At 43.7% G+C, this 130,357-nt stretch overlaps 6 protein-coding genes across 11 annotated transcripts; 3 read left to right on the forward strand and 3 right to left on the reverse strand.

Annotated features, from left to right (window-relative positions):
- Window positions 1–10,885: 10,885 nt before the first annotated feature.
- Window positions 10,886–25,772, reverse strand: LOC118391533 (chondroitin sulfate proteoglycan 4). Its single transcript, XM_035783021.2, has 12 exons — window positions 24,553–25,772; window positions 24,190–24,447; window positions 23,788–24,027; window positions 23,251–23,504; window positions 21,707–21,929; window positions 21,376–21,552; window positions 17,439–17,637; window positions 17,061–17,192; window positions 14,978–15,153; window positions 14,632–14,815; window positions 13,908–14,401; window positions 10,886–13,733 (listed from the first exon to the last, which is right to left on the reverse strand). The coding sequence occupies exons 1-12, from the start codon at window positions 25,501–25,503 to the stop codon at window positions 12,084–12,086; spliced, it is 4,938 nt and encodes a 1,645-aa protein (XP_035638914.2). The 5' UTR covers window positions 25,504–25,772; the 3' UTR covers window positions 10,886–12,083.
- On the reverse strand, window positions 25,716–39,241 carry LOC127906512 (chondroitin sulfate proteoglycan 4-like). The gene is made up of 5 exons (XM_052458735.1): window positions 34,272–39,241; window positions 31,928–32,091; window positions 27,882–28,131; window positions 27,348–27,776; window positions 25,716–27,091 (listed from the first exon to the last, which is right to left on the reverse strand). The coding sequence occupies exons 1-5, from the start codon at window positions 34,354–34,356 to the stop codon at window positions 25,716–25,718; spliced, it is 2,304 nt and encodes a 767-aa protein (XP_052314695.1). The 5' UTR covers window positions 34,357–39,241.
- Window positions 39,242–43,669: 4,428 nt separating this feature from the next.
- LOC118391538 (ras-GEF domain-containing family member 1B-B-like) lies at window positions 43,670–85,315 on the forward strand. Of its 3 annotated transcripts, none has more exons than XM_052458409.1 (11): window positions 43,670–43,842; window positions 73,976–74,173; window positions 77,251–77,373; window positions 77,555–77,692; window positions 80,910–81,125; window positions 81,317–81,391; window positions 83,370–83,462; window positions 83,612–83,714; window positions 83,906–84,177; window positions 84,307–84,503; window positions 84,628–85,315. In XM_052458409.1, the coding sequence occupies exons 2-11, from the start codon at window positions 73,982–73,984 to the stop codon at window positions 84,656–84,658; spliced, it is 1,440 nt and encodes a 479-aa protein (XP_052314369.1). In that variant the 5' UTR covers window positions 43,670–43,842; window positions 73,976–73,981; the 3' UTR covers window positions 84,659–85,315. The 3 variants fall into 3 exon arrangements, with proteins under 3 accessions (XP_052314369.1, XP_052314368.1, XP_052314367.1); XM_052458408.1 differs by lacking the exon at window positions 43,670–43,842 and adding an exon at window positions 71,475–71,594; XM_052458407.1 differs by lacking the exon at window positions 43,670–43,842 and adding an exon at window positions 71,507–71,738.
- A 5-nt stretch (window positions 85,316–85,320) lies between these two features.
- LOC118391536 (PR domain zinc finger protein 8-like) lies at window positions 85,321–88,058 on the reverse strand. Of its 2 annotated transcripts, none has more exons than XR_004827158.2 (3): window positions 87,503–88,058; window positions 87,115–87,329; window positions 85,321–86,882 (listed from the first exon to the last, which is right to left on the reverse strand). XR_004827158.2 is itself a non-coding variant. In XM_035783027.2 (3 exons), the coding sequence occupies exons 1-3, from the start codon at window positions 87,722–87,724 to the stop codon at window positions 86,464–86,466; spliced, it is 882 nt and encodes a 293-aa protein (XP_035638920.1). In that variant the 5' UTR covers window positions 87,725–88,050; the 3' UTR covers window positions 85,321–86,463. The 2 variants fall into 2 exon arrangements, 1 of the variants encoding a protein (XP_035638920.1); XM_035783027.2 differs by having other exon boundaries at window positions 87,115–87,355; window positions 87,503–88,050.
- Window positions 88,059–88,672: 614 nt separating this feature from the next.
- On the forward strand, window positions 88,673–101,528 carry LOC118391535 (anthrax toxin receptor 2-like). The gene is made up of 17 exons (XM_035783024.2): window positions 88,673–89,089; window positions 89,389–89,460; window positions 90,042–90,113; window positions 90,230–90,311; window positions 90,556–90,660; window positions 90,781–90,849; window positions 91,306–91,386; window positions 91,482–91,542; window positions 91,660–91,755; window positions 92,298–92,367; window positions 93,309–93,387; window positions 94,039–94,134; window positions 94,252–94,308; window positions 94,423–94,518; window positions 94,722–94,901; window positions 95,042–95,122; window positions 100,755–101,528. The coding sequence occupies exons 1-17, from the start codon at window positions 88,953–88,955 to the stop codon at window positions 100,791–100,793; spliced, it is 1,473 nt and encodes a 490-aa protein (XP_035638917.1). The 5' UTR covers window positions 88,673–88,952; the 3' UTR covers window positions 100,794–101,528.
- A 10,255-nt stretch (window positions 101,529–111,783) lies between these two features.
- Window positions 111,784–116,865, forward strand: LOC118391541 (progestin and adipoQ receptor family member 3-like). Of its 3 annotated transcripts, none has more exons than XM_035783036.2 (7): window positions 111,784–112,009; window positions 112,365–112,596; window positions 112,790–112,952; window positions 113,237–113,392; window positions 113,670–113,867; window positions 113,994–114,084; window positions 114,765–116,865. In XM_035783036.2, exons 2-7 carry the CDS (start codon window positions 112,406–112,408, stop codon window positions 114,908–114,910), a joined length of 945 nt encoding a protein of 314 aa, XP_035638929.2. In that variant the 5' UTR covers window positions 111,784–112,009; window positions 112,365–112,405; the 3' UTR covers window positions 114,911–116,865. The 3 variants fall into 3 exon arrangements, with proteins under 3 accessions (XP_035638929.2, XP_052314370.1, XP_052314371.1); XM_052458410.1 differs by having other exon boundaries at window positions 111,785–112,009; window positions 114,309–114,904; XM_052458411.1 differs by lacking the exon at window positions 111,784–112,009 and having other exon boundaries at window positions 112,462–112,596; window positions 112,816–112,952.
- Window positions 116,866–130,357: the final 13,492 nt, after the last annotated feature.

The following is a 130,357-nucleotide window of genomic DNA, read 5'->3' on the forward strand; positions in this document are numbered from 1 at the left end:
TGTTAAATGAGAATTGAAGGACCGTTGTTGGTGTTATATAAGAATTAAAGGGCCGCTGTTGGTGTTATATGAGAATTGAAGGACTGTTGTTGGTGTTAAATGAGAATTGAAGGACCGTTGTTGGTGTTAAATGAGAATTGAAGGACCGCTGTTGGTGTTATATAAGAATTGAAGGACCGCTGTTGGTGTTATATGAGAATTGAAGGGCCGCTGTTGGTGTTATATGAGAATTGAAGGAGCGTTGTTGGTGTTATACTAGAATTGAAGGACCGTTGTTGGTGTTAAATGAGAATTGAAGGGCCGCTGTTGGTGTTATATGAGAATTGAAGGAGCGCTGTTGGTGTTATATGAGAATTGAAGGACCGTTGTTGGTGTTATATGAGAATTGAAGGGCCGTTGTTGGTGTTAAATGAGAATTGAAGGACCGTTGTTGGTGTTATATGAGAATTGAAGGGCTGCTGTTGGTGTTATATGAGAATTGAAGGACCGCTGTTGGTGTTATATGAGAATTGAAGGACCGTTGTTGGTGTTTTATGAGAATTGAAGGGCCGCTGTTGGTGTTATTTGAGAATTGAAGGACCGTTGTTGGTGTTAAATGAGAATTGAAGGAGCGTTGTTGGTGTTATATGAGAATTGAAGGACCGCTGTTGGTGTTATATGAGAATTGAAGGAGCGTTGTTGGTGTTATAGGATAATTGAAGGACCGTTGTTGGTGTTATATAAGAATTGAAGGACCGCTGTTGGTGTAATATAAGAATTGAAGGGCCGCTGTTGGTGATATATGAGAATTGAAGGGCCGCTGTTGGTGTTATATGAGAATTGAAGGACTGTTGTTGGTGTTATATAAGAATTGAAGGACCGCTGTTGGTGTTATATAAGAATTGAAGGGCCGCTGTTGGTGTTATATGAGAATTGAAGGACCGCTGTTGGTGTTATACTAGAATTGAAGGACCGCTGTTGGTGTTATACTAGAATTGAAGGACCGTTGTTGGTGTTATATGAGAATTGAAGGGCCGCTGTTGGTGTTATATGAGAATTGAAGGGCCGCTGTTGGTGTTATATGAGAATTGAAGGGCCGTTGTTGGTGTTATATGAGAATTGAAGGACTGTTGTTGGTGTTATATGAGAATTGAAGGACCGTTGTTGGTGTTATATAAGAATTGAAGGGCCGCTGTTGGTGTTATATAAGAATTGAAGGGCCGCTGTTGGTGTTATATGAGAATTGAAGGGCCGCTGTTGGTGTTATATAAGAATTGAAGGGCCGCTGTTGGTGTTATATGAGAATTGAAGGACCGTTGTTGGTGTTATATGATAAATGAAGGACCGTTGTTGGTGTTATATAAGAATTGAAGGACCGCTGTTGGTGTAATATAAGAATTGAAGGGCCGCTGTTGTTGTTATATGAGAATTGAAGGACCGTTGTTGGTGTTATATGATAAATGAAGGACCGTTGTTGGTGTTATATGAGAATTGAAGGAGCGTTGTTGGTGTTATATGAGAATTGAAGGGCCGCTGTTGGTGTTATATAAGAATTGAAGGGCCGCTGTTGGTGTTATATGAGAATTGAAGGGCCGCTGTTGGTGTTATATGAGAATTGAAGGGCCGCTGTTGGTGTTATATGTGAATTGAAGGGCCGCTGTTGGTGTTATATGAGAATTGAAGGACTGTTGTTGGTGTTATATAAGAATTGAAGGACCGCTGTTGGTGTTATATAAGAATTGAAGGGCCGCTGTTGGTGTTATATGAGAATTGAAGGACCGTTGTTGGTGTTATATAATAAATGAAGGACCGTTGTTGGTGTTATATGAGAATTGAAGGACCGTTGTTGGTGTTTTATGAGAATTGAAGGACCGTTGTTGGTGTTAAATGAGAATTGAAGGGCCGCTGTTGGTGTTATATGAGAATTGAAGGACCGCTGTTGGTGTTATATGAGAATTGAAGGACCGCTGTTAGTGATATATGAGAATTGAAGGACCGCTGTTGGTGTTATATAAGAATTGAAGGGCCGCTGTTGGTGTTATATGAGAATTGAAGGAGTGTTGTTGGTGTTATATGAGAATTGAAGGAGTGTTGTTGGTGTTATATGAGAATTGAAGGAACGTTGTTGGTGTTAAATGAGAATTGAAGGACCGTTGTTGGTGTTAAATGAGAATTGAAGGACCGTTGTTGGTGTTATATGAGAATTGAAGGACCGTTGTTGGTGTTAAATGAGAATTGAAGTACCGTTGTTGGTGTTAAATGAGAATTGAAGGGCCGTTGTTGGTGTTATATGAGAATTGAAGGACCGTTGTTGGTGTTATATGAGAATTGAAGGACCGTTGTTGGTGTTATATGAGAATTGAAGTACCGTTGTTGGTGTTAAATAAGAATTGAAGGGCCGTTGTTGGTGTTATATGAGAATTGAAGTACCGTTGTTGGTGTTATATGAGAATTGAAGGGCCGTTGTTGGTGTTATATGAGAATTGAAGTACCGTTGTTGGTGTTATATGAGAATTGAAGTACCGTTGTTGGTGTTAAATGAGAATTGAAGGGCCGTTGTTGGTGTTATATGAGAATTGAAGGGCCGTTGTTGGTGTTATATGAGAATTGAAGTACCGTTGTTGGTGTTATATGAGAATTGAAGTACCGTTGTTGGTGTTAAATGAGAATTGAAGGGCCGTTGTTGGTGTTATATAAGAATTGAAGCGCCGCTGTTGGTGTTATATGAGAATTGAAGGAGTGTTGTTGGTGTTATATGAGAATTGAAGGAACGTTGTTGGTGTTAAATGAGAATTGAAGGACCGTTGTTGGTGTTAAATGAGAATTGAAGGACCGTTGTTGGTGTTATATGAGAATTGAAGTACCGTTGTTGGTGTTAAATGAGAATTGAAGGGCCGTTGTTGGTGTTATATGAGAATTGAAGTACCGTTGTTGGTGTTAAATGAGAATTGAAGGACCGTTGTTGGTGTTATATGAGAATTGAAGGACCGTTGTTGGTGTTATATGAGAATTGAAGGAGCGTTGTTGGTGTTATATGAGAATTGAAGGACCGTTGTTGGTGTTATATGAGAATTGAAGGACCGCTGTTGGTGTTATATGAGAATTGAAGGGCCGCTGTTGGTGTTATATGAGAATTGAAGGAGCGTTGTTGGTGTTATATGAGAATTGAAGGACCGTTGTTGGTGTTATATGAGAATTGAAGGACCGTTGTTGGTGTTATATGAGAATTGAAGGACTGTTGTTGGTGTTAAATGAGAATTGAAGGACCGTTGTTGGTGTTAAATGAGAATTGAAGGACCGCTGTTGGTGTTATATAAGAATTGAAGGACCGCTGTTGGTGTTATATGAGAATTGAAGGGCCGCTGTTGGTGTTATATGAGAATTTGAAGGAGCGTTGTTGGTGTTATACTAGAATTGAAGGACCGTTGTTGGTGTTAAATCAGAATTGAAGGACCGTTGTTGGTGTTATATGAGAATTGAAGGACCACTGTTGGTGTTACATGAGAATTGAAGGAGCGTTGTTGGTGTTATATAAGAATTGAAGGGCCGCTGTTGGTGTTATATGAGAATTGAAGGACTGTTGTTGGTGTTATACTAGAATTGAAGGACCGTTGTTGGTGTTAAATGAGAATTGAAGGACCGTTGTTGGTGTCATATGAGAATTGAAGGACCGTTGTTGGTGTTATATGAGAATTGAAGGGCCGCTGTTGGTGTTATATGAGAATTGAAGGAGCGCTGTTGGTGTTATATGAGAATTGAAGGACCGTTGTTGGTGTCATATGAGAATTGAAGGACCGTTGTTGGTGTTATATGAGAATTGAAGGACCACTGTTGGTGTTACATGAGAATTGAAGGACCGCTGTTGGTGTTATATGAGAATTCAAGGGCCGTTGTTGGTGTTATATGAGAATTGAAGGACCACTGTTGGTGTTATATGAGAATTCAAGGGCCGCTGTTGGTGTTATATAAGAATTGAAGGAGCGCTGTTGGTGTTACATGAGAATTGAAGGGCCGCTGTTGGTGTTATATGAGAATTGAAGGACCGCTGTTGGTGTTATATAAGAATTGAAGGGCCGCTGTTGGTGTTATATGAGAATTGAAGGAGCGCAGTTGGTGTTATATGAGAATTGAAGGAGCGCTGTTGGTGTTATATGAGAATTGAAGGAGCGTTGTTGGTGTTATATGAGAATTGAAGGACCACTGTTGGTGTTATATAAGAATTGAAGGAGCGTTGTTGGTGTTATATAAGAATTGAAGGAGCGTTGTTGGTGTTAAATGAGAATTGAAGGACCGTAGTTGGTGTTAAATGAGAATTGAAGGACCGTTGTTGGTGTTAAATAAGAATTGAAGGACCGTTGTTGGTGTTAAATGAGAATTGAAGGACCGTAGTTGGTGTTAAATGAGAATTGAAGGACCGTTGTTGGTGTTATATGAGAATTGAAGGACCGCTGTTGGTGTTATACTAGAATTGAAGGACCGTTGTTGGTGTTAAATGAGAATTGAAGGACCGTTGTTGGTGTTATATGAGAATTGAAGGGCCGTTGTTGGTGTTAAATAAGAATTGAAGGACCGTTGTTGGTGTTAAATGAGAATTGTAGGACCGTTGTTGGTGTTAAATAAGAATTGAAGGACTGTTGTTGGTGTTAAATGAGAATTGAAGGACCGTAGTTGGTGTTAAATGAGAATTGAAGGACCGTTGTTGGTGTTATATGAGAATTGAAGGACCGCTGTTGGTGTTATACTAGAATTGAAGGAGCGTTGTTGGTGTTATATGAGAATTGAAGGGCCGCTGTTGGTGTTATATGAGAATTGAAGGACCACTGTTGGTGTTATATGAGAATTGAAGGAACGTTGTTGGTGTTAAATGAGAATTGAAGGACCGTTGTTGGTGTTATATGAGAATTGAAGGAACGTTGTTCGTGTTATATGAGAATTGAAGGGCCGCTGTTGGTGTTATATGAGAATTGAAGGAGCGTTGTTGGTGTTAAATGAGAATTGAAGGACTGTTGTTGGTGTTATATGAGAATTGAAGGACCGTTGTTGGTGTTATATGAGAATTGAAGGACCGTTGTTGGTGTTATATGAGAATTGAAGGAGCGTTGTTGGTGTTATATAAGAATTGAAGGACCGCTGTTGGTGTTATATGAGAATTGAAGGGCCGCTGTTGGTGTTATATGAGAATTGAAGGACCGCTGTTGGTGTTATATGAGAATTGAAGGACCGCTGTTGGTGTTATATGATAATTGAAGGACCTTAGTTGGTGTTAAATGAGAATTGAAGGACCGTTGTTGGTGTTTTATGAGAATTGAAGGACCGTTGTTGGTGTTAAATGAGAATTGAAGGGCCGCTGTTGGTGTTATATGAGAATTGAAGGACCGCTGTTGGTGTTATATGAGAATTGAAGGACCGCTGTTAGTGATATATGAGAATTGAAGGACCGTTGTTGGTGTTATATGAGAATTGAAGGGCCGCTGTTGGTGTTATATAAGAATTGAAGGGCCGCTGTTGGTGTTATATGAGAATTGAAGGAGTGTTGTTGGTGTTATATGAGAATTGAAGGAACGTTGTTGGTGTTAAATGAGAATTGAAGGACCGTTGTTGGTGTTAAATGAGAATTGAAGGACCGTTGTTGGTGTTAAATGAGAATTGAAGTACCGTTGTTGGTGTTAAATGAGAATTGAAGGGCCGTTGTTGGTGTTATATGAGAATTGAAGTACCGTTGTTGGTGTTAAATGAGAATTGAAGGGCCGTTGTTGGTGTTATATGAGAATTGAAGTACCGTTGTTGGTGTTAAATGAGAATTGAAGGACCGTTGTTGGTGTTAAATGAGAATTGAAGGACTGTTGTTGGTGTTAAATGAGAATTGAAGGACCGTTGTTGGTGTTAAATGAGAATTGAAGGACCGCTGTTGGTGTTATATAAGAATTGAAGGACCGCTGTTGGTGTTATATGAGAATTGAAGGGCCGCTGTTGGTGTTATATGAGAATTGAAGGAGCGTTGTTGGTGTTATATGAGAATTGAAGGACCGTTGTTGGTGTTATATGAGAATTGAAGGACCGTTGTTGGTGTTATATGAGAATTGAAGGACTGTTGTTGGTGTTAAATGAGAATTGAAGGACCGTTGTTGGTGTTAAATGAGAATTGAAGGACCGCTGTTGGTGTTATATAAGAATTGAAGGACCGCTGTTGGTGTTATATGAGAATTGAAGGGCCGCTGTTGGTGTTATATGAGAATTTGAAGGAGCGTTGTTGGTGTTATACTAGAATTGAAGGACCGTTGTTGGTGTTAAATCAGAATTGAAGGACCGTTGTTGGTGTTATATGAGAATTGAAGGGCCGCTGTTGATGTTATATGAGAATTGAAGGAGCGTTGTTGGTGTTATATAAGAATTGAAGGGCCGCTGTTGGTGTTATATGAGAATTGAAGGAGCGTTGTTGGTGTTATATGAGAATTGAAGGACCGCTGTTGGTGTTATATAAGAATTGAAGGGCCGCTGTTGGTGTTATATGAGAATTGAAGGAGCGTTGTTGGTGTTATATGAGAATTGAAGGACCGCTGTTGGTGTTATATAAGAATTGAAGGGCCGCTGTTGGTGTTATATGAGAATTGAAGGAGCGTTGTTGGTGTTATATGAGAATTGAAGGACCGCTGTTGGTGTTATATGAGAATTGAAGGACCGCTGTTGGTGTTATATAAGAATTGAAGGACCGCTGTTGGTGTTATATAAGAATTGAAGGACCGTTGTTGGTGTCATATGAGAATTGAAGGACCGTTGTTGGTGTTATATGAGAATTGAAGGACCGTTGTTGGTGTTACATGAGAATTGAAGGACCACTGTTGGTGTTATATGAGAATTGAAGGACCGCTGTTGGTGTTATATGAGAATTCAAGGGCCGTTGTTGGTGTTATATGAGAATTGAAGGACCACTGTTGGTGTTATATGAGAATTCAAGGACCGCTGTTGGTGTTATATAAGAATTGAAGGGCCGCTGTTGGTGTTATATGAGAATTGAAGGAGCGCAGTTGGTGTTATATGAGAATTGAAGGGCCGCTGTTGGTGTTATATGAGAATTGAAGGAGCGCTGTTGGTGTTACATGAGAATTGAAGGGCCGCTGTTGGTGTTATATGAGAATTGAAGGACCGCTGTTGGTGTTATATAAGAATTGAAGGGCCGCTGTTGGTGTTATATGAGAATTGAAGGAGCGCAGTTGGTGTTATATGAGAATTAAAGGAACGTTGTTGGTGTTATATGAGAATTGAAGGAGCGCTGTTGGTGTTATATGAGAATTGAAGGAGCGTTGTTGGTGTTATATGAGAATTGAAGGACCGCTGTTGGTGTTATATAAGAATTGAAGGAGCGTTGTTGGTGTTATATGAGAATTGAAGGAGCGCTGTTGGTGTTATATGAGAATTGAAGGAGCGTTGTTGGTGTTATATAAGAATTGAAGGAGCGTTGTTGGTGTCCTCCCAAAACGCAGTTGTAATTAAGTTATGTAAGTTATTTGATCAGGTTGACTGGGGTACTGCTAGATGACTTAGCACGCATCACCCTGAACAGACTAATTTATATAGAAGGGACTTTTATTCATCACATGACACAAGGAACAGTGTATAGTCCTATATACACTGAGTATACCAAAGGTTAGGCACACCTCCCTAATATTGAGTTGGCTCACCCATGTCTTAATAATCACAGGAGGTGCACATTATGAAGTTAAAGGATAACAGTGATCCAAAACCTATTCAAGTTTGTCCACACGGAAGTTCACATTCACAAACATTATCTCGGTTAAGTTAGTGAGGATAAGCAGCATCCAAACTTCCTTTAGTCAGACACTCTTAGCCAGAGCAAAGTTCAAAGCACAGAACGACTTAGTTGACTCCTTTATTACTTATTACATAGAATTAGGAATTAGAATACTAGAATGGAAATGAACCTTCTTATGATGGTCCAAAGGTCAGCCATGTTGGACGCAAAAAGTACATTTAAGAACGGGAAGCATAGAAATAGCACACATAGTACATATCTACTTAGACTTACTTTCAATGAGAATGACTAAACTATAACTACAATTTCTATGTGAATTTGGTCGGATCACCCAAATAGTTAGATATTGCAGCTTTAATTAACTGCCAATATGCCAACATTCCATTCAAATAATGCAGTCAATCCACAACCAGATACTGGCTGATATCAGTAGATGATAGGACTTAAACAAGTTGTAAATGCAACAAGTACTGATATTGTATCATATAATAACACTCACAGCTTTTCTGGAAAACAACATCTGAGACATTTATGGCCTGTTTACATACATACGGCTATTTATCATGAAAATTGGTATAAAACCCAAATAAACTGTATTTATAATTATTTGACATTATTTTAGGTTGACTATAATTCCATTATAGAATTTCTGATACTGTGCATTACATGCCTTATTTCTATTTTCCTGCATAAGTAAAAGCAGGAAATGCATCACCTATGCCTCTACTGCCATTCATTCTAATTCGACTGGTTTTGGATTTCTCCCTGACCAAGATGGCTGCCATTTTCCCCCCATTATGGAACTGTTAGGGTTTATGACATAGCCCCTCTAGTAATTTAATATGATCTATATTACTCATTTCTACACAGACTGGCTACTCCTCTCTCTCAGAAGGACTGTGAATGTTTGAGATCGACTACATAGCAGTGGGCTGTGCAATGCACCAGTACTTCACAACTCCTGGAAGGGTGTTTCTGAATGTGAATTTCAGAATGCCATAGCAGTCTTCTGAACTGTACAGCCAAACTGCAAAGGAGGGTCAAAGACGCTGTCTCTCAAAATACATGAGGAGGGATTTCTGCTATCATCTCACCCCTGTCTAATTATTAATTAATTAGTGTTTATGTGATGTCCACAGACCCCTAAATCTAGACCATTTTGCAGTGACACCTTTTTTAAGTTACTGTTCCTGTTCACAAAGAACCACAAGTCTATTTATCTCTAGAACAAAGGATGCCATTTTATTTCCACTGGCTGGGGCTCTGGTGCAGTCTCTCTCTGTGGAAACAGTCCACTTGTTGGAACTTGATTTTAGTAATATTCTTAACTGTCAATAATGGTGACTGATATATTTTCTTTATGTAATCGGAAGCATATTGCAATGTTTGTGGAATGTTAGTGATGAATCTGAAGATGTCTTGTTCAGTTGCGGAAACTTTAAGTGAAATCTTACCCTCCCCCTTGTGTGTACCTCACTCTGCCCCAGTCCAGCCCACATGGGCCTCTGAAGTCTGGTGGAAAAGTGGAGAGTTGAATGGAAGGATATAAAGAAACAAAAGCTGTACTCTAGTCTTTATGGCAACTGAAAAGGTCAGTCCAGACCAACATAGGCTACTCATTTAAGACGATTTATAGTCTGCAATACTGAGCTGGCACAAGTCACTTTCCTGTGTAGGCCTACAGTGCATTAGCTATAAACTCAAGAGTTCTTCAAAATAAAACATAGCCAGCCAACACATGATAAAACATCTACAGTGCATTAGCTATAAACTCAGCCAGCCAACACATGATAAAACATCTACAGTGCATTAGCTATAAACTCAGCCAGCCAACACATGATAAAACATCTACAGTGCATTAGCTATAAACTCAGCCAGCCAACACATGATAAAATATCTACAGTGCATTAGCTATAAACTCAGCCAGCCAACACATGATAAAACATCTACAGTGCATTAGCTATAAACTCAGCCAGCCAACACATGATAAAATATCTACAGTGCATTAGCTATAAACTCAGCCAGCCAACACATGATAAAATATCTACAGTGCATTAGCTATAAACTCAGCCAGCCAACACATGATAAAACATCTACAGTGCCGGGAGAAAGTATTTGCCCCTTTTCTGATTTTCTCTATTTTTGCATATTCTTTATACTGAATTTGGTCAGATCTTCAACCAAAACAGAATATTAGACACTACCACCAACATGCTTGACTATTCCTATGAGGTTCTTACTGTGGAATGCAGTGTTTGGTTTTCACCAGACATAATGCGACCCATCTCGTCCAAAATTTTGACTAACGTTTGCCAAAAAGAACCTGGAAGCACCAGGATGACTCTTGTTCTATAGACAGATGAGTCAAAAGTATGGCATTTGGACAACATGGGTCCCATTATGCCTGCCGAAAACCAAAAGCTGCATTCCACAGTAAGAACCTCATACCAACGGTCAAGCATGGTGGTGGTAGTGTGATGGTTTGTGGATGCTTTGCTGCCTCAGGACCTGGATGACTTGCCTTAATAGGAGGAACCATAAATTCTGCTTTGTATCAGAGAATTCTAGAGGAGAATGTCAGGCCATCCGTCTGTGAGCTGAAGCTGAAGCGCATCTGGATCATGCAGAAAGACAATGACCCAAAACACACAATCAAGTCTACATGAAAATTGCTTAAAAAGCAACAAATTTGAAGTTTTGGAATGGCCTAGTCAAAGTCCAGACCTAATCCCAATTGAGATGTTGTGGCAGGACTTGAACAAAGCAGTTCATGCTTGAAAACCCACAAATGTTACTGAGTTAAATCAGTTCTGCATGGAAGAGTGGGCCAACATTGTGAGAGACTGATCAACAACTACAGGAAGTGTTTGGTTGGAGCCACTGCAGCTAAAAGTGGCACAACCAGTTATTGAGTTTAAGGGGGCAATTACTTTTTCACACAGGGGCACTGGGTGTTGCATAACTTTGTTTATGAAATCAATTAAATAAGTATGTCACTGTTGTGTTATTTGTTCACTCAGGTTCCCTTTATCTAATATTAGGTTTTGGTTTAAGAACAATCCGTATCAACAAATATGCAAAAGTAGAGACAATCAGAAAGGGAGCAAATACGTTGTCACAGCCCTGTACACAACCTATATATAACACAAATATTTTATTAGAAAAATACAGACGTGTTTACTACAGGCTGCAGCAAAGATGAGCACACATCGACTGGTGTAGTATGTGTTCTCATTATAGCTCATCTTTATTATCATAGAAATATTTGACTGCATACTATATTTATTTACATGTAAAGTATAGTACTTTGTATTCAGACATTTAAAACACTGAAGCACAGGCATGATAAAGTTATCATTTGGTTACAAAAAGACTGGATGAAGACATGCATTATTTATAAACAAAGAGTGTGTCAAGTCTTTTTATAGAAATAGTGGGCTGCATATTTACTAGCCAATGGAAACACTGAATCAGGCATGCCATGCGTGATGAACAGGTGTGTGTTCAAGTTATCATATGGTTATAAAATACTGCATAATGAGTGAAGACATGCATTTCAGTATAATTATTTACAACAACAAAAAAGTGTGTTAGTCAAGTATTTGGTCTATTGTTCCTAACCAGACTAGAAGACATTGTGACCATTACAACATCATGGTTGACTGACTGCATTCAAACTAAAGGCACCTTCTTGAAAACAGATCTAATGTAGTCTCAGTTCCTGTTTCAAGCTACAAGCAGATGTGTATGTACAGTACATTGCTACGTTAGTCAGATTAATGTAAACTACATAGTGTAACCGCAAACTGAAACATACATCTTTTATAAAACAGGAAGCATAAATACTGTAATTGAATTATCCAACTACACTAAAAAAATAAACAGTTTACTGGTCTGAAAAAAAACTCACAGGTTTTTGAAGCCATTGTGAAAAGTTATAATGAAACATCTTTTCGCAAAACTAATTGGTCAAATAATGTATAAAATATAAAATCCCAATAAAACCAAAGTAAAATAGTAAGCTGCCACAAAAAAACATTGTAACAGGGTGAATTGTAGAACCAATTAAGAAGTTTCTATATAAGGACCCAAAATCAAGTTCACAATGAAACCAGCAAACAGCACCAACATTGCAAACATCAGTAGTCAATAGTTACAGTATATTGGGTGCAAGGTTAAACCAAGTCTCTGTGTTTCAGGGTATGTATGGGTTCAATCAGACGTAGTACTGGTTGTCTCTCAGAGTAGGTGTGGGGGTACTCAATAGTTACTCAATAGTATAAAGTTTAGTTAGTATCTCTGTTTCAATGTAGGGGTATGAGCTGTGGATCAATTACACCCAGTACTGGTTGTCTCTCAGAGTGGGCTCGGGGTGTTGACATTGCTGGGCCTGTACCATATCAGGAACAGCGTCTACCGCCCAGAGCAGCAGACAAGGGTCCCGTGGAGCCAGCGTTCCCCTACGCAGCACATTGAGGACCGGAGTACCGGGGCAACTATTAGGGCCCAGCAGCGGAGTCACCACCACTGAGGGGACCGCAATGCTCCTCTCCGGTCTGCCCAGGTAGGGGCTCCCCTCTGGGCCTCCATCTCCGGCTGCAGCCGCCAGCTCCTGGATGAGCCCTCTGGATAAGGCCCTCTTCTCCCTGCGGTGGCGCAGCACCAGGATCAGGACCACCAGGATGACGATGAGCAGTAGGCAGGCCAGGAAGGGCAGGATGAGCAGCAGGGGGTCGGAGGCCGGCCGGGGCAGGGACTCTCCCCGAACTGGGGTGATTCTTTGGGGGCCGTGGATGTTGTGTTTCCCATGGGTGTTTCCAGGGACGGTGGGGATCATGGGGTGACCTCCGTGGGTCTGGTTCCCCCAGTGGTGACGGGCTTTGAACTGCTTCTGTAGGGTCTTGTTGTGGGTCTTGTGGTTTGTGGTGTGAGGGTGGGTTGCAGAGTGGATTGTAGTCCCTCTGCCGCCTGTGGTTTGATTGCGCCCAGGTGACCTGGTCGTGTGGTTCAAACTCTCTTCGTATGGCACGATGGTGAATAAAAACTCTCCTACAGCCGGCTGAACATTATCCGCCCTCAGAAGGAATGAAAAGGAGTCATTGAGCATGGACACATGGATCTCTGTTGTGTTGTTGTCGGCAGTCCCTAGTTGGGACAGTAAAGATGTTGATTGATCGGCAATGTTGTTGCTGTGTCTTTGTTGTACCAGGGTCTCCTGTAGGGCCACCCTGCCCTGCACCACGTCCCGGAAGGTAAACGACTCCACCGAGTGATTGGCGCTGTCCGATAGGTCAAAGGTCACCTTGACCAGCTTGCCGTGTTTGGGCGGGGACAGGATGTGGAAGACAGGGTCACTGCCGCTGAGTGTGGCGAGGTCTGTGGCGTCCAGATAGACCTTCCTCAGTTTCACGGCGATGCCACTCGGGATCAGGACACGCTCGCTGAAATGGATGAGCGGTCGGACCGTGACATTGAACATCTGAGCGGTCATGTTGCTCTCCGGTGTCGAGACTGTGAACTCAAAGCTGTCTGAGGAGGAGGTGAGGTCCGTCATGTGATAGGACAGTCTGCATGAGTGAAGGTCCTCTTGGTTAAACTCACTGACTGGCAGGTCGGACATGAGAAGACTGCCGTGGTGTGGTGGTGTGGTCACTCTATAGTGAATCGTCACACTGTGTCTCCCATTGGTCTCTGCAGCCAGGTGTTCTGTTGTCAATGTAGCGGTTGTCTGACCCTGTACCAGCCTCAATCCTGTGTTGTTCACCATGGAGACGGTTGCTGCAGTGACCTCCAGGTTGAAGAGCTTGTATAGCGGCCGGTGGAACCCATCATTCACACTGAAGTAGAACACTCCTGAAGAGGGTTCTCCGTCCTGGACGAAGTGGACTCTACCATGGTTGATGTCCGCCTGTGAGAAGGCAGACACTGTCTCATTCAGCTGTTCTCCAAGAGACAGGAAGCCATTGTTGGGTTTGCTGATCACCTAAATCAAATCAAATAAAACGTCAATGTATTTCAAAGACATGTCTCAACAACTCACAGAAAAAAGTAAGGAGGGAAAACAGAATTACTGTAAAAATGACAACAACAAGTAAGGTGTAAACGATAAGGGGTTGTGAGCCCTGTAAAGGACGGTAAAAGATGACATGAAGAAGACCTTGTAATGGATCTCTTCTGGAGGGGTGTCCAGGTCTACCACCAGGAGGTTCTCAGGGCTGATGACCACAGTGTCCCCCTGCACCAGCCTCAGACTGGGGGCCTTGGTCCGGAGCAGGGGCGGCTGGTCATTGACAGGGGTCACTGTGAGGTCAAACGACTCTGTTACTATCAGGCTGGGCTCTGAGGGTCTCTGGGGAGGCTGGCCCTTACGGTTCAGCCAAACCTCAAAGGTGAAGAAGTCCTGGGTCGTCTCGGAGTCGTCGTGCTGGTATGTGATTCCAAGCTTATCCAGGATGAACTGGGAGAAGTTGGGTTTGGCGCTGGTCAGGTTGCGTTCTCCCACTGTGATTATGCCGTGCTGGGGTAGAGAGGTGACGTGGTACCAGACCTCGTAGGAACGTCGCTGGGGTTCCAACAGCTTGCCCAGCAGGTTAGAGGAATCCAGCTGCATCTTGTCAATCACCACTCTGCCACCTTCAGTCACAACAGCACCTGGTAACAGAGAAGAACAACATACACACATAAACAAACCGCTTTTATTGAACATTCATAAATATCAGGATTGTCATTGCAAAAAAGAATTAATTCAAAAGTTTAACTTGAGGTTTTGGACCAGTGATTGTATTCTGCAGGGTAGGTTAGCGGGGAATACTACTGTCAAGAGTCCAGTAGAGCCTTCGTCTGTCTGTCTGTCTAACAGCAACACAGACTAACTGACCCACCAGTGTTAGCAGTGAGAATGGTGTTGCGCTCTGCAGGAGCATGCTCATAGGAGATATGGATGCTGAAGACTTGAGGTTGCAGAGAGACAGGGGACGAAGACACTGTGAAAGTGAAGGAGTCTGTAGTCATCCATCCCAACGATTCAGGATGAGTTTGGTCATAACTAATCAAACCCTCATTCACCTAAAATAACAGGACAACAGAGAAACAAGAAAGATAGGGATATTTTAACTTCAAAATCCAAGCTATTGTTGCAAAGACACTCTTAAAATGTGTCTTCTAAAGTCAACATAACTGTGCCAAACATAAATAAAACTGTGTCTCTAAGAATTGATATTGCATTACCATGTCTTGTGTGAAGGAGGAGATCTCTGCAGTAGAGTTGTCTGTCTGTTTTCTGACCAGTCTTCCCAGCTTTGGAGGACTGGTAACATTATAAAGGATGGAGTGGTTCCCTCCCATGTCACCGTTGTCGTTGGTTACCACCAGAAGGTTATTCTGAGAGATGGTATTCACAGAGCCTGCAGAGAAAAAACAGGGCCATGTTTAGTAGGGATAAAACCTGGAGAGTAGCTGCGTGACCAGATTCTCTGGACACCTCTTTCCGATAGCTAAACAAACGTACCTTCTGCACTACTTTACACCAAAAGAATTGTACACCGCTGATCAGGCGTCTTTGTCTGGCGAAAGACATGTTGTACAAACTTCTGCTGTAACTATAAACGACATGTTGTGACATGTTGTACAAACGTCTTGTCTGTTGTCTGTTATAAATAAAAGATTGACATGTTGTAGACTACAAACTTCTGTTGTAACTACAAGTTGTAACTATGAAAGACATGATCGGCAGGTTGTACAAACTTCATTGTCTGCTGTAACTACAAGTTGGAACTATGAAAGACATGATCGGCAGGTTGTACAAACTTCATTGTCTGCTGTAACTACAAGGACATTGCAGTATTACAAACATAACCAGGACAGAGACAGGCAGTCCAAGTAGCTATTGCATGTTTTTTTTCAGGTGGGGTGTTACATGCAGCTCTCTAGACAACATTATCTTGGAAGATACCGTACTGGTAGCATGGTCTCAAGGGCGATTGAATCCCCTTTCTGTATAATGTAAGACTATGCCACCTGGCCAGGAGGCATAATAGTTGGTAAGTTAAGTATGATTAAGTTACTTAGCAACCTACCACACAACCAGCTGTTAAAAGCTGTCACCTGGCACCATGATCATCTGATTTACAGACTGGCAGCTGGCACCATGATCATCGGTCCTTCTGTAGCTCAGTTGGTAGAGCATGGCGCTTGTAACGCCAGGGTAGTGGGTTCGATCCCCGGGACCACCCATACGTAGAATGTATGCACACATGACTGTAAGTCGCTTTGGATAAAAGCGTCTGCTAAATGGCATATATTATTATATTATTATATTATCTGATTCAATACAGGCTGGCAGCTGTCACCATGATCATCTGATTCAATACAGGCTGGCAGCTGTCACCATGATCATCTGATTCAATACAGGCTGGCAGCTGGCACCATGATCATCTGATTGGCAGCTGGCACCATGATCATCTGATTCAATACAGGCTGGCAGCTGGCACCATGATCATCTGATTCAATACAGGCTGGCAGCTGGCACCATGATCATCTGATTGGCAGCTGGCACCATGATCATCTGATTCAATACAGGCTGGCAGCTGGCACCATGATCATCTGATTGGCAGCTGGCACCATGATCATCTGATTCAGTACAGGCTGGCAGCTGGCACCATGATCATCTGATTCAGTACAAGCTGGCAGCTGGCACCATGATCATCTGATTCAGTACTGGCTGGCAGCTGGCACCATGATCATCTGATTCAGTACAGACTGGCAGCTGGCACCATGATCATCTGATTCAGTACTGGCTGGCAGCTGGCACCATGATCATCTGATTCAGTACAGACTGGCAGCTGGCACCATGATCATCTGATTCAGTACAGGCTGAGAATGACTTTATACTGCAGCAGAAAGACCAGGGGTTTACTAGCCTGGTTCCAGATCTGTTTGTGCTGCCTTGACAACTCCTATGGGCATTGTCATGTGAAACACCAAAAGGGTTGGCAAGACAGCACAGATGGATCTGGGACCAGGCTAGACAATGAGGCTAATGCAGGTGGCGGCAGCGGTGGGGGAGGGGGGTGTTCAATATGTTTTATATATTCACTTTGTGAACTGTACCAAGATTTTCCTCTAGTTATATTTCCTGTTACGTTACCTGGGAACAGCATAACTGGTTCATGTTCTATATATCTAGTTACTGTTACCTGGGAACACTGTGAGGGCTTAGTTGAAAGTCTATATACACTGAGTATACCAAATATTAGGAACACCTTCCTAATATTGAGTTGCATCCCATACCAGTGTATCTAGTTACTGTTACCTGGGAACACTGTGAGGGCGTGGTTCCGCTCCAGGCTGAGGACCAGGGAGCGTGCCGTGGTGCTGAAGATCTGTCGGGGGGCAAAGTTCACCCCATCATTGACCTGGAAGTGGAAACCTCCCGACAAGGCACCTGCAAGGAACAAAAGTCTGTCTTAATGCTTCTGGTCATTAGATATACTACTGTACATATGTCTGTGGTTATAACCCTTATAAAGCACCAGAACAGGGATATGACTTGTATGTCTAACTTGCATGTCGTATATTGTCCACTTGCATCTCCAGCATTTTGATGGCACCCTTCAGTGCTACTAACCTTCTATTCTGTAAGAGCAGCTACCTCCTATTGATATCTACTATCCAGTATTCATAGTCTCACCACTGTGGACAAACACCAGCTGTCCGTGGAGGGTGTGTGTCTGGGTGAAGTTGAGGATGTGTCTGGAGGGGGCGCTCTTCAGGGCCAGGTGACCGTTACTAGGCGGGGTCACGATGAACTCTAGGTCCTCCGGTGGAGAGTCACTGTCCTCAGCACTCAGGTCATCTACACTGATCTCTGTGACTGAGTTCACCCATACCTGTAAAGGGGACATGTAGAGAAGAGGACAGTTACAGGTAGAGAAGAGAAGCAAAACAAGCAGAAAGAAACCGATTGAGAATTGAGAAGATTTCTGTCAAACATGTAAATTCTATGAATATTCTACCATCGTATTGTACCGCAACCTACAGCAGTGGTTCCCAACCTTTATTGGTTACTATACCACCAAGGTCATACCAAGGATATTTTTGCTATTTGATTTTGAATTGTAAGACCCCAAGAAGAATAAAAATAATAATAATAATTTGATGAAAAAATGTGTACCCCAAAAATCTAAAGGATGTTTGTTCTGAAATGTCTGTCTTGTATCTGAGAGATATAAGAAAGATCAGGAAACATTTGTATATATTTCTTTTTTTACATGTATTTAACCCCTTATTTTTGGCGCTAAACTGTCTCCATATATACAGTACCAGTCAAAAGTTTGGACACACCTACCTACTCATTCAAGTTTTTTTTTTTTTTTTTACTATTTTCTACATTGTAGAATAATAGTGAAGACATCAAAACTATGAAATAACACATATGGAATCATGTAGTAACCAAAAAAGTGTTAAGCAAATCAAAATATATTAGAGATTTGAGATTCTTCAAAGTGGCCACCCTTTGCCTTGATGACAGCTTTGAACACTCTCAACCAGCTTCATGAGGTAGTCACCAGGAATGCATTTATATTAACAGGTGTGCCTGGTTAAAAGTTAATTTGTGGAATTTCTTTCCTTCTTAACTCTCTAGGCTACGTGGGACGGTAGCGGCCCACCTGACCAACATCCAGTGAAATTGCAGGGCGCCAAATTCAAACAACAGAAATCTCATAATTAAAATTCCTCAAACATACAACTATTATACAGTGTCCGATTTCAAAAAGGCTTTATGGCGAAAGCATACCATGTGATTATGTTAGGTCAGCGCCTAGTCACAAAAATACATACAGCCATTTTCCAGCCAAAGAGAGGCGTCACAAAAAGCCAAAATAAAGATAAAATGAGTCACTAACCTTTGATGATTTTCATCAGATGGCACTCATAGGACTTCATGTTACACAATACATGTATGTTTTGTTCGATAAAGTTAATATTTATCCAAAAATCTCAGTTTACATTGGCGGGTTATGTTCAGTAATGCTTTGCCTCCAAAACATCTGATGATTTTGCAGAGAGCCACATCAATTTACAGAAATACTCATCATAAAGGTTGATGAAAGATACAAGTGTTATACATAGGATTAAAGATAAACTTCTCCTTAATGTGACCGCTGTGTCAGATTTCAAAAAAGCTTTACGGTGAAAGCATATCATGCGATAATCTGAGTACAGCCACCAAAACAAGCCATACAGATACCCGCCATGTTGTGGAGTCAACAAAAGTCAGAAATAGCGTTATAAATATTCACTTGCCTTTGATGATCTTCATCGGAATGCACTTCCAGGAATCCCAGTTCCACAATAAATGTTTGTTTTGTTCGATAAAGTCCATATTTATGTCCAAATACCTCCTTTTTGTTCGCGTAATCCAAATGCACAAAGCGCAAAGAACTTTGAAAGTTTCTTCAAGTGCATTCACAAAAACCATCAAGAAAGGAAGACCCAGAGTTACCTCTGCTGCAAAGGATAAGTTCATTAGTTACCAGCCAAATAAATGCTTCACAGAGTTTAAGTAAAGGACACAGCTCAACATCAACTGTTCAGAGGAGACTACGTGAACCAGGCCTTCATGGTCGAATTGCTGCAAAGAAACCACTACTAAAGGACACCAATAAGAAGAAGAACCTTGCATGGACCAAAAAACACGAGCAATGGACATTTGACCGGTGGAAATCTGTCCTTTGGTCTGATGAGTCCAAATTTAATATTTTTGGTTCCAACTGCTGTGTCTTTGTGAGATGCAGAGTAGGTGAACGGATGATCTCCGTATGTGTGGTTCCCACCGTGAAGCATGGAGGAGGAGGTGTGATGGTGTGGGGGTGCTTTGCTGGTGACACTGTCTGTGATTTATTTAGAATTCAAGGCACACTTAACCAGCATGGTTTCCACTGCATTCTGCAGTGATACGCCATCCCATCTGGTTTGTGCTATCATTTGCTTTTCAACAGGACAATGACCCAACACACCTCCAGGCTGTGTAAGGGCTATTTGACCAAGAAGGAGAGTGATGGAGAGCTGCATCAGATTACCTGGCCTCCACAATCACCCGACCTCAACCCAATTGAAATGGTTTGGGATGAGTTGGACTGCAGAGTAAAGGAAAAGCAGCCAACAAGTGCTCAGCATATGTCGGAACTCCTTTCAAGATTGTTGGAAAAGCATTCCTCATGAAGCTGGTTGAGCGAATGCCAAGAGTGTGCAAAGCTGTCATCAAGGCAAAGGGTGGCAACTTTGAAGAACCTCAAATATAAAATATATTTTGATTTGTTTAACACCTTTTTGGTTACTACATGATTCCATATGTGTTAATGATTAATTATTCTACAATGTAGAAAATAGTAAACACAAAGAAAAACCCTTGAATGAGTAGGTGTGTCCAAACATTGACTGGTACTGTACTTCCATAAATCTTTTCAACTGGTACCGGGGACCTTCAGACAAGTCTTGTGAGGCCTGTGGACATAATAGAGCAAAACATGTACGTGTTCGGAGAGTCTCACCTTTCCACAGATGGGTCATATTTGTGTGTAGCCCCAACTGTTCGGAAACTACCGACAGAAGTTGGCAGATCGGCTGTACCGACTTCAGACGAGTCCCAAGACGCTTGTGTGGGTCGTAGAGCAAAACATGATAGTTTCTAGGCCAAACCATTCGGATGCTACAGACGATTTTGTGAGAAGACCGATTTTCTGGGTGTGTCATGGTCTGATAAACACCACTCTAGCTCTCTCACCTTTCACTGCAGATGCGGAAGTGGATCTAATGCAAAAAAAACATACATCTCTAGTGTAAATTGACAGATTTTTATGGGGATTTTTATATTACGCTATTTAGATTTCCACGGGCACATCGACCTTAAGGGTTTTAAGTACCCCCTCATGTGCATTATAACAGTAGGCTTATGGTCTCATGAGTCTTCTCAAGTACCCCCTGTGGATAGGCCAAGTACCCCTAATTGGGAACCACTGACCTACAGTATGTCATGACGGTTGGTTGGTGTCTGATCCCACCACTGAGAGTGATGTCCTGGTGGACAGATTAAGGTACTTCAAAAATACCAGAAGAGGAAATCCGTGCACTCTTATAGATTGAATGTTCAAAATACCAGATTCTTAACTTGGAACCCAAAAAATGGATTGTCTTGGAACAATGCTACACTCTTATATTTGAAGTCACAAGGATGTAAATGTTACACTGTGGGCCCATACATTTGAACAGCAAAATAACTCAATTGGACGCAAATCCAGCAACAACAGGTCAAGAGGGACAGCTCAGGAATTCCAACTATTTGATCAAAGTTGTGGCAAACTCTCAACTCTAAGCCTTTGCTAAATTATTTTTCATTACAGAGGTTCAAATGTACCGGATGTTGCCAAACAACCAGTGACACAGTTTCCTAACCACTCCCAAAATAGAGCCAATTACATCATTTTCTTATAAACCCTGTTCCTCAAAATCATGAGGCTAAAACATACTGACATGACTTTTGCCAGTTTCTCAAGTTCCTACCATCTCTGTTATTACACATATCTGTTACTACAGTTTTATTGTGTTATATACACACAACAACTCACCCTTAGAATCCTGTTGGCTGTGATGACTGGGGCCTCATCGTTGACAGGCGTCACATGGATGAACACCATGCAGGGCTGGCTGTGCTTTCTGGTGTCTGTGTCGTTGGCGATAATGGTGAAGTTATCTGACAGTGTATCACTTCCATCATGGACATAATAAATGTGCCCTGAATCCACCTGAAATCCCAGAAATGACCCGGAGGTTAGGAAATCTATCTGTCCAGTATAATTCCATCTGCACAGTATAGACACTCTTTTTAAAACCCTACTGGTAGAAGATGTTCCACCTAAAGAAGATAAAAACATAGATGACCTTGGACCTTTTACTAACCTGTTTGCGTGTGAAGAAGGGAATAGAGAGTCCAGGAATGCGTGCGTGTTCAATATGACCATGGCTTGGCGGCTCAGATACATGATAGAAGAAGTCAACCTGAGAGAAGTGTCTGTTGGTGACCTGTAGGACCTCCTTGGTCAGGGCCGTGGATGACCCTTCTTCCAAAGTCACGTTGAAGACATTGAGAGGGATGTGGATTGGGATGATGTCCACGGAGACCCTGACAGAATAGAATGGAATGAGATGCTTATTGTCCATTTGGTTAGAATGGAAACTAATCTTCTGCCTTTTACCCCAACACACACACACACATCGAGGCACAGTGTCAGCCGCGGTGCATGGTGCCTGGATGGAGAGTAATTCACATTTTTGGTTTGAACAGGCAACCTCCCCACTTCTGTTCTGCCTGACATCTACTTACCTGATGTCATGAACCTCTGGTCAGCCTGTCATCTACCTACCTGATGTCATGGACCACTGGTCAGCCTGTCATCTACCTACCTGATGTCATGAACCTCTGGTCAGCCTGTCATCTACCTACCTGATGTCATGGACCTCTGGTTAGCCTGTCATCTACCTACCTGATGTCATGAACCTCTGGTCAGCCTGTCATCTACCTACCTGATGTCATGAACCTCTGGTCAGCCTGTCATCTACCTACCTGATGTCATGAACCTCTGGTCAGCCTGTCATCTACCTACCTGATGTCATGAACCTCTGGTCAGCCTGTCATCTACCTACCTGATGTCATGGACCTCTGGTTAGCCTGTCATCTACCTACCTGATGTCATGAACCTCTGGTCAGCCTGTCATCTACCTACCTGATGTCATGGACCACTGGTCAGCCTGTCATCTACCTACCTGATGTCATGAACCTCTGGTCAGCCTGTCATCTACCTACCTGATGTCATGGACCTCTGGTTAGCCTGTCATCTACCTACCTGATGTCATGGACCTCTGGTTAGCCTGTCATCTACCTACCTGATGTCATGAACCTCTGGTTAGCCTGTCATCTACCTACCTGATGTCATGGACCTCTGGTTAGCCTGTCATCTACCTACCTGATGTCATGGACCTCTGGTTAGCCTGTCATCTACCTACCTGATGTCATGAACCTCTGGTCAGCCTGTCATCTACCTACCTGATGTCATGGACCACTGGTCAGCCTGTCATCTACCTACCTGATGTCATGAACCTCTGGTTAGCCTGTCATCTACCTACCTGATGTCATGAACCTCTGGTCAGCCTGTCATCTACCTACCTGATGTCATGAACCTCTGGTCAGCCTGTCATCTACCTACCTGATGTCATGAACTTCTGGTCAGCCTGTCATCTACTTACCTGATGTCATGGACCACTGGTCAGCCTGTCATCTACCTACCTGATGTCATGAACCTCTGGTCAGCCTGTCATCTACCTACCTGATGTCATGAACCTCTGGTCAGCCTATCATCTACCTACCTGATGTCATGAACCTCTGGTCAGCCTATCATCTACTTACCTGATGTCATGAACCTCTGGTCAGCCTATCATCTACTTACCTGATGTCATGGACCACTGTGATGCCGTTGGAGGCATCCAGAAGGAAGGAGTCGTGGGTCTGGTCTGAATCCACCTGGAGGTACTGGATGTGTCCCATGTTGACATCCTCCTGGGAGAAGGAGTGGGTGGTCTCCTCTCTAGTACCCTGGTAGGGATTGTCCTCTCCCTGGGTTGACCTACGGAGGAACCCGTGGGATGGAGCCGTCTTCACCTTGTACAGTATCTCAGAGGGGAGGCTGTCCTTATGGATCACCTGAAAACAGAGGTGAGATGAAAGATGTGACATGACATGAAATTAGACTATTTGGTGGTATTTGAGAAGTGTGGTGTTTAACAAGACAAAAAAGTAATGTGTAAATGTGTCTATGTTTGTAAATTCATTATAGTATTATTCCTAAGCATAAATCACCCCAGTTAAGTTAATGGAATCTGTTCTTGTGTCCCTTATAACTAAAACTTGTGACGATAGCCCATGGTTCTTAACTTCTTAACAGAAAAACTGCCCTGTAATAAGGAACTTCAATGTAGTATCTCACCTCCAGGTCTCCTCTGTTTATCTTGACAGACTTGCCCTCCTCCACCACTACAATGTGGTTGTAGAGTACAGTGGGGGGCTGCTGGTGGCTCTCCAGGTACACTCTCACCCCAACGCTGGCATCCAGACGCACCTCTTTAACGCTCACCGTGAAGTTGAAGGAGTCAGCCAGGTTCATGCTGTCATCATGGCGATACTGAACGCTGCCCACCTTCAGATCATGCTGAGTGAAACGATCCACCTTCAAATTGAATTGAATCAATTGAATTGAATAATACTAAACCGGTTTGCCTTTGAATTGAACTTTTATTGATGCCCTATGTCAAATTAAATGAACAACATCACAACACACAACATGCACATTACAAACAATACAATGCTGGTGCTATTTCAATGATTTTACCTTAACGTTGTTGTGGAACAGATGCCCGTGTCTCGGCGGGAGGAAGACCTGGCAGACCACCTCCTCATCGTCTCGGACATCCAGGTTTGTAAACACACTGAAGTTGGCCGAACCCAAGATGGCCACATGGCCTTTCTGGACCAGCAGGCCTGTGTTGTTCTCCACCTGGATGTAGGGGTCCTGGGCAATGACCTCCAACAGTGTGGATGTGTAGTGTTTCCCATCTGACACAAATAGGACGAAGCGTCCAAAGCTGACCTATGGAGTGACATCTTTAATATTCGTAGCTGTAACAAAGCAATATTTAAAACTGTGTGTGTATTTTGTGTGTAATAAAAGTTACTGATTTCACTCCATACTGACCCCCCTGTGGATGAACAGCACCCTCCTCTGCTGCAGGTCCTCCTGGCTGAACTGGTACAACTTGTGGCCTGTGTCGTTTACTAGGACCAGGTCGCCCATGGGGATTCCCCGTCTAGTGTAGACCAGCTGACTGTCATCAAAGTCTGAGTCAGCGTCGTGGTAGCGCAGGTCGTCTAACGTCAGCAGCCTCTGCCTGCCCCTGGCCACGTGGAAAACTTTGTCGACAACGCGGACCGGTTTCTCGTCATTGACAAGGGCAATCGAGATGTTGAAGATGTCATCAATGGTGTGAGTGTTTTCTTTTTTGGAGTGTGTGCGTTTGTGATTGTTTGCTTTGGTGTGTTTGGCGACGGTGGTGTGGAAAGTGAACGCGTCTTCCATGGTTTCACTGCCATCGTGCACATACATGATGCGGTCCTCTACGATGTCCTGATTGGTGAAAGCTGTGATGTTATCGTTAATAGACGTAGAATTAGAGAGATTGATCCTCTTTAATTTGCCATGTTTAGGACTGCTGGTGAGTGTATAAAGTGCTGCTTTGACCCCGACTGTTTCAGCAAACAGCAAATCCTTGGTGATTACCTTGCTTTCTCCTTCCAGGATGGACAGTCCTTTGTTTGTTAGGATCAGGCTATGAACATCTGCCTTTATGTTGATTCTGAAATCGTAACCCCCTGAATGTGCGTGTTTGGAGACTACCTGGAAACGAAACGAGTCCCTTGTGTCCTCATGAGGCCTACCAGTTACCTCATATTTCACCATGTGGTCAGATATATTCTTCTGGCTAAATGTTGAGTTTTTCATTAAGACTTTGTCTTTGAACACGAGCTGTCCTTTCTTTGGCAGGGATAGCATTCTGAAGTGAAGTTCACTGTCATGGAGCTTCATGCCCTTGGAGACAACACAGAGCTCCTCGTTGCTAAGGACTTTCCTCACACCGCTGACCTCCATCTTACTCCTGGTAAACTTGAAGTGGATCCACCGCACCGTGATGTGGAAAACCAGCTCATCAGTCACTGCTGAGCCCACACTGACCCTGCATTTGAACTGATCTGTGACATTGCTTGTCCTGATCTCCTGGAAGGTGTTGAGGTACCTGAATAGAATCGAAAATAAAATATTTATTGTCCATTAAATGATTTAATCAAATGTAAATATTTCCTTCAACTCGTGGTGTTAAAACAATGGACAATTGGACACAAACACAGATCAAACAACACAGCTAGGTACCTGATGCGCTCTTTCTCCAGAAGCTTCTGTGAGAAGACAAAGGTGGGCTTCCACTCTCCGCTGGAGTGCAGCCGCTGCAGCTCGCCATATCGAGGTGCCTCCACCACGTCATAGCGAATGTCAAAGCCCTGTTTTACAACGTTTACCTGCATAGCTAGGTGTTGGCTGCTGATGACAGCAGCCCCACCCTGGTCCACCTCCACCCCTGTGTTGTTGGCCACCTTGTGCTCAAGCTGGACAGCCATGATCCTTAGTACTACTGTGTTGCTCACCTTGTCCCCATCACTGACCCTCACAGCCATCCGGGAGTTCCTCACCAGCCCTCCCGTGTGCACATAGCTGACCTTCCCCTCCTCCAGGTCGGGTTGGGAGAAGGTGGTGATGGCCGTCCCTGGGTGGTCCTGCTTCTCCAATAAGCCTGCTTCAGCATTATGGTTCCCCAGTATGGTGAACACTAGGTCTGTGGAGTTGCTGTCCAGGTCGGTGGCTCTGAGAACATCCGTGTTAAGGTGGCGTTTGGAGTTCTCTAGGAGGATGAAGAGACTTCCCTCAGGGAGGCTGAGCTCGGGAGCGTCATTGACGGGAGTGACGCTGATGTTGAAGCGGTGTAGTTTGTTTCCCTTGAGGTAAAAAGGGATCTCCTTCTTGCTGTTGGTAAAGACAGAGAACATGAAGAAGTCTTGAGGGTCTTCTGAGCCTCCATGGACGTAGATCACTCTACCGTGCCAAAGGTCCAGCATGCTGAAGGTCCAATCCTCGTTTTGGTCTGAATGATCCACATCAAGCCTCAGCTGGCCATGCACAGGCTGCTCTTCAATACGGAACATAATCTGAGACTGACGGATTCCAAGCTTCCGGAACTCTAGGTTCACCTTGATGTGCTTAGATTCTAACAGAGCCCTTCCACCTTCTGGAACCACTAAGTCTTTCAGAACCAGAAAGTTCTGACCCGGCCTCTTCCTGTCCCTGTCTGATCCATTATGGTGGACTAGTGGGAAAGTGACAGAGAGGACAGCCGTGGGGCTCACGGTGGTGATTGCTTCTGGAAGCTTCTCTAATTCACAGCCGACAGATATGTCTTTGGTGACTACAGCGTGGGGAAGCCCCATACTCTGCGCATTGACCCTGATGTCTCTCAGACAGCCTTTGAAGGATCCTCCACCGGCCAGCCGCTTCCCATTGAAAGACAGTAGGCCGGCCTTCCTGGCTTCTAAACGTGATCTGTCATCCACACCACCCATGTAGAGAGGGCCTCGGAGCTGCAAGGACTTGGAATGAGCCCCTAGGCTGTGGTTGACTATCTCCTCACCTAGAAAGATACAATTCATTGGGATCACTTTATTTGAATAGTCTCAAATAGATGCTTTTTAGATGTTCAGTAGATGTTCAACAAACTGTCAACAACATTCCAACTACAGTACTGTAACTATTCAGTAACCCTAGCCCTAATTTGACAACTCAAAAAATACAATTCCAGTCACACAAGTATATACACTCAATTTAAAATCAACAATGACAACACAAAACTACTTGTTTCCATCGTGGTCCATACAGGTTGTCCTTACCTACAGTCAGCTGCAGGCTGTGAGGAAGCAAGTGTAGTTTCACCCGGTGCCATTTCTGGTTGTTGACGTACGTGAGGGAGTGCAGCTCCGTCCTAGTCCCACCGTTACCAACGACAACCACCAAAGTCCCCTCTTGGATCTCCATGGCAATAAAGTCACTCTGGTGGGCAGAGCTGTACAGGACAATCCCCTCTTCGGAGGAGGTATGTACCTCACACTCCAACACCCCCTCCTGAGGGACGTCCCACGGGGGCAGGGACATGTACGCCCTGGAACTGAAGAAGCTGATGGGGTCGTCTTCGCCTGCAGAAAACTGAGAACTGCAGCCCAGAGACACCTCATGGACACTCTTATATCCCGAGTAGGGCCGCAGGCTGGACAGCAAGTTGTGCTGGTTGAAGAGCACCTCGTCAACACAGCCGCGGAAGCCTAGGAGGAGGAGGAGGAAGAGGAGGAGGAGCAGGAGGAAGAGAAGAAGAATACTTTATAGTCATTGATTATAACTTAAATCGAATATTTTTCTTTTAACCCAACCTGTGGCATCGTCACTATGGAGGTAGGGTTTGTCCAGGCCAACCGTCCCACCAACAAACAACCCATCATGGACACTGAGGTCCAGGTCTGGCCCGGGGATCCTGACGCTGGTGTGAGAGTAGCGGTCCACCGACAGAGTGACGTTGTGCTGGTCGTGTTGGAGCTCCACAGAGTGCCAGGCCAAGTCGTTCAGATGAACCCCCTTCTCAGAGCGGAGGGTACGCTCACCTGATCCCAAATCCAACTGAACCTGAGCGAAAGAAAGAATGATAAAGGAGAGATGAAGGAGGGATCAATGAGAGATGAAGGTATGATAAAGGAGAGATGAAGGAGAGATGAAGGAGGGATAAAGGAGAGATGAAGGAGAGATGAAGGAGGGATCAATGAGAGATGAAGGTATGATAAAGGAGAGATGAAGGAGGGATAAAGGAGAGATGAAGGAGAGATGAAGGAGGGATAAAGGAGAGATGAAGGAAGGATAAAGGAGAGATGAAGGAGGGATCAATGAGAGATGAAGGTATGATAAAGGAGAGATGAAGGAGAGATGAAGGAGGGATAAAGGAGAGATGAAGGAGAGATGAAGGAGGGATCAATGAGAGATGAAGGTATGATAAAGGAGAGATGAAGGAGGGATAAAGGAGAGATGAAGGAGAGATGAAGGGGGGATAAAGGAGAGATGAAGGAGGGATAAAGGAGAGATGAAGGAGGGATCAATGAGAGATGAAGGTATGATAAAGGAGAGATGAAGGACAGATGAAGGAGGGATCAATGAGAGATGAAGGTATGATAAAGGAGAGATGAAGGAGAGATGAAGGAGGGATAAAGGAGAGATGAAGGAGGGATAAAGGAGAGATGAAGGAGGGATCAATGAGAGATGAAGGTGTGATAAAGGAGAGATGAAAGAGAGATGAAGGAGGGATAAAGGAGAGATGAAGGAGGGATCAATGAGAGATGAAGAAGGGATAAAGGAGAGATGAAGGAGGGATCAAGGAGAGATGAAGGTGGGATAAAGGAGAGACAAAGGAGAGATGAAGGAGGGATGAAGGAGAGATGAAGGAGGGATAAAGGAGAGATGAAGGTGTGATAAAGGAGAGATGAAGGAAAGATTAAGGAGAGATGAAGGAGGGGTAAATGAGAGATGAAGGTATCAAGAAATGTTTTTTTTAATTAACAAAATACTAATTGGTGGTTATTTTGTAAGAACATTACAGATTTGTTACAAAAATCATCAAACAACAGAATGGTTCAGGAAAGTAGCACATCAAGGTTGTTCTCCTCCGCATATTTCTGTCTGACATAGCAGAGGTCATAGTAGAGGTCATTCACAAGCAGGATGCCAGGTTGAATCCATTCCACCACATTTACAGCCACACATCAACTATAACCTTACATGCTGCAGCAGATACTAACATTTAACCGACTGTGGTCTCTTCCAGAAAATTCATGAATGAACTTGTCAGGGACTGTGGTAAATCCTTAAACTCACGGTGGTCTTTTTTTCTATGAAAGCAATAGGAACATAGCCTTCCTCTGGGTTTAACCTTTGGCCATTCTGAAGATAATAACTCCCTATATACACTACATGGCCAGAAGTATGTGGACACCTGCTGGTCAAACATTTAATTCCAAAATCATGGGCATTAATATGGAGTTAGTCACTTTCCACTAGATGTTGGAACATTGCTGCGGGGACTTGCTTCCATTCAGCCACAAGAGCATTAGTGAGGTCAGGCACTGATGTTGGGCCTGGCTTGTAGTCGGCACTCCAATTCATCCCAAAGGTCTCCGATGGGGTTGAGGTCAGGGCTCTGTGCAGGCCAGTCAAGTTATTCCACACTGATCCCTTCACTGGAACTAAGGGGCCTATTGCCCAAACCATGAAAAAACAGCCCCAGACCATTATTCCTCTGATTCACTCTAGATAACGCGTTTCCACTGCTCCAGAGTCCAATGGCGACGAGCTTTAAACCACTCCAGCCGACGCTTGGCATTACACATGGTGATTTTAGAAGCTGTTCTGCTATGGAAACCCATTTCATGAAGCTCCCAACGAACAGTTCTTATGCTGACGTTGCTTCCAGAGGCAGTTTGGAACTCGGTAGTGAGTGTTGCAACCGAGGACAGACGATTTTAAACGTGGTGCACTTCAGCACTCGGTGGTCCTGTTCTGTGAGCTTGTGTGGCCTACCACTTCGCGGCTAAGCCGTTGTTGCTCCTAGACGCTTTCACTTCACAATAACAGCACTTCCAGTTGACTGGGGCAGCTCTAGCAGGGCAGAAATGCTATGACGGTGCCACTTCAGTAAGGCAATTCTATTCCCAATGTTTGTCTATGAAGATTGCATGGCTTGGTGCTCGGTTTTATACACCTGTCAACAACGGGTGTGGCTGAAATAGTCATTTGAAGGGGTGTCCACAATCTGTAATCTAGAGAAATTGTTGTTGTGGCTTGTCTGTGCTCCAAAGTAGAAGTGCTAAGAGCAGTACTGAGTTATACGTAATCACAGTGGTCAAAACTGATGTTGTTGTAGTCATCTCTACAGTGACAGTATTTAAAAAATATTTGGGGGGGGTATTTTACCCCAACGGGCTCAGGAGAGGCGGAGGTGGAGTCATGCGTCCTCCGAAACATGACCTGCCTAACCGCACTCCTTAACACTCGCCAGCTTAACCCGGAAGCCAACCACACCAATGTGTCGGAGGAAACTCTGTTCAACTGGCAATTGGGGTCACGCCGCAGGCACCCGGCCCGCCACAAGGTGTCGCGAGAGCACGGTGAACCAAGTAAAATCCCACCAGCCAAACCTTCCCGTAACCCGGACGACGCTGGGTCGGTTGTGGCACAGCCCGGGAAAGAAACCTTGGTCTGTGGTATCGTTGCAGTGCCTTAGACCACTGCACCACTCGGGAGGTGTGACAGTATTTTCTGATCTAGTCTGGACAGTAGATACACTCTTAGAAAGTAGGGTTCCACAAAAGGGGTTCTTTTTTTTTTAGATTCCAGATAAAACCCCTTTGGGGAAAGGGATACCTAGTCATTTGCACAACTGAATGCATTCAACCGAAATGTGTCTTCCACGTTTAACCCAACCCCTCTGAATCAGAGATGTACGGGGGTTGCCTTAATTGAAGTCATCGGCGCATGGGGAGCAGTTGTTGCTGGGGGTTAACTGCCTTGCTCAAGGGCAGAACGGCAGACGTTCCTGCTAGGCCACCTGTAGAGCCCTCTATGGAAAGGGTTCTACACAGAACCCAAAAGGGTTCTACCAGGAACCTTTCATGTTCTAGATGTCACGTTCTGATCTTTATTTCCTTTGTTTTGTCATTATTTAGTATGGTCAGGGCGTGAGTTGGGTGGGCAGTCTATGTTTGTTTTTCTATGTTTTGGGGTATTTCTATGTTTCGGCCTAGTATGGTTCTCAATCAGAGGCAGGTGTCATTAGTTGTCTCTGATTGAGAATCATACTTAGCTAGCCTGGGTTTCACTGTGTGTTTGTGGGTGATTGTTCCTGTCTCTGTCTCAGATAGGACTGTTTAGGTTTTCCATGTTTATCGGTTTGTAGTGCTCATGTGTACATTTACGTATTAAAAGAACCATGGACACTTACCACGCCGCATATTGGTCCTCTGATCCTTTTCGCCTCTCCTCTTCGGAAGAAGAGGAAATCCCTGACACTAGATAGCACTTTTTTTATTAAGAGTGTAGTGTGTAAGGTGAGCATTTGTTTAAATTTAACTTTCATTTAACTAGGCAAGTCAGTTAATTAAAACCAGGACAACGTTGGGCCAATTGTGCGCCACTCTGTGGGATTCCCAATCACAGCCGGTTGTGATACAGCCTGGATTCAAACCAGGGTGTTTGCAGTGATGCCTCTAGCACTGACATGCTGTGCCTTAGACCGCTGCCCCACCCGGGAGCATTGCTTTGAGCCTATGAAGTAATATGCTAATCTAAGCTACAGCATGTCTGTTTATCTGTAAGGTGTGTTCTCACCTACAATCTCTGAGCTCCGGCATGTCTGTTTATCTGTAAGGTGTGTTCTCACCTGCAGGCGACCAGAGTGCAGCTCTAGCAGGAGGAAGTCTGTCTCCCCGGCAGCCATGAAAAGTAGTCCACTGTGACTTGAAGTGCGGAAGCGCACATGGAGCGACGTTCGGCTGGACAACTCCACAGTCCTCAGCTGGACATATCCATCCCCGTAGAATGAGGCTGTGTACAAACAGCAGATTGAAAAATCATTCTATATGATGTCATCAGATTTAGGAATAATAAGATTTGGTTCAGCTAGGTGCTAATCATGTCACAGCCTGTTGCTGTATTCTGCAGGGTTTATTTCCATACACTGAAGATAAATTCTGTATCATAGTGGGTTGCACCCACCCATTCTATTCCAGTGGTGCCAAAGGGCAGCCTATTTTTCATGCTGCAAAACAACGCATTAGGCCTAATCTTCCTCGCTCATTTTCTTTTTAGAGAACCCAAAAACAAGTCATGTAAATATTCAGCATTATAATGTATATATTCAGCCTTTGTTAACTTGCATAACACACTAACTCTGTCCCTGTTGGATTTTCCCTTTCTTAAAGCACATGGGAATGCTAACAACAATCATTTAGCCTATTGAGGCAGCAAAATGAGGTCTTCCCTTTGTCAGCATCCCATTTAACTTATTGATTTCCCTGCTACAGTGACTAAGTGCTCGCTATTATTGCAAAGTGTCTGTGACCTTTACTGGCTGTATCTGAATTCAATTCATGTAAACTCTCATGCCCTGAGCATGGTTCTAACTGGAAAAATAGGCAGATTGTGCTGCTGTCGGGACATCATTCAGATTCAGAATATCTGGAGGATATTGGAAGGAAAGTGAGTGTGTAGAGAATATTTGTGAATGACCTATGATTCCCAGAGTAAAAGGGTCAGGTGAGGCCAAACTAATGGTGTCAGTAAGTATTTATCTGATTATTCCAGACTGAATAGTGTGAGGAGAAAAACACAAGTGGCAAGGTGCCATAATAGTAGTGCATGAGGTCAGGCAGTGCAACTTTCCAAATGCTGACCTAAAACATGCCGTCTACTACATCAGGACTGCTGTTCCTTCAGTAGTTAGTTGCATCATTGGCAGAATCACAGTTGACATCTCACAAAGCAACCCATTATCATTGAATAGACTAGGCCAATTTGGGGAAACACTATATTGGATAGTTCCAACTCACTTACACTATAAACCTAAATCTGGTCAGCCATGGAAAAAGCATCAGAAAAAAGCAACTGTTCTGCCTTTTTATTCGACCATGCTGGTCATTTATGAACATTTTAACATCTTGGCAATGTTCTGTTATCTCCACCCAGCACAGCCAGAAGAGGACTGGCCACCCCACATATGCTCTCTCTAATTCTCTCTTTCGCTCTCTCTCTCGGAGGACCTGAGCCCTAGGACCATGCCCCTGGACTACCTGACATGATGACTCCTTGCTGTCCCCAGTCCACCTGACCGTGCTGCTGCTCCAGTTTCAACTGTTCTGCCTTATTATTCGACCATGCTGGTCATTTTTGAACATCTTGGCCATGTTCTGTTATAATCTCCACCCGGCACAGCCAGAAGAGGACTGGCCACCCCACATAGCCTGGTTCCTCTCTAGGTTTCTTCCTAGGTTTTGGCCTTTCTAGGGAGTTTTTCCTAGCCACCGTGCTTCTACACCTGCATTGCTTGCTGTTTGGGGTTTTAGGCCGGGTTTCTGTACAGCACTTTGAGATATCAGCTGATGTACTAAGGGCTATATAAATAAATTTGATTTGATCAGATGGTAGAACCATAGCGATACAATGTAATATTATATTTAATTATGTGGTTATAACAATGTAATAAAACTAATGCTAGTTTATATATATATATATTCGCAAATAGCTATAGAAAAAGACATACTGCCAGGAGACTTCTGCTCCAAATACATAGTAGCAGCCTATGTTATCGTGTCACTGGCAGTGTCCTCCTACGAGGTCTTATCGCGTTTATAGATGCTTAACTAATTGGATTAATATTAATCTGGCTGCTATAACACTGCATCACTTTGAATTATAAATCTGCCACCTTCTTCTGTTCTTATAACGACAACATAACAATAATGCTTCATGCAATGTATTATTATAATCGAACAAATAAATGTGATTTTATCTAAACGTCAAAATCCCTGAATGCAAGTCAATCTGCCAATAAAAGAAAATCGCATATACAGTAGACTAGTTGGCCTAGATTGCACAATACAAATGAGTCAACATTTAAATAGATAGATGCTAATTATATTATCATACCATAATGTATCATTCTCATGAAAAATGCAAGAGGAAGTTTTCATATGGACAAAGAATTACACAGGTTTTCTGTACTTTACCTCCCAACACTTGTCCGCTGGAGAGAAACATAAGAAGAAGCTTGATGAGAAACAACTCGTTTAATAACATTAGGAAGGTCTCCATAGTTTACTCTTTCATTACTTTCCGTTTAGAGAGAAATCTGGGACCTTTTTAAATGCCATTGTTTTTACTGGCGGTACCGCCATTGACCCCACTCATTCCCAACTTTGAGTGTAAAGTCCAGTGTGCAGGGTCGTCCTTAATTACCACAGTCACAAAGTCACAAACCCCGCCTATTTCTTCAATGTATGGTTTTAAAATGTAATTTTAAACCTAACCTTTACCACACTGCTAACCTTATGCCTAACCCTAACCTAAAACTAAAACCAAAAAAAATCAACAGAAAAATCATGAATCTTTACGATAAAGACAGTTTTGACTTTGTGGCTGTGGTAACGAGTGAAAACCAGTTTCCAGTGTACCTGTGTATCCATCACGATATCACGCAAAATAACGTCAGAGGAGGGACGTGAACTATAGCCCCGCCCTGTCAGTTCGCCTATTGGCAAATGTAGGCCTGCAGCTTTGATACATCGACATATTTTTACCAAATAAACCTATAAACCTAACCTTTTCTCCAAATACAATTGTTCTTAGAAAACGAATTTTTAAACTTCAAACACATTGTGCGTTTACCTACATGTTACATGTTGACTTATTCATTTATGCTTTGTAATGAAAGGCTCCCTTGTAGAAAGAGACTTGGTCTCAACGGGACTCTCCCCTACTAAAGATTTAATAAATAAAATAGTTTGTTAATAGTATATAATATACTGTATATTGTACAATAAGTTTCTTTGGCCTCTCTTAAACATGAGTATTATTATAGCAAAAAGCAGTAATGTACTCTATACTGAATGTACAAAACACTCAGTCCTCTTTCCATGACAGACTGACCAGGTGAATCCAGGTGAAAGCTATCATCCATTATTGTTGTCACCTGTTAAATCCACTTCAACCAGTGTAGATGAAGGAGAGGAGACACGTTAAAGACGGATGTTTAAGCCTTGAGACAATTGAGGTGGATTGTGTATGTGTGCCATTCAGAGAGTGTATGGGCAATACGAAAGATTTAAGTGCCTTTGAAATGGGGTATTGTAGGTGCCAGGCGCACCGGTTTGAGTGTGTCAAGAACTGCAACGGTGATGGGTTTTTCACACTCAACAGTTTCCAATGTGTATCAAGAATGGTCCACCACTCAAAGGACATCCAGCCAACACAATTGTGGGAAGCATTGGAGTCAACATGGGCCAGGATCCCTGTGGAACACGTTCGACACCCTGTAACCAGTTTCAACTGTTCTGCCTTATTATTATTCGACCATGCTGGTCATTTATGAACATTTGAACATCTTAGCCATGTTCTGTTATAATCTACCCCCGGCACAGCCAGAAGAGGACTGGCCACCCCACATATGCTCTCTCTAATTCTCTCTTTCTTTCTCTCTCTCGGAGGACCTGAGCCCAAGGACCGTGCCCCAGGACTACCTGACATGATGACTCCTTGCTTTCCCCAGTCCACCTGACCGTGCTGCTGCTCCAGTTTCAACTGTTCTGCCTTATTATTATTCGACCATGCTGGTCATTTATGAACATTTGAACATCTTGGCCATGTTCTGTTATAATCTCCACCCGGCACAGCCAGAAGAGGACTGGCCACCCCACATAGCCTGGTTCCTCTCTAGGTTTCTTCCTAGGTTTTGGCCTTTCTAGGGAGTTTTTCCTAGCCACCGTGCTTCTACACCTGCATTGCTTGCTGTTTGGGGTTTTAGGCTGGGTTTCTGTACAGCACTTTGAGATATCAGCTGATATACGAAGGGCTATATAAATACATTTGATTTGATTTTATTTGATTTAATCCATGCCCTGACCAACTGAGAAGGTGTTCTTAATATTTTGTACACTCCATGTCGTTCAAGTGTAACGGATGTGAAACGGCTAGCTTAGTTAGCGGTGCGTGCTAAATAGCGTTTCAATCGGTTACGTCACTTGCTCTGAGACCTTGAAGTAGTAGTTCCCCTTGCTCTGCAAGGGCTGCGGCTTTTGTGGAGCGATGGGTAAAGATGTTTCGAGGGTGACTGTTGTTGATGTGTGCAGAAGGTCCCTGGTTCGCGCCCGGGTATGGGCGAGGGGACGTAAAGTTATTCTGTTACACAAGGAGCATTCTCAAAACTCTGACATTTCCACTCATGGCCATCAGAGAGTGCTATTCAATCCCTAACTCCATGGCCATGCATGGTCTTAAGGGAGACGTTCTGTACACCCTAATTCAATCATGCAAAGTTTTGGATAGGAAGTTGGTTCTGTAATATCCAATATCTAGTCCTCTTCAGCAGTGAGGAACATTTTGGATTTTAAAATTAAGGCAAGTATTTTATATTTAGAAAATCGTTCAGAGAAATACGGACATTATATTTAGATGTTCACTATTAGTAATGATTACTGAATAACCTTTTGAGATCTGGGAAGCAACAATAGATATTTGAAGAAAATATAAATAGTCAATTAATCCCATATGATCTCTTATAGAGATTTAGATACACATGTTTATATCATAATATGCTTTTGAAACAGTGTCATTTTAACTTGTCGTGACCCAAATAAATAAAAAAATCCAAAACAAGCAGCAGAGAGAGAGAGAGAGAGAGAGAGAGAGAGAGAGAGAGAGAGAACAGCAGAAACAGGTCACTGCACAGGAGTTTAGACCAACGCCACCGTTGACTGATTCAGTTAACATGAATGTCTGTGATTGTTCAAACTGAGCACAGCAACACTGGCCTCAGCTGTATCCTTTGATAGAGAGAGAGCCCAGTGTCTGACAGTTACAGACCATGTGGCCATTACACGGCTAGTTATTTTTCTGTGGCACGAGAGAGGGAACCGTTGGTAAAGTTGAAAATAAACATGGAGATTTATGCAATTATGTAATTTGGCTGGTTGAGAGCTGTAATGTGACAGCAAGAATGAAAGGATTTCCATTGAAATAGATAAAGATATACTGTATTGAGAGGGATGTAGTCAAGTGGCTTTATGAAAAGGGAAGGTTAACCTACACAACGACCTGAACTAAAACTCTGATACACTGCAATAGCTCTATTCGTGGGTGTGTGAAGGGATGAATGATCGTTAATAATCTAACAACCGGGACTAAAGCCTCTCCAGATCGATGCAATACAAATGTCTATGTAAATATGGGTTGTGTACAGTATAAGGGCCTAGCAGAGACTATTTGTGGCTGATCGCGTAGGCTAGCGGATTGTTGCATAAAACACCCCTGGCTGCTCAGCTGAGCTAAGGCCAGAAATAATACCTACTGTACCACAGAATCAATCAGTCTGGGGTTTTTCCACATACAGACAGGCTGCATTCTAGAGATACCACAAATAATGTGTGATGGCATGAGAGGCCTTTAAACATGTAGGATTACACAACTTGGAGGACCAAGGGAAAACAAAGTTATTGAAAACAGATCCAAGTTGTTTAAGATTGCCCATCTTTCTGTCTCTATAGACCGTCGGGACTGTACTTTGTTGCAATGCAATGTTTGAGTTATGTAATGCTTGAGGTCTTCTGTTTAAATTGTTTAGGATGACCAATCTATTTGTCTATACTTTATGGAATGCTTGAGTTCTTATCCTGTAAGAGCTTCCCGTGGAGATTTGTAAACTCTCAATGGTAACAGAGAGCCGAGAAGCCCCACTTGAAGATTCCAGATTCCGGGTGCTCAGTGGAATTCTTTTGACATTTGATCTCACCCTCTCTCAGATCCCCTCGTCCCTGCATGCTGTGTGAGACCAGCTGACACCTTTTATAGAGGGTGACTAGAGGTCTCTAGTGAGTGGTTAGCTCTCTCTAGTCTAACTAACTTAAACTGTGTTTGTTATGGGTCTGAGTCACAACCACTTTGTCTTGAGCACACTAGAATGAAGAGTTGGAGGTGGAACGGGGTGGAGAGGGGGGTGCTACTGTGAATGGATGAGCCAAGCAATTCTCTCCTGGTTGTGTGCTGTCCATCTATAGTCCAGATCATTCCAATTCTTGGCACTGTTTAAAGCCCTGCATGTCTGCCTGACTACTTTGCCCTGCCTGCTTGTCTGTTTACTGCCTGTCTGCCTGCCTGTCTGTTTTACTGCCTGGCTGCCTGTTTGACTTCCTGTCTGTTTTACTGCCTGGCTGCCTGTCTGCCTTTCAGTCTACCTGCTCTGACTGCTCTGCCTTCCTGACTGCATCTCTGGAGCAGGTTGAGTTAGTGAGTTAGACTGCTAGTGAGTTATTTTGGTTAGGCCAGGGTGTGACCTGGACCCACTGGCTCCAGGTCATCTACAAGTCCATGCTAGGTAAACCTCCGCCTTATCTCAGTTCACTGGTCACGATGGCAACACCCATCCGTAGCACACGCTCCACCAGGTGTATCTCACTGATCATCCCTAAAGCCAACACCTCATTTGGCCGCCTTTCGTTCCAGTTCTCTGCTGCCTGTGACTGGAACAAATTGCAAAAATCGCTGAAGTTGGAGACTTTTATCTCCCTCACCAACTTCAAACATCTGCTATCAGAGCAGCTAACCGATCGCTGCAGCTGTACATAGTCTATCGGTAAATAGCCCACCCATTTTTACCTACCTCATTCCCATACTGTTTTTATTTATTTACTTTTCTGCTCTTTTGCACACCAATATCTCTACCTGTACATGACCATCTGATCATTTATCACTCCAGTGCTAATCTGCAAAATTGTAATTATTCGCCTACCTCCTCATGCCTTTTGCACACATTGTATATAGACTCCCCTTTTTTTCTACTGTGTTATTGACTTGTTAATTGTTTACTCCATGTGTAACTCTGTGTTGTCTGTTCACACTGCTATGCTTTATCTTGGCCAGGTCGCAGTTGCAAATGAGAACTTGTTCTCAACTAGCCTACTTGGTTAAATAAAGGTGAAATAAATAAAACATTAAAAAAAAGATGTATGTGTCTTGTTTTGTCTAGGGTTTTTTGTAGTCTATGGGGTTGTGTTCAGTTGAGTGTTCTAGGTAAGTCTATGGTTGCCTGGAGTGGTTCTCAATCAGACGCAGGTGTTTATTGTTGTCTCTGATTGGGAACCATATTTAGGCAGCCATATTCTTTAGGTATCTTGTGGGTGATTGTTCCGGTCTCTGTGTTTTGCACCAGTTAGGACTGTTTTGGTTTTTCCACGTTTTCTTATTTTGTAGAGTGTTCACGTTTTCATCTTTCATTAAAGATGTTTATAAATAACCACGCTGCATTTTGGTCCTCCTATCCTTCCCAGGAGGAAAGCTGTGACAGTGAGTGACTAACACAGGTAACATCAATGAACAAAAATGAAAGACAGGGCTACATTCAAGAACACAACGAAACAGAACAGGTTGACTAAGAAAATAAATACAAAACTTAAAACAGAGCTCGCTGTTCCATAAGATGCATTTTTATCAGTTTTTAAAAAATCTGATTCTTCTGCTTGCATCAGTTACCAGATGTGGAATAGATTTCTATGTTGTCATGGCTCTTTGTAGTACTGTGCGCCTCCCATTGTCTGTTCTGGACTTGGGGATTGTGACTGCATCTCTGGAGCAGGTTGAGTTAGTGTGGACCTCTGATCAGTAGGGATTAGTAATCAAAGCCCCCCAAGGCCCATTTCTGTCTCTTTCCATGCATGTCTCTGGCAGAGAGGTGCTTCTCAACCCCCTTAGACGGGACAGTCTGTGGCAGATTAGTCTAATCCCAGTGGTATCCATAGTGTGGACCTTATGTGATGCAGACAGAGAGGGAGGGAGGGCCAGCCCTTTGTGGTTTATTGAGAAAAAAATGTCCCAAACTATTTGCGTCCCAAATGGCACCCTATTCCCTATATAGTACAGCCTATTTTATTTTGTAAAAAAGATCACCTTTATTTAACCAGGTAGGCCAGTTGAGAACAAGTTCTCATTTACAACTGCGACCTGGCCAAGATAAAGCATAGCAGTGTGACAAAAACACAGAGTTACACATAAACAAACGTACAGTCAACACAAAAGAAAATAAAAATAGAAAGACAGTGTGTGCAAATGTAGAAGATTGGGGAGGTAAGTCAATAAATAGGCCATAGAGGCAAAATATTTACAATTAAGCATTAACACTGGAGTGATGGATGTGCAGATGATGATGTGCAAGTGCAAATACTGGAGTGCAAAAGAGCAAGAAGATAAATAACAATATGGGGATGAGGTAGTTGGGTGTGCTATTTACAGATGGGCTGTGTACAGGTACAGTGATCAGTAAGCTGCTCGAACAGCTGATGCTTAAAGTTAGAGAGGGAGATAAGTCTCCAGCTTCAGTGAATTTTGCAGTTCGTTCCAGTCATTAGCAGCAGAGAACTGGAAGGAAAAGCAGCCAAAGGAAGTGTTGGCTTTGGGGATGACCAGTTAAATATACCTGCTGGTGCGTGTGCTATGGGTGGTTGTTGCTATGGTGAGCAGTGAGCTGAGATAACAGGGCTCCGGGCAGCCGAGCGGAAATGGAGGAAAACTCGCCTCCCTGCGGACCTGGCATCCTTTCACTCCCTCCTCTCTACATTTTCCTCCTCTGTCTCTGCTGCTAAAGCCACTTTCTACCACTCTAAATTCCAAGCATCTGCCTCTAACCCTAGGAAGCTCTTTGCCACCTTCTCCTCCCTCCTGAATCCTCCTCCCCCCCCTCCTCCCTCTCTGCAGATGACTTCGTCAACCATTTTGAAAAGAAGGTCGACGACATCCGATCCTCGTTTGCTAAGTCAAACGACACCGCTGGTTCTGCTCACACTGCCCTACCCTGTGCTCTGACCTCTTTCTCCCCTCTCTCTCCAGATGAAATAATGATAATAATATATAATATATGCCATTTAGCAGACGCTTTTATCCAAAGCGACTTACAGTCATGTGTGCATACATTCTACGTATGGGTGGTCCCGGGAATCGAACCCACTACCCTGGCGTTACAAGCGCCATGCTCTACCAACTGAGCTACAGAAGGACCACACGAGTTGATGAGCGAGGTGAGGTAAGGGAGAAGGTCTCCGGAAATCTCGCGTCTTGTGACGGCCGGCCGCCCAACAACCTGTCCGCTTGACCCTATCCCCTCCTCTCTTCTCCAGACCATTTCCGGAGACCTTCTCCCTTACCTCACCTCGCTCATCAACTCATCCCTGACCGCTGGCTACGTCCCTTCCGTCTTCAAGAGAGCGAGAGTTGCACCCCTTCTGAAAAAACTTACACTCGATCCCTCCGATGTCAACAACTACAGACCAGTATCCCTTCTTTCTTTTCTCTCCAAAACTTTTGAACGTGCCGTCCTTGGCCAGCTCTCCCGCTATCTCTCAGAATGACCTTCTTGATCCAAATCAGTCAGGTTTCAAGACTAGTCATTCAACTGAGACTGCTCTTCTCTGTATCACGGAGGCGCTCCGCACTGCTAAAGCTAACTCTCTCTCCTCTGCTCTCATCCTTCTAGACCTATCGGCTGCCTTCGATACTGTGAACCATCAGATCCTCCTCTCCACCCTCTCCGAGTTGGGCATCTCCGGCGCGGCCCACGCTTGGATTGCGTCCTACCTGACAGGTCGCTCCTACCAGGTGGCGTGGCGAGAATCTGTCTCCTCACCACGCGCTCTCACCACTGGTGTCCCCCAGGGCTCTGTTCTAGGCCCTCTCCTATTCTCGCTATACACCAAGTCACTTGGCTCTGTCATAACCTCACATGGTCTCTCCTATCATTGCTATGCATACGACACACAATTAATCTTCTCCTTTCCCCCTTCTGATGACCAGGTGGCGAACCGCATCTCTGCATGTCTGGCAGACATATCAGTGTGGATGACGGATCACCACCTCAAGCTGAACCTCGGCAAGACGGAGCTGCTCTTCCTCCCGGGGAAGGACTGCCCGTTCCATGATCTCGCCATCACGGTTGACAACTCCATTGTGTCCTCCTCCCAGAGCGCTAAGAACCTTGGCGTGATCCTGAACAACACCCTGTCGTTCTCAACTAACATCAAGGCGGTGGCCCGTTCCTGTAGGTTCATGCTCTACAACATCCGCAGAGTACGACCCTGCCTCACACAGGAAGCGGCGCAGGTCCTAATCCAGGCACTTGTCATCTCCCGTCTGGATTACTGCAACTCGCTGTTGGCTGGGCTCCCTGCCTGTGCCATTAAACCCCTACAACTCATCCAGAACGCCGCAGCCCGTCTGGTGTTCAACCTTCCCAAGTTCTCACACGTCACCCCGCTCCTCCGCTCTCTCCACTGGCTTCCAGTTGAAGCTTGCATCCGCTACAAGACCATGGTGCTTACCTACGGAGCTGTGAGGGGAATGGCACCTCAGTACCTCCAGGCTCTGATCAGGCCCTACACCCAAACAAGGGCACTGCGTTCATCCACCTCTGGCCTGCTCGCCTCCCTACCACTGAGGAAGTACAGTTCCCGCTCAGCCCAGTCAAAACTGTTCGCTGCTCTGGCCCCCCAATGGTGGAACAAACTCCCTCACGACGCCAGGACAGCGGAGTCAATCACCACCTTCCGGAGACACCTGAAACCCCACCTCTTTAAGGAATACCTAGGATAGGATAAGTAATCCTTCTCACCCCCCCCCCCCTAAAAGATTTAGATGCACTATTGTAAAGTGGCTGTTCCACTGGATGTCACAATTTGTAAGTCGCTCTGGATAAGAGCGTCTGCTAAATGACTTAAATGTAAATGTAATAAGGCGGGGCTTTACCTAGCAAAGACTTAGATGACCTGGAGCCAGTGGGTTTGGCGACGAATATGTAACGAGGGCCAGCCAACGAGAGCATACAGGTTGTAGTGGTGGGTAGTATATGGGGCTTTGGTGACAAAACGGATGGCACTGGTAGACTCCATCCAGTTTGAGTAGAGTGTTGGAGGCTATTTTTTAAATGACATCGCCGAAGTCAAGGATCGGTAGAATAGTCAGTTTTATGAGGGTATGTTTGGCAGCATGAGTGAAGGAGGCTTTGTTGCGAAATAGGAAGCCGATTCTAGATTTAATTTTGGATTGGAGATGGATTGTAATATGGCATTCCTCCTCTTCTGAGGAGGAGAAGCAAGAAGGATTGGAGGACCAATGCGCAGCGTGGTAAGTGTCCATAACATTTATTTAAAGACATAAACTGAACGCTACAAAACAATAACTGTGAAACAAACTAAACCGAAACAGGACCGTGTGGCAACAAACACCCACAACTCAAAAGTGAAACCCAGGCTACCTAAGTATAATTCTCAATCAGAGACAACTAACGACACCTGCCTCTGATTGGGAACCATACTAGGCTGAACTCAAAACCCCAACATAGAAAAACACACAGACTGCCCACCCCAACTCACGCCCTGACCATATTAAATAAAGACAAAACAAAGGAAATAAAGGTCAGAACCTGACACGGATGCTGCACATCCACACAGACAGATTGATTCCTGTCAGTTCCTTAAGATCAGCACTTCAGCTGAAGAGTGACATGGAGGGACAGGGGAAGATGAGGAAGGAAGCATAGGTGAAGAGGTGAGTTAAAAAGTTGGAAGAGCAAATTCCACTCTGTTTTCAAATTGAACTGATGCTGAAGTGGTCTGTTTATGTAGTCACTTCACTTGAAGATTGTTTTACTGACATTTTAAAGTGTCACTTTGATGCATCTCTGAGGCCACTAACACAATGGTTGACAATAGCAGGTGTGGTTAGTAATGGACAGTGGCGACCCGTCAATCTCCCCCACCTGTTTTGAGCCTCACATTGTTTTTTTGGATGGGGGCTTCCCTGTTTTGCATATTATTTTGGCATTAATACATCCTATATCAGTTAGCAAACAATGTACAATATATATATAATTGAATTAAGTGCCATGTTATATTCTGAGCTGGTGTTTTTGTTTTTATTTAGAACAAATTCTTATTTTCAATGACAGCCTAGGAATATTGGGTTAACTTGTCAGTAACCCCAGGGATTTGTCAGTAACAGAGTAACCTTGTCAGCTCAGGGATTTGAACTTGCAACCTTTCGGTTACTAGTCCAACGCTCTAACCACTAGGCTACCCTGCCGCCCCTGTCAGTGTAAAGTGCAACAGGTTACTTTTTTTCTTGTGGCTCTCAGTATACCTCAGCTAGTCAGCACTGGGGCTGATTGTGGCCTAGACACTTCACACTCCTGGTGACTCAGGTGCTGAGGTAATGATGAGTGTCCACCCAGTCCAGTAAAATCTGGATTTCATATTCCCTTTGGGCAGACGGTTAAACAGTATGAACAGAAGGTATTATGCAAGAGTGCATGACGCTCTTCTCTTCTCTTCTCTCCTCTCCTCTCCTCTCCTCTTCTCTTCTCTTCTCTCCTCTTCTCTTCTCTTCTCTCCTCTCCTCTCCTCCTCTCTTCCTCCTCTCTTCCTCCTCTCTTCCTCCTCTCCTCTTCCTCCTCTCCTCTTCCTCCTCTCCTCTTCCTCCTCTCCTCTTCCCCTCTCTTCTCTTCCCCTCTCTTCTCTTCCCCTCTCTTCTCTTCCCCTCTCTTCTCTTCCCCTCTCTTCTCTTCTCTTCCCCTCTCTTCTCTTCTCTTCTCTTCTCTTCCCCTCTCTTCTCTTCTCTTCCCCTCTCTTCTCTTCTCTTCCCCTCTCTTCTCTTCTCTTCCCTCTCTTCTCTTCTCTTCCCCTCTCTTCTCTTCTCTTCTCTTCTCTTCCCCTCTCTTCTCTTCTCTTCTCTTCCCCTCTCTTCCCCTCTCTTCTCTTCCCCTCTCTTCTCTTCTCTTCCCCTCTCTTCTCTTCTCTTCTCTTCTCTTCTCTTCCCTTCTCTTCCCCTCTCTTCTCTTCTCTTCCTTCTCTTCTCTTCCCCTCTCTTCTCTTCTCTTCTCTTCCCCTCTCTTCTCTTCCCCTCTCTTCCCCTCTCTTCTCTTCCCCTCTCTTCCCTTCTCTTCTCTTCCCTTCTCTTCTCTTCTCTTCCCCTCTCTTCTCTTCCCCTCTCCTCTCCTCTCTTCCCTCTCTTCCCCTCTCTTCTCTTCTCTTCTCTTCTCTTCTCTTCCCCTCTCTTCTCTTCTCTTCCCCTCTCTTCTCTTCTCTTCCCCTCTCTTCTCTTCTCTTCTCTTCCCCTCTCTTCTCTTCTCTTCTCTTCCCTCTCTTCTCTTCTCTTCCCCTCTCTTCTCTTCTCTTCCCCTCTCTTCTCTTCTCTTCTCTTCTCTTCTCTTCCCCTCCTCTTCTCTTCTCTTCTCTTCCCCTCTCTTCTCTTCTCTTCCCCTCTCTTCCCCTCTCTTCTCTTCTCTTCCCCTCTCTTCTCTTCTCTTCCCCTCTCTTCTCTTCTCTTCCCCTCTCTTCTCTTCTCTTCCCCTCTCTTCTCTTCTCTTCTCCTCTCTTCCCCTCTCTTCTCTTCCCCTCTCTTCTCTTCCCCTCTCTTCTCTTCCCCTCTCTTCTCTTCCCCTCTCTTCTCTTCTCCTCTCTTCTCTTCTCCTCTCTTCTCTTCCCCTCTCTTCTCTTCTCTTCCCCTCTCTTCTCTTCTCTTCCCCTCTCTTCTCTTCCCCTCTCTTCTCTTCTCTTCCCCTCTCTTCTCTTCTCTTCCCCTCTCTTCTCTTCTCTTTCCCCTCTCTTCTCCTCTCTTCCCCTCTCCTCTTCTCCACTCCTCACTTCTCCTCTCCTCTTCTCCACTCCTCACTTCTCCTCTCCTCTTCTCCACTCCTCACTTCTCCTCTCCTCTTCTCCACTCCTCACTTCTCCTCTCCTCTTCTCCACTCCTCACTTCTCCTCTCCTCTTACCTCTCCTCTTCTCCACTCCTCTTACCTCTCCTCTTCTCCACTCCTCACTTCTCCTCTCCTCTTACCTCTCCTCTTCTCCACTCCTCACTTCTCCTCTCCTCTTACCTCTCCTCACTTCTCTTCTTCTCACTTCTCCTCTCCTCTTACCTCTCCTCACTTCTCTTCTTCTCACTTCTCTTCTTCTCTCCTCTTCTCTCCTCTTTCCTCTCTTCTCACTTCAACTCTCTCCTCTTCTCTCCTCTTTCCTCTCTTCTCACTTCAACTCTCTCCTCTTCTCTCCTCTTTCCTCTCTTCTCACTTCAACTCTCTCCTCTTCTCTCCTCTTTCCTCTCTTCTCACTTCTCCTCATCTCCTCTTCTCTCCTCTTTCCTCTCTTCTCACTTCAACTCTCTCCTCTTCTCTACTCTTTCCTCTCTTCACTCTTCACTTCTCTTTGCTTCTACTCTCCACACCTCTCCTCTCTTCTCCTCCAGAACAGTAAGTGCCTATTTGAACCATATTTAATGATTTCTCACTCTGTGTTGCTGATTAAATGAATTAGCATAGTCTACTGTACGTTGACAACTGCCTAAAGCACCAGGAAGAGGAGCAGTAAGTGCCCATTGCCCAACAAACACAGGGTTAGAGGCTGACAATTAGCTTGATTCTTAGGGTAAATCAAAATATGGTAACTAATGGTTCATTTAAAAATAATTCTGTCCCAAACCAGGAGGCAGATAGCCTCAGTATTTACTAGGGATCCCTGTTAGTTCCTGCCCAGGCAGCAGCTACTCTTCTTCGGCTCCAAACACATTAAGGCACTTACATTACACATAAAACAAAAGATAAAACAGTACAGCATAAAACATTATTACACCACTACATATCTACAATGCAAAATGTATAATACCACCATATAACAATATTACAATGTAATGTGTGTGTAGAGTGCATGTGCTAGCGTTTGTTTGCGTATGCGTGTGTCTGTATCTGTGTGTCTCTTCACAGTGTAATGAAAACTCAGGGAGAAAAAGGTGTAGATTCACACGCAGAGCATGGCAGGTGTTTATTTAGCCTTCACAGAAGGCAGGAATCAGGGTCACAAACAGGCAATGTTCATACACAGGTAGACAAACAGGCAGGTGAATCAAAACTAGGACTGAAGGCTATTACTGGTTCTCACAAACGAGATAGGAAAAGGCTTGGTAATGTCAAATTAAACAATACCTCATAAAGGCCCAAACAGAATGATCTGAATTAAATAAGGAGCTGATGAGATAGGTGAGTGTCACGCCCTGGCCTTAGTATTCTGTGTTTTCTTTATTATGTTGGTTAGGCCATGGTGTGACTTGGGTGATTTATGTGTCTTGTTTTGTCTAGGGGTTTTTGTAGTCTATGGGGTTGTGTTCAGTTGAGTGTTCTAGGTAAGTCTATGGTTGCCTGGAGTGGTTCTCAATCAGAGGCAGGTGTTTATCGTTGTCTCTGATTGGGAACCATATTTAGGCAGCCATATTCTTTATGTATCTTGTGGGTTATTGTTCCTGTCTCTGTTTTGCACCAGTGAGGACTGTTTCGGTTTTGCCACATTTTCTTATTTTGTAGAGTGTTCACGTTTTCATCTTTCATTAAAGATGTTTATAAATAACCACGCTGCATTTTGGTCCTCCAATCCTTCCCAGGAGGAAAGCAGTGACAGTGAGTAACTAACGCAGGTGACATCAATGAACAAAAATGAAAGACGGGGCTACATTCAAGAGCACAACGAAACCGAACACAAGGTTGACTAAGAAAATAAATACAAAACTTAAAACAGAGCTCGCTGTTCCATAAGATGCATTTTTATCCGTTTAAAAAAAAAATCTGTTTCTTCTGCTTGCATCAGTTACCAGATGTGGAATAGAGTTCTATGTTGTCATGGCTCTTTGTAGTACTGTGCGCCTCCTATTGTCTGTTCTGGACTTGGGGATTGTGAAGAGACCTCTGGTGGCATGTCTTGTGGGGTATGCATGGGTGGCCAAGCTGTGTGGTAGCAGTTTAAACACACAGCTCGGTGCACAGCTGGGAATGTGATGAAAGAAATAAAAGCTGAAATAAATCACTCTCTACTATTATTCTGACATTTCACATTCTTAAAATAAAGTGATTATCCTAACTGACCTAAAACAGGGAATTTTTACTGGGATTAAATGTCAGGACTTAAATGTATTTGGCTAAGGTGTATGTAAATGCACTATTGTAAAGTGACTGTTCTACTGGATGTCATAAGGTGAATGCACCAATTTGTAAGTCGCTCTGGATAAGAGCGTCTGCTAAATGACTTAAATGTAAAATGTAATGTATGTAAAATGATTTAGCATGTCAAAACTTCTTACAAAAACTAGTATTGATGAAGTCCATCTCTCCTCCACTTTGAGCCATGAGACATTGACATGCATATCATTAATGTTAGCTCTCCATGTAGATTTAAGTGCCAGCCATGCTATCCTGTTCTGAGCCAATTGTAATTTTCCCTATTTGTGGCACCTGACCACACAACTGAAAAGTAGTCCAGGTGAGACAAAACTAGGGCCTGTAGGACCTGCCTTGTTGATAGTGTTAAGGCAGAACAGCGCTTTATTGTGGACAGATTTCTCCCCAATTTAGCTACTGTTGTATAAATATGTTTTGACCATGACAGTTTACAATCCAGGGTTACTTCAAGCAGTTTAGTCACCTCAACTTGCTCATTTTCCACATTATTCATTACGGTTTAGGTTTAGTTGAGGTTTAGGGTTAAGTGAAGGATTTGTCCCAAATACAATGCGTTTAGTTTTGGAAATATTTCAGGCTAACTTATTACTTGCCACCCATTCTGAAAATAACTGCAGCTCTTTGCAATCATTTCAGTCGCTGTAGTAGCTGACGTGTATAGTGTTGAGTGATCCACATACATAGACACTCTGGCTTTACTCAAAGCCAGTGGCATGTCGTTAGTAAATATGGAAAAAAGAAGGGGCCTCGACAGCTGCCCTGGGGAATTCCTGATTCTACCTGGATTATGTTGGAGAGGCTTCCATTAAACAACACCCTCTGTGTTCTGTTAGGTTACTCTTTATCCACAATATAGCAGGGAGTGTAAAGCCACAACACATACGTTTTTCCAGCAGAGACTATGATCAATACTGTCAAAAGGCGCACTTAAGTTTAACAAAACAGACCCCACAATCTTTATCAATTTCTCTCAGCCAATTATCAGTCATTTGTGAAAGTGCTTGTTGAATGTCCTTCCCTATAAGCATGCTGAAAGTCTGTCAATTTGTTTACTGTAAAATAGCATTGTATCTATAAACAATTTTTTCCCAACCGTTTACTAAGGGTTGGTAACAGACTGATTGGTCAGCTATTTTAGCCAGTAAAGGGGGTTTTACTATTCGTAGGTACCGGAATGACTTCTGCTTCCCTCCAGGCTTGAGGGCACACACTTTCTAGTAGGTGTAAATTGAAGATATGGCAAATAGTGGCAATATCGTCCGCTATTATCCTCAGTCATTTTCCATCCAAGTTGTCAGTGCCAGTCTGTTTGTGCCATCATGCCAACTCCTTGTCCCTCATTGTCATGCCAATGTTTGGTTTGACAATGACGGCAGTGGAGTTGGCAAGAGTACAAACAGATCTGTGGCACAGCTGTTTACCATTTAAAGACAAAATGCCCTGGTCTCAGCAATTACTGTAGAACCAAATCACAATCAGTGAGTAACTCTTAAACTGTTTAGTAAGTAGACTAAAATTAGACTAAATACCCAGAAGGGACCGGGACCAGAACAAAAACTAACTGTCCCAAAAACATTCTTGTCCCACAGGCAATGTTTTCTGTGACAAGATGTGACGCATTGTTTGCTGTGACAAGATGTGATGCACTTATTGTTGAACCAGACCAGTTCAGACCTCTCTTGTGGGGGAGGGAGGGAGGGAGGGAGGGCAGGCGGGCAGGCAGGGGGGGCTGTAGGAACAGTTCTGTCTAGGGTGTTCTCTTCTAGTTTCCTCATCTTCCTGAACGCCCCCTTCTCTTCCCCGTTCCCACCCCATTTATGTCCAAATCAGGTCAAGTTACCTGACACACACAAACCCTGCCCCTTGTGCACACAGACTTCAGTAAACAGAATGGTTAACTTGGAGCACTGACTCACTGAACTTCATCATCTCAAGTGTCTGGAAGAGATTATACTGACAACTCAATATAACACTGGTGTTCTCAGATTGAGGATTAGCTCTCTATATAGTGACGGTCGTGAGTTCAGGGTGTCCCACACAGCAGGCCTGCAGGGAACACACTGCTTCCTGTTTGTCACATTCATATGCCCCATGCACCTGCAGCAAGGCACATGGCCGTGGCTGAAAACACTTTCTTTCTACCAGGCAGAGAGAGAAAACAAAGCAGCACATGTTGTGAAACAGTAGCATGGTGTAAATACACTCCTTGCCACTGGAGTAAATATAGTTCAACTAAACCCCATTGTACAACGCTTACAGACTGGTCCTGGTTTAATAAAAGAATGCAATGATAATTTGTTGTGGATGGATATAAAGTACTAGGTATTTTCCACTAAAACTATAGTCTTGAGTAGCTGGCCAATGGATGCCAAGATCACTAAAACTAGGAGAGCCACATCTGTAGACTGCAGCAGCTACAAGCATAGTTTACAGTAAACTGCAATAAATCCTTGTATAGCTTACAGTAAATCACCTTCACAGACGTGAATGTAGACCCAATAGACCATTCCTATTGGGCCATCTCCAAATATACACATGGCTTCTCAGTTCTAAGCCAATTAAACACAGCTATCTTCTTGAGTTTCTTTCACAATATTCTCCAACGAATATGTCTGCATGTGACATGGAAGTAATGGTGCATGATCTCCGGGAAACAGGGGCTCTCCTCCACTGACACTTTCCATTTACCAGACGTCCTCATTGAAAACAGACAGGAGGGGGAAACAGAGGGTGGAGGAGGTGGGCATAGTGTGTGGGGGCGTATAAAACAACCAGATTCTGCCAAAAGAGTGTATAACTTCTGGCTAGTAACTCGGTCCCTCGTCACTCTGACACACAAAGAGCTCTGTAATCATCCATAGTGCTGTGTGTGTGTGGTGTGTGTGTATATATATATATATATATCTCATTATTATTATTATTATTATTGTCTAAAGGGAAGCTGGTTTGATGTTGATTTGTTTTCCCGTGTGCCAAATATGGCAGATATTGTTGTTGTGGGGGGGAGGCCGGGGGAAGGTGCTCCTTTTGGAAGTGGGCTGTTCAATTGACAGCTCCATGGAGCAGGCCTTTGCCAAGAAGCTGCTTAAATACCAGCCCCTCGTGGCACGCTGGGATGCCTCGGGTGTAGGTGCAAGCTGGTGGCGCTGATATTTAGCAGTCTCGGCCAGGTACACAGGCTTGCAGGGCGTGGCCTCCAGTATGCGGGCCTGACAAAAAACTAGGGCAAAGCAATTGTCTAGGTACTGCTCTGTTTCTGCTGTCGTGGGCAGCCTAGCTGTGTGGAGGAGAAGGTACTGCTCTGTTTCAGCTGTCGTGGGCAGACTAGCTGTGTGGAGGAGGAGGTACTGCTCTGTTTCAGCTGTCGTGGGCAGCCTAGCTGTGTGGAGGAGAAGGTACTGCTCTGTTTCAGCTGTCGTGGGCAGCCTAGCTGTGTGGAGGAGGAGGTACTGCTCTGTTTCAGCTGTCGTGGGCAGCCTAGCTGTGTGGAGGAGAAGGTACTGCTCTGTTTCAGCTGTCGTGGGCAGCCTAGCTGTTTGGACAAGGAGATTCTTTCTGTACCCTTGAGTGCCACGCATACAGGGACCTTTGAAATGTTTGGATCCTTTTCATGTGTGTGTGTGTGTGTGTGTGTGTGTGTGTGTGTGTGTGTGTGTGTGTGTGTGTGTGTGTGTGTGTGTGTGTGTGTGTGTCATTCATACCAGTGTTGCATGCAGAGTGAATGTGTCAGTTGACACCCATTAGGCCTTCCGTCAGACAGTGGCTGGGGACAGAATACTTTGCAGGGTCGTTAAGTCTAACAGAGAAAGCTCTCCATGTTGGACCTAGTCGGGTAAAATGGGAGAGATTGGCTGCTGACTCACAGGCCACTGGGGAACTATAGGACTTGCTGAAAGATTTCTGAGTCAGATAGGCACCCCTCCCTCATATCCACCAGTCTCCCCCTCTCTACCCCAGCCAGTCTATCCTCTGATCTCACAGTGGTCCGTCTGTAATACCACTTACACAATAACACAGCCATGCTACGCTGATGTTTGGTGACCTTGTGTTTTCTACAGTTTTTTTTACAACAAACAAAAACATACATAAACAAAAACAATACACAACATCACATCAATGGAGGACCATCCTTAGTGAATTTCATTTAAAAAAAATTGTACAACATTTAAAAAGTTATCCTTTTTAGATTAAACTTAACTAAATATAATCACGTCACCAAATAATTGAACACACTATTTTGCAAAGGTCTACAGTAGCCACAACAGCACTCTGTGGGGTAGCACCATGGTGTAGCCAGAGGACAGCTAGCTTCCATCCTCCTCTGGGTACATTGACTTCAATACAAAACTTAGGAGGCTCATGGTTCTCACCTCCTTCCATAGACTTACACAGTAATTATGACAACTTCCGGAGGACATCCTCCAACCTATCAGAGCTTGCAGCATGAACTGACATGTTGTCCACCCAATCAATGGATCAGAGAAGTAATATAGTACTGAAAGCATAAGCTACAGCTAGCTAGCACTGTAGTGTATAAAATGCGGTGAGTAGATGGCTCAAAGAGGGAGGACAATAATTAATTTCTTCCAAAATGAAGGAGAAGCAAGAGAAAAAAAATGATAATCATTTTTTTCAGTTTCACTTAATTATCCAGCAAATGCAGCTAGCTAGTTTAGCCTACTGAAACACCCTGCTCAAACAGAGAGATGCTATGTTACCTGGCTGGCTATGACTTTCCAACACAACACTGAAACTCTTCCAAGTCAATGTAAACTTTTGAATTTGCTCATTTATTGCCACTGGGGCCCACCGGTGTAACTGCTTACTGGCTATACACTGTAATGTTACTGCAGGATTGTAGAGGGTTTACTAATGCATTAGTTCTATTAGCTATGCTGACTATGACGTTACTTTAGCTAATATGGTGACAACGATGTAGGCTGTGTGTAGCGGTTAGTGGTTATGATATGAAGGTTTTCTCACCTGGTCACAAACAGCTGATGTGTTGTGCATTGAAGTCCACAAGTGAAGGGAAGAGGTGAGAAGAGTGCATGGATGCGAGAAGGAATACAACATGGCTGTGTGTTTACGCGTGATCAGGGGTGTATTCATTCCGCCGATTCTGCTTAAACTTTTCTTAAACGGAAGCAAACAGAACAAAACGAGGATAAACATACTTGAATAGAAACTCTCGTTTGCAACTGTTGGACAAATTATTACGTCCTATATCAGCTAGATGCAGACAAGAGTGTGCAAGGCGGTATTGAATGTGTCACTGTCTGTCCATGTGTCACTGTTTGTCACCTCATTTGTCTCTCGACCTGTGTGCACCTACGTTGTAAACTTTCATTCATAAGCTAGGTTGTAGAAAATTCTAGTTTCATGCAGTAGCCTAAACCTATCGCTGTTACATTGAACTGGGTGAATGGAATATGAATGATAGTCATCCACTATGCTGTAATAGAAATAAGACCATGCTAATTAAACAAATCTTCCTCCCTCATTTTAAATGGCACTGATCGCCACTGCAACACATATACATAAATACATTTCCACAAACATTAATGACATCACACTTGCTCAGACTTACATGTTCCCACCGCGTCCACATCCAACTCTGTTTCTAATACTTGTAAGACTCTGCCTCATATGACTTCACATTGTATTATGTTGTTTCTGTCTGTTGACAGATACTTTTCAATATTTAAATAATAAAGCATTTTATTCTTCCATTCTCTTAATGTTGGAGAATCATGTGTTTTCTTCCCTGTGCATTATTATTGTTATTAGGGCACATGGTTATTAACGCAATATTGTAAGTGATAATGAACAATGCAATGAGAGTTTGTGTTATGTTGGTACTATGAAGTCAGACTAATAGAGGTACAATACCATAAATGATGTGTTTCTTACTGTTAACAAAACTTTATAGAGACATTTGAGAGAGAGAGAGAGAGAGAGAGAGAGAGAGAGATTTTTTTCACCTTTATTTAACCAGGTAGGCTAGTTGAGAACAACAGCAACTGCAACCTGGCCAAGATAAAGCATAGCAGTGTGAACAGACAACAGTTACACATGGAGTAAACAATTAACAAGTCAATAACACAGTAGAAAAAAAGGGGAGTCTATATACAATGTGTGCAAAAGGCATGAGGAGGTAGGCGAATAATTACAATTTTGCAGATTAGCACTGGAGTGATAAATGATCAGATGGTCATGTACAGGTAGAGATATTGGTGTGCAAAAGAGCAGAAAAGTAAATAAATAAAAACAGTATGGGGATGAGGTAGGTGAAAATGAGTGGGCTATTTACCAATAGACTATGTACAGCTGCAGCGATCGGTTAGCTGCTCAGATAGCTGATGTTTGAAGTTGGTGAGGGAGATAAGTCTCCAACTTCAGCGATTTTTGCAATTTGTTCCAGTCACAGGCAGCAGAGAAGCGTCTGCTAAATGGCATATATTATATTATTATATTACTGGAACGAAAGGCGGCCAAATGAGGGGTTGGCTTTAGGGATGATCATTGAGATACACCTGCTGGAGCGCGTGCTACGGATGGGTGTTGCCATCGTGACCAGTGAACTGAGATAAGGCGGAGCTTTACCTAGCATGGACTTGTAGATGACCTGGAGCCAGTGGGTCTGGCGACGAATATGTAGCGAGGGCCAGCCGACTAGAGCATACAAGTCGCAGTGGTGGGTGGTATAAGGTGCTTTAGTGACAAAACGGATGGCACTGTGATAAACTGCATCCAGTTTGCTGAGTAGAGTGTTGGAAGCCATTTTGTAGATGACATCGCCGAAGTCGAGGATCGGTATGATAGTCAGTTTTACTGGGGTAAGCTTGGCGGCGTGAGTGAAGGAGGCTTTGTTGCTGAATAGAAAGCCGACTCTTGATTTGATTTTCGATTGGAGATGTTTGATATGAGTCTGGAAGGAGAGTTTGCAGTCTAGCCAGACACCTAGGTACTTATAGATGTCCACATATTCAAGGTCGGAACCATCCAGGGTGGTGATGCTTGTCGGGCATGCGGGTGCAGGCAGCGATCGGTTGAAAAGCATGCATTTGGTTTTACTAGCATTTAAGAGCAGTTGGTGCACACGGAAGGAGTGTTGTATGGCATTGAAGCTTGTTTGGAGGTTAAATAGCACAGTGTCCAATGACGGGCCGAAAGTATATAGAATGGTGTCGTCTGCGTAGAGGTGGATCAGGGAATCGCCCGCAGCAAGAGCAACATCATTGATATATACAGAGAAAAGAGTCGGCCCGAGAATTGAACCCTGTGGCACCCCCATAGAGACTGCCAGAGGACGGGACAGCATGCCCTCCGATTTGACACACTGAACTCTGTCTGCAAAGTAATTGGTGAACCAGGCAAGGCAGTCATCCGAAAAACCGAGGCTACTGAGTCTGCCGATAAGAATATGGTGATTGACAGAGTCGAAGGCCTTGGCAAGGTCGATGAAGACGGCTGCACAGTACTGTCTTTTATCGATGGCGGTTATGATATCGTTTAGTACCTTGAGTGTGGCTGAGGTGCACCCGTGACCGGCTCGGAAACCAGATTGCACAGCGGAGAAGGTACGGTGGGATTCGAGATGGTCAGTGACCTGTTTGTTGACTTGGCTTTCGAAGACCTTAGATAGGCAGGGCAGGATGGATATAGGTCTGTAACAGTTTGGGTCCAGGGTGTCTCCCCCTTTGAAGAGGGGATGACTGCGGCAGCTTTCAATCCTTGGGGATCTCAGACGATATGAAAGAGAGGTTGAACAGGCTGGTAATAGGGGTTGCGACAATGGCGGCGGATAGTTTCAGAAATAGAGGGTCCAGATTGTCAAGCCCAGCTGATTTGTACGGGTCCAGGTTTTGCAGCTTGTTGTGGCTTCCTTTCGTCTTTACCATAGCCACTGCCCAAGCCTGAAGCGGGGTTGTTTGGTACGCATACAGTCCACACTCAAGGTTTCCAAACGGCCAAACATTCCATGACATCCAGGGATATGGTGCAACAAAAATGTTTATTCTTCTTATATCTAACAAATAAATGATTCTCCAATCAACTTAAAGCACAAAATACTTGATATGGAAAATACATATTATGACATGTCTGTATGTCTGTATGTCTGTATGTATGGTCAAAAACTATACCGCTCCCGCATCTAGCAAGGACTCCCTCTCCCGAAGGCCCAACTTCCTGCCTTTATCCTAACACACTTACCACAATACAATGAACAGGCAAGAGGGGGGGCCAAATGGCTGAGTTACACTAACAACAAATTAATATATCTCAATCAGGTAAATATAAATCATAAAGGTACGTACCTAATATTTAATCATTTACATTAATATTTAATATATTTACACAAATATACATGGAGCTCCATATGTTCGGTCTTTTATACAAATATGTCCAAATCGGCTCTAACATACCGGCCCCTAATTGTTGACTGCACTGAATGCACAACAATTACTTTAAATTCAAACGTAGAGCCAATACACAAAACATTCTATACCAGAGCACTATTACAGTTCGTAGCTATATACAAATATACAAGGTACCATATAGGAAAATAGTCCATAGATCTCAGTCTGAGTTGAAGTGTAAAGGTGTTCAACTTCGAAAAATGTCAAGAGTTTGACGTCCAAAAATGTATGACATCAAAGAATGTAAGAGTACGACATCAACGAATCAGAGGTGCACGTGATTCTAAGATGGAGCACTGTGTGTGTGTGTGTGTGTGTGTGTGTCACTCCGTCGCCTCAAGGAGCAGACAGAGTTTATTGATAGGTCTCTGTAAGATATTGGTCTTAGTCTTAACCATGACGCTCCGGACAAGACCTTTGGCCCCTGGCAAAGCCTCCACCACACGCCCCATTAGCCAAGAGTTCCTTGGGGCGGTGTCATCGACGATGACCACGAGGTCACCAGGACTGAAGTTTCTCTTAGTTTGTTTTGTTCCACTTGTTCCGCTCCTGCATAAGTGGAAGATACTCCCTGATCCATCTCTTCCAGAAGAGGTCAGTGATATATTGTACTTGCTTCCATCTCCTTCGTGAGTATAGGTCGCTTCTCTGGAATAGTCCTGGTGGCAGGACTGGCTTAGCTTTCAGATGAAGCAGATGGTTCGAGTCAGGGGTTCTAGATCATTAGGGTCATTTGTTACAGTAGTGATTGGTCTGTCATTCATAATCGCCTCAACTTCACACAAGGCTGTCTGCAAAGCCTCATCATCCAGTACTTGCTCTTTAAGGATTGAATAGAGGATCTTTTTCACCAGTTGGATCAACCTCTCCCATACCCCCCCCATGGTGGGCTCCAGATGGAGGGTTGAATGACCATGTCACTCCTTCCTTCAGTAATTCTTTTTGAATCTTGTTGTGATCCAGCTCTTTCATAGCTTCTCCTAGCTCTCTGTGTGTTCCAACAAAGTTGGTGCCATTGTCTGTTCTGATACTTGTTACTGGGCCCCTTCGACAGATGAACCTGCGCAGGGCATTGATGCAGGAATCAGTATCCAGATAACTAGCAACTTCTAGATGGACAGCTCGACTCACAAGGCAAGTAAAGATCACACCATAACGCTTCACATGAACGCGGCCTCGCTTCACCTCTATAGGGCCGAAGTAATCTATGCCCACATGGGTGAAAGGCGGCAAATCAGGTGACACCCGATCTTGTGGAAGGTCGGCCATCTTCTGTTCTCCAGCTCTAGCTTGCATCCGCCTGCAAAAGACACAGCTCTTAAGGATCTTCCTTGCTAAAGAGTTGGCACAGGGTATCCAATATCGCTGGCGAAGTCTAGAAAGCATGTGACCTCTCCCAGAGTGGCCAACCTGCTCATGGATGTGGAGTAAGATCAGTCTAGAGATGTAGGAGTCTTTGGGCAGGATCATAGGATTCTTTAGTTCCGTAGGCATAGCAGCTTTGCTTAACCTTCCTCCTACTCTCAGAATGCCATTGTCAACAATTGGATCAAGCTTACAGATTGAGCCACTTCTCTTGGCACATTGTTTTCCTTTCACAACTAGTGCAATTTCTTGTTTAAAGTGCTGCCGTTGTTCAAATCGAATGATGACCTTTTCTGCTTCATCTAGGTCATCCACAGACAGACTTTCTTTTCCAAACGTCAGTTTGAACTTGTCAATTTGTTCCTTCAGTGAGTTTGTCAGACTCTGATCTGATCTTGGATCAGTTTGAGAGATAATTTTCCTTTTCTGGCTTAACTGTAGAAGACGTTTCTTCAGTTTCAGCATCCAGGCAACTGCTTTCTTCAAGCTGTTCCATGTTGAATAGTACTCGATCAGTTTGCTGGTTGGACTCTTTTCTTCCACACTTGTATGGTTTACGATTAAGTCTTTTCTCACCTCTGGATCATCCGGAGGGATGGAGCCAAGCTCCTCGGGGACTTTCGGCCATTGAGTTTCTGGTTTCTCCAGGAATTCTGGTCCTTTATGCCATCTCTTTGAGTTCAGGAACATTTCAACGTATAATCCTCTTGAGGCATCATCGGCTGGGTTGTGTTTTGAGTTCAAATACCTCCACTGTTTTGCTTTCGATAGGTCACGGATCCTAGCAACCCTATTAGCCACAAAGGTATGGAATCTCTTGGTATCATTGCGGATGTATTTTAGCACAGACTGGCTGTCCGTCCAAAAAGTTGACTCCTCAAGTTCAATCTGGAGCTCCAACTTTAACATCCTGTCCACTCGCACTGCCAATGTTGCTGCAGCAAGTTCCAGTCTGGGGATTGTCATCTGCTTGAGTGGAGTCACCCTTGATTTCCCCAGTATGAATGCAATGTGAACCTTTTCCATACCGTTTGTGAACCTAAGGTAACTTGCCGTGCCATAACCTTGTTCACTTGCATCACCGAAGTGATGCAGCTGTGCCGTCTTGACTTGACCAAAGTTCTCAGGCATCATACACCTGTCTATCTGGAATCTGGAGAGCTGGTCCAGCTCTGAGAGCCATCTCTGCCATGAAATAGAGTGTTCTTCAGGGATGACTTCGTCCCATCCACACTTTAGCTTGCAGAGCACTTGAAGAATTTGCTTTGCCTTTAATACAAATGGGGCGAGGAAACCTAATGGATCATAAATAGAGCTGACAGTTGAGAGAATACCTCTTCTTGTAAGGGGTCTGTTCTTGACAGTGACTCGGAAGGTAAATGCATCACTTTCAATGTTCCATCGGATTCCAAGTGCTCTTTCAACAGGCAGCTTTTCTCTGTCCAGGTCCAGTTCTTTTATCTGCTTGGCTTTGTGTTCATCGGGGATAGAAGCCAGCACAGTGCGGCTGTTGCTGACCCACTTGGTCAATTTGAACCCACCCTGAAAGCACACATCCCTGAGGTTTTTCGTGAGAGCTATGGCTTGTACTTCTGTGGCCACTGACTTGAGGCAGTCATCAACATAGAAGTTGGACTTGACTGTTTGAATTACCGCTTCATCGTACCTCTCACAGTTGTCTTCTGCCATGGTACAATTGCTAAGAGGACCGTTCATCACCCATCCAAAGAGGGTTTTCACTGCATACGGTCCGTTGCCTTGGCTATTTATGATTTTCCAGGGTTCCATTGCCTTTGGAGCATTTACGCCAATCAGGAGTTCGACGTCGGCGTCAATTTCCTTCAACTGAACTTCTTTCAGGTATGGCCACCTTTTGAGATCTTTCTGAGTGGGAATGTTCTCTCTTGTCACTGGGATCTTATTTTGGGTGTAGACCTTTGGTAATGCAAGAAATGTGTCACCTTCCACATTGCCAATCTCTAATCCAAATATCTCAAAGCTCTTGGTAGGACTCTCCTGCCCCATTGTGCGTAGCAGAATTTCAGTCTCACTGCCTTTAGCTTGCAACTGCCTCATGAGTCTCTCCGTACAAAATGTTGCTGAGCTACCAGAATCGAGAAATGCATAGGTTAACGTAGACTTGCTTCCATTTGCCATCTTTACTTGAACTGGCACAATCGCAAGTGCACAATCTGTACCGGCCCCGGTATCTTCACCAGCTTCCAGTGAAACAAGAGCACTGCTGACAGTCTCCTCCCGCTTTACTGCTACACCCCTCGTATCTGCCTTCAGAGATCTAAATCTCTCTCTTCCTTCAATGTGCAGGATAGTGGGGTGCTTTCTTTGACATTTCTGACAGGTCATCCTTCTTTTACATTCTTTGCTTAAGTGTCCTCTCATCAAACAGCCAAAACAAAGGCCTTTTGATCTCAGAAACTCAACCTTGGCTTCGTGTGGCTGTGCCTTCACCTGTTGGCAGTCGACCAGGAAATGCTCACCAGTGCAAAATACACATGAGATACTGGGAGCATCAGAAGGGTAGGTGCCTGGTTTCTTGATTTTGAATGTTTGTTCTTTTAGAGGTTTTTCCGAGTTACAATCTGCCAGTACATCTACTGCAGTGGCAAAGCTGCTTCCCCTACTCTTGGACTTGAACTGCTGTTTAAAGTCAGCTTCTGTTTTGGCTTTAAAAAACCTTTTGTTGGTCAGGGGATCTTGGATATCTCCGTACAACGGATCCTGCAGTATTTTTGCCTGTTTTTCCATGAACGTCACAAGGTCACTGAACTGGGCCCTCAGGTGGCTTCTCTCTAAAATATCACATGCCGTAGACCTCCATTTTTCCCTTAGTTTGTAGGGAAGTTTTGACATGATCAACTTTATGTTGGAGGGAAGATTAAGCTCTTCCATGTTCTGTAGGTCTTGCATAGCGTTACAGCATCCTCTAAGATAGAGTGCATAGCCACCCAGTCCCTTTCCATCATCCGGTTTGATGTTTATCCAGTTCCAAGCTTTTTCCATGTAAGCAGTGGTGACTTTGATTTCATTGCCAAAGTGTTCCTTTAACAACCTCTTAGCCTCTGCATAGCCTCTTCTGGCTTCCATATGCAGACAACTACGGACTAGATCCTTGGGCTGACCAGAGGTGTACTGTTCCAGGTAATAGAGCCTATCCTGGTGGCTGCTTGTCTTATCTTCTATTCCATGCTCAAATGCACGCATAAATGGCCTAAAGTTTAGAGGATCACCGTCAAACATAGGTATCTCCCGAACAGGGAGTGTGGCCTGTTTGTGCTGTAGTACAAGGAGGTCAGCAATTTCATTCTGCCTTTGCATGACAGTAGTGAGGTTATCATGGCTGGTATTATGGCTGATACCCGCAGTGTTGATTCTGTGTTGATTGCTAGACCTTGATGTTGGCTGCTGAAGGGTGTGGTTTATGACTGTTTTCTGAATAGGTTTTGATGGCTTTGTGGTCGGTTGTTGTAAAACTCTTTGTAGTGGGGTCTTTGGAACTGCACCTAATGCAGCAAATGCAACAGGTGATGGTTCAGGTTCCTTATAGACCTCGGGTTCCTGGTTCTCAAAATAAGAGTTCATTCCATCTTCTTGGCTTAGAAAATGGGCTGCCACAGAATGGGATTGAGAAGTTGACTCAACACTCTCCAGAACCTTCAGTTTGGCATTATATGCTGCTATGTCCGTTTCCAGTGCCATTTTTTCCATCCTAACATTCAGTTGAGCTTTCTGTTGTTCCAGTTGAGCTTTCTCCAGTTCCAATGCATGCTTGTCCTGTAATGATGCTTGGCGAGCTAGTAGAGCTGCTCTTTCTGCCTCAGCTTTTAGGCGTGCAGAGGACACTGAGGAAGCAGTTTTAGAGGACTTCGTTTTACTTGATGTTTTTGACACATTGGAAATGCTGTCGTGTGGTTCAATGAGCGTTTGTGGCTCGATTTCAGCTTTTTTCCATATTTCCACCTCTTTCAGGAAATGTTCATAAGTTCTCATTCTTGGTTGATAATAGTTAATGCTCTCCTGTTCGTGTTCCTCCTCTGTGACCAGCTCTAGCACAGAATTATGAGCATTCTTAAAGTCATTGAGAACAGCATGGAATGCTTCGAGACTCTCATCCACAGTTTCAATGTTTCCTCCATCAACAAGAAGGGCTTTTATTTCATTCATTTTGCGTGTACATACTCCAAGTTTGCCTCTCCGAGCTGCATAGAGTGAATTTAGATGCTCCTCTGCTCTCTCCAGTGGAGTCTTATTTGGGGTTTCATCCTCCATCATTCACTTTTAGTTCACTCAATTTACAATGATACAGTTGTTGGTTTTTGATTGTTAAACGTAATGCCCCTTTTGACCTCCTTTAATGCTTTAAAACACAGTCCTCCATTTCAGCATATTGACCCATTTGAATTGAACATGTGCAAGTTCGGCATTTTAGATGCGTTTTAAACATTTCATCCCATTATAAGTTGTCCCTTTAATGAAGTTTAAACACGCAATATCTTTAGATCCTTAGATTGCATTCGTTGCGTTGATGCATTGCATTTCCACGTTAGGCCAAATATTAGACATAAGATTAGGCTACATTGTGCGTAGAATCTCAGTGTTTCCCAAACTTAAACTTCTTAATTGTTTTCACAACGCTGTGTTTTGAATTCCATTCCCAAGTTTATCAAACATTCCAATTAAAAGCACATTTGCGCTTCCATAATATGCATGATCAAATGATCGCATTGAACAGGGCAGCTCATTCATTCGCAGTGGTTACTCACGGCTGGCGAATTCTAGGAGTTCAAATCCTTCCAAGCGAGCTGTCCTTACGATCCGAATGCAATTACAAATAGAACAATATCCAGCGTGTGTCCGAACCGGAGATTTCCTTCCGATAGTAATCCTTCACGGAGTTTTTTGACTTGATTGTTGTGGCTTCCTTTCGTCTTTACCATAGCCACTGCCCAAGCCTGAAGCGGGGTTGTTTGGTACGCATACAGTCCACACTCAAGGTTTCCAAACGGCCAAACATTCCATGACATCCAGGGATATGGTGCAACAAAAATGTTTATTCTTCTTATATCTAACAAATAAATGATTCTCCAATCAACTTAAAGCACAAAATACTTGATATGGAAAATACATATTATGACATGTCTGTATGTCTGTATGTCTGTATGGTCAAAAAACTATACCGCTCCCGCATCTAGCAAGGACTCCCTCTCCCGAAGGCCCAACTTCCTGCCTTTATCCTAACACACTTACCACAATACAATGAACAGGCAAGAGGGGGGGCCAAATGGCTGAGTTACACTAACAACAAATTAATATATCTCAATCAGGTAAATATAAATCATAAAGGTACGTACCTAATATTTAATCATTTACATTAATATTTAATATATTTACACAAATATACATGGAGCTCCATATGTTCGGTCTTTTATACAAATATGTCCAAATCGGCTCTAACACAGCTCTTTCAGAACATCTGCTATCTGGATTTGGGTAAAGGAGAACCTGGGGAGGCTTGGGCGAGGAGCTGTTGGCCGAGGTTGGAGTAGCCAGGCGGAAGGCATGGCCAGCCGTTGAGAAATGCTTATTGAAGTTTTCGATAATCATGGATTTTTATCGGTGGTGACCGTGTTACGTAGCCTCAGTGCAGTGGGCAGCTGGGAGGAGGTGCTCTTGTTCTCCATGGACTTCACAGTGTCCCAGAACTTTTGGAGTTGGAGCTACAGGATGCAAACTTCTGCCTGAAGAAGCTGGCCTTAGCTTTCCTGACTGACTGCGTGTATTGGTTCCTGACTTCCCTGAACAGTTGCATATCGCGGGGACTATTCGATGCTATTGCAGTCCGCCACAGGATGTTTTTGTGCTGGTCGAGGGCAGTCAGGTCTGGAGTGAACCAAGGGCTGTATCTGTTCTTAGTTCTGCATTTTTTGAACGGAGCATGCTTATCTAAAATGGTGAGGAAGTTACTTTTAAAGAATGACCAGGCATCCTCAACTGACAGGATGAGGTCAATGTCCTTCCAGGATACCCGGGCCAAGTCGATTAGAAAGGCCTGCTCACAGAAGTGTTTTAGGGAGCGTTTGACAGTGATGAGGGTTGGTCGTTTGACTGCGGCTCCGTAGCGGATACAGGCAATGAGGCAGTGATCGCTGAGATCCTGGTTGAAGACAGCGGAGGTGTATTTGGAGGGCCAGTTGGTCAGGATGACGTCTATGAGGGTGCCCTTGTTTACAGAGTTAGGGTTGTACCTGGTGGGTTCCTTGATGATTTGTGTGAGATTGAGGGCATCTAGCTTAGATTGTAGGACTGCCGCGGTGTTAAGCATATCCCAGTTTAGGTCACCTAACAGAACAAACTCTGAAGCTAGATGGGGGGGCGATCAATTCACAAATGGTGTCAAATCAAATCAAATCAAAATGTATTTGTCACATACACATGGTTAGCAGATGTTAATGCGAGTGTAGCGAAATGCTTGTGCTTCTAGTTCCGACAATGCAGTAATAACCAAAAAGTAATCTAACTAACAATTCCAAAACTACTGTCTTATGCACAGTGTAAGGGGATAAAGAATATGTACATAAGGATATATGCATGAGTGATGGTACAGGGCAGCATACAGTAGATGGTATCGAGTACAGTATATACATATGAGATGAGTATGTAGGCAAAGTAAACAAAGTGGCATAGTTAAAGTGGCTAGTGATACATGTAAGGATGCAGTCAATGATATAGAGTACAGTATATACGTATGCATATGAGATGAAAAATGTAGGGTAAGTAACATTATATAAGGTAGCATTGTTTAAAGTGGCTAGTGATATATTTACATCATTTCCCATCAATTCCCATTATTAAAGTGGCTGGAGTTGGGTCAGTGTCAATGTCAGTGTGTTGGCAGCAGCCACTCAATGTTAGTGGTGGCTGTTTAACAGTCTGATGGCCTTGGGATAGAAGCTGTTTTTCAGTCTCTCGGTCCCAGCTTTGATGCACCTGTACTGACCTCGCCTTCTGGATGATAGCGGGGTGAACAGGCAGTGGCTCGGGTGGTTGATGTCCTTGATGATCTTTATGGCCTTCCTGTAACATCGGGTGGTGTAGGTGTCCTGGAGGGCAGGTAGTTTGCCCCCGGTGATGCGTTGTGCAGACCTCACTACCCTCTGGAGAGCCTTACGGTTGAGGGCGGAGCAGTTGCCGTACCAGGCGGTGACACAGCCCGCCAGGATGCTCTCGATTGTGCATCTGTAGAAGTTTGTGAGTGCTTTTGGTGACAAGCCGAATTTCTTCAGCCTCCTGAGGTTGAAGAGGCGCTGCTGCGCCTTCTTCACGACGCTGTCTGTGTGAGTGGACCAATTCAGTTTGTCTGTGATGTGTATGCTGAGGAACTTAAAACTTGCTACCCTCTCCACTACTGTTCCATCGATGTGGATAGGGGGGTGTTCCCTCTGCTGTTTCCTGAAGTCCACAATCATCTCCTTAGTTTTGTTGACGTTGAGTGTGAGGTTATTTTCCTGACACCACACTCCGAGGGCCCTCACCTCCTCCCTGTAGGCCGTCTCGTCGTTGTTGGTAATCAAGCCTACCACTGTTGTGTCGTCCGCAAACTTGATGATTGAGTTGGAGGCGTGCGTGGCCACGCAGTCGTGGGTGAACAGGGAGTACAGGAGAGGGCTCAGAACGCACCCTTGTGGGGCCCCCGTGTTGAGGATCAGCGGGGAGGAGATGTTGTTGCCTACCCTCACCACCTGGGGGCGGCCCGTCAGGAAGTCCAGTACCCAGTTGCACAGGGCGGGGTCGAGATCTTTAACCCACGTTCTAATGAACTCGCACACCGAATCAGCGTATTCGTCAATATTGTTATCTGACGCAATACGAAACATGTCCCAGTCCACGTGATGGAAGCAGTCTTGGAGTGTGGAGTCAGCTTGGTCGGACCAGCGTTGGACAGACCTCAGCGTGGGAGCCTCTTGTTTAAGTTTCTGTCTGTAGGCAGGGATCAACAAAATGGAGTCGTGGTCAGCTTTTCCGAAAGGGGGGCGGGGCAGGGCCTTATATGCGTCGCGGAAGTTAGAGTAACAATGATCCAAGGTTTTACCACCCCTGGTTGCGCAATCGATATGCTGATAAAATTTAGGGACTCTTGTTTTCAGATTAGCTTTGTTAAAATCCCCAGCTACAATGAATGCAGCCTCCGGATAAATGGTTTCCAGTTTGCAAAGAGTTAAATAAAGTTTGTTCAGAGCCATCGATGTGTCTGCTTGGGGGGGATATATACGGCTGTGATTATAATCGAAGAGAATTCTCTTGGTAGATAATGCGGTCTACATTTGATTGTGAGGAATTCTAAATCAGGTGAACAGAAGGATTTGAGTTCCTGTATGTTTCGTTCATCACATCATGTCTTGTTAGTCATGAGGCATACGCCCCCGCCACTCTTCTTACCAGAAAGATGTTTGTTTCTGTCGGCGCGATGCGTGGAGAAACCCGTTGGCTGCACCGCCCCGGATAGCGTCTCTCCAGTGAGCCATGTTTCTGTGAAGCAGAGAACGTTACAGTCTCTGATGTCCCTCTGGAATGCTACCCTTGCTCGGATTTCATCAACCTTGTTGTCAAGAGACTGGACATTGGCAAGAAGAATGCTAGGGAGTGGTGCACGATGTGCCCGTGTCCGGAGTCTGACCAGAAGACCGCAACGTTTCCCTCTTTTACGAAGTCGTTTTTTGGGGTCGCTGCATGGGATCAATTCAGTTGACCTGTTTGTAAGGCAGAACACAGGATCCGCGTTGCGGAAAACATTCTTGGTCGTACTGATGGTGAGTTGACGCTGATCTTATATTCAGTAGTTCTTCTCGACTGTATGTAATGAAACCTAAGATGACCTGGGGTACTAATGTAAGAAATAACACGTAAAAAAACAAACTGCATAGTTTCCTAGGAACGCGAAGCGAGGCGGCCATCTCTGTCGGCGCCGGAAGTTCACAGCTGGGAGCTGAGGGGGGTCGGTAGCAGGCGGCAACAGTGAGAGACTTATTTCTGGAGAGAGTAATTTTCAAAATTAGTAGTTTGAACTGTTTGGGTATGGACCTGAAAACTATGACATTACTTTGCAGGCTATCTCTGCAGTAGACTGCAACTCCTCCCCCTTTGGCAGTTCTATCTTGACGGAAGATGTTATAGTTGGGTATGGAAATCTCTGAATTTTTGGTGGCCTTCCTGAGCCAGGATTCAGACACGGCAAGGACATCAGGGTTAGTAGAGTGTGCTAAAGCAGTGAGTAAAACAAACTTAGGGAGGAGGCTTCTGATGTTGACATGCATGAAACCAAGGCTTTTTCGATCACAGAACTCAACAAATGAGGGTGCCTGGAGACATGCAGGGCCTGGGTTTACCTCCACATCACCCGCGGAACAGAGAAGGAGTAGTATGAGGGTGCGGCTAAAGGCTGCGGCTAAAGGCTATCAAAACTGGTCGCCTAGAGCGTTGGGGACAGAGAATAAGAGGAGCAGGTTTCCGGGCATGGTAGAATATATTCAGGGCATAATGCGCAGACAGGGGTATGGTTGGGTGCGGGTACAGCGGAGGTAAGCCCAGGCACTGGGTGATGATGAGAGGTTGTATCACTGGACATGCTGGTTGTAATGTGTAAGGTCACCCACCGCATGTGTGGGAGGTAGGACAAAGGAGGTGAGAAGGGTGAGAGGAGAGAGGGGATAAAGAGAGGAAAGAGAGGGGAGTGATAGGAGGGAGAGAGAGGGAGAGGAGAAAGAGGGTAGTGAGGGGAGAGCGAGGAGAGAGAGAGGGGAGAGGGGGAAGAGAAGGGTGTGAGGGGATAAAGAGAGGAGAGAGAGAGGGGATAAAGGGAGGAAAGAGGGAGAGATAGAGAGAGGGGCGAGAGAGAGAAGGGAGAGGGGGGCGAGAGGAGAGAGTGAGGGGATAAAGAGAGGAGAGAGGGGATAAAGCGGGAAGAGATATGGGAGAGAGAGGGGTGAGAGGAGAGAGTGAGGGGATAAATAGAGGAGAGGGGAGAAAGAGAGAAGGGAGATGGGGAGAGGGGGGATTAAGAGAGGAGAGAGAGAGAGGGGATAAAGAGAGGGAAGAGAGACATGGGAGAGAGAGTGGAGAGATATGGGAGAGGAGTGATAGGAGAGAGAGAGAGAGAGAGAGGGGCGAGAGAGGGGGAGGAGAGAGAGGGAAGAGAGATAGGGGAGAGAGCGAGGAGTGGGAGGAGAGAAAGGGGAGAGAGGGTGGGTAAAGAGAGGGAAGAGATATGGGAGAGAGGAGTGAAAGTGAGGGGATAAATAGAGGAGAGGGGATAAAGAGAGGAAAGAGAGAAGGGTGATTGGGGAGAGAGAGGGGAGAGAGAAGGGATAAAGGGGAGAGAGAAGGGAGAGAGTGAGGGGATAAAGAGAGGAGAGAGAGGGGATAAAGGGAGAGAGATGGGGGAGAGAGGGGAGAGAGAGAGGAGAGAGAGAGAGAGGGGCAAGGGGAGAGAGGGGGGAGAGAGAGAAGGGTGAGAGGAGAGAGTGAGGGGATAAAGAGAGGAGAGAGGGGATAAAGAGAGAGGGGAGAGAGGGGAGAGAGGAGTGAGAGGAGAGAGGGGGAGAGAGAGGGGCGAGGGGAGAGAGGACAGGGAGAGAGGACAGGGGAGAAAGGGAGGAGAGAGAGGAGAGATGGAGGGGAGGGAGAGAGAGGAGAGATGGAGGGGAGAGAGAGAGAGGAGAGAGAGGGGATACAGAAAGGAGAGAGAGAGAGAGGAGTGTGTGGGTGGAAGCTCAATCTGAGTGTTTATGGAAGGCAGGAGTCAGTCAGTGCACTAGCTTATGATGTCAGTGTGTGTGTGTGTGTGTCAGTCGAGTTATACTGCCTCTCTTTGAGGGAAGCTGTGGCCCCCGTGCCCTAGCACTGTGGGTTGAATCTAATAGAAAGGCTCCACAAGTGCCCTCACCAAGCTGAAACCAAGCCGGAAGCCATCTCCAGCTAGCAGTGCTTTCAGGTGGCTGGCGTGAGTGTAGGTGCAGTAGAATAGAACGTAGCCTATAGGCATTGCAGGCTTTGGCTTTTCCTGCGTGAACAATGATGTAAGACTATGATTGAGAGGCTGTAAATGAATACCACCCACAACCTGGGGCCCACACTCTGTTCTCTGTAAATCATGAAACCATCCTTATGTAATATGACTCAAATCAAATTGTATTCGTCACATGCTTTGTAAACAACAGGTCTTGACTAACGGTGAAATGCTTCCTTACCCTTTCCAACAATGCAGAGAGAAAGAAAATAGAGAAATATTAGTAAAAGTCAAACAAGATCAGCTCTTTTGTCTTGCTGATGTTGAGGATATAGTTTGTTGTCCTGGCAACACACTGCCAGGTCTCTGACCTCCTCCCTATAGGCTCCAATTTTAAGATGACACGCCCACTGTTGATGGAGGCGGGTCATTGCTACTAAAACATCTGTAGCTATCAGAAAAGATGTTTGTTTCTCAAGTTCCATTGATCAACTTTCAATGGTCTTGATTTATGCTGAATTTGGCATTTCAATTGATTTATGTCCAATTGATGTAGAATTTTTTTATTACCAATACATTGGTAACATTTATAAACTTTCAGTTAATAGATTATAAAGTCAAACTAATCATCAGTAATGAAACACTAGTTGAAAATGTGTGCTTGTTCATTTGGTTCTTGCCAAAATGTGTAATAATTGCATGACTGTTGTGCTTTAGTGTCACGATCGTTTGTAGAAACGGACCAAGGCCAAGCGGATGTTGAGTTCCACATCATTTTAATGATAAAGTGAAACTGACAAAGACAAAAACAAATAAACAATAAACTAACAACGAACCGTGACAACAGAGATGCTTTGTGCACTAACTCAAAACAATATCCCATAAACACAGGTGGGGAAAAACAGCTACTTAAATATGATCCCCAATTAGAGACAACGACTACCTGCTGCCTCTAATTGGGAATCATACACAATCACCAACATGGAAAAACAAACCTAGAACCCACATATAAATCAACTAGACTACCCCCCAGTCTGACTACCCCCTGACCTACTATACCATAGAAAATAAGGACCCTTTATGGTCAGGACGTGACATTTAGTATTTTTTATTCTTACTGTAAAGTATTTTCAAATGTAAAACCACAAGGTCTGAGACAATTTAGACAGTATGTACCAGTCAAACGTTTGGACACCTACTCATTCAAGGGTTTTTCTTTATTTTTACTATTTTCTACATTGTAGAATAATAGTGAAGACATCAAAACTATAAAATAACACATATAGAATTATGTAGTAATCAAAAAAGTGTTCAACAAATCAAAATATATTTTAGATTCTTAAAAGTAGCCGCCCTTTGCCTTGATGACAGCTTTGCACGCTCTTGACATTCTCTAAAACATCTTCACCTGGACCACTTTTCCAACAGTCTTGAAGGAGTTCCCACATATAATGAGCACCAAATGACAGCTTTCCACTGTTCTAATGTATGTTACTCGTGTTTCTTGGCCCAAGCAAGTCTCTTCTTATTTTTGGTGTTCTTTAGTAGTAGTTTCTTTGCAGCAATTCGACCATGAAGGCTTGATTCATGCAGTCTCTTCTGAACAGTTGATGCTGAGATGTGTTACTTGAACTCTGTGAAGTTTTTATTTGGGCTACAATTTCTGAGGTACAGTTAACTCTAATGAACTTATCCTCTGCAGCAGAGGTAAATATGTCTTCCTTTCCTGTGGCGGTCCTCGTGAGAGCCAGTTTCATCATTGCGCTTGATGGTTTTTGCGACTGCACTTGAAGAAACTTTCAAAGTTCTTGAAATGTTCTGTATTGACTGATCTACTTTGAAGAATCTCAAATATATTTTGATTTGTTTTGGTTACTACATGATTCCATATGTGTTATTTCATAGTGTTGCTGTATTTACTATTATTATATTTTGTAAAAAAAGAGTAAAATAAAGAAAAACATTTGAATGAGTAGGTGTGTCCAAACTTTTCACTGGTACTGTATTTCACACTCCATATGGTGGACCAGAGCTGTTGGAGAGCGCAAAAAACCTGGCCATGCCATATGCCTTCACACACTCCCTCTATCTCTCTAGCAAATGTCCTTTTCACTTTTTCCTTCTCACAAAACATTATATGTAACATTATGGTCCTATGTCGTTCAAAGAGAATCGATGGCTAGCAAACTGACCAATGAGAGTGCGCTAACGTTTCGCTATTTCTGATTCTTCACTGTGATTGGAAAGAGAATCGATGGCTGGCAAACTGACCAATGAGAGTGCGCTAACGTTTCGTTTTTTCTGATTCTTCACTGTGATTGGCTTACTGCCATGCAAAACGATCCGCCTCTAAGCCTATTATAGGCTGTTTCACCGCTTTCTGTAAGTCATTTGAATACGGCTGGTCGTGGTCACAGTTTCAAATTACTTGTGATTCGAAGGACTGCATGGACACAATGGAATAGGAATTTCACGCTCTGAAAACACTGATCGGTAGTATTCATATGCTTTTTGTGCTCATATTTCCGAGGAAATATGTGATTTGAAGATGAATTTCTTACATATGATATTATTTTGCAAAGACTTGGAATAGCTGTATTTGATACACATAGTCTGTTAGTTTTTTTTCTAGTCCGGGTAAGTTGATCACAATATGTCCATTATGAAAGTCTTATTAATTGTAACAAGGAAACATGCTGGGAACTTTCCAGACAAGTGTTAGGCTGTGCTATGCATTCCCAATAGATTTCTAATGACCGTGCTTTCAATGGGGTTGAGGGTTGCACTTTGAATGAAGACAAAAACGGCTTATGATGGCAGATCTTGACTTTTACAAACAAAAATTATATGCAAAATCACTTACAAATCCCAGTCATTTATATATGATATAATTACAGCTAATTTCAGTTGTTCTGTACTTCAATTGTGTTATTGTTTTGCTTTAGTCTGCAGCATAATGCCTGCCTGTGTAATTACTTGCCTGGCATGCATTATCCTACGTTACTCACTAGTGTTGTGACAGACTGTGGTTCAGCTCAAGTTCTATGGAAGACTGCTTTCCACATAATACGACCGCGCGAGTCAAGAGTAATAAACAGTACCAGGGGAGTGGGTTGGGTGGGTTGTGATTATCCTGTCTGTGCTACAGTACAGTACATTGGTTAGTTAGCTTGCAACAGTTAGCTGGATACTGGGCTGAGAAACATAACAGGGTGAGACATGAGATTTCTTAAAAAACCATATCCATCTTATTAGATACTATCTTATTTTATTACTCTACATTTGCTTCTCTATCAGATTTTAGTTCTTATCTCTTTCTAGACTAGGGAACAGGCAAAACAAGGTGGGACATGTGGGAATGAGATATTTTATTCCCTCCATTTTATAAACAGTATCCATCTTATTGGACGTTATATCCAAGATAGATACAGTATATTGTACTGTAAATCAGTCTTATTTTCTGACTCTTATTTTATTGGCTCTTTTATCAGATAGATTGAGTTCTTATCTGTTTCCACCTAAACCTTTAAACCCATTCAACCCCAGCCAGGCTAGTTTAGTGTAAGCCTGTTGAGTCAGTCAGAGAATGTCACTTTCATTCAAATGTAGTAGGTCTATCTAGTACACTGTAAAGGGGTTACTGTGAATTTGATAGTAGCTTACAGGCAGCTCGGGGGCAAGTCAAATTCTATATTTCATATTACAGTACTCCTACTTTAATACAAAGACAATATCAAAGCAAGTGCTACACAATAACAATACCGTATAATTGACTGTATTATATGTTTTTTTTTAAAGAAGTAAATGCTACCGTAATCGGATTGGATTAATGAAATTCATTGAGGGGAGGGGTTTGTATTTCACAGTAATTTACTGTCAATACAAGGGATTGGTGCAAGCAGGTTGGCTCCTCAGGTAAAGGGTTTTTACACATAACAGTATATTATTTAATATTTGGTGTTTCAGATCACTTGCACTTCTAGAGGCCTTAAGAAGGGCTTCCAAACTGCAGCGACTACAGGGCAAAACAGACCAAAAGGACATGAAAAACAATGCTCAAACATCACTGTTTAAGATTTGCTGCCATTCCAGTCTGTCCCCTATACAAATTGATGGGGCACTATAACCACATATGCGTTAAATTGGTACAGCATTTTCACTCACTGGTGCAACAAATATAGCCTCTTACAAGGCACTCCTCAAAATATGTCAATGAGCCAGAAACAACAATAACATGCACCCACTAGTGGTCACTGTATTATGTGGCGTGGAATTACAGTACCATTCAAAATACAGCAATTATTTCCCTGTCCACAACATTTTCCCACAATGCATCATTTACAGTATGATACAGTATTGTTGATAATACGCAACATTACCATATCATTGACTGTTTTCCAGTTACAGCGTAGATCTAATCTTTACTGTGCCCCCACACAGTAGACTAAAGAATCAGCAGTAGACGGGATATGAGACAGTGACACAGTCAGGCTTATACCAGCATGGTGTAGACTAAAGACTCAGCAGTAGAAGGGATATGAGACAGTGACACAGTCAGGCTTATACCAGCATGGTGTCGACAGACAGTAATAGGGTAACATTATAGTAACTTCACACACACTGCTAGTACTTATTACATAAGTTGTTACAGTTCAGCTTGTCTCTCTCTCTTACACACGCAAGCATGCACACACACACACACACACACACACACACACACACACACACACACACACACACAGACACACACAATATCTTTCTTAGGGAAATAACACTGAATTGAAACCATGAAAAATAAAGTGATCAGTTAGGAGTTTAAGAGAAGAACAACAAAGATTGAACATTGTTTTTATATTTTCACATCTCTTCAACAGGTCAACATGCCTCCCACGACACCGTATGCTGGCAAGTTCAGTACCAGCACTTATAACAACAACATTCATCCCCACAAATACCACCAGCCCATGGAAGTGAGCTACGGGGACATGTGCTACCATGACAACAGTCTTGTTTCTGGCTCCCTGGAGGCCCTAATACAACATTTAGTTCCCACAGTGGACTACTACCCTGACGTGAGTGCTATCTCTGCTCCAAGAACAACAACAACATGAAACATGAACAATGGAATCATACACACATATTTGGGTAAAAACAGGCTTAATGCATTACAAGTTCTATTCTTCAAGAACATGATGCTAGTGCTGTTATCTCTGGTCCAATACGATCTCTCAGGGGGACCTAATGACAACAACAAAAACATAAATTATGGACTTTTATTATGGACAAATAGAATACAGCTATATTCTGTGTTGTGTGTACTAATTAAGTCCATAAAGCATTCATAAGTTCTATCCTCCAAGAATGAATGGGTACAGTATACCATATATTATTTGCTGATTTCACAACTGAATAGCAGGAAAGGTGCCAGTATGTGCTGGGTTTATGCTGGGTTGATACTGGCTTTATGCTGGGTTGATACTGGGTTTATGCTGGGTTGATACTGGCTTTATGCTGAGTTGATACTGGGTTTATGCTGGGTTTATACTGGCTTTATGCTGGGTTGATACTGGCTTTATGCTGGGTTGATACTGGCTTTATGCTGGGTTGATACTGGCTTTATGCTGGGTTGATACTGGCTTTATGCTGGGTTGATACTGGCTTTATGCTGGGTTGATACTGGCTTTATGCTGGGTTGATACTGGCTTTATGCTGGGTTGATACTGGCTTTATGCTGGGTTGATACTGGCTTTATGCTGGGTTGATACTGGCTTTATGCTGGGTTGATACTGGCTTTATGCTGAGTTGATACTGGCTTTATGCTGGGTTGATTCTGGGTTGATACTGGGTTTATGCTGAGTTGATACTGGGTTTATGCTGAGTTGATACTGGGTTTATGCTGAGTTGATACTGGGTTTATGCTGAGTTGATACTGGGTTTATGCTGAGTTGATACTGGGTTTATGCTGAGTTGATACTGGGTTTATGCTGAGTTGATACTGGGTTTACGCTGAGTTGATACTGGGTTTACGCTGAGTTGATACTGGGTTTACGCTGAGTTGATACTGGGTTTACGCTGAGTTGATACTGGGTTTACGCTGAGTTGATACTGGGTTTACGCTGAGTTGATACTGGGTTTACGCTGAGTTGATACTGGGTTTACGCTGAGTTGATACTGGGTTTACGCTGAGTTGATACTGGGTTTACGCTGAGTTGATACTGGGTTTACGCTGAGTTGATACTGGGTTTACGCTGAGTTGATACTGGCTTTACGCTGAGTTGATACTGGCTTTACGCTGAGTTGATACTGGCTTTACGCTGAGTTGATACTGGCTTTACGCTGAGTTGATACTGGCTTTACGCTGAGTTGATACTGGCTTTACGCTGAGTTGATACTGGCTTTACGCTGAGTTGATACTGGCTTTACGCTGGGTTGATACTGGCTTTACGCTGGGTTGATACTGGCTTTACGCTGGGTTGATACTGGCTTTACGCTGGGTTGATACTGGCTTTACGCTGGGTTGATACTGGCTTTACGCTGGGTTGATACTGGCTTTACGCTGGGTTGATACTGGCTTTACGCTGGGTTGATACTGGCTTTACGCTGGGTTGATACTGGCTTTACGCTGGGTTGATACTGGCTTTACGCTGGGTTGATGCTGGGTTGATACTGGGTTTACTCTGGGGTGATACTGGGTTTATTCTGGGGTGATACTGGGTTTATGCTGGGGTGATACTGGATTGATTCTGGGTTTATTCTGGGGTGATACTGGGTTTATGCTGTGTTGATACTGGGTTTATTCTGGGGTGATACTGGGTTTACTCTGGGGTGATACTGGGTTTACGCTGAGTTGATACTGGGTTTACGCTGAGTTGATACTGGGTTTACGCTGAGTTGATACTGGGTTTACGCTGAGTTGATACTGGCTTTGCGCTGAGTTGATACTGGCTTTACGCTGAGTTGATACTGGCTTTACGCTGAGTTGATACTGGCTTTACGCTGAGTTGATACTGGCTTTACGCTGAGTTGATACTGGCTTTACGCTGAGTTGATACTGGCTTTACGCTGAGTTGATACTGGCTTTACGCAGGGTTGATACTGGCTTTACGCAGGGTTGATACTGGCTTTACGCAGGGTTGATACTGGCTTTACGCTGGGTTGATACTGGCTTTACGCTGGGTTGATAGTGGCTTTACGCTGGGTTTACTCTGGGGTGATACTGGGTTTACGCTGTGTTGATACTGGGTTTATTCTGGGGTTGATACTGGGTTTATACTGGGTTTATTCTGGGGTGATACTGGGTTTATGCTGTGTTGATACTGGGTTTATTCTGGGGTGATACTGGGTTTATTCTGGGGTGATACTGGATTGATTCTGGGTTTATTCTGGGGTGATACTGGGTTTATGCTGTGTTGATACTGGGTTTATTCTGGGGTGATACTGGGTTTATTCTGGGGTGATACTGGGTTTACGCTGGGGTGATACTGGGTTTACGCTGGGGTGATACTGGGTTTACGCTGAGTTGATACTGGGTTTACGCTGAGTTGATACTGGGTTTACGCTGAGTTGATACTGGGTTTACGCTGAGTTGATACTGGGTTTACGCTGAGTTGATACTGGCTTTACGCAGGGTTGATACTGGCTTTACGCTGGGTTGATACTGGCTTTACGCTGGGTTGATAGTGGCTTTACGCTGGGTTTACTCTGGGGTGATACTGGGTTTACGCTGTGTTGATACTGGGTTTATTCTGGGGTGATACTGGGTTTATACTGGGTTTATTCTGGGGTGATACTGGGTTTATGCTGTGTTGATACTGGGTTTATTCTGGGGTGATACTGGGTTTATGCTGTGTTGATACTGGGTTTATTCTGGGGTGATACTGGGTTTATACTGGGTTTATTCTGGGGTGATACTGGGTTTACGCTGTGTTGATACTGGGTTTATTCTGGGGTGATACTGGGTTTATACTGGGTTTATTCTGGGGTGATACTGGGTTTATGCTGTGTTGATACTGGGTTTATTCTGGGGTGATACTGGGTTTATACTGGGTTTATTCTGGGGTGATACTGGGTTTATGCTGTGTTGATACTGGGTTTATTCTGGGGTGATACTGGGTTGTTGTTGATTATCTTTTTTCTTGTTCTCCATCAGAGGTCCTATGTCTTCACCTTCCTGCTGAGTTCCCGTCTCTTCCTCCACCCCTATGAGCTCATGTCTCGGCTTTGTCACCTGTGTGTGGAGCAGCATCGATCTGGAGACCTGCTGCTTGATAAGGTAGCTAACAGACACACACGCATGCATACACAGACAAACGCGCAGACACAAACCTGCAGGAGCGCACACACAAACACACAGCGCAGACACACACACACAGTTGTTCTTAACAACCAGGAGTGGACACCACCTCCTTACAGTCTGTCTCACACTGGCATGTCTTTCTCCTTGTTGTCTTCAGATCAGAATACGGGACGTTGCCCCAAAGATCGTGCAGCTGCTGACTGAGTGGACAGAGACGTTTCCGTATGACTTCAGAGATGAGAGGATGATGCACTGCCTGAAAGAGATGAGCCATCATCTGGCCAGAGGAGATGAGGTCAGCCCCCTGACATAACCTTTAACTGACTGACTCATTAGAGATGACAATAGACGTGACATCAGACATCTAATTTGACCAGTTACAGTTGAGTTTGACATCAGACATCTAATTTGACCAGTTACAGTTGAGTTTGACATCAGACATCTAATTTGACCAGTTACAGTTGAGTTTGACTTCAGACATCTAATTTGACCAGTTACAGTTGAGTTTGACTTCAGACATCTAATTTGACCAGTTACAGTTGAGTTTGACATCAGACATCTACTTTGACCAGTTACGGTTGAGTTTGACATCAGACATCTTATTTAGACACCTACTCATTTCAGGGTTTTTCTTTATTGTTACTATTTTCTACATTGTAGAATAATAGTGAAGACATCAAAACTATAAAATAACACATATGGAATCATGTAGTAACCAAAAAAGTGTTAAACAAATCTAAATATATTTTATATTTGCGATTCTTCAAAGTAGCCACCCTTTGCCTTGATGACAGCTTTGCACACTCTTGACATTTTTTTGACTGGTACTGTGTGTGTCACTCGTTACTGTATGTCATATGTGTTCTGTGTGTTCCATGGGTTCCACGTGTTCCATGTATTATATGTGTTATATCAGTATAGATACAGATGTCAGATCTTAATTTGAGCTGCAGCAACAGGAAATGTGAATTATTTATGTGTATTTTGAATGGACATTTTTTTGTAGAGTTTTATACATTTTTTGTTAGGGTAAATCAAGTCTGATATTAAGTGGAAATTACAAACTTTAGAATACTTTTTAAACCTTGAATACACAATACGTTTAATGTTTTGCTGTGCAGGAAAATAGTCAGCAACAAAAGAGTGATCAAATTAAAATCCTACATTTGTAGCATAGGAGGTGAAAATACACACCCATAACAAGTTCACACATTCCAGAGCCAGATAATGAACTCAGTGCCCTCGTCATTGTATCAGCACAAATAAAAATATTCCTGGATATTGATTTCTCTCTCTTGTGACTATACAAGTATACATTGATGTACAGATGTAGGATCGTAATTTGAGTGTGTTTGCTACAGCAGGAAAAGAATCCTGCAACAACAGGAAATGTTAATTATTATGTGGATAATTAATGAACATTTGTAAGGGTTGATACATGTTTCACAAGGGAAAATCAAGTCTGAAATTTCAAAGTGGAAATTACAAACTTCAGAAGCCTTTTAAAACCTCAAATACACTACAAGTTTTAAATGTCACGCCCTGACCTTAGAGAGCCTTTTTATTTCTCTATTTGGTTCTCTATTTGGTTAGGTCGGGGTGTGATTTGGGTGGGCATTCTAGTTTCTAACGACGGACGTAACACTAAGATCTTACATACATAAGTATATGATATCTATGGATATTGATTTTCCTTCCTGTTTGTGCTGAAGTAGAATATGTAGAAATATACGATACATATATTAAATTTCATATCCTCTCCGTTGTGTTCAGTACATAACTTGAGCTCCTCTTTACGTTGTTCTATCAGTATGCGTATACAGTACATTCTCAATTTATTAGGTACACAGTTTATTAGGTACACCCATCTAGTACTGGGTCAGACCCCCCTTTGCCTCCAAAACAGCCTGAATTTTTTGGGGCATGAATTCTATAAGGTGTGGCGTTCAAACGTTGCTCAATTTGTATCAAGGGCCATAACGTGTGCCTGGAAAACATTCCCCACACAATTACACCATCGCCACTAGCCTGTACCGTTGATACCAGGCAGGATGGGGCCATGGACTCATGCTGCTTACGCCAAATCCTGACTCTGTAGTTGATCGCGTGCCAACTGGAGCCGCATCTTGTTTTTAGTTGATAGGAGTGGAACCCGGTGTGGTCGTCTGCTGCAATATCCCATCTGTGATAAGGACCGACGAGTTGTGTGTTCCAAGATTCTATTCTGCACACCACTGTTGTACTGCACCGTTATTGCCTGTTTGTGGCCTGCCTGTTAGCTTGCACGATTCTTGCTATTCTCTTTAGACTTCTCATCAACAAGCTGTTTTCGCCCACAGGACTGCCGCTGACTGGATCTTTTTTGTTTGTTTCACCATTCTCTGTAAACCGCAGACACTTGTGTGTGAAAAGCCCAGGAAGCAATCAAACAGTAACTGAATACCTTGATGCCTGTCTGCCTGCTTTATATAGCAAGCCCCGAGCCATGTGACTCAATGTCTGTAGGAGCAAACCATTTTCATCATCTGGGGGGTGTAACTAATAAACTGGTCACTGAGTGTAGGTAGATTAACTCTACCTACATGTACATACTACCTCAACTAACCGGTGCCCCCACACATTGACTCTGTACCGGCAACCCCGGTATATATTGTTATTTTTTTTACTGCTGCTCGTTAATTACCTGTTACTTTTATCTCTTATTCTTATCCACATTATTTTTTAAACTGCACTGTCGGTTAGGGGCTCATAAGTAAGCATTTCACTGTAAGGTCTACAACAGTTGTATTCTGCACATGTGACTAATAACATTAGTGGCAGGGTAGCCTAGTGGTTAGAGCATTGGACTAGTAACCGGAAGGTTGCAAGTTCAAACCCCCGAGCTGAAAATCTGTCGTTCTGCCCCTGAACAGGCAGTTAACCCACTGTTTATAGGCCGTCATTAAAAATAAGAATTTGTTCTTAACTGACTTGCCTAGTTAAATAAAGGTAAAATAAAATTTGATTTGATTTCTCTCTTGATGATGATTTATATCAGTACTCATCTCTCTGATGATTTATATCAGTACTCATATCTCTCTATGATGTTTATATCAGTACTCATATCTCTCTATGATGTTTATATCAGTACTCCTCTCTCTATGATGTTTATATCAGTACTCATATCTCTCTATGATGTTTATATCAGTACTCATATCTCTCTATGATGTTTATATCAGTACTCATATCTCTCTATGATGTTTATATCAGTACTCATATCTCTATGATGTTTATATCAGTACTCATATCTCTATGATGTTTATATCAGTACTCATATCTCTCTATGATGTTTATCAGTACTCATATCTCTATGATGTTTATCAGTACTCATATCTCTATGATGTTTTATATCAGTACTCATATCTCTCTATGATGTTTATCAGTACTCATATCTCTCTATGATGTTTATCAGTACTCATATCTCTATGATGGTTTATATCAGTACTCATATCTCTCTATGATGTTTATATCAGTACTCATGGCGGGCCATGCAGCAGATGACTCAGCGGTTGATCCAGAGATTGGCGGCTCTGGGTCAGTATGAGGAGGCGATCGCCACGCTCAATGCCTCCGCAGCAGAGAGACCCACCGCTCTGAAGGCCAAACAGCAGAACGGACATCGGCATGATGTCCTCAGTGTCTGTGATGATGCCTTTATACTAGCCCAGCAGCTCACACACATTGAACTGGTAAGGAGAGATTATATTGTATATGTACCTTCTAGACATGTGGTGTTCAGAGAAGTTGAAACTGAATGGCATTTCTTTTTGAATTAGAAGTTATTGTTAACTTAAAGTTTATTTTATACATAAACTTGATCCATCAAGTAACGTGAATGTAAGAATATTGAGTTTATACCTTATGATTTTTCCAATTCCAGGACAGACTGAGTTTTATTGGACCAGAGGAGTTCATCCAAGCCTTTGGTGTGAAAGATCCCTTGGTTAACCATAAGGTAGGCCTGGTCCACTACCGTGTATATAACCTGGTCCACTACCGTGTACATAACCTGGTCCACTACCGTGTACATAACCTGGTCCACTACCGTGTACATAACCTGGTCCACTACCGTGTACATAACCTGGTCCACTACCGTGTACATAACCTGGTCCACTACCGTGTATATAACCTGGTCCACTACCGTGTATATAACCTGGTCCACTACCGTGTATATAACGTTGTCCACTACCATGTACATAACCTGGTCCACTACCGTGTACATAACCTGGTCCACTACCGTGTATATAACGTTGTCCACTACCGTGTACATAACGTTGTCCACTACCGTGTACATAACGTTGTCCACTACCGTGTACATAACGTTGTCCACTACCGTGTACATAACATAGTCCACTACCGTGTACATAACGTTGTCCACTACCGTGTACATAACGTAGTCCACTACCGTGTACATAACGTTGTCCACTACCGTGTACATAACGTTGTCCACTACCGTGTACATAACGTTGTCCACTACCGTGTACATAACGTTGTCCACTACCGTGTACATAACGTTGTCCACTACCGTGTACATAACGTAGTCCACTACCGTGTACATAACGTAGTCCACTACCGTGTACATAACGTAGTCCACTACCGTGTACATAACGTTGTCCACTACCGTGTATATAACGTAGTCCACTACCGTGTATATAACGTTGTCCACTACCGTGTATATAACGTTGTCCACTACCGTGTATATAACGTAGTCCACTACCGTGTATATAACGTTGTCCACTACCGTGTATATAACGTAGTCCACTACCGTGTATATAACGTTGTCCACTACCGTGTATATAACGTAGTCCACTACCGTGTACATAACGTAGTCCACTACCGTGTATATAACGTAGTCCACTACCGTGTACATAACGTTGTCCACTACTGTGTATATAACATTGTCCACTACCGTGTACATAACGTTGTCCACTACCGTGTATATAACGTAGTCCACTACCGTGTATATAACGTAGTCCACTACCGTGTATATAACGTAGTCCACTACCGTGTATATAACGTAGTCCACTACCGTGTACATAACGTAGTCCACTACCGTGTATATAACGTTGTCCACTACCGTGTACATAACGTTGTCCACTACCGTGTACATAACGTTGTCCACTACCGTGTACATAACGTTGTCCACTACCGTGTATATAACATTGTCCACTACCGTGTACATAACGTTGTCCACTACCGTGTACATAACGTTGTCCACTACCGTGTACATAACGTTGTCCACTACCTTCCACTGGTTGCATAAGAGACCATATGTCAGTCATTAGGGGGAGGTTACCGAATGTGTTGTGGCTGACTATCATTGTGTTAGCCTGTTAACAATCATCATGTAACAGCGTTCGTCTGTTGAAAGAGAGTCGGACCAAAATGCAGCGTGGTGGTTACTCATGTTCTTTAATGAAACTTCGACGATACATGAAATAACTATAGAAATACAAAGCAACAAACGGAACGTGAAAACCTAATACAGCCTGTCTGGTAAACAACTACACAGAGACAGGAACAATCACCCACGAAATACACAGTGAAACCCAGGCTACCTAAATACGGTTCCCCATCAGAGACAACGAGGATCACCTGACTCTGATTGAGAACCGCCTCAGGCAGCCAAGCCTATGCTAGACACACCCCTAATCAGCCACAATCCCAATGCCTACAAAAACAATACGACAACACAATATCCCATGTCACACCCTGGCCTGAACAAATAATTAAAGAAATCACAAAATACTAAGACATCAACAGTGTACATCACAACAAGTAGCCAAGAACTGACTGAGAGAAACAACTCTAGACCACGTTCATTTTACAAGAAAATTAACAGAATTCACTGGATTGCTCCAACAGCAGTTTAATGTTGTAATTCAGCTCGATAATAAGTTGAAAAGTAACCATGAACTTTCTTTCCCCCTCAGAGTTTCTTCCGAAAACGCAAGACTACTAACCTGGAGGCCTATGTAGCTTGGTTTAACAGACTCAGCTACCTGGTGGCTACTGAAATTTGCATGGTGAGTGCTCTCTGTCTTTCTTACTTACGTTCTGTCTCTCTCTCTTGCTCTCGCTCTCTATCTCTGTCTCTCTCCCCACAACCATTCTCTTTCTGTCATCCATTCTTTCTGACTCTGTTCCCATGGTTTTGTGTTTCTCTTCCTTCCAGCCTGTAAAGAAGAAGCATAGAGCCCGGGCCTTGGAGTTCTTCATAGATGTGGCTAGAGAATGCTATAACATCGGCAACTTCAACTCACTCATGGCCATCATCAGTAAGTTACAATACAGGGCTCTAGAATAATGTATATATTCTGCAATAGTATGCTAAGAATTTGAATTTCAGTTTACTTCCTGAATTCCCTGAATTGAAATGGAATTGATCCCCAAACCCTGAATTGAGATGGAATTGATCCCTGAATTGAAGTGGAATTGATCCCCAAACCCTGGTCTCTTCTCCACATAGGCGGAATGAACATGAGTCCTGTGTCCCGACTGAAGAAGACCTGGAGCAAAGTCAACACAGACAAATTTGACATACTGGAGCACCAAATGGACCCCTCCAGTAACTTCAGCAACTACCGTACTGCTCTGCGAGGAGCCACCCAGAGGTCTATTACAGCACACAGCAACCAGGAGAAGATAGTCATTCCATTCTTCAGCCTTCTCATCAAGGACATCTACTTCCTGAATGAAGGATGTGCCAGCCGACTACCCAACGGTCATGTGAACTTTGAGGTGAGTCTTACTGTAATGTACATTATTGTTGGGGTTATTGATAATGACAATACTCATCTTCTACTATGCTTTTAGTAGTGGGCAAAAGGGCGATGTTGTCAATATTGTTCATTTCCTGTTTCTCTATAGAAACTGTGGGACCTGGCGAAGCAGGTCAGTGAGTTCCTGGTGTGGCGTCAGGTGATGTGTCCCTTTGAGAGAGACAGGAAGATCCTCCAATACCTGGTCACTACACCTGTCTTTACGGAGGATGAGCTGCACTTGGCCTCCTATGAGACCGAAGGTCCAGAGAACCACCTGGAAAAGGACAGTCGGAGGTCTCTCAGGTGTGTAACTTTACTTTAGTTCACTTTACTAACTTAATGTCAACTTCTATCAAGGTTTTGCACTCATACACGGCACAGTTTTTATTTAAATAATACCTATTGTGTGATGTGTCCTGTGTTTCAGGACATCCCTACTGCATAGAGAGCATCGTTGAGTGACGGTCATGAGTGTGACACTGGGCGATCCTCTTTCGCTACGAGAGGCTCGCGGTTGACAGGGTCTGGAAGATTAAGATTTTCACAAAGGATGGGGAGAATAACTGTTTCAAGCACTCAGATTAATGATGCCTCCTATGGCTGGAGAACTGAAAATCCTGCCTCTCGCACTGTAAATTAACAGATGATTCATTTGTAACTTGTCTACCCACACAGTATTACAGTTCTTTTACAGATGATTCATTTGTAACATGTCTACCCACACAGTATGACAGTTATTTTTTATACCAATGGGTCGAAATGGTTACTGGTGATTTTCTAAGCTTTTCTGAAGTGGCATGAGCTTGTTGCTGGTTGGCTTGCTCAGTGTTCTTAAAATGTCATCTATTTTTCTTTTATGTGTTTGTTCTTAGTCAAGTGTGTGATTGGTATGTCATAAATTACTTAAATATTTGTGCTGAACATAAAAAAATGCTCATCTTTGGTGAAAGGAATATGACCCAATAGCCTGTGAATAGTTAACTCTGTTTTTAAATGTTTTTGTATCATCATGTGTTTGTTTACCTTACAGAAATGACTTTTTATAAATATTTTATTTTTATGTATTCTCATCTTTTTTTTACGATTTGGTTTTGTATAGTGTATATTTTGTTTGCCCCCCCATGTGTTACTTATCAGGGTATTCTATATGAAGTTCTTATTAAATAATAGGTATATTTTTCTTTCAAATTAAAATAGAAAAATTGAAGCAAGTTTTTTTTCTGTCCCTGTAAATAGCTCTCTGTCACCATCTAGTGTTCACAACTGATCTTACAATCAAGTCATAACACCTAAAATATTGTAATTTGTGTGGAACACAAGCATTTGATGTAAAAGAATGGAAAAATATATGGCATTCAAAAAATGACACATTTTACAGAATTCTGAGAAAATGTAACTATAAAATGTCATCGTCTTGATAATTTACATTATAATAATTAACATAGTTTGTTTTATTAGTTCTCCAATTTGTATCTTCATCAATACACATTAAAATATCAAGATCTTACCAATGATAATAACTAATTGAACTGAACTCATGTGTGAGAGGTCAAGTGTCCCGCAAGGTGATGGTGTTGTCTGAAGACCTCGTAGATGCAAGACTTGAGCCTCTCCTCTCTCGCCCTTGCTGCTGTTGTTTCACCGCAGACCCTGACTGTTGCGTCCGCCGCCCTCTTGTGGTGGGACCTCATTGTTGCACCAGGTCTGAGGTCAGGCGGAAGGAGACGTTTCATTTGCCACACCAGTTCTGAGCCGTCAGGCAGAGGGGCGAGAGCCGTGAGACTGAGGGGGATAGGAGCACCGGGGATAGGGTAATCTGGGGGTGGGATCAGCCTGTGGTCCTGGTACAGAGAGCTGCTGGGATGTATAGAGGGCGCCTCTGTTTCGAAACACCCTGGGCCAGCACCGGTTGGTGGAGATCAGTAGTAAAGGGAGTGATTGAGGTTTAAGCCCTCCCAAGCAAGGGGGTAGTTTGGGGAACGAAAACAGCGTGGGGGGCTGGGAGAAGGCACTCCTCCTGTTCTCAGACAGAGACCTGCCTGAAGGCAGAGGTGACAATATCAGAGTCAGTGAAAGAAGACAAGTCCTCTGAGTGAGATGGAGTGTTTCTGTCTTTGTTTTATTTGGATCTCTCTGAGGCTCTACTAGGCCACTACCGGGCTGGATGCTCTGATTCCTTAGGCTGGATGAAGATCTGAGGTCGTCAGGCCCAGAACCTTGTAAGTGTAGTTGGGTTGCTCTGTCTTTGGTGATGTTGATGATGTTACTGGACAGGTGACGGGAGACTGGGCTGGGTTGTCTTTTCATGGTCAAAGTACAGTATCCTGTGTCCAGTGGATCCTGCGTTATCACCAGATGCTGGCTCACTGCACCTGTCCTCCTCTACCTCTGTGCGTTTCCCTATGAGGGAACCTCTAGTCTCAGAGTCCCTGGTGCTGGAAGACCCTGTCTTAATATGATCCATATCCCGGGCTAAGTTTTGGAAGTCTGTTGCAGGTTTGCTATCCAGTGGACTTGTTTCTGGACGGCTCTGTTTGAAGGCAGCAGCAGGAAGGGAGTCAGGTTTCACATGGTCAGTGTTGCCTTGACCAGGTTTGGTGCTGTGACTGTTTGGTTGTCTCTGTGTGCAGAACTCAGTCTCAAAGCATTGGTTACAGTTGGCACATGTGTACGGACCAGTACCTGGTTATAGAGATGGATATGGATTAATATCACGTTATTCTGACAATATTGCTTGACATAAAACTTTGCCAATACTGTTTAAATTGTACAAACGTAATGAATAAATATAGTTATGTATAATTGCAGTCAGTATTAACATCATGAAAATTGATATGAACAATGTGTATATATAATGTAATAGATCATATTTTATTACTATGTAATAACACATTCATAGAGTATGTAGACACACCTTTGCTTTGTATCTGCAGTGGGTTTAGGAGAAGAAACTTGGCCAGGTTTTTCCCGTACCACACCAACCGCTCCTCTTCCTTCTGGATCGTTCTGAGGGCCCTAAAGAATAGGTGTCCGTTCTTCACATAGTGCCCCAGGTTCTGTTCTTCAGCGCTCCAGGCTGAGTGGATCAGCCGCAGCCACAGTGGACCATCAATGCGCTGAGGCGTCTGCCTGTGTAGCCAAATAGAAACGGCTCTCTGTCATACAAAAACAAGTCAAATACACAATTTTACGACCTGAAAGGTTCGATGCATTTCAAACAATGATGCGGGCATGAGAAACTTGCCAACCATTGGTTTGGAACACATTATTTTCAGACGCACGGATTTGGTACGTGTTCTCACCCTCAAAATGTATGGTGCCGTTCTTCGGTCCATAGACTTGAGAGCAGTGAAGGCGATGCTGTCATAAACGGGTGTGTGTTTCAGCTCATACGGTCCAAAAACGGCGTTCTCGGGAACGTAGTAGGAGATGCGGACGCGCGTAAAAATGTCAGTTATCCATCGTTGCTGAGCTCTCGCCTCTGCGTTCCAAAATATCTGCCTCCATGGTCTCCTGATAAACATATCATTTATATTATTAGGCTAACAATTGAGAATACATCATTTCAAAATGAGTTTGACAAACGCCAAAGAAACCGTGCGTAAACCACTCTAAAACCAAAACAATACAAAAAAAATCGGCGATAAGGTTTGCTCTTCACTTATTTGCACGGTCCTTGCGTGTATTATACAGCGCGCGGTTTCTTGTAGATGCCCACCAACAACTGCAATGGGACTGGTCTACCGGAGGAGCTGGTTTTATAATCTAGTCTAATCTGTACAATGAGATTTGACAGTTCTTGTTAGCTATGTTACATGAATGATCTCTGACAATCAGAGAGTTTCGGTGGACAGTCTAACGAGGTCATGGGTGTCAGGGTCCAGTGTAGAAGAAGCCAATTTCGATTGGATATTGAATTCATGACATTTGGTAAATAGGGACGAAATATAGTGTATTTAGGTGACGGTGGGTGATGTTCTGGTGTGCATGCCCCGAGGCCACGACGACAAAACGCGTGTGTGTGTGCCATAAACGCGCCTTTCTGCGACCTCAGGCGATAGAGAAACCCTGGTTTTTGATGGATCACGCCAATGCTGGAATTCACTCTACACAGTATTCTAATGAGTGATGTCCATATTGTCACATCCACAATGGCATGGACATTAGAATCAGTCGAATTGAAGTTTTCAAACGAAACAATGTTTTTGTTCAGTGTGTGGAATTAAATTAAAAGTCATATCCACGTCTTTCTATGGTTTGGCTATAATTAATTGCGTATCAAGCTTCAATAAAGTTTGGTTGTTGAACTGAAATAGTTACCTAAATTGTTAATTTAACAAAACATGTTGTCACCTGCTGTCTCCCCAACGCGGGTGAGGGAGCGACAGAGGTAAAAAAATAAAGGTAAAATAGTAAATAATAATAAATAAATAGGGTTCGAAGTGTCCGGATATCTTGCGCATGCCCACTTCAGATGGGATGGTACAGTATCCGCGGTGATGCGACCGGCCAAATCATTTTATTCTCTCCATTCAGACAATGTATAGTTAACAACTATGCGAGTGGCAAGGACAATCATCGGTATTTACAAAGACATATGCTAGTAACATGTCGCGTAAAAGTAATGTCAGTTTCTTGTCCATTTTTTCGTTGGAAAATCAGTCAGTCTTGAGCCTTGATTTATCTTGTTTAACATACAAGGAAGCGCATGTAAGGTAGACAGTGAAATGTGCAAAATATAATTGAGAAAATATGATTTTTATCAAGGCAATGATCCTCAACGGACAAGGGATTGTATTTCTTCTTTCCTTTCTAATAAACACATTATTTTGTCAAAGCGAAGAGGCATCTTGCCATGGAGCTTTTGATATTTATTTCGTTTTAGATAGGTAAGTATTCTAGCCTCTAAACTAAATGGAAGATGTCGTTGATATGAACGTGACTTCTTGTTCTATTTTTTTTATGTTGAAGTATCTTGTATCAACATAATTCAATAGCATCTATCAGGTGTCAGAGTGCACGTATCAAACATTTTATTATCAAGTTATGTGTGTGAAAAAAACAAATGTGTAACAAGTAGTCAAAATGCTAATGTAAATAGTATTAAAATGACTAATGTTCTTTTTCAGTCTGTATAGTCCTCGTATGGGTTTGTTTGGTTTAGAGAGTTCCATTGTGTGCTCTACAGGTCTGGTAGTGTGTATGATAACTGGGGAGAGATCTATGAGTTTGTGGAGCAGCTCACCAACCGCTTTGTGAGGTAAACTGTCTATGCTCTCAGGTCAAGCTCTCTATGAGGTTACATTTGCTTTGAACATGTCACAATCCATCAGGACAAAACCCACACAACTCTCTCTCTCTCTCCCTTTCTCTCATGATACAAGTTTTCAGTATATTGACTGTTTGAGCCCCTTTTATCAATGATTTACCAAGGGCATGTTTTCACAGCTGGAATCAATAGGTAAACTGTAGTAAACACGGCCCTGTGAAAGTGGGGCATATCTTTATCGAGTAGAAGCCTAGGCATTTAACAAAAAGTAGGTCCACCGAACACTAGGATACTGCATGACTGGGATTATTTTTAAACTTAATAATGGGGTACTAAATTTAACTCCACAAAACATTCGGCACATCTGGCTGTGGTGGCAACTGGTGTATAATTGTAGGCTAATGTAGAAAAAAATGGTTAGCCCCAAAGGGTGTGGGGAATAGGGCTAAGTAAAGCTACTAGTGTAGTCTTTTAAATACAAAATGACCAGTCATTGCTGGAGTTAATCTGCTTCTGCATCTTCTTGGGTGTTTAATCCCATTTATCCCCTTGTGTATCTGTGTTTGTTCTAGTCCAAAGATGAGAGTTTCCTTCATAGTTTTCTCATCTAGAGCGGAGGTGATTCTACCACTAACTGGAGACAGGTACTACTACAATAAACATATTTCACCTAACGAGACAGCACACACACTCTCTCGCGGTACACATCATCTCTCAGATAATATAGGACCTAAAATGCATATTTCTCGTTCCTTTGTAGGTATGAAATAGAGGAAGGCTTGAAAAAGTTAAGTGAAATCAGACCAGCTGGTGAAACATACATGCACGAAGGAATGAAAGTGGTATGAAGTTTTGATTCGTAGCAGTTATATATATTTTTGTAGTTGTACTGTATGTGTTGTCCACATTATGTGTGGTCCTTCTGTAGCTCAGTTGGTAGAGCATGGCGCTTGTGACGCCAGGGTAGTGGGTTCGATTCCCGGGACCACCCATACGTAGAATGTATGCACACATGACTGTAAGTCGCTTTGGATAAAAGCGTCTGCTAAATGGCATATATATTAAAACATGGCTTCCTACATGTAGGCTTCAGAGCAGATAAAGGCCCAGGTCACACGGTCATCCAGCATCATCATCGCTCTGACTGATGGGAAACTGGAGGTCTATCCCTATGAACTGACAGTAGAGGAGGTAATGCCATTATAATAGACTGTGATGAGCAATAACATAGTACTTACTTTGCTTTGAGCTCTTACTAGTACACAGCTATTTTCCATAAATTCATCCATTGGTTCTCTCTTTTTGTTTCAGGCTAACGCGGCCAGGGAGTTTGGTGCTAGAGTGTACTGTGTCGGTGTGAAGGACTTTGATGAGAGACAGGTATGATTTTGAAGTCTCACTTTATCAATTGTAGGCTGGAGAAGCCGTCACAAACTGCACACAGCCATGCACAAACAGTATCCCTGCTGAAATATTGGTTTACATTGAAATCTGTTGGATAAGCATGCACAATGCTGTAACAGCTGATTGATATTGATAACATAGTGAAAGGAAAATGAGAGTACCAGTTTAATGATTTGATCGTCTGTCCCTCTCAGCGAGCGTTAGCAGTCTGGACAGGAAGTCCGTTGTACTGTAATCATCTAATAAGATCACGATCGTGCCAGCCCTGCTTCCTGTTATAGTTTCATTACATTAGATGAGAGCCTTGGAAACCAGGCAGGAAAACATCAACAGAGAGACAGAGTAATGTACTGATGTACGTTAGATGTGGGAAGGCAATCTCTCAGATGTTGTGTAACATCATAGAGTATGCTTGCGTTCTTATCTCTACAGCTTGTTGACATTGCAGACAGCAAAGACCAAGTATTCCCAGTGCTGGCTGGATTTCATGCACTCAAAACCATTGTGAATTCGGTGAGGTCAGAATAATTACATAGAACAATATGTCAGAATAAACTTTAAGACACATACCATGTAATTTACATCATCGTTATTTATATTTTTCACAGATTTTGAAGAAATCCTGCACAGAAATATTCAGTATAGAGCCCACTAATGTTTGTGTGAACGGTATGTTGCAAAGATTTAGTTTGTCGTTATACTGATTAAATGTGATCAATATTGGTTAACATTATTATTAGTTTGTTCCCGAAAATCCTAACATTGTGACCCTCCATAACATTCCAGAATCTTTTAACATTGTGCTGAGAGGATATGATTTCACCCGTGGGAGGAGCCAGGAGGGAGTAATCTGTGTTCTCACAGTCAACCAGAAGACCTACAGTTAGTATACCCTACCACAAGCTCCATAATGCATCACATTCTGCATTCCAATATTGACACACCAACCTACTGTAAGAGTGCAAATTGACAATAACACCCCCTAACCGCTTGTTACATCACATTCATTCATGTATATTACCAGATGCCACAGTCCTTTGTAGTTGTACACCAAACAATGCACTTCAATGCCATTCCTCAGGATTCAATCAATTTCACCATGGAAAGATGTTGGTCACCCTGTTCATTCTGTAGCCATACTAATAGAGTAATGAGGCCATGGAGTGAATGTTGGGGCTCACTATTTTCCCAAACCGGAGAGAACAGAACAGTGTCTTATTTAGTAGCTAGAGAACAGAGACGTCATTCTGTAGCCAGCTGAGTGCATGGAGCTGGTCTCTGTCTCATTGCTTAATATAGAACATAACAAACAATGTGTCTTCACTGAGAGGGAATAGAGATCACCCCCCACCCTCCCTTTCACACTTTCTCTCGCTCCCCACAACCCCTCCCTCTCGCTCTGTCTCTCTTTCCCTCTCTCCCAGATGAGAGCCCTAGTGTGGTGCAGGATGGCTATCTGTTGTGTCCAGCACCAGTGCTGCATGAAGTCGGACAGTAAGTGCTGCACTTGATTCTCTCCTTGTGGAACTTCCTGTAGCCATAAATGGCCAGTGAGCTACTGAGTGCGTTCAGATGGGCAGATCAAAGGAATGGCATGTTGTCTGTTGGTTGCCGTGAGAGAAGAACCATGCTGAAACCCAAGCTCCACTGTCGAAGAGTACACACACTTTCATTCAGGGTGGGCAGTTGGTTCGACGGGTAACGGATCGATTGCTTTATAAAAACAACAAAATAAAATAATTCAAGTATAAAAATAGAATAGAAGTTTGGTGGAGATTGGAGAATAAATGCGGTTCAGTCCTATTCCATTACAGTTACCTGCCTGGTTTCGTAATAAAATATCAAACGAATAGGCTGAACCAATGTGTAGTGGTGAGACACACCAAAATGGTTTGGCATACTGTCATTTAAACAGTTTAGTACATGAGGATGTTTTTGTGAGACTTTGTGACCCTGTTAGTGTTTACTCACTGGGCAAAAACGCATTGTATCAACTTTGTTTCCACGTCATTTCAACCCCCAAAATCTATGTGATAACGTTGAATCAACGTGTCAATCTGATTGGAAAAGCACAAAAAAAGTCATCAACATGAGGGCAATTTTTTGCTCCCAACTTTTACCCTAAATCCAATGACATGGTGACACTTGTTGTTGATTTTACTTTGAATTCACGTTAGTTGACAACTCAACCAAATGTTAATCAAAACTAGATGTTGAACTGACGCCTGTGCCCAGTGGGTACCCACCGTTGACCATGTAATAGTGTTTACCCTGCCACCAGCATGCCTGTTTGCTATGGCACAGTGCCCTGGCATTTCAACGTTTGGTCTGCCAGGCCGATTCATCAATTAAGTTCGACTTGACCTACTTTGTTAGTCTCTTTCTCTCTCAGCAATAACATAGAAATGGGCTGGATTTCCTTTCTCTCTCAATAGATCGATAGATGTGCTGATCAGCTTGAACAAGGGTCAGTCCTACATCTCAAGTCCATTCACTATCTACGCTACAGAATGTGTGAGTATCAGTATTACAGACAACGCCAACACTCAAAACAAACAGCCTCACTCCACTGACATTCAGTTTGGTCAGTCTTAGTTCACCAAAGTCTAGTCTGATAAAGTCCATTAAATATTTAAGCAATAAGCCAGAGGATGCGTGGTATATGGCCAATGTACCTCGGCTAAGGGCTGTTCTTAAGCACAATGCTACGTGGAGTGCCTGGACACAGCCCTTAGCCGTGGTATATTGGCCATATATCACAAACCCCTGAGGCGCGTTATTGCTATTATAAACTGGTTACCAACATAATTAGAGCAGTAAAAATACATGTTTTATCATACCCATGGTATACAGTCTGATAAACCACAGCCTTCAGCCAATCAGCATTCAGGGCTTGAAAAACCCAGTTTATCAAGTATTATATATTATATTTATGTTTGGTATAAAGTAATCTGTTCAAGTCTGTGTTGCGTACCGGGCTGCTTTGTTTACCATTCAGACTCAATGAGGGATTCAGATCAAATGTATATTCCACAAGAGGGAAATTAACTTGGTCATGTGCTTAAAAAGATGGTACATAAAACATGAAAACACAGAAAGTACACAATAGAATTCATTCAGAGTTCTATAGCTACACATTTAAAGTGACAGTGTCTCCTGATGCAGTCTGATGGGACAGTGGTGCTGGTGCTGGTCTTGGTCCTCCTCCTGTTACTGGCTCTGGTTCTGCTGTGGTGGTTCTGGCCGCTCTGCTGCACTATTGTGAGTGGTTCAACACAGCACTTTTCCCCTTGAAAAATAGAAACAGTATGAGTGAATCAGTTAAAATGGTTGTTGGTTGATAGTATATAGTAATAGAAGAAGGCTTCTATTTTACAGGTGATCAAGGACCCCCCTCCCTGTCGCCCCCCTCCTCCCCCTCCTCCACCAGTACCTGTGAGTGGACTGTCGCTTAGATCCTTAAGACTGTTGTTTAAATCAACATGAATGTCAGTTCATTCAGCTCTTCACAGGGTTAATGCAGTGGTTTCACTGTGTCTCCTCCAATAGGAGCCTGAGGAGGACCCTCTACCCAAGAGGAAGTGGCCCATGGTGGATGCATCCTATTATGGAGGAAGAGGTATCGGAGGAATGAAACGCATGGAGGTATGTCAGAATGAGTATTACCCCATTCAACCCCATCTATTTGGGCTGCACTATATCTTGACACTGAGTTGTGTTACTTTATTTTGAGTGATGTTAGTAACTCTAAAGGTCTGAATGGTTATTTTGTGCTACAAAAAAATATATAAACAGTATAAAATGAAAGGTGAAGTGTATAAAATAACCTAATGTAAAGTGTGTATTAGGTTCGATGGGGAGAGAAGGGTTCCACGGAGGAAGGTGCACGGCTAGAGAAAGCTAAGAACGCAGTGGTCACAATGGTGGAAGAGGAGGTGGATGAAACCATTGGAAGAAAACCAATGCCTCATAGTCCACACCCCACCTATCACATCCCAGAACAGTCCAGATGGTACACACCCATCAAGGTCAGTTCGGATGCTTTCAAACCCAGTTGACAATGGCAGTCAGTAACTGACTTGATGTCTTTAATATTTTTTACCGGTTTCATCATATCTTTTTTTAGACTGGTTTCATCACCACAATTCTCATTGTTTCTTTCTCTCAGGGGCGTTTTGATGCTCTAGTAGCATTACTCAGGCGCCAGTATGATCGAGTTGCTGTCATGAGACCAACAGCACAGGACAGGGTAAGGTACCCCCTTCTATAAAGGTTTCCAGATTACTTCCTGAATGGACTGCATTTAAATGGGATTGACCAAACCCTGACTGCAACAAAAGAAAGAGAAAGGAAGAGAGAGAAAGAGAGAGAACAGAAGAGAAAGAGAGAAAAGAAGAGAAAGAGAACGAGAGAAAGAGAAAGAGAGAGAAAAGAGAAAGAGAGAAAAGAAGACTGAGCTCGCTGTTTGGTCATTGTCATTCAGTTTTCACACGTTTAGTAACCTTGTCTAGCTCATCAGTGGTGAGGGGTAGTAAGGGAGAGAAAGAAAACCTAGAAGGTTAGTTATGACTCTCCACTGAGAGAAGAGGATGGATGTCCATGTTGGTGTGACTGGCCACCCTGACCCTTAATGTCTACAGTGCATTAGGAAAGTATTCATTCCACTTGACTTTTTCCACATTGTTACGTTACAACCTCGTTCTAAAATGGATTAATTAAAAATATATATTTTGTGAAGTGCACCAATCCCCCCTGCAGCAAAGCACCCCCACAACATCATGCTGCCACCCCCGTGCTTCACGGTTGGGATGGCGTTCTTCGGCTTGCAAGCCTCCCCCTTTTCCTCCAAACATAACGATGGTCATTATGGCCAAAGAGTTCTATTTTAGTTTTTTATCGGACCAGAGGACATTTCTCCAAAAAGTACGATCTTTGTCCCCATGTGCAGTTAGTTGCAAACTGCAGTCAGGCTTTTTTTATGGTGGTTTAGGAGCAGTGGCTTCTTCCTTGCTGAGCGGCCTTTCAGGTTATGTCGATATAAGACTTGTTTTACTGTGGATACAGATACCTTTGTACCTGTTTCCTCCAGCATCTTCACAAGGTCCTTTGCTGTTGTTCTGGGATTGATTTGCACTTTTCGCACCAAAGTACGTTCATCTCAAGGAGACAGAACGCGTCTCCTTCCTGAGCGGTATGACAGCTGCATGGTCCCATGGTGTTTATACTTGCATGCTATTGTTTGTACAGATGAGCGTGATACCTTCAGGCGTTTGGAAATTGCTCCCAAGGATGAACCAGACTTGTGGTCTTGGCTGATTTCTTTTGATTTTCCCATGATGTCAAGCAAAGAGGCACTGAGTTTGAAGGTAGGCCTTGAAATACATCCATAGGTACACCTCCAATTGACTCAAATGATGTCAATTTGCCTATCAGAAGCTTCTAAAGCCATGACATCATTTTCTGGAATTTATCCAAGCTGTTTAATGGCACAGTAAACATAGTGTATGTAAACTTCTGACCCACTGGAATTGTGATACAGTGAATTATAAATGAAATAATCTGTCTGTAAACAATTGTTGGAAAAATTACTTGTGACATGCACAAAGTCGATGTCCTAACCGACTTGCCAAAACTTTAGTTTGTTAACAAGACATTTGTGGAGTGGTTGCAAAACAAGTTTTAATGACTCCAACCTAAGTGTATGTAAACTTCCGACTTCAACTGTATGAAGAGCAGTTAATCAAGGAGGTGATGGAGTCCAGTGAGTCTCATTATGCACGTAACGCTGTAACGCTTATGTAACGCTTATGCACGTGACAGGTGTGCGCCCTAACGAGCAGCCTGGTGACCTAGAGGCCGGAGAGGGAGCACACGTGACAGACTGTATTTGGGGAGTTTCTCCCAATTCTTCTCTGCAGATCCTCTCAAGCTCTGTCAGGTTGTTTGGGGAGCATCGCTGCACATCTATTTTCAGATCTCTCCAGAGATGTTAGATAGGGTTCAAGTCCAGGCTTTGGCTCGGCCACTCAAGGACATTCAGAGACTTGTCCCGAAGCCACTACTGCATTGTCTTGGTTGTGTGCTTCGGGTTGTTGTCATGTTGGAAGGTGAACCTTTGCCCCAGTCTGAGGTCCTGAGTGCTCTGTAGCAGATTTTCATCAAGGATCTCTCTGTACTTTGCTCCATTAATCTTTCCCTCGATCCTGACTAGTCTCCCAGTCCTTGACTCTGAAAAACATCCCCACAGCATAATGCTACCACCACCACCATGCCAGGTTTCCTCCAGATGTACCGCTTGGCATTCTGGCCAAAGAGTTCAATCTTGGTTTCATCTGACCAGAGAATCTTGTTTGTCATGGTCTGAGAGTCCTTTAGGTGCGTTTTGGCAAACTCCAAGCGGGCTGTCATGTGCCTTTTACTGAGGAGTGGCTTCTGATGTCCACTCCCCCGATTACTCAGTTTGGCCAGGTGACCAGCTCTCGAAAGAGTCTTGGTGGTTCCAAACTTCTTCATTTTTATGAATGATGGAGGGCATAGTGTTGTTGGAGTCCTTCAATGCTGCAGACATTTTTTGTTACCCTTCCCAAGATCTGTGCCTCGACACAATCCTGTCTCGGAGCTCTACGGACAATTCATTCAACCTCATGGCTTGGTTTGTGTTCTGACACTGTCAACTGTGTGCCTTTCCAAATCCAATCAATTGAATTTACCACAGGTGGACTCCAATCAAGTTGTAGAAAAATCTCAAGGATGATCAGTGGAAACAGGATGCACCTCAAGTTTGAGACTCTGTTTTTTATTTTTAATAAATTTGCAAACATTTCTAAAAACCTGTTTTCACTTCGTCATTATGAGGTATTGTGTATAATTTGATGAGGAAAAACAATTATTTAATCAATTTTATAATAAGGCTGTAAAGTAGCAAAATGTGGAAAAGTCAAGGGGTCTGAATACTTTCCGAATGCATTGTATTATCACCATTATGTGAGGCCTCTGCCCTGTCACAGTTAGTAAACGAAGATGGGGGGGATGTCATACTGTGTTCTTATACTCTGTCACACCGTGTTCGTGTAGTACGTGTTAATTAAGACACTGATCATTCATACTATTGTCCTGTCATTATAGACCAGACACTCTAGGTAAGTGCAGGATGCTGGTCATCCTCTTTCCATTAGTAAGGAAGGTGGGGTCTGTCTGGGGTGTCAGTTCATGTGATAATACTATACTGAATTTGTTCTGAATTAATACACTACATTTACTATAACAACCTTTTGAAATAAATGTTTTATTACATGGTTATGGTTTTGTAAGTTACAGGTCAGTTGAGGTCAAATGTAACTTATTATTATGGTGCCAGATTTCGGTTTCAACTTAAAACTGCAACCAAAATGTACTATTTCAAGCAAAACTCCGTAAAACATCTTGGCTTCAATAAGTAATTGATAAATGTGAACACTGAACAGGCATACTAGCTGTAAGCATGCGTTTAAACATGCACCAATTCCTCTTCCTGGTGTGTGGCTATAAGAGGGCTGGTACTTACAGTGGCTTTCGAAGGTATTCCCACTTGGCATTTTTCCTATTTTGTTGCCTTACAACCTGGAATTCAAATGGATTTGGGGGGGGGGGTTGTATCATTTGATTTCCACAACATGCCTACCACTTTGATGATGCAAAATATTTTTAATTTGTGAAACTAACAAGAAATAAGACAGAAAAACAGAAAACTTGAGCGTGCATAACTATTCAACCCCCCAAAGTCAATACTTTGTAGAGCCACCTTTTGCAGCAATTACAGCTGCAAGTCTCTTGGGTATGTCTCTATAAGCTTGGCACATCTAGCCACTTGGATTTTTGCCCATTCTTCAAGGCAAAACTGCTCCAGCTCCTTCAAGTTGGATGGGTTCCGCAGGTGTACAGCAATTCACAATTGGATTGAGGTCTGGGCTTTGACTAGGCCGTTCCAAGACATTTAACAGTTTCACCTTAAACCACTCAAGTGTTGCTTTTGCAGTATGCTTAGGCTCATTGTCCTGCTGGAAGGTGAACCTCTCATATCTCTGGAAGACTGAAACAGGTTTCCCTCAAGAATTTCCCTCTATTTAGCACCATCCATCATTCCTTAAATTCTGACCAGTTTCCCAGTCCCTGCCGATGAAAACATCCCCACAGAATGATGCTGCCACCACCATGCTTCGCTCTGGGGATGGTGTTCTCGGGGTGCTGCTGGTACACTCTGTTTATCATATATGCATAGTCACTTTAACTATACATTCATGTACATACTACCTCAGTTGGGCCAACCAACCTGTGCTCTCACACATTGGCTAACCGGGCTATCTGCATTGTGTCCCACCACCCACCAACCCCTCTTTTACACTACTGCTATTCTCTGTTCATCATATATGCATTATCACTTTAACCATATCTACATGTACATACTACCTCAATCAGCCTGACGAACCGGTGTCTGTATGTAACCTCGCTACTTTTATAGCCTCGCTACTGTATATAGCCTGTCTTTTTACTGTTGTTTTATTTCTTTACTTACCTATTGTTCACCTAACACCTTTTTTGCACTTTTGGTTAGAGCCTGTAAGTAAGCATTTCACTGTAAGGTCCACTGTAAGGTCCTGTTGTATTCGGCGCACGTGACAAATAAACTTTGATTTGATGAAAGGTGTTGGGGTTTGCGCCAGACATAGCGTTTTCCTTGATAGCCAAAAAGCTATCTGATTAATGCCCTCCTTGCCTGGTCCATGAGTTTTGGCAGGTTTGTTGTGGTGCCATATTCTTTCGATTTTTTAATAATCGATTTAATGGTGCTCTGTGGGATGTTCAAAGTCTCCTTTGTCTTCATGGGGCCGCTTGCTTAGTGTTGTTGCAGACTCTAGGGCCTTTCAGTGTATATATACTGAGGTGTATATAGGTGTATATAAACAGGTGTATATATACTGAGATCATGTGACAGATCATGTGACACTTAGATTGCACACAGGTGGACTTTATTGAACTAATTATGTGATTTTTGAAGGTAATTGGTTGCAACAGATCTTATTTAGGGGCTTCATAGCAAAAGGGTTGAATACATATGCACGCATCACTTTTCATTTTTTTTTTTTTTTAATTCTTTGAAACAAGTGATTTTTTTAAATTTCACTTCACCAATTTGGACTATTTTGTGTATGTCCATTACATGAAATCTAAATAAAAATCAATTTAAATTACAGGTTGTAATGCAACAAAATAGGAAAAACACCAAGGGGGATGAATACTTTTGCATGGCACTGTATCTGCTCTATACTCGCCTGGGATAACGATGGGGGCTCCCTTCTTGACCGAATGGGAGTGGCTGTCTGTTCAGCCAGTTATACTCTCGTGCTTGATTGGCTAAAATTGATGTTGTGTCAATGCCCCGGCCCATTCACCATCTCCTCCTTCCTTACCCATTACAGGCTGCCTCAATTGAGTTTAATTATGATATATTATTGTAAATACCAACTCTGCATTGTTCAAAAATGTCCATGATATGCCACGTATATAGCGACTCCCATTAGGAGCTCATTTTGTAACTGATCTACCTTATTTATCTGAGAAACAAGTCCATTCATGGTGGGGAGAATGGGTAGATGCAGCCATGCACTATTGTTCATGAGGATTAGGCTGATATGGAGGTGGGGCTGGGGAGGTGTTACTGCTGTAATGAAATATAGTGTATGCCAAGGAAGTACTGCTGTACATTTTTTAATAAGTGTAGAATACAATAGGTACATTTAAGCCTAACTGCTCTCTATTGTACAAAATGATGTGTTCTTAATAACTTACCTGGTAAAGTGAAAGGTTTAAATGGAATAAATAATCTGCATTTTGTTTTGTTTCAGGGGCGCTGTATGAATTTCACCCGAGTTCCCAATCATTAGGTCAAACACACCATAATCTGTGGACTATGAGGCTATGGAGAGAACAGGAGCCCATAGCCGTGGGAAGAGTGGGTGCTGAGGGTGCTGAGGGTGCTCTCGGCCCCCTGAAGAAAAAAATATATAGACAAAACATTTATTAATACATATTTTATTTTTATTTATATATATTTTATATTTTAAATACTTCACAAAAGTAGTACACTGGGGCTTTACTAGTCCTGGATTTGCGGACCGATATAGCCGTCTGTATCAGCACCCCCACCCTCAAACTACTTCCTGCGGCTATGCAGGAGCCTATGGGCAACATACCTAAAACATCCAACTGTAAATGTGCCTCTCCTAGGACTTATTATTTAACATGTATTTATCTGGAATAAAACAGGGCTGTTCAGTAGCATTCAACAATGTTAGCTTGCTTACTTGCTATAAAATCCTCATGTCACCGTTTCATTTATTGTCAGGAGTCATTCAAGTTCATGTCTGTTTATTGGTCATATAAACATGATATACGTGGATATACAATTAAATACTTAACTTACAGTTTCACCTCTTGACAATAAAACAACAATCGTAAGTAATTAAGTGAATAAAAGAGTACTAAAAATAAAGCTCAGTGAATTTTAAAAAATTGGTACAAAATGTTGAAATTTTTTGTACACAGTGTATTTCTCTTATTTTTTATTCAAGCTCTGCTGTTTCAAATGTGGTTTTCTAAATAAAGATTTTTCAACATTCTGTGGAAAGATTGTAAGGATTTCACTTTCAAGTAAAACTACAACAGGGTCATATTTTTCGAAAGCTGCAGGCCAAATCTCATTCATGTTGCTAAATGCCATAATACAAATCACATTGTTTATCTAATCCCCTTGACCTAATGCTTATTGTACATAAACACCCTGCTTCGGTTTCCAGGCCCTGAGGACAAACAGAACAAGAGAGAATAATGTCAGATCCGCGTTTTATTTTCTAGAGGAGGTATTTATGGGAAAGACTATTATAATTGCAGAATGCAATGGGCTTGATACACATAATTTGCATGTAAAATCCAATGGGAATCCCCAAATAATTGATTTACATGATAAAAATGTACATAAATAAACAATACGCCTACTCCTAAATTTTCATCAGTCTATGTGGCTACTTATTTTCCCATCATTGTAGCTGCCTATGATGTGATCATAAAATCTGGTGAATTTGCTAATCTACAGTACCAGTCAAAAGTAACAGTTTTCCTTTATTTTTACTATTTTCTACTTTGTAGAATAATAGCGAACACATCAAAACTATGAAATAACGCATACGAAATCATGCAGTAACCCAAAAAAGTGTCTAACAAATCAAAATATATTTAAAATGTTAGATTTTTCAAAGTAGCCACCCTTTGCCTTGATGACAGCTTTGAACACTCGTGGCATTCTCTCAACCAGCTTCATGAGGAATGCTTTTCCAATAGTCTTGAAGGAGTTCCCACATATGCTGAGCACCTGATGGCTGATTTTCCTCCACTCTGCGGTCCAACTCATCCCAAACCATCTCAATTGGGTTGCGGTCGGGTGATTGTGGAGGCCAGGTCATCTGATGCAGCACTCCATCACTCTCCTTCTTGGTCAAATAGCCCTTACACAGCCTAGAGATGTGTTGGGACATTGTCGTGTTGAAAAACAAATGATAGTTAGTCCCACTAAGCGCAAACCAGAAGGGATGGCGTATCGCTGCAGAATGCTGTGGGAGCCATGCTGGTTAAGTGTGCCTTGACTTCTAAAAATATCACTGACAGTGGCACCAGCAAAGCACACCCACACCAGCACAACTCCTCCTCCATGCTTCACGGTGGGAACCACACATGCAGAGATCATCCGTTCACCTACTCTGCATCTCACAAAGACACAGCGGTTGGAACCAAAAATCTCCAATTAGGACTCACCAGACCAAAGGACAGATGTCCAAATCAAATCAAATGTATTTATATAGCCCTTCGTACATCAGCTGATATCTCAAAGTGCTGTACAGAAACCCAGCCAAACAGCAAGCAATGCAGGTGTAGAAGCACGGTGGCTAGGAAAAACGCCCGAGAAAAGCCAAAACCTACGAAGGAACCTAGAGCTGAACCAGGCTATGAGGGGTGGCCAGTTCTCTTCTGGCTGTGCCGGGTGGAGATCATAACAGAACATGACCAAGATGTTCAAATGTTCATAAATGACCAGCATGGTCAAATAATAATAATCACAGTAGTTGTCGAGGGTGCAGCAAGTCAGCACCTCAGGAGTAAATGTCAGTTGGCTTTTCGTAGCCGATCATTAAAAGTATCTCTACCACTCCTGCTGCCTCCAGATAGTTGAAAACAGCAGGTCTGGGACAGGTAGCAGGTCCGGTGAACAGGTCAGGATTCCATAGCCGCAGGCAGAACAGTTGAAACTGGAGCAGCAGCACGGCCAGGTGGGCTGGGGACAGCAAGGAGTCATCATGCCAGGTAGTCCTGAGGCATGGTCCAACGGCTCAGGTCCTCTGAGAGAGAGAAATAAAGAGAGAAAGAGAATTAGTGAGAGCATACTTAAATTCACACAGGATACCGGATAAGACTGGAAAAGTACTCCAGATATAATATACTGACCCTAGCCCCCGACACATAAACTACTGCAGCATAAATACTAGAGGCTAAGACAGGAGGGGTCAGGAGACACTGTGGCCCCATCCGATGATACCCCCGGACAGGGCCAAACAGGAAGGATATAACCCCACCCACTTTGCCAAAGTACAGCCCCCACACCACAAGACAAGGCCGAGTATAGCCCACAAAAATCTCCGCCACGGCACAACCCAAGGGGGGGCGCCATCCCAGACAGGAAGATCACATCAGTGACTCAACCCACTCAAGTGACACACTCCTCCTAGGGACGGCATGAAAGAGCACCAGTAAGCCAGTGACTCAGCCCCTGTAATAGGGTTAGAGGCAGAGAATCCCAGTGGAAAGAGGGGAACCGGCCAGGCAGAGATAGCAAGGGCGGTTCGTTGCTCCAGAGCCTTTCCGTTCACCTTCACACTCCTGGGCCAGACTACACTCAATCATATGACCCATTGAAGAGATGAGTCTTCAGTAAAGACTTAAAGGTTGAGACCGAGTTTGCATCTCTCACATGGGTAGGCAGACCATTCCATAAAAATGGAGCACTATAGGAGAAAGCCCTGCCTCCAGCTGTTTGCTTACAAATTCTAGAGACAATTAGGAGGCCTGCGTCTTGTGACCGTAGCGTACGTGTAGGTATGTACGGCAGGACCAAATCAGAGAGATAGGTAGGAGCAAGCCCATGTAATGCTTTGTAGGTTAGCAGTAAAACCTTGAAATCAGCCCTTGCCTTGACAGGATGCCAGTGTAGAGAGGCTAGCACTGGAGTAATATGATAAATTTGTTTGTTTCTAGTCAGGATTCTAGCAGCCGTATTTAGCACTAACTGAAGTTTATTTAGTGCTTTATCCGGGTAGCCGGAAAGTAGAGCATTGCAGTAGTCTAACCTAGAAGTAACAAAAGCATAGATATATTTTTCTGCATCATTGTTGGACAGAAAGTTTCTGATTTTTGCAATGTTACGTAGATGGAAAAAAGCTGTCCTTGAAACAGTCTTGATATGTTCGTCAAAAGAGAGATCAGGGTCCAGAGTAACACCGAGGTCCTTCACAGTTTTATTTGAGACGACTGTACAACCATTAAGAGTAATTGTCAGATTCAACAGAAGATCTCTTTGTTTCTTGGGACCTAGAACAAGCATCTCTGTTTTTTCCGAGTTTAAAAGTAGAGTGTTTGCAGCCATCCACTTCCTTATGTCTGAAACACATGCTTTTAGCGAGGGCAATTTTGGGGCTTCACCATGTTTCATTGAAATGTACAGTTGTGTGTCATCCGCATAGCAGTGAAAGTTAACATTATGTTTTCGAATGACATCCCCAAGAGGTCAAATATATAGTGAAAACAATAGTGGTCCTAAAACAGAACCTTGAGGAACACCGAAATTTACAGTTGATTTGTCAGAGGACAAACCATTCACAGAGACAAACTGATATCTTTCTGACAGATAAGATCTAAACCAGGCCAGAACTTGTCCGTGTAGACCAATTTGGGTTTCCAATCTCTCCAAAAGAATGTGGTGATCGATGGTATCAAAAGCAGCACTAAGGTCTAGGAGCACGAGGACAGATGCAGAGCCTCGGTCTGATGCCATTAAAAGGTCATTTACCACCTTCACAAGTGCAGTCTCAGTGCTATGATGGGGTCTAAAGCCAGACTGAAGCATTTCGTATACATTGTTTTTCTTCAGGAAGGCAGTGAGTTGCTGCACAACAGCCTTTTCAAAATAAATTGAGAGGAATGGAAGATTCGATATAGGCCGATAGTGTTTTATAATTTCTGGGTCAAGGTTTGGCTTTTTCAAGAGAGGCTTTATTACTGCCACTTTTAGTGAGTTTGGTACACATCCAGTGGATAGAGAGCCGTTTATATAATCAGAAACTTTCTGTCCAAAAATGATGCAGAAAAATTAATCCATGCTTTTGTCACTTCTAGGTTAGACTACTGCAATGCTCTATTTTCCGGCTACCCGGATAAAGCACTAAATAAACTTCAGTTAGTGCTAAATACGGCTGCTAGAATCCTGACTAGAACCAAAAAATTTGATCATATTACTCCAGTGCTAGCCTCTCTACACTGGCTTCCTGTCAAAGCAAGGGCTGATTTCAAGGTTTTACTGCTAACCTACAAAGCATTACATGGGCTTGCTCCTACCTACCTCTCTGATTTGGTCCTGCCGTACATACCTACACGTACGCTACGGTCACAAGACGCAGGCCTCCTAATTGTCCCTAGAATTTCTAAGCAAACAGCTGGAGGCAGGGCTTTCTCCTATAGAGCTCCATTTTTATGGAACGGTCTGCCTACCCATGTCAGAGACGCAAACTCGGTCTCAACCTTTAAGTCTTTACTGAAGACTCATCTCTTCAGTGGGTCATATGATTGAGTGTAGTCTGGCCCAGGAGTGGGAAGGTGAACGGAAAGGCTCTGGAGCAACGAACCGCCCTTGCTGTCTCTGCCTGGCCGGTTCCCCTCTTTCCACTGGGATTCTCTGCCTCTACCCTGTTACGGGGGCTGAGTCACTGGCTTGCTGGGGCTCTCTCGTGCCGTCCCTGGGGGGTGCGTCACCTGGGTGGGTTGATTCACTGTTGTGGTCGGCCTGTCTGGGTTGCCCCCCACCTTGGGTTGTACCGTGGCGGAGATCTTTGTGGGCTATACTCGGCCTTGTCTCAGGATGGTAAGTTGGTGGTTGAAGATATCCCTCTAGTGGTGTGGGGGCTGTGCTTTGGCAAAGTGGGTGGGGTTATATCCTTCCTGTTTGGCCCTGTCCGGGGTGTCCTCGGATGGGGCCACAGTGTCTCCTGACCCCTCCTGTCTCAGCCTCCAGTATTTATGCTGCAGTAGTTTATGTGTCGGGGGCTAGGGTCAGTTTGTTATATCTGGAGTACTTCTCCTGTCCTATTCGGTGTCCTGTGTGAATCTAAGTGTGCGTTCTCTAATTCTCTCCTTCTCTCTTTCTTTCTCTCTCTCGGAGGACCTGAGCCCTAGGACCATGCCCCAGGACTACCTGACATGATGACTCCTTGCTGTCCCCAGTCCACCTGGCCATGCTGCTGCTCCAGTTTCAACTGGCCTGGGCCCTAGGACCATGTCCCAGGACTACCTGACATGATGACTCCTTGCTGTCCCCAGTCCACCTGGCCATGCTGCTGCTCCAGTTTCAACTGTTCTGCCTTACTATTATTCAACCATGCTGGTCATTTATGAACATTTGAACATCTTGGCCACGTTCTGTTATAATCTCCACCCGGCACAGCAAGAAGAGGACTGGCCACCCCACATATGCTCTCTCTAATTCTCTCTTTCTTTCTCTCTCTCGGAGGACCTGGGCCCTAGGACCATGCCCCAGGACTACCTGACATGATGACTCCTTGCTGTCCCCAGTCCACCTGGCCATGCTGCTGCTCCAGTTTCAATTGGCCTGGGCCCTAGGACCATGTCCCAGGACTACCTGACATGATGACTCCTTGCTGTCCCCAGTCCACCTGGCCATGCTGCTGCTCCAGTTTCAACTGTTCTGCCTTACTATTATTCAACCATGCTGGTCATTTATGAACATTTGAACATCTTGGCCACGTTCTGTTATAATCTCCACCCGGCACAGCCAGAAGAGGACTGGCCACCCCACATATGCTCTCTCTAATTCTCTCTTTCTTTCTCTCTCTCGGAGGACCTGAGCCCTAGGACCGTGCCCCAGGACTACCTGACATGATGGCTCCTTGCTGTCCCCAGTCCACCTGACTGTGCTGCTGCTCCAGTTTCAACTGTTCTGCCTTATTATTATTCGACCATGCTGGTCATTTATGAACATTTGAACATCTTGGTCATGTTCTGTTATAATCTCTACCCGGCACAGCCAGAGGAGGACTGGCCACCCCACATAGCCCGGTTCCTCTCTAGGTTTCTTCCTAGGTTTTGGCCTTTCTAGGGAGTTTTTCCTAGCCACCGTGCTTTTACACCTGCATTGTTTGCTGTTTGGGGTTTTAGGCTGGGTTTCTGTACAGCACTTTGAGATATCAGCTGATGTACGAAGGGCTATATAAATAAATTTGATTTGATTTGATTTGCAGTAGTTTGTGTCGGGGGGCTAGGGTCAGTTTGTTATATCTGGAGTACCCCTCCTGTCCTAATTCGGTGTCCTGTGTGAATCTAAGTGTGCGTTCTCTAATTCTCTCCTTCTTTCTTTCTCTCTCTCGGAGGACCTGAGCCCTAGGACCATGCCCCAGGACTACCTGACATTATGACTCCTTGCTGTCCCCAGTCCACCTGGCCATGCTGCTGCTCCAGTTTCAACTGACCTGAGCCCTAGGACCATGCCCCAGGACTACCTGACATGATGACTCCTTGCTGTCCCCAGTCCACCTGGCCATGCTGCTGCTCCAGTTTCAACTGTTCTGCCTTACTATTATTCGACCATGCTGGTCATTTATGAACATTTGAACATCTTGGCCATGTTCTGTTATAATCTCCACCCGGCACAGCCAGAAGAGGACGGGCCACCCCACATATGCTCTCTGTAATTCTCTCTTTCTTTCTTTCTCTCTCTCGGAGGACCTGAGCCCTAGGACCGTGCCCCAGGACTACCTGACATGATGACTCCTTGCTGTCCCCAGTCCACCTGGCCATGCTGCTTCTCCAGTTTCAACTGTTCTGCCTTGTTATTATTCGACCATGCTGGTCATTTATGAACATTTGAACATCTTGGCCATGTTCTGTTATAATCTCCACCCGGCACAGCCAGAAGAGGACTGGCCACCCCACATAGCCTGGTTCCTCTCTAGGTTTCTTCCTAGGTTTTGGCCTTTCTAGGGAGTTTTTCCTAGCCACCGTGCTTCTACACCTGCTTGCTGTTTGGGGCTTTAGGCTGGGTTTCTGTACAGCACTTTGAGATATCAACTGATGTACGAAGGGCTATATAAATAAATTTGATTTGATTTTTTCCATGTGAATATTAAAGTCACCAAAAATTTGAATATTATCTGCTATGACTACAAGGTCCGATAGGAATTCAGGGAACTCAGTGATGAACGCTGTATATGGCCCAGGAGGCCTGTAAACAATAGCTATAAAAGTGATTGAGTAGGCTGCATAGATTTCATGACTAGAAGCTCAGCTTGTAAATTGAAATTTGCTATCGTAAATGTTAGCAACACCTCCTCCGCCTTTGCGGGATGCACAGGGGATATGGTCACTAGTGTAACCAGGAGGTGAGGCTTCATTTAACACAGTCAATTCATCAGGCTTACGCCATGTTTCAGTCAGGCCAATCACATCAAGATTATGATCAGTGATTAGTTCATTGACTATAATTGCCTTTGAAGTAAGGGATCTAACATTAAGTAGCCCTATTTTGAGATGTGAGGTATCACAATCTCTTTCAATAATGACTGGAATGGAGGAGGTCTTAATCCTAGTGAGATTTCTAAGGCGAACACCGCCATGTTTAGTTTTGCCCAACCCAGGTCGAGGCACAGACACAGTCTCAATGGGGATAGCTGAGCTGACTACACTGACTGTGCTAGTGGCAGACTCCACAAAGCTGGCAGGCTGGCTAACAGCCTGCTGCCTGGCCTGCACCCTATTTCATTGTGGAGCTAGAGGAGTTAGAGCCCTGTCTATGTTGGTAGATAAGATGAGAGCACCCCTCCAGCTAGGATGGAGTCTGTCACTCCTCAGCAGGCCAGGCTTGGTCCTGTTTGTGGGTGAATCCCAGAAAGAGGCCCAAATATCTACAAATTCTATCTTTTGGGAGGGGCAGAAAACAGTTTTCAACCAGCGATTGAGTTGTGAGACTGCTGTAGAGCTCATCACTCCCCCTAACTGGGAGGGGGCCAGAGACAATTACTCGATGCCAACACATCTTTCTAGCTGATTTACACGCTGAAGCTATGTTGCGCTTGGTGACCTCTGACTGTTTCATCCTAACATCGTTGGTGCCGACGTGGATAAAAATATCCCTATACTCTCTACATTCGCCAGTTTTAGCTTTAGCCAGCACCATCTTCAGATTAGCCTTAACGTCGGTAGCCCTGCCCCCTGGTAAACAGTGTATGATCGCTGGATGATTCGTTTTAAGTCTAATACTGCGGTAAATGGAGTCGCCAATGACTAGGGTTTTCAATTTGTCAGAGCTAATGGTGGGAAGCTTCGGGAGGAGTAGAGACAAGAGAAGGCTTGGCCTCAGACTCCACCTAGCTGCTTAATGGGGAAAACCGGTTGAAAGTTTCTGTCGGATGAATGAGCGACACCGGTTGAGCATTCCTACAGCATTTCCCTCCAGAAACCATGAGAAAGTTGTCCGGCTGCGGAGACCATGCGAGGCGATTTATACTAACGTTACTATCTGTCCTATTCATCCTTTCGTTCACTGAAATTACCCTTGCCTAACGATTGTGTCTGAAGCTGGGCTTGTAGCACAGCTATCTGCGCCGTAAGGCGATCGTTCTCCTGTATATTATGAGTACAGTGACTGCAATTAGAAGGCGTCATGTTAATGTTACTACTTAGCTTCGGCTGTTGGAGGTCCTGACAAACCACGTCCAGATAAAGCATCCGGAGTGAAAAAGTTGAATGAAAAAAAGTTGAGTGAGGGAAAAACCAAAAATATAAACGGTAATTAAAAGGTAAAAACCGTAAAGTTCTCAGGTAGCAAAGTAAGGTTGGCAACAAATGCACAGCAACACGTAAACAAGTCTGCAAGTTCCACAGGTCTAATGTCCATTGCTCGTGTTTCTTTGCCCAAGCAAGTCTCTACTTCTTATTGGTGTGCTTTAGTAGTGGTTTCTTTGAAGCAAATCAACCACGAAGGTCTGATTCACGCAGTCTCCTCTGAACAGATGATGCTCAGAGGAAACCCTAAAAATGGTCAGACTCCAGTCACCCTAGTCATAAACTGTTCTCTCTGCTACTGCATGGCAAGCGGTACCGAAGTGCCAAGTCTAGGTCCAAAAGGCTTCTCAACAGATTCTACCCCCAAACCATAAGACTCCTCAACATCTAATCAAATATACTACCCATACTATTTGCATTGCACCACCCCCTCTCCTACTCTTTTACGCTGCTGCTATTCTGTTTATTATCTATGCATAGTCACTTTAACTCTACATACATGTACATATTAACTCAATTATCTCGACTAACCAGTGCCCCTGCACATTGACTCTGTACCGGTACCCCCTGTATATAGCCTCACTACTGTTATTTTACTGCTGCTTATAAATTATTTGTTACTTTTATTTATTTTATTTTTTACTTAACAGCTATTTTTCTTCAAACTGCATTGTTGGTTAAGGGCTTGTAAGTAAGCATTTCACTCTAAGGTCTACACCTGTTGTATTCGGCGCATGTGACAAATGTAAGTTGATTTGTTTTGATGTGTCTGTTACTTGAACTCTGTGAAACATTTACAAGGGCAGCAATCTGAGGTGCAGTTAATTGCCGATTTCTGTGGCTGGTAACTCTAATGAACTTATCCTCTACAGCAGAGATAACTCTGGGTCTTCCTTTCCTGTGGCGGTCCTCATGAGAGCCCGTTTCATCATTGTGCTTGATGGTTTTAACGACTGCACTTGAAGAAACTTTAAAAGTTCTTGACATTTTCCAGAATGACTGATCTTCATGTCTTAAAGTAATGATGGACTATCATTTCTCTTTGCTTATTTTAGCTGTTCTTGCCATAATATGAACTTGCTCTTTTACCAAATAGGGCCATCTTATGTATGGCAACCCTACCTTGTCACAACACAACTGATTGGCTCTAACACATTAAGAAGGAAAGAAATTACACAAATTAACATTTAACAAGGCACACTAGTTAATTGAAATGCTTTCCAGGTGACTACCTCATGACGCTGGTTGAGAGAATGCCAAGTGTGCAAAGCTGTCGTTATTTACCTTTATTTAACTAGGCAAGTCAGTTAAGAACAAATTCTTATTTTAAATTATGACTAGGAACAGTGGGTTAACTGCCTTGTTCAGGGGTAGGACTACAGATTTGTTTTTACCTTGTCAGCTCGGGATTCGACCTTGCAACTGTTCGGTTACTAGTCAAAGGCAAAAAGTGGCAACTTTGAAGAATCTCAAATGTTTAACACATTTTTGGTAACTACATGATTCCATATGTGTTATTTCATAGTTTTGATGTATTAACTATTATTCTACGATGTAGAAAATAGTAAAATAAAGAAAAACTCTTGAATGAGTAGGTGTGTCCAAACTTTTGACTGGTACTGTAGGTCATCTCCATCATGTCCAGATGATCATATCCAGATGGGCAATAAAAATACATTTCATTTCTGGACACAGACTTCTTCAACTGCGGTTCATGAAATCGTATTTTATTCAAGTAGTTTATGAAGTACAGAGGGGGGTCCATGGGCACGTCTGTCGCAGGGCTATTGTGTAACTTCAGAACGACGATTTTTGGTTTTGTTGATGGACTAGCTAGCATGAGCTGCTGGGCTAGCCAGCTGCTTAGCATAGTGTAGTGTGTCATTGATTTAGCTATAGTCAATTAATTAAAAGCTTGCTAGATCACAAAGTAAGGTGTATTGTAGCTAAATGACACCACGTAGACATCGATAGCATGCAACAAAAGGTAATTTTATATCTGCTAGCCAGCATGAAAGCTATAACGTTAGCTAGTTCGCTAGCTAGCATGCCCGGCTAAATTTTCAGTTGTACCTACATGTTATGAGAGGAATGCATATATTTCGATCAATCTCTTAGCTCTGATTTATTCCTAGAAACTAACTTAGCTATTGCCAAAAGCATGTTGACTTTCTGATTTTATTAGTCATATCTTCAGATCCTCTGTTAAATCTGCTATCAGCAGAATAGTACCTTGTTGTTGAACTACAAAAGCGCTCCATCTTTGTCAAATTTAGATTGCAATGAAACCGTAGTGCCACGCTATAACATTACCCTGTTGTGTGCCCCTTTCATATTTTCAGCCTTAAAACGGTGCCAGAACTCTGAAATCTGATGGTCCAAAATGCCTCAAAAACTTAAGTTACACAAGAGTAGTCACTATATTGAGCTGGGGAGTTACCAGTACTGGCCAGTTCTGGTGCCTCGGGGAATCCGCTTGTACACATTTGAACAGATCCCGTTATTCTTGAAAGAAAACCCATATATTACAGATGGATACAGAGCACACTTGACGTCAAAACTATGTTTAAAAAGGTATGTAAAATCAAGAGAATAAGCCTAGTTGTTGTAGTAATATATAGATAGTTGTTGTGTAGCCTGGTCCCGGATCTATACTGTCTTGCCAACTCCTGGTCACACCAAACAAAATTTCCATAGCAGTTGGCAAAACAGCACAAACAGATCTGGAACCAGGCTAGTTGTTGTGTATTGTTTTCCACCCCTCTAGCATCTTTGTGCTGTCCAATGAAACAGTCAACATATGGACTCATCTGTTGGGCTTCCTCCTGTTCTTCCTACTGGGGGTGAATGACATGTCTACAGTCCTGCCGGCTTCAGGTGCCAACAGAGAAGACTATGTCATCTACTGCATAGGACTTTTCTGCTTTCAGGTGTGTGTGTGTGTGTGTGTGTGTGTGTGTGTGTGTGTGTGTGTGTGTGTGTGTGTGTGTGTGTGTGTGTGTGTGTGTGTGTGTGTGTGTGTGTGTGTGTGTGTGTGTGTGTGTGTGTGTGTGTGTGTGTGTGTGTGGGTGGATGTGACAGAGGTCACAGCGATCTGTCTTATGTCCATGAAAATCTTAATCTACTTTGCTTTTGTGCCTACACACCTGTAATGTTCCATTCTGCAGCTCTGCATTTAGTACTGTTGTAGTATTGCTACCTGTTGTTTTTCTAGGTGTGTATGCTGTGTTCAGTGGGGTATCACCTCTTTTCCTGCCACCGCTCAGAGAAGACGTGTCATCGCTGGTTGGCGCTGGACTATGCTGGAATCTCTGTGGGAATCCTGGGCTGTTACATTCCAGGGGTCTTCTATGCCTTCTACTGCAACATTGTATGTTGGACAATATAATAGCCATTTCAGCCCATTGTTTTTATTTCACCCATACTGGTATATATATTATTTTTTTTTCGCCCATAAAATGTATACATATAGCCTTGTATATATAGCCTTATATAGCCTTGTGAAACCAGACTGATCTGTCTGGTTTAACAAGGCTAATAAAGATAACATGTTAAACTTACTGTGAAGATATACCTACATAAACTGTCTCTGAAATGTAATCCCTTCTCCTGCTCTGCTCTTTATTCTTGTTTTCCAACTCCCCTAGTTCTGGAGACAGGTGTACGTGGTGATTGTTCTAGCGTTGATATTGGCCATATTCTCGGCTCAGATCCACCCTCACTACCTCTCTAAGGAGTGGCAACACCTGCGGACCGTCATCTTCTGCTCTGTGGCTGGCTACGGGGTCATCCCAGCTGTCCACTGGGTCTGGCTCAATGGAGGCTTCAGCTCCGCTGTCGTCCAGGTGAAACTGCAGAATTGTTATACAATTATTACAAAGATGAAATGCATACAAAGATTTATAAATACAAATATTACAATGCCAGAAAATATTCTGCACAGGAGTGAAGTATTTCTTACCGTATTGCAGTTGTTCCTCCCTCGTGTGATTGTGATGTATTTGATAGCTGGAGCTGCGTTCCTCTTTTACATCTCTAAAATCCCAGAACGCTGCTTCCCAGGTGAGCCTTCATGCTTAACACATCTATTCCACAATATTACAAATGACCTTGTATAGCAAATAACCACTCATATGATTAAGATGAGTAATTGTGCACCTTGCTTTCCCAGGTGAGCTTCATGCTTTTGACCCATTTATAAGACATGTATAACATAATACTCTTTCCATTTGTTACTGTACACTGAGTGTACAAGATATTAGCAACACCTGCTCTTTCCATGACAGAGTGACCAGGTGAAAGCTGTGATCCCTTGAATGGGGTATGGTAGTAGGTGCCAGGTGCACCGGTTTGAGTGTATCAAGAACTGCAAAGCTGCTGGGTATTTCACGCTCAACAGTTTCCCGTTTGTATCAAGAACGGTCCACCACCCAAAGGACATCCAGCTAACTTGACACAACTACGGGAAACATTGGAGTCAACATGGGCCAGCATCACTGTGGAACGCTTTCGACACCTTGTAGAATCCATGCCGTTCTGAATGCAGAATGGGGTGAAACACAATATTAGGGTGTTCCTAATGTTTTGTACAATGTATATTTCAGTCACCTTTTTTTTGCAAACTTTTGATTGGCCAAATAGCCTCTGTCTTCCATTTCCTTATTCCAAGCTCAAAAAACTTTGAACACTTCATATTTGAAGTGACCTTTTGATGACCTTGTGATGCCCTTTGACCTCCACAGGTCAGCTGAACTATCTGGGTGCCAGCCACCAGGTGTGGCATGTCCTGGTAGTGTTTATGTTCTACTGGTGGCACCAGACTGCTGTGTATATAATGAACTTCAGACACAACCAGCCATGCCCTCCTCTCTACACCAATAGTGGCTAGCTGGAGCCACACAGACTTGCATCTAGCCACCAAGCAACCACAGCCTGTACTGTAGCCACTCAATGCAATCAAACCAGACTACAGACCTCCTATATAAGCCTATTCTACAGATGCCCAGTCAAGACCTATATCCAAGAATACCCATGACAGTACTGTTAAACCTTGTAGAAAGCTTGAAACCATCTCTGGTTTTAAGGTTTGCTATTGGTGGTATGCAATCGTATCTGCTTTCTGCTGAGACTTCTGTAAGGCCAGGTTATAAGAGATGGAAAGACAGGTCAATCATAGCCTGGTCCCAGGTCTGGGAAGCAAGATGGCACAAACAGATCTGGGACCAGGCAGGGTAAGTCACTAGACACACTGTACACAATACATATACCACTACCGCTGAACATTTTCTCTGATTCTCCGATTATCTTTTCATATTCAAGATTTTTTTAACCTGATTTGTATCTATTAATTTGCATGTAAGCTACTGTTTGAATGTTACATGCTGTGAAATGCTTCTCTGCTGCCTTGAGCAAATGGGACCTTCCAAAGGGTTATGTGCAATCTACCTACCTACTATCCTATCCTATGGAAGTGGAACAACAACAAAAAAGTTATTTTTGCTTGAGTAGTTTTATCTGTATTCATCAATACTTGAATTGTTTGTGTGTTGTATTATTGCCTCTGGCACAAACTTCATTGGATTCTATGGTGGGGTTGAGTAGTTATCTTACTGTTTTTCATTAATGGTGGGGTTGAGTAGTTATCTTACTGTTTTTCATTAATGGTGGGGTTGAGTAGTTATCTTACTGTATTTCATTAATGGTGGGGTTGAGTAGTTATCTTACTGTATTTCATTAGTGGTGGGGTTGAGTAGTTATCTTACTGTATTTCATTAGTGGTGGGGTTGAGTAGTTATCTTACTGTATTTCATTAGTGGTGGGGTTGAGTAGTTATCTTACTGTTTTTCATTAATGGTGGGGTTGAGTAGTTATCTTACTGTATTTCATTAGTGGTGGGGTTGAGTAGTTATCTTACTGTATTTCATTAACGGTGGGGCTGAGTAGTTATCTTACTGTATTTCATTAACGGTGGGGCTGAGTAGTTATCTTACTGTATTTCATTAATGATGGGGTTGAGTAGTTATCTTACTGTATTTCATTAATGGTGGGTTACTTTTAGTATTAGTGGTCAACTGACCTCCTTCCTCTCACAATCCACTCGAATCTAAGGTCTGATTCAAGAACTGTTTAGAGAAATGTAACCAACTAAACATAAACCCAATAAAATAGATTGGGATTAAATTCCCCTCGCCTTAATTTGTTAGTGTCCCTGTGTCACTCACGGGTGTGAACAACTGCATAAGAACAAAAGTCCTAATGGCCAGTATTATCGATTGTATATTATACACCACTAAAGTGTAGTACACTTGAATTTAGGTTAGGTCAAATTACTACCCAGTCTCTCTCTATGCAACAATATACTGTACATCTCCTGCCATTTTAATCCAGTTCCCAGTCATTTAATTAAAGGAAATGTATCCAGCAATGCAATGACATTTTGGTCACACGTTTTTAGATTGTCTCCAGCTGACATACTTAGCCTCTAGTCAGATAAGGATGCTCTGTCAGAGTCGTGTGTATAGGTGGCAGGGAAGTCATGACATGCTCAGAACATATCACAGCCTGTAATGACTGGAAATGTAGCAGACTGTTTGTTTGCCTTGTAAATTCACTTTTGTTTTTAAGTATGACTTTCATTATTTACTATGTAATTACTGTATCATTTTACCTGTCTGTCTTGTTTGTTACGTTGTTCAACATTTGTTTTTAATTTATTTTGGCATGGTTGATGGACCTTTAGTCAGTGCCAGTATTCAAAAGTAAAGGGGCACATTATTTTAATTATCTGTTATATGACATGTTTCTCTTTGATTACTATCAATAAATAAAGACTGCCTCAAGAAATATCATTGTTGAAGTTATGTAATGAGAATATTCAATTCATTTGCAATGACATTTACTTTTACTTGTAGCTACAGTTTTCAGAAAGTGCCTTCGTCCTCAAAGTTGACTATATCCTCGTCTTCTCCTTGCAATCAAACGTCTTCCAGAACATAGGCTAATTTTGGCATATGAGGATTATATTTTCTCTAAACTCATTCTACAATATAACCTCCCAGTTTAAATTGAGGGATTATAATCTACAGCCATTGTTCTTTTCTTGCAGCCACTAATTAGAATTTTGTAAGGGTTTGAGTTGTCAGATACTCCCAACCTGGATTACAAATCCTTGTTCGAGCGGCGTTCCGTGGTCGACGTCACCGGCCGTCTAGCCATCACCGATCCATTTTTCATTTTCCATTTGTTTTGTCTTTGTTTTTTACACACCTGGTTTAAATTCCCCCATTTACATGTTCATTATTTAACCCTCTGGTTTCCCCCATGTTTGTGTGCGTGTTTGTTTTATTGTAAGGCTGTATCTGACAGCTGGTATATTTGTTGCTGGGTTTTGTTATTTACAGCCGTTTATTTCGTGGTACCGGTATTTTTCCAGCACCATAGTATTGTGTTTATACTGGTGTTTTCATGAATGAAATACCTTGTCCACGCAACTCAGCTCTCCTGCGCCAGACTCCTTTCACCAGTTACCCACAGCCTTGACAGAAACACGCACCCCTTCGGAATGGAGTCAGCAGGAGCAGGTGCCCCTGCAGTAGGGGTTGAGGAGCGGGTCCAGCAGCACGCTGCCATGCTGCAGCATCTCGGCAGCGCCATGGATCGCGTTCTACAAACCATGGAGCGCTGGGAGAGAAGAGGAGTCCCTCCAGCGTCTCCACCAGCACCACCAGTCTCACCATCACTCTCCCCTCCTTCACCCGGACCCAGTGGGATTCGGCTCACCCTCCCGAGGGAGTATGATGGAACGGCGGCAGGTTGTCAGGGGTTCTTGTTCCAGCTAGAGTTCTACCTGGCAACCGTCCACCCGGCTCCTTCGGGCCTCGAGAGCGTGGCCACCCTCGTCTCCTGCCTCTCAAGGAAAGCCCTGGAGTGGGCCAACGCCGTATGGGGGGGAAGAAGAAGCGGTGTTGGACCACTTCGAGGATTTCACCCGCTGCTTCCGAGCAGTCTTTGACCATCCGCCTGAGGGTAGAGCGGCTGGGGAACGTCTCGTCCACCTGAGGCAGGGGACTAGGAGCGCATCGGAGTTCACGTTGGAATTCCGGACCCTGGCCTCAGGAGTGGGATGGAAAGACAGGGCCCTGATCGATCACTACCGGAGCAGCCTGCGCGAGGACGCCCGTCGGGAGTTGGCCTGCAGGGACACCACTCTCACAATCGACCAGCTGGTGGACCTGTCCATCCGGCTGGATAACCTGTCTGCTACCCGCGGACGTCCAGATCGGGGTCTGTCGGTTCCATCCCCCAGCACCACAGCTCCGGCGTTCCATGCACCATCTGTGGCCGCAGAGGGCACACTGCCGGTTGGTGCTGGGGAGGTTCCTCTGGGAGTCGAGGCAGCAGGCACTCTCGTGCAGGCACTCTCGAGCACTCTCGTGTCACCCCAGGTGAGTCAGCACCAGGCTCACCCAGAGCCCCCTGTTGCTCACATGTTTTTGTTAATTAATCGCCACCGTGCGCATCCCCTCTGAATATGCCGATTTGGCTCTCGCCTTCTGTAAAAAGGCGACTCAATTACCACTCTATCGACGGGGGGATTGTGTGATAAATCTTCTGGTAGACGCAGCACTTCCTAGGAGTTACGTGTATCCCCTGTCGCAAGAAGAGACAGCGGCTCTGGAAACATATGTCTCAGAATCGCTGGTGCAGGGGTACATTCAGCCCTCCACTTCACCTGCCTCCTCGAGTTTCTTGTTTGTGAAGAAGGATGGAGGTCTGCGCCCGTGTATTGACTATCGAGGCATCAACCAAATCACTGTGAGGTACAGTTACCTGTACAGTACAGTTTCAGTTGCCTCTCATAGCCAGTGCGATCAAGTCAATGCACTGGGCGCGGTTCCTCACAAAATTGGATCTCAGGAGCGCTTACAACCTGGTGCGTATCCGGGAGGAGGACAAGTGGAAGACGGCATTTAGTACCACCTCATGGCACTATGAGTACCTCGTCATGCCGTACATGTTGATGAATGCTCCATCAGTCTTCCAGGCCTTTGTAGACGAGAGTTTCCGGGACCTGCACGGGCAGGGTGTAGTAGTGTATATCGACGACATTCTGATATATTCCGCTACACGCGCCGAGCATGTGTCCCTGATGTGCAGGGTGCTTGGTCGAGTATGACATATACGTCAAGGCTGAGTAATGCCTGTTTGTTAAACAGTCCGTCTCCTTAGGGTACCGCATTTCCACTTCAGGGGTGGAGATGGAGAGTGACCGCATTTCAGCCGTGCGTAATTGGCCGACTCCCACCATGGTAAAGGAAGTGCAGCAGTTTCTAGGGTTTGCCAACTACTACCGGAGGTTTATCTGGGGCTTTGATCAGGTAGCGGCTCCCATTACCTCACTGCTGAAGGGGGGACCTGTGCGTTTGCAGTGGTCAGTTGAGGGCTCTGTTTACCTCAGCTCCCGTGCTGGCTCATCCAGATCCCTCTTTGGCATTCATAGTGGAGGTGGACACATCCGAGGCTGGGAAAGGAGCCGTGCTCTCTCAGCGCTTAGGTACGCCACCGAAGCTCTGCCCCTGTGCCTTCTATTCAAATAAGCTCAGCCCGGCGGAGTGAAACTATGACGTGGGGGACCGGGAGTTGTTGGCTGTCATCAAGGCTTTGAAGGCATGGAGACATTGGCTTGAGGGGGCTAAACACCCTTTTCTCATCTGGATGGACCACCTCAATCTGGAGTACATCCGGGCGGCGAGGAGACTGAACCCTCGCCAGGCAAGTTGGGCCATGTTCTTTACCCGTTTTGTTTTCACTGTCCTGTCCTAGAGACCAGGTTCCCAGAACGCGAAGGCAGACGCACTGTCCCGGATGTAGCACTGTCCCACAGAGTAGTGGTCCATGGATCACACTCCCATACTCCCGGCCTCTTGCTTGGTGGTACTGGCAGTGTGGGAGCTGGACGCAGACATCGAGAGGGCGTTACGTACAGAGCCCACTCCCCCCAGTGTCCAGCTGGGCGTCTGTACGTTCCGTTTGCTGTCCGCGACCGCTTGATCTATTGGGCCCACACATCACCCTCCTCTGGTCATCCGGGCATCGGTCGGACAGTGCACTGTCTTAGTGGGAAGTCCTGGTGGTCCACCTTGGCTAAGGATGTGAGAGTTTATGTTTCCTCCTGCTCGGTGTGCGCCCAGTGCAAGGCCTCTAGGCACCTGCCCAGAGGGAAGTTACAAGCTTTACCCATTCCTCAACGGCCCAGGTCGTACCTGTCGGTGGACTTCCTGCCGGATCTGGCTCCCTCACAGGGTAACACCACGATCCTGGTCATTGTGGATCGATTTTCTAAGTCCTGCTGTCTCCTCCCTTTGCCTGGTCTCCCTACGGCCCTACAAACTGCGGAGACCCTGTTCACACACATCTTCTGGCACTACGGGGTGCCTGAGGACATAGTATCTGATCGAGGTCCCCAGTTCACGCCAAGGGTCTGGAGGGCGTTCATGGAATGTCTGGGGGTCTCAGTCAGCCTTACCTCAGGTTTTCACCCCGAGAGCAACGGGCAAGTGGAGAGAGTAAATCAGGAAGTGGGTAGGTTTCTGCGGTCTTATTTCCAGGACCGGCCGGGGGAGTGGGCAGCATTCATACCCTTGGTAGAGATGGCCCAGAACTCACTCCGCCACTCCTCTACCAACCTCTCCCCTTTCCAGTGCGTACTGGGGTACCAGCCGGCTCTGGCGCTGTGGCATCAGAGCCAGATCGAAGCTCTTGCGGTGGAGGAATGGTTTAAGCGCATGGAGGAGACGTGGGACGCCGCTCATGTGCACCTTCAGCGGGCCGTGAGGCATCAGAAAGCCAGTGTAGAACGCCACCGCTGTGAGACCCCGGTGTTCGCACCGGGGGACCGGGTTTGACTCTCGACCCGAAACCTGCCCCTCCGCCTGCCCTGCCGGAAGCTGGTTCCGCGGTTTGTGGGGCCATTCAAAGTCCTGAGGAGAGTGAACGAGGTCTGTTACAGTTTACAGCTTCCCCCAGATTACCTTATTAACTCCTCGCTCCATGTGTCTCTCCTCAGGCAGTAGGTTCCTCCGCCCCCTCTGGACATCGAGGGGGCCCCGGCATATGTAGTCAGATCGACACTGGTCACGAGGCGTCGGGCGAGGGGCCTTCAGTGCCTCGTGGAGTAAAGAGAAAGTTAGACGCACAGATATCATATCGTCCAAAAGATGCTAACTTCCCCTGTTATTGTAATGGTGAGAGGTTCGCATGTCTCAGGGGTATGATATTTGTGTGTCTAACTTTCTCACTCATTATTCACGATTCATTCAGGACTATCCGTAATTATGGGAGAAACTCTCAGGTTCAAGTCCAGGCTTTGACTGGGACACTCAAGGACATCCCAGAAATGTTCCATACTCACAAAATTTAAATTTCTCACAAATATGCCCAAATTTGTTTAGTGGGCATTTAGGCTTTGCCAAGATAATCCATCCACCTGACAGGCATATTAAGAAGCTGATTAAACAGCAAGGTACACCTTGCGCTGGGGCAATAAAATATCACAAAAAATTGGAAGTTTTGTCACACAACACAATGCCACAGATGTTTAAGATTGAGGGAGCGTGCAATTGGCATGCTGAATGCAGTAATATCCACCAGAGCTGTTGCCAGATAATTTAATTAATTTCTCTACCATAAGCCGTTTTAGAGAGTTTGGCAGTACATCGAACCGGCCTCACAAACACAGACCACGTGTATCGTGTCGTGTGGGCGAGTGGTTCGCTGATGTTAACGTTGTAAACAGTGCCCCATGGTGGCGGTGGGGTTACGGCATAAGCTACGGACAATGAACATGCATTTTATCGATGGCAATTTGAATACAGAGAGATACCATGATGAGATCCTGAGGCCCATTGTCGTCCGCTGCCATCACCGTGTTTCAGCATGATAATGCACAGCCCCATGTCACAATGATCTGTACACAATTCCTGGAAGCAGAAAATGTCCCAGTTCTTCCATGGCCTGTATACTCTCCAGAGATGTCACCCATTGAGGATGTTTGGGATCCTCTGGATTGACGTGTACATCAGCGTGTTCCTCTTCCCGCCAATATCCAGCAACTTCACACAGCCATTGAAGAGGAGTGGGACAACGGAGTCAATCACCACCTTCCAGAGACACCTGAAACCCCACCTCTTTAAGGAATACCTAGGATAGGATAAGTAATCCTTCTCACCCCCCTTTTAAGATTTAGATGCACTATTGTAAAGTGACTGTTCCACTGGATGTCATAAGGTGAATGCACCAATTTGTAAGTCGCTCTGGATAAGAGCGTCTGCTAAATGACTTAAATGTTAAGTGTAAACAACATTCCACAGGCCACAATCAACAGCCTGATCAACTCTATGCATAGTCACTTTAACTATACATTCATGTACATACTACCTCAATTGGGCCGACCAACCAGTGCTCCCGAACATTGGCTAACCGGGCTATCTGCATTGTGTCCCGCCACCCACCACCCACCAACCCCTCTTTTACGCTACTGCTACTCTCTGTTCATCATACATATATAGTCACTTTAACCATATCTACATGTACATACTACCTCAATCCGCCTGACTAACCGGTGTCTGTATGTAGCCTCACTACTTTTATAGCCTCACTACTGTATATAGCCTGTCTTTTTACTGTTGTTTTATTTCTTTACTTACCTATTGTTCACCTAACACCTTTTGTGCCTGTAAGTAAGCATTTCACTGTAGGGTTGACACCTGTTGTATTCGGCGCACATGACAAATAAACTTTGATTTGAGATGTGTTCCGCTGCATGAGACAAATGGTGGTCACACCAAATACTGACTGGTTTGCTGAACCATGCCCCTACCTTTTTGTAAAGGTATCTGTGACCAACAGATGCATATCTGTATTCCCAGATCATGTGAAATTCATAGATTAGGGCATTAATGAATTGATTTAAATTGACTGATTTCCTTGAAATGTGAAATTGTTGCATGTTGCGTTTAGATTGTTGTTTATTATACAATAGAAGTGACTCCAAAAGAACACAATACATCATTTACCTTCATTTCTATTGGCCACAAAATCTGAAACACAGCCAAAACAAACAGCAGATGCGTCCCACAAGTTTGTAGAATCACAAGCCTGATGTAATCATTGCGACCTAGGAATATGGGACCAAAACTTTTGACTACTTTAATACACAGGGGAATTTGTCCACTAAAATGGGGGGACTGTATTCAAAAAGTGCTGTAATTTCTAAACATTTCACCTGATATGGATGAATTTCCCTCAAATTAAAGCTGACAGTCTGCACCATCATTTCAAATCCAAAGGTCTGGAGTACAGAGCCAAAACCAAAAAAAATGTACTTTCCCAAAATGTTTGGAGCTCACTGTATATATATGTATATTCCAGTCTCTCACATTGCTTGTTCTGATATTTTTTATTTTATTTTATTTTTTGCATTATGTGTATATTGTTTTTTTGTTGTTCTAGGTATTACTGCACTGTCGAAGCTGAAAACACAAGCATTTAGCTAGGTATTACTGCACCGTTGAAGTTAGAAACACAAGCATTTAGCTAGGTATTACTGCACTGTTGAAGCTAGAAACACAAGCATTTAGCTAGGTATTACTGCACTGTTGAAGCTAGAAACACAAGCATTTAGCTAGGTATTACTGCACTGTTGAAGCTAGAAACACAAGCATGTAGCTAGGTATTACTGCACTGTTGAAGCTAGAAACACAAGCATTTAGCTAGGTATTACTGCACTGTTGAAGCTAGAAACACAAGCATTTAGCTAGGTATTACTGCACTGTTGAAGCTAGAAACACAAGCATTTAGCTAGGTATTACTGCACTGTTGAAGCTAGAAACACAAGCATGTAGCTAGGTATTACTGCACTGTTGAAGCTAGAAACACAAGCATTTAGCTAGGTATTACTGCACTGTTGAAGCTGGAAACAAGCATTTCCCTGCACCTGCGCTAACATCTGCAAAGGGTGCTTCTAAAGCGGCTGGATGTGCTTTACCATTCGGCCATCAGATTTCCCACTAATGCTCATTATAGGACACATCACCGCACTCTATACTCCTCTGTATATGGTCATCTCTGTATACCCGGGCAAGACCCGCTGGTTGATGCTTATTTATATAGCCCTCGTAAACCTCCCTCCCCCTATCTGAGATATCTATTGTAGCCCTCATCCTCCACACATGTAACAGTATACCTTCCATTCATCCCCTCACCGGGCTCGAACCAGGGACCCTCTGCACACAGACAATAGTCACCCACGAAGCATCGTTACCCATCGCGCCACAAAAGCGCAAGGGGAACCACTACTTCAAGTATTAGTGCGCACCACCACTAGCTAGCAAGTCATTTCACATCGGTTACACATACAAAACCCATTCTTCCAGTCACATTCTGTTAAAGGTCCCCAAAGCACACACATCCAAGGGTTGATCCTCTTTTCAGTTCGCTGCAACTAGCGACTGGAACGAACTGCAAGAAAACATTCAAACTGGACAGTTTAATCTCCATCTCTCTACATTCAAAGACTCAATCATGGACACTCTCACTGACTGTGGCTGCGCAATGTGTTTTTTTTAAACCATTTTGTCCTTGGTGCTGTTGTCTGTGCCTACAGTGCATTCAGAAAATATTCAGTACTTTGTTGAAGCACCTTTGTCAGCGATTACAGCCTAGAGTCTTCTTGGGTATGACGCTACAAGTTTGGCACACCTGTATTTGGAGAGTTTCTCCCATTCTTCTCTGTAGATCATCTTAAGCTCTGCCAGGTTGGATGGAGAGCGTCGCTGCACAGCTATTTTCAGGTCCCCAGAGATGTTCGATCAGGTTCAAGTCTGGGCTTTGGCTGGGACACTCAAGGACATTCAGTGACTTGGCCTGAAACCACACCTGCGTTGTCCTGTTGGAAGGTGAACTGTTGCCCCAGTCTGAGGTCCTGAGCGCTTTGGAGCAGGTTTTCATCAAGGATCTCTCTGTACTTTGCTCCTTTCATCTTTCCCTCGATCTTGACTAGTCTCCAAGTCCCTAACGCAGAAAAACATCCCCACAGCATGATGCTGCCACCACCATGCTTCACCTTAGGGATGGTGGTGCCAGGTTCCCTTGGCATTCAGGCCAAAGAGTTCAATCTTGGTTTCATCGGACTACAGAATCTTGTTTCTCATGGTCTGAGAGTCCTTTAGGTGTTTTTTGGCAAGCAGGCTTTTACCCCCATTGCTCAGTGTGTCTGGGCAACCGGCTCTAGGAAGAGTCTTGGTGGTTCCAAACTTCTTCCATTTAAGAATGATGGCAGCTACTGTGTTCTTGTGGACCTTCAATGCAGCAGAAAATTTGCCTCGACACAATCTGGCCTTCGACCTCATGGCTTGGTTTTTGCTCTGACATGCACTGGTCAATGGTTGGACCTTATCTAGACAGGTGTGTGCTTTCCAAATCAGGTCCAATCAATTGAATTTACCACAGGTGAACTCCAATCAAGTTGTAGAAACTTCTCAAGGATGATCAATGGAAACAGGATGCACCTGAGCTCAGAGTCTCATAGCAAAGGGTCTGAATACTTATGTAAATAAGGTATCAGATTTTTTTTTTTTTCAATTGCAAAAATGTCTAAAAACCTGTTTTCGCTTTGTCATTGTTAGGTAGTGTTTGTAGATTGATGGGGATTTTTATTTATGTAATCTATTTTAGAATAAGGCTGTAACTTCGGTCTAAGGCACTGCATCTCAGTGCAAGTGCCTTAGACCACTGCGCCACTCGGGAGCCCAGTTACAGCCTACAGTCCCGTCCCTGGTTCGATTCCAGGCTGTATCACATCCGGCCATGATTGGGAGTCCCATAGGGTGTGCACAATTTGCCCAGCGTTGTCCAGGGTAGGTTGCCATAAAGGTTAAATACCTTTTTGGGGAAAAGTCAAAGGGTCTGAACACTTTCCGAATGCACTGTAACAATGTTTGTGCCATCTCTGTACTGCTACCATGTTGTGCTGCTGCCATGTTGTCACACTGTGTTGCTACCATCTTGAGTTATTGTCATGTTGTGTCGTTGTCTTAGGTCTCTGTTTTATAGTGTTGTAGTGATGTGTGTTTTGTCCTACATTTCATTTTTTTTATAGCAGCCCCCATTCCACAGGAGGCCTTTTGCTATGCAGTCATTGTAAATAAGAATTTGTTCGTAATTGACTCGCCTGGTTAATTAAATAAAACAATTTAAACATACAAAAAGTTAAGCATCAGAATACCTCAGATCTCTTACCTCCCTTATAAACTCTCCTTTATACAACGTACACGTGCATACTGTTCAGAGTCATATTGTAATTCATGTTTATCCATAGATCAAAATGGCATACTGTGTTAGGAGGATAACTGTGTTCTTGAGAGCCGTTTTGTGTATTTTCTTATCAAAAAATGAAGTGTCAAATAACTTTCTCTTTCTTATTCAATGTGTTTAACTTCTGTTTGCAGAAAGCTTGTACTAATAAAGGGTTTCATTTTAAACTCAAAACAACAATGGGTTAATATTGTTCCCCAGACTGTAGGCCTATAATCTCATTCATGTTGCTAAATGCCATGATATAATCTCATTGTTTAAGAATGTGACCTAATGGCTTACTGTACATAAAAACCCTGCTTCTGTTTCCTGTCCCTGAGGACAAACAGAAGAAGAGAGAATTATGTCAGATCCTCCTTTCATTTTCTAGGAAGGAGATCTTATGGAGATCTCATTTTATGGGGGAAAGACTAAAAGATGGCTATAAAATGCATTGGGCTTGATACCTTTTTTATTTGCATATAAGCCTTTGTCAAAGAACCTGTAAATCTACAGCACCACCTACAATCCCACTCCGGTCAGATGGAGGCAGAAGTTGTCTATTGTCCAGAGAATGAGAGGATGAAAAAGGACTGTAAAGATGTCTGGAGAAGCAGTAAAGGGAGGCCTCACTGCTGATGAACATGTTCTTCAGACCATTTGGTGCAATAGTTGAAGATGGACAGAAGATGGGAAAAGGTGCCACTGTTGTGGTGCCATCATCATCATCTGCATTGTCCTGCTACACCATCTTTGTTAACCTGCAAAGGCTAAAGAAGAGAGGAAGAGCGTGGAGGCCATCTTAATCATTGGTTGACAAATAGTGCCTCCCACTAGCCAGGTTGGCCAGGATGGCTGCATGGTGCAGCTGGTGAGAAGCAACTGCAGCGACACCCTAACCGGGACGACGCTGGGCTAATTGTGCGCCACCCTATGGGACTCCCAATCACGGCCGGTTGTGATACAGCCTGGAATCTATTCAGGGTCTGTGTTGACGCCTCTAGCATTGAGATGTAGTGCCTTAGACCACTGTGTCACTCGGGAGCCCCATATTCATTTGAATCATATTATTTTGTGCATACTCAGTGCCGGCGGTGTTCCTATTGATCAGTCAAACCGATCGGCTCGAAACACCAGCCACACTACATGATAAAGACAAAAAAACTGGGACACTGCTAGAACTTTGTCGGAACCTACAGCTGCATGTAGTGGTACTTAAATCAGCAGACCTAGACCCAGTCACACTGAACAAGCCAAGCCGTAGTGGTGCTGAATCAGCAGACCTAAACCCTGTCACACTGAACGAGCCAAGACAGAGTGGTACTGAATCAGCAGACCTAGACCCTGTCACACTGAACGAGCCAAGACATAGTGGTACTGAATCAGCAGACCTAGACCCTGTCACACTGAACGAGCCAAGACATAGTGGTACTGAATCAGCAGACCTAAACCCTGTCACACTGAACGAGCCAAGACATAGTGGTACTGAATCAGCAGACCTAGACCCTGTCACACTGAACGAGCCAAGACATAGTGGTACTGAATCAGCAGACCTAAACCCTGTCACACTGAACGAGCCAAGACATAGTGGTACTGAATCAGCAGACCTAAACCCTGTCACACTGAACGAGCCAAGACAGAGTGGTACTGAATCAGCAGACCTAGACCCTGTCACACAGAACGAGCCGAGACGTAGTGGTACTGAATCAGCAGACCTAGACCCTGTCACACTGAACGAGCCAAGATGTAGTGGTGCTGAATCAGCAGACCTAGACCCTGTCACACTGAACGAGCCGAGACGTAGTGGTACTGAATCAGCAGACCTAGACCCTGTCACACTGAACGAGCCAAGATGTAGTGGTGCTGAATCAGCAGACCTAGACCCTGTCACACTGAACGAGCCAAGACATAGTGGTACTGAATCAGCAGACCTAGACCCTGTCACACTGAACGAGCCAAGACATAGTGGTACTGAATCAGCAGACCTAGACCCTGTCACACTGAACGAGCCAAGATGTAGTGGTGCTGAATCAGCAGACCTAAACCCTGTCACACTGAAGGAGCCAAGACATAGTGGTACTGAATCAGCAGACCTAGACCCTGTCACACAGAACGAGCCAAGACGTAGTGGTACTGAATCAGCAGACCTAGACCCTGTCACACTGAACGAGCTAAGACGTCCGACAATCATTTACAACCTAAGAATTTGCCCACGACATGGACATTTTGTCTGGGATGTCAAAATCATGGCAAAAGACAGCTAACATCGTACAGTCTGCAAAGGGCTTAACAGAACCTGCTGTGTATTGGCGTCCTAGCTAGCTAGTAATGCCTGCCGAACACCTGCCCTCGCAGTCGTTAACGGAACTGTTGGAAAACAATGCCCAACAGGCGGGGATGAAGTACACTATCGGTGTGCTCGCTAGCTAGATACCTATACCACCAGAGTCCTAGTTAGCAGTGTCCTTCGCTCCCGCCTGCCGAACACCTGCATTCGCCGTGGTAAACAGAACTGCGGGAATGCATTGCCCAATAGGCGGGGTCGACAGTCTACCGTTGTCCTAGATATCGCTCCCGCCTCTTCTTATTCCATGGAGTTTAATTGGCGGTTGGCATCCAAGGTTATGATGCATTACCACCTACTGTACTGGAGCGCCCCCAACTCCCGCCTGTGTACCGGAGTCCTAAAAAAGGTACCAAGGGAAGTAGAAAGAGGGGTTCCTGCATACGATGCGGTCTGATTGAGACATGAAAAAAGGAAGGATAGCAGCACACTATAGGAGCTCAGATGCAATTACTTAATAACCTAATAACCAACGTTTGGACGTTGGTTATTATTGCATGTTGTCAGCAGCTTAAGTTATTATTAGGTTATTAACTGATTGCATCTGAGCTCCTAGAGTGTGCGGCTCTCTTTTCTGTTTTTGTGTGTTCTATTCTGCTAGCCAGCACCTTCCCTAAACTGTTGTGCGTTTCTTTCGCCTCCAGTCTCATGGAGACATAACATGCGCAGTTTGATCTACTCTAGAGATATAAGAAAGGAGGAAATATGAATCCCATTGGGCAATGAATGGAGGTAGTATAACGCCCCACCCAGCAGACTGTCGACCAATCGCTTTCACGTTCACGCGTTGTGCTACGTCATGTGGTTGCTAAGCTAACGTACCTATTTGCCATTAAAGCACGCAATGTCACGATTTCAAAGCCATACAATATTGCATAGGAAATTAATTATCTTACATCTCGGAAAATATTTGTAATGTTGTACTTGATGACAAAATTCATGCTAATGTGTGTTTTTAAGCTAGCGCCCAATTGACTCCCATTCACTCCACGAAGGAGAGCTCTCCCTGTCCCAGAATCGTCCAGACTGCACCGTATGGCCCACTGACGTACAATGGGCAACGTACACAATAGGCGGTAATACGATTGCAATGGAGATTCCTATCTCCTCAAAAGGACTGTATTTCTGGCTACTCCAGAAAGTGATGTTGCACGCAACCTCAGTAACTCAAGCACAAGGCCAACCTGGGTAGTCTACTGCTGGCTGCTATTAGCAAATAAATGAGCCTTATAACTTCTTCTGTGAGCGATTTAAATAAATTGTTAAAAGGACATAGATCTGGTAAAAAATACATTATTGGTACCATAATTGTCTTCGATTTTTTTTTTACACAAAGATATACATTTTTCCATTCACTATAATGGGGCCTAGTTCTGCTAACAAATGCCTGTAGTACAGCGGTCGGACTTGAACTTCCGTGACTTCAAGAGGGAGCAAGCCGTCTCCTCCATAGAGAATGATAGATGCCTCTAATGGCCAAAATGCTATTTTAGCGTGGGTAGCGCTATTGCGGCAGCCACTATGCTTCCACCATTTTAAAGTAGTCAAAATAGTCATCTGGGTGGGGTTTCCTATGGGTTGTAGCCATAATGGCGCTGTGGCTGTCCATGCTGTCACAGATGAGTCCTCTATCTATCTCTA

The sequence above is a fragment of the Oncorhynchus keta genome, chromosome 12 (assembly GCF_023373465.1).
Source record: "Oncorhynchus keta strain PuntledgeMale-10-30-2019 chromosome 12, Oket_V2, whole genome shotgun sequence".
NCBI classification, from domain to species: domain Eukaryota; kingdom Metazoa; phylum Chordata; class Actinopteri; order Salmoniformes; family Salmonidae; genus Oncorhynchus; species Oncorhynchus keta.

Bases quoted from the DNA above. Each gene is read 5' to 3' on its own strand.
- LOC118391538 (XM_052458409.1), top strand. From the start codon at position 73,982: ATGCCTCCCACGACACCGTATGCTGGCAAGTTCAGTACCAGCACTTAT. The intron at 77,693-80,909 runs GTCAGCCCCCTG...TGTTTATATCAG, and splicing joins ATCTGGCCAGAGGAGATGAG to TACTCATGGCGGGCCATGCA. The intron at 84,178-84,306 runs GTGAGTCTTACT...GTTTCTCTATAG, and splicing joins ACGGTCATGTGAACTTTGAG to AAACTGTGGGACCTGGCGAA.
- LOC118391541 (XM_035783036.2), top strand. From the start codon at position 112,406: ATGCCTCAAAAACTTAAGTTACACAAGAGTAGTCACTATATTGAGCTG. The intron at 112,597-112,789 runs GTATGTAAAATC...CCACCCCTCTAG, and splicing joins TCAAAACTATGTTTAAAAAG to CATCTTTGTGCTGTCCAATG. The intron at 113,393-113,669 runs GTATGTTGGACA...CAACTCCCCTAG, and splicing joins ATGCCTTCTACTGCAACATT to TTCTGGAGACAGGTGTACGT.
- LOC118391535 (XM_035783024.2), top strand. From the start codon at position 88,953: ATGATTTTTATCAAGGCAATGATCCTCAACGGACAAGGGATTGTATTT. The intron at 89,090-89,388 runs GTAAGTATTCTA...TGTGCTCTACAG, and splicing joins ATTTATTTCGTTTTAGATAG to GTCTGGTAGTGTGTATGATA. The intron at 94,135-94,251 runs GTGAGTGGTTCA...TCTATTTTACAG, and splicing joins GGCCGCTCTGCTGCACTATT to GTGATCAAGGACCCCCCTCC.
- LOC118391536 (XM_035783027.2), bottom strand. From the start codon at position 87,724: ATGTTTATCAGGAGACCATGGAGGCAGATATTTTGGAACGCAGAGGCG. The intron at 87,356-87,502 runs GTGAGAACACGT...TTTGTATGACAG, and splicing joins CGGCACCATACATTTTGAGG to AGAGCCGTTTCTATTTGGCT. The intron at 86,883-87,114 runs GTGTGTCTACAT...CTCTATAACCAG, and splicing joins ACTGCAGATACAAAGCAAAG to GTACTGGTCCGTACACATGT.
- LOC118391533 (XM_035783021.2), bottom strand. From the start codon at position 25,503: ATGGAGGTCAGCGGTGTGAGGAAAGTCCTTAGCAACGAGGAGCTCTGT. The intron at 24,448-24,552 runs GTCAGTATGGAG...GTCACTCCATAG, and splicing joins TGCTGTTCATCCACAGGGGG to GTCAGCTTTGGACGCTTCGT. The intron at 14,402-14,631 runs GTGGGTCAGTTA...CTCTGTTACCAG, and splicing joins CATTCTCACTGCTAACACTG to GTGCTGTTGTGACTGAAGGT.
- LOC127906512 (XM_052458735.1), bottom strand. From the start codon at position 34,356: ATGGAGACCTTCCTAATGTTATTAAACGAGTTGTTTCTCATCAAGCTT. The intron at 28,132-31,927 runs GTGAGAACACAC...TCTTTCGCTCAG, and splicing joins TGCACTCTGGTCGCCTGCAG to GTTCAGTTGGATTTGGGATC. The intron at 27,092-27,347 runs GTAAGGACAACC...GTATCTTTCTAG, and splicing joins CAGCCTGCAGCTGACTGTAG to GTGAGGAGATAGTCAACCAC.